Here is a 110,139-nt window from a genome sequence, read left to right as displayed (position 1 = left end):
AAAATGAGAGAGGCTACTGAGATATAACCTCTCAAATGGAAGATGGAGTGTGAAAGTCACAAGTGGTAAGGATGATGAGAAAGCTTAAGACTGTTATATTTTTATGTTTTCTGGGAACATGGCTTGTAACCAAAATAAATAGTGAAAGGTTGGCTGTAATATTAATTGGATGTGGTGGGAAACATAGAAGCATTATAATGAACCTCAGCCTGTTTCAGTATTAGCTCAGCCAGAAAAAATGAGCTTGGCTGTGTAGTTAGCACATCTGGAAGTATCACTGAATCATCAGGATGAATGGACACGATTCAAAGATTTAATCTGGCTTCACTTCAGCAGCTGCTCAACTGAGCAGTGAGAATCATATTAAATAAGTAAGGATATTATCACAATACACACATACTTGCTGTCTACTTCATAAAGGCAGGCTTCTGTGAGCCTGGTTGTGTTTTCTAGGTGAAGATGAATGGCCTGGTTCTTATGAATTTATAAATGCTTTGCAAGAGCAATTAAAGCTCTTTTCATAGCTTTTCCTACCATCATTTTTTATTTAGACTCACAATTATGTACTGTGCAGGGACTTAAAAAATGTCCCGTCTCAATAAAGCTTCAAGAGTAAATTAATTTAAGACCATTTAATTACTATATAACAAAATTTATTTTGAAACAATAACATTGGCTACAGTGTTGCACAGTCCTCAGTGGATTTCATTAGCTGGCAGATAATTGAAAAAAAAAAAAAAACTCAATGTGAAGCAAACAAAAACAGGTTGTTTTTTTTTTTTTACGTATAATAAATATGTTTCTAGTTTTCTAAATGTATCAAGGACATTTTCTTGATATATTTCCTGTCTGTTTAACAGACAGCTTTAACTGTTGGGCAAAGAAAAGGGCAAAATGATTCACTTATTTAGCAGACTACATTTTATGACTTTATGATTTTCCATTTGTTATTAATCAAAGGCAGATTTTAACAAGTTGACTTTTTGTGAAGAATCAAGAAGACTTATTTTTATTTGAAACTGCAACAATGTGACACTGTGATTTCTATGTTGTAATAACCAAGCTATGTTTAACTTTACCAACGGCTATTTCTGTTCCAATTTTTTTCAGTGCACTGCTCCTTTAAAAGATGCAGTGATGACTGATGAATAACTTCCAGCTCACCACCCTGCTTTCTGCCTCTGGTGATCACACAACTGGTACTAAACTAACTAAAAAGAAATTACTTTGTCTTGTTAGAATTAAAAACAGTAATTCTGGGTGAGAAAAACAATCACAAGTTCAATATGTGTTGTTTGTAGCCGTATGCACAAATTCACAGGTTTTTACATTTATTTTTTCTTTTCTTTTTTTTTTGTTAGAAAATCAAGTAAATTTTAATACCAGACAAAGATAAGCTGAGTCTACACAAAATTCTTTTTTCAAAGGGCTGCATTTTATTCTATCTGGTGTAAAACTTGCATATCATGCCAAAAGTAAGAGATGATGTTAGTAATCTAGTGGTCTTGAACTGTTGTGCAGCCTACGTGCATCTCTTTACAAGAAAGTTGTGAGAGGAAGTCTAGCTCTCAGTTTAAAAACCCAAGACCAAATGGGTCACGCAGCAAAATCAAAAGTCAAAATCAAAAAGTCCCAAGAGATATTAAAATTGTATTAAATTGGTCTCTTCTCAAAATTCTACACACAAATACTTAATTATGACAATGTGGACAAATATTTGAAATTTTTGCAAATTTATTAAATAGAAAACCAAATGAACAAAAACTAAAATAAATTTTTTTTTGACCTGAAACCTTTAAGTGTGACTTAACAAGAAAAGAGAAGTCATCTGTAAAAGGACACATTTTTTATGTCACTGTTTGATGTTTTTACATTTCAGTATTGAGCAGAAATGATTGCTTTTTCCATTGATTCTATTTTCATCTTTTTCTTTGCGATATGCTTGGTGAAGCATTTTCGTCTCATTTCAAATGTAAATCTACCCGACATTACAAGGAACGTCATTCTTTTCATTCCTGCATCCTCTGTTGCGCCAGCTCTTACTACTACTGGTAACTATGGCAACCATATGAAAAAAGAGATGTCCCTGAGAGCAGCAACATCATCATTCTTAACAAATGTTGAAAATGTGCTTTTATTACTTTATCTATACGAGACATTTAATGTTATTACTCGTACTCAGGTAATGCTAGCCCAAGCTAGCATTACCTGAAAGAAGTGTTCCAGACATCTAAAATATGAGTCTCCATTCAAGACATTATCACCACTAGTTAAAGATCTCAGCCTAATTTTTAAAAAATCCATTTAATAAAAAAAGATAGTTACTACTCAAACACCCCTCCACCCCCCAAATATAATGCACATAAATTTCTGATGGTTTGTTTATATATTGTTTGTCTTTAAATGCTTTGAAAGGCAAAATTTTACATTTAAAGAAAAGCAGTCCAAATCTGAGGTGGTAATGTCTTTCACAGTCATTATGTTTTCAATGACGACTGGTTCATCTCATTGCTTCTTAAGTGACTAAATAGAAAACCTAAATCATTGTTTCACACAAATTAACTATGACACGCAAATGCTAGCTAATTGCATACTATAAACTGTAACCTTCTTTTCATATTTTCTAGGTTGGCACTTTAATAAAAGATATGATATTAACAGAGTAAATGTTATCAATCTGTATTTATGTTTGCTACATAGACACATCAATAAATCTAGAGATTAAATCGCAATATTGTAAAGACAGATGTTCTTTGTTGGTTAGCAACTGTTACAATAATGTATCAAATACAGAAGCCTTAACTAAATCCTTGTTGCCATGGTTACTTACTTGAGTGCAAGGCTTGTCCTTGGGGGTCCTCAGCTGTTGAAACAGCACAGTAATTTAACACATATGTTCTATAGTTTCACTGGAATAACTTGGTGGCCTCTGCAAGGAGTTTCATCAAACCGTAGAGCTCGATCGAGATGACACAAATAATTCAGCAACAGTGTTGCTTGCGTTACAACAATCACAGTGTCAAGAAGTGGCTCTAAATTAGCTCTGTAGTATCCCAGTTGCCTGAGGGGAGTGGTGGAATGACAAGGTGAAAAATGAATTAATAAACTTAGAAAGTGCAACCAGTTTGTTTTCAGTATGAAATAAACCACATTATTACATTATTATTATCCCTTTATGTAAATATAAATCATAGCCTGAGTTATGAAGAAGGGTTGCTCCCCCCCACTAGAAAGCAATGCTAAAAGTTGTTTTTTTTTTTTAAATTAGACTTCTTCAATTTACTGTGAATACTAATTCATGTAGGTGAAGGTTCCATGCATTTTCATGGAATTAGCTAAATGTGCGACACGGAGGGTCACTACAGACATTTCACAGAAGGAGAACTATTCTCTGCTTAGCATTATTACAAAGAAAAGTGTTTAGTCATATTATAAATCTATACATTCTCAATGTTTTCATTTAGGGATACAAATATCCTACATATTTTATGAATGGAATTGACACTGACGATAACTAATCCTGTAACACATTTATTAGTTAAACATGTTTAGAACAAGAAGATATTTCATATATAAAAAAAAATATGTTTTATAAGAAGCAGCCTGGACTAAGTTTAGCTAATTCCCTGTAGAGTATCATCCAGGAAACCTGATTTTATTTCTACTCTGGTTTGCTATTACACAGACAAATGCATTATTCTAAACCTCTTGCTAATGTTCAATATTGGTAACATCCATTTAACTGAAAAATAAAAAATATTTTCTACTCTTGAGTTTTTCAGTGTTTATAACTCTTTGATGCATTTTAGCTGTTAACTTCTAGAAAGAATTATTTATATAATTTTTACAAGCACATCAAATAATATCTGTTTTGCCTGCAGCTATTATTTGACACATCATCCTGTTATAGACGGCATGCAAGATCTAGAACAGACTTAGTGTGTGCAACACTACCTCCACTAGTATTTTGAGAAGACCAGTGGTGAGTACAAATATGTGGGTCAGTTGTATTGGAGAGGCTTTGGTCGCAGTTCTAGTTTTTCTCTCTTTTTCTTCTCCCAGAAATTTGATCTGAACCTACTTTGTTGCACAGAATCGAGCAAAACATACCACCACTAGATGGCAACCTTGTTTCTCATATGATTTAGAAAAACCGTTCTTGTTACTTTTTCCTCCCTTCCCCCGTTCTGCAGAAGACCATCTCTCCAGTGGCAGGCTGGGGGGAACCCTCGATTTAGGGCTCTGTGGTGAAATCTTGGAAGGCTGGAAGCTTGTTTCTGCCCAAAGTCCTTCAGCCTTCTCTTAATTTAACCTCATTCTCCATTTTTTATTATACATGCTCTGTCTTACATATAATCAACTGTAAAATGAAAGTCAAGAAATCAAAGTTGAAACTGTAAAGTGATTTGCTTTATTTCATTTTGAGTCATTCAAGGGAAATGTTGCTTTTTCATAAGAAATAGAAATATCTTAAGACATTCAGACACATTTTTTTTGTACATGACAGGTACTGGCTCTGTGTGAATCACAACCAGTCACAACGCCAAAGTTACAACATGCACTGAACAGTAGAACACTTATACAGAAACAACAGCATAGAAAGTCAATGGGTAAAAATGTTCTCTGTGGTTTTTTCTTTTACAAAACAGACAGCCTCGAGACCTACAAACAACATCGTATAAGAGCTGGCTAAGGTCGTTCAAATATCTTTTTTTATTATTATTATTTAATTCCCTGGAAACAGTGTGTATTTTACAAAGATCAATGGCTTAGGCAAGGTTGGGGTCAATTCCACTTGGAGTGTAAACCTTAAAAAAATATATCTGACATTTTGTGTTGTACTGTTGGTTTTATTGTACTTTCATTCTCTAATAATACTCATTTATGTGGTGTCGCATGTGATGAGTGTACTCCATCAAGGCATCCTGAATCAACCCCAACCCTGTAATACAGTGTTAGATTCAGTGTGTGCAGCTAATAAAAAAAATTCTTATTGGGTTTTTAAAACTACCACATGCTCTTTAAAGGACCTATGGGGTTCTATCAAATAAATGCAGAAGACTTAAACTTTTAAACTGTGAAATATATCAGCTAACAACCTAATTACACTTTAGATTTTAACCTAATGAATTTATCTGTACACTTGGGAGTCTTATAAGACAATTGAGAGTATGGTTATAATGAAAGAATCTGTGCTCTTCTTGAAATGTTTTTTTTTTTTTTTTAACTAAAATCACACAAACATAATTTAGTCTTTTAATTTGAGTAAATATCTCTACTAGGAGGTTAGGAAATTAAAAGGTGCTTTGTACGGTTCGTTTCATATTGGCTTCCATTAAAATTGGAGCACCCTGGCATGCCCTAAAAAGACAACTTGATTTTTTTTAAATAGGGTTCTGTGGACAGTGAGTAGAGGTCAGTATCTTTCCTGATTAATTTTTTTTTAAGACAAAGTGGATTTCTACCCTCTTAAAAAAAACCTCCTACCTCAAAAATTATATTATGATAATGAATAATTGGTCCTTTTTGTAAATGAATATATAAAACTGTGGATATGATCATATTGTATTGGTATGATTCTGATTAATTTGATTATTGATTTTGATATACATAGATTTGAACTGGATATTACATTTCTTGTAAAAAGTCTGAAAATAATCATTTCTGTTAACTGGCTCTTTATAAATGAACTGAAGTGAATTGGATAACCATCTTATGTAAATATAGTTTGAAGATTGAAGATTGGTAAAGCAATAAAATAATTAAATTGGAGTTTTAAGATGCAACATTTTGAAACTGAACCAATCATTACCTTGATTTTCAATGCCAAAAATAATCTCTCTTTATCCAAGCAGATATTTTGAAAACTATTTTTTACACAAGATACTAACTGCTTACAACTATTCCACATAACCCCACTTTAACAATCCCAAATAATTCTGCTAGCAAATAAAAACGAGATTAATTGTAAGAACATACATTATGTAATAATATGTTTGCTCTGTGTCACAGTATTACAGTCTAAGTATCAAATTCAACTTCTTGCCTAGTGTTTTCTTGGTCAAAAAGATTAAAAGTATCAACACTTGTTGGGATTCTGGTGCTTATTTCAGCAGGGGTGTGTTTGTGCATGGCTATAAATTTGTATCTTCACAATAAATCTCAATTCTCTGAAGTAGAGCTTGCTGCTTTCTGATGAAATATTGATTGTCATCATTGTTCAGAGATATTTCAGCAGTAATGGTCCCTGACTATATTGTAGTATAGAAAAAACAAATAAAAGGATCACATGATGCTTCAGGAGCAGTTTTTGTATGTATACTTTTTTTTAGGTTACATTGTTAACTTTAAAGGACATCTGTGACTGTCATATAATGAAATATAATATAATTTCTTTTTAGGGGTCACCATATAGTGAAAGATGACACATATTTGACTGCTGGTTATGAATGATTAGCAGCTGTTTTTACAGAAATTAACCATTTAAAATCATCAAATTCGATGTAAGCACACATGGCTATCGAGAACAGAATACATGTATCTATGAATGTAAACAAAGCCATTTTTATTGTCCATCTGAGGAAATGTGCAATGCCTTCCAGCAGTTCTTGTGCAGCAGTAGTCAAGCGTTAGACATATGGCAATGTTTTATTAGATAGTAGCAGAATGTGTACTATAACGGAGCACTTGTTAAAATAACAGTTTATTGATTTTTCTCCCTAAAAAAATAAGATGCTGAAATACAGGTTGAATTGTGTAGTATTTACCCTAGTGTTAAACATGCCATTTGCAATATAAAATTTTATTTTTGTGTGTCATGTGGAAAAAAAATGTTATTCTTTTCTCTTTATACTGTATTTTGTTTCAGCCAAAATAGCAGATGTACTTGGGAAGAAAATAAAAACAGGAATCCAACAACACAAACACACATTCCCATTGAATACAGTTCATTCTTTTCCATTAAGCAGCGCCCTTGCTGCTTTAATGCTTCCCAGTGGTAACGCACACACAAACAAGCTTGGCTCCCCTCTGCTCCTCACAGTCATTGCTATTCCTTTCACACCTCAGCTACTCTCACTAAGGGAGAGCAATATGAAATGGTCCAACTCTGTGATTAAAACTGAAAACAGAATCAGGATTTGTGATTGGATTTTTCACCACAAGTCAAAAACATCTAAATCAGTTGGATTCTGTTATTACTTTTAAAAACTACATTCATTTTAGTCCAATGGCTTTTTTACTTACTGTTTCACCAGTTGGTCTGGGTCTGTAAATGACTTAGATCCTTTTTTACAAACATATTTGTTCCCATAAACCTTGGTGTGATGAAAGAAGACATAAAAAATGACAGAGTTTAAAGGAAAAAATCTACCATATGTACCCCAGAAATGTTGGAGGGAGGGATCAACTCTACCAGTCCTGGAAACTCTGCTGAAATTTCATGTTTCCTCATCATGTGTTTTAATGATGGAACTGGGAAACACAATATTGATAGATGATAGACTGGAGCACAGATTGTGATTCATTTTTTTCTTTGTTGAATTATTTCTTTCTTTGCTGGAAATGAAAAAATATCTTGTTTCACATGTTTTTATTTTGGGATTTTTGTCTAACTTCTGTTACTGACATTTTTTCCCACCTAACAGTAAGACAGTATTTTGATTTTGTTATACTTTGTGAAATTGAGCTACATCTATTGATCATACACCACCAAACTTCGATTTGCTTTTAGGGATATTTTCTGTGTGTATTTCATGAGCTACAAGTGTACTTTCTGCCAAATGTTCAAACTTTTGATTTACAGTATGACTATGTCCTATGACTATGTGTTGAAAGATTGTTTTTTTTAATAATGAATGAGTGATTTATGCAGGGGATGTAGCTATTTCTTCAACATGACTCTGAGCCTCATTTACTAAATGACAGTGTGATCGAAACAAAACCAAACAAATCTAATTGATAAAAACCAGAGTTTTATCATCTAAACAATTTACAAAGTCTAACAAAATCAAATGTTACCATTCAAACTGGTCTGCCAAGCAAATAACATCACACAGTGCTGAGTAGCTCGGCCATATTATCTGAGGGTTTGTGTACTCATGTAGAGGAAAAGTTGATTAGACAGTAAAAAACAACAGTTTCTCAAAGGCCATTGCAATCTGTGACATGTAATCTGCATTAATTTGCATGTCTCATAAAATCTGATGGTATTTGATTTGCAGAAGAAGATACAAAGAAGTAGTACGAGTCACTTGATGCTCTGCTGAATTCAGATAAAGAATGCAACAATGCCACATAAGGTATTTCATCTTGTCTTCCACTGATGAGTATCTGGAGTACCTGCATTCTATAAATAATGTTAAAGCAGTACATATTATGGTTATAGAATATTTGAAGAGATATAAAATAGTTTGTCCACTTTGCATAATGTAGTTAGGGGAGCACTGACCTGGTGCTAACTCCTGGATGGGAGCGAGTGGCAACCAGCAGAGTATTGTGGATATGAAGTATGGAGCATCTTTTTAAACAAGGGATTATGCTCATTACAATATTAGACCAAAATTTTAATTTTTGATGCTTTGTCTTTTGGTAAATTAGGTAAAGAGATTAATTATGGCTGTTGCTGTGCTTTATTACTCAACAATAATAATCAGCAAGTTCTGAATTCCTTGCTAGATGTCTTTCTAGTTTGGAGATGTTCTTCTATCCATCTAAAAAAAACACATAAATCAATGAAAGAAAATTTGCTTGCTCTTCCTCTTTATTTTAGGCCTAGCTTAGTGGTGTCAGAGTGGCATAGACTGAGCAAGAATGGTACATCTGCAGATGTACATCTGCAGACCCTCATGGCCATACTTGTGCTTGTTTTGTGCTGTAAAAAGGATTTGGTCCCTTGCACATTTTGTTTGTTTATGTTTGCTTTTTTTCTTCTCTCACTTAAATGTCACCAAAGGATTTTCCAATCTAACAAAATAGCCTGAGGAAATAAAAAATGTATTATTCAAATGATGTTTTCCCTTATTAGAGGGGGGGGAAACAACCTAAACAATGTGGCCCTATGTATAAAAGTAATCGTCACATAACCCTCATAGCTGGCAGCAAACTCTCCCATCAGGTATTTGAGTAAACTGACAGAGACTTTTATTTCCCTAAGGAGAAATTTTTGGCCACTGTTCTTTGCAGAATTGTTTTAATTCAAACACAATGGATGGTTTTTCAGCATTATGCCTTGTTTAAAGAAAAAAATAGTTTGAAATCTCTTACTATGGTTCATGTTGTCAGACAAATACTATTAAAGAGTTTTGGTTTCTTGTTTTAAATTCCCCTGATATGATCATAATCAACCCTAAGGGTGGCTTATGAAATTGCCACCCTTGATGAAAAAAATAATGTAGTTAATCACACGTAAATAAAAAAAGGCGGACAAATAAAATCATGACTTGAAAACATCATTTTGTATTCCCACTGGTTAGTTGTACTGGGTGTGAAAATTTTTGGGGTGACGTGAAATGCTTAAGCATGTCAAAAAAAGCAACAGAAACCCCTGAAGAAATGTGTGAGGGGCTATCACCTTTTTACAGTGCTGTATAGGGCAATGTAAACAAGCTGGCGAATTTAGTTTTCTGAGGTATGATATAAAGATACAAAAATGTTGGATATGGAGCATTTGCTGAACTTTACAGATTCTTACATCATAAGTTTGTAATGACACATTGTTCATAAAAAACACACAGTGAGGAGTGAATTTGGCATGCAACTATCATAGACTCCTGCCACATTATGGACATGTCTTTAATCAGTGAGGATATATGCCTACAAGCATCTGTGACATGCAGACCTCCAACACTAATTAACAAACCTTTGCTTTCCTCTTGAAAGCAATGTTGGTTGAATCATGTCTCCATGGAAAATATCGGTATCTATGTAGCCGGTGGCTATCTTCAACAGGCGTGTGCATTTGTGAGTGAGGATCAAATCTGGTGACTATATATAAATGGTGATAAAATCATCCTTGAACATAGTCAGTGCTAATAGAATTAATTACGTTGAGAAACAAGAAGGAAAGCCCATTTTTTTTGTTCTTGTATCCTATTCAACTATTTAAAACTCAATGTCAGTCAAATCAAAGCTTACACACTCTGAGAATCTGCCACTCAAATGTGAACTTCATGTGAGTACATTGTAAAACATTACAAGATAAGTCCACTTTAAGCATTTCTATAACTGTATTCATTGCCAATTCATGTTTTTAAGTTGATGTTGTGGGAGTGTGCATGTGCTATCACTTTATGCAGGCAATTGAGATGTTTCTCATTTTTCTTTAACCAATATTTCAGCTAAGGTCCACCTTTATCCTCATAAAACGTCATACAATACTAAAAAAATCCAGTGGCAGACTCTATTCATCCATTCTATACACAACATGTAAACCTAAAAGATAGCAGGACAGATGCTAAAGAGAGGCCATGAGGCTCATGCAATGAGAAATGAGTGGGATCCTGTGATAACTGCAGACCTTAAGCAAAGACATTAAACCTTATGTATTACATAGAAATCTGACATTGTAGACAAGCAAATCACTTCTGTATAAGGGACTTTCTCTTATCTATAAAAAAATAAATCAGGTTAGATTGTTTTAAGATTTTGTTTACATCAGTTTCTCATAATTCACTCATTCATATTCAAATTATCTCACACACGTATGCACACCCCTGCAAATGTAAATGATTAAGGCCAGGTTTGGGAATGGAGGGCACAATATGTAGCTTATAGGCTTCTAGGTCCTCTGGTATGTCTCCAATAATAAAAAAAATAATAATAATTGGGAGTCACTACAAGAAGGTGGACTTTGTTTTTTTATGGAACTGAAAAAACCCTTTGGCTGAAATCATTATTTTGTTGTGTTACTTCCAGTTATATCCATAGCTCAATCTCTCTGCTGACTCGGCGTTTTTAAACAAACCCACTGGCTATTTGGGGGTGTTCTTTGTCGATGTGAAATATAGCACACAGGAATTAACTCAAAGGAGGGGCAGTGACATTCTCCAACTTAAGGTACTTTTCTTCCAAAGTATTCCCAACATGTATTGACATAGCTTGTTGCCCTAGCGGCATGCTCAGGTTATTTGCGAAATATGAGAGCCTTTTTCTCTATACCTTTCTTTGTCTCTGGCTTATTGAGTAGCTCTGTTTGCCAGGTGCTTTTGTCAATAACCATATGTCCACCTGCGTTCCATGTGTCTCTGATAACCTATACTTCAAAGGCCTTTGTCCAAAGTATTTTGTCGTCCCCTCTCAGCCTTTGGTCTACGTGCTGGGTCAGGTCCTATATGATTTTCATGAGCTTTCCCACGAATACCTTCAAGGGGAAAGTAACAGTTCTGACCCAACATCTTTTGGGCTGCTTCTAAATGGTTAGTCCCCCTCTGGTAATTTATGTTAATACTGCGTTTTGGGCTGCCACCAGCCAGTAGACGATCTGAGGGACTGGCCTCAGTAATGTCCCGGAGGTGCTCATCGTCATCCGTATCAGCATCTATGTATTTGCTGATTGAGGAGTCATGGAAAGTGAAAACTGTAGGGGCCATGGCAGTGCTGTCTGGTGACTTTGGAGGGGTCCTGCTGCTGGCAGTGGTGTACACAGATGCTTCGGGACTCAAAAGAGACTGGTCTGAGACAACTGAGCTGTCTGAAAGTGGGGACGGCCCCGAATCCCCGTCGCTACGGCAGCCTCCTTTAAGGCTTTTTGAGGAGTTTCCTGAAAACAAGAATCTTCTTGTATTCTCTGGGCCTGAGGATTTTAATCCTGGACTCAGCACAGACTCATGCTGCCCTATGATTTGATGACCAATTTTTTTACTAATGTGCTGAGACAAAACTGTAACTGGACCAAAAGTAAACCGTGTGCTTTCTTTAAGACCAATGTCTGCTGCTGGACTGTGGGGATATCGTGGATTCTCTTGGAAGTCTGTAGCACAACTGATGTAGCTATCTATGCTAGATAAGCTTTTCATGTCCCCCACTCCATCTTTGGCTCCTAGCACTGATGGTCCATAGTCATGAATGGCTCCAAGCTCTATCTCATCTCTCTGTTTACTAACTCTGGACCCTCTGTCTTTTGCATTGAGGTTAGGTTGTGACTGTGTCTTTGCCATCTGGCTGTACATCTCTTCTAATTTCTCGACATTCAATCTTTGGGGACTGGTGTCTCGAGCTTTGCAGGGAGAGCCGATTTCTTGGGCATTGAAGGAACGGTTTGAACTTGTCTCTGATGCAGCTCTTTTGGACGCCCATTTCCAGTGACTTGGGGACAGGTGGTTGTCATGAGGTCTCTCAGCTCTTTTCTACTACTACATCCATGAGCTCTGCACTACGAGCAAAAGCTTCCTTTAAGTTCATAGAAACAATGCTACCATTTCGTTTTGCCCTCTCAAGAGCCTCCCTTCTTTTAAGGGCTTTTTCTTGTCTTTTCTGCTCCTTATAGAACTCGGAGAAGTTATTCACAATAATGGGAATAGGTAGCGCAATTACAAGCACTCCAGCAATACAGCACAATCCCCCCACAATCTTTCCCAACAGAGTTTTGGGATAGATATCTCCATACCCTACTGTGGTCATAGTGATGGTGGCCCACCAGAAAGAAGCCGGAATGCTTTTGAACTTTGTATCCTCTTCATCTTTCTCGGCAAAAAATACAAGACTAGAGAAGATCATGATACCCATGGCGAGGAAAAGAATAAGCAGGCCCAGCTCATTGTAGCTTCTCCTGAGTGTGAAGCCTAGAGACTGAAGACCTGTAGAGTGACGAGCCAACTTTAGGATACGAAGGATACGCATAATCCTGAAGATCTGAACCACACGGCGGACATTCTGAAACTGCAGCACACTCTTGTTGGACTCTGTCAGGAAGATGGTGACATAGTAGGGTAGAATTGCCAGCAGGTCAATGACATTGAGAGGACCCTTGAAGAACTTCCATTTATTGGGAGAAGAGAGAAAGCGAAGTAGGTATTCCATGGTAAACCAAGCAATACAAACAGCTTCCACATGCGCTAGCTGTGGGTTGTCTGTGGACTGGCCAAACTCATCTGTGCCCTGAAGCTCTGGAAGGGTGTTTAAAGACAGAGCAATGGTGGATAGCACAATGAAGAGAATGGAGATGATGGCCAAGATCTGAAAGACAGAACAAGAGAAGTAATATGAGAAAAGATTGCACCATTAGGGAATTAGATAAAGTACATAAGACTTGAGATGAAAGAGGAGAAGACACTTAGACTGGCAAACTCTGTATGAGAATACCAGTAATTGCTAAGAATATAAGAAATGCATTGTAAAGTCGTGTGCAATTACACCGAGTAGAAGTAATGGGGTATTTTCTTAAAATTTTTGCTGTGATATAATAACATTTTGAAACTTTTGAAATAGACCCCACTTTTAAACCTATTCGCTACTTTACTTAGTCTTAGACTTAAATACACCTTCAATGTATTTATTAAAGGTCAGGAAGGCAGTATGAAAGTGGTGAGAAGTGTAAGAGAATGCTGATATTCTCACAGTGTAAATAAATCTCCACTAAATACCCAGCAGAGTGTGGGACTGGCTGACAGCAAATGGACTGAACTCGGTTGGATTACTTATTTATTTACGACCGACTTATCCAGTGTACTTACATCAGTAAGTGTGCTGGGGTGAACAATAATGGTTAGCAATCTATAAAATCACCATAGCGTCTGCATGTCTGGTCGAGGTGCCATATTTAATAGCCAACACTTTAATAAATATAACTAAAATAATGGGATTCCAAATTTGTTAAAAATTCCATACTTACATAAATTTGTGAAAGGTTCCAAATATTGTAAAAGTTATTTCACCAAGGAAATCCCATTGAGATTAAACATCTATTTTGCAAGAGAATCCTGGAGAATACGTCATGTATAACTACCTCTCAGGAGATCATGCAGTTGATGGATTGTCTTCCAAAATTTGATTTGAAGGTGCTTCTTTCAGCTCTGACACCTTTTGTAGGATTAGTAATTTGCCTTTTTTGCCTGGGCACAGAATAGCACAAATCCCCTAATTGTTTTTATTTCATAAATCCTACAATTATACAACATGCAGACTCAGTCAATTTTAAAAACAGGCATTATTGGCACAATTTTGAATTCTTTGTGGAACTAATATGGTTAAAATTAAATATACATGCTGAAATATACGCAATGAAAAGGTTAGGATATTCTGGATTTTTCTAACACGTTTGTATATTACTTCCTCTAACAGTCCAAAAACATGACTATTAAGAAAATCGGTCTTTCTAAATTGTCCTTAGGTACAAGTGTCTGTGTGCTTGGTTGTTTCTCCTGTGTGTCCCTGCACTGACCACACTTCTCTCCCATTGACTGCAATAGACAGATGTAGTAGAAAGTTAACTTTCATGTGAGGTGTGCACAAAGTTAACCTCTTCTGTTAAAGAAAGAATGAAGGTCAAAATAAAGATGGCAGTTTTTAAATCATTAATGTTGTTAAATGTATCATAATGTCACCCTTCAAATTAGAACAGTTCAAATAAACCATTAAAAGAACAAAATAAATATGGCATTCATGACCGTGACAAGCATATGTAATCTTCTGACAGAAATTGTTCCTTAAAAGTTTAGTCTATTATAGTCCTCCGTTTTCTGAACAGGCACTTATCAAAAGTTCCTCAGCTTTTATCTTTTCTAATTGAAATATGTTTGTTTGTTTGTAAATGTTTTCATAATCTTAATGCAGCACTTAGATAACAAAATGCAGGGTGATGAGCATCCCTTGCCTTTAAAGAGGACAAGGAACAGGATTACTTCATGAACTGCTGTCTACAGTGGATATATTAACTCTAAAACTCTAAACAGAACAACTTAGAGAGATGAGTAGGAGGTTGTTGCTAGAACACTGAGCCTGTTTTGGCAGTAGCCCACACGCTAAAGGTTAGGATGTTATATGATGATATAAATCAAAGGATTGTTAAAACATTTTCTGTAAGAGTGAAAACCATTGTGCAGGGCAGCATAGCGCAGAGAGATATTCAAAACAGTGATTAAACATTCTGATTTTACTGCAGTTTCATTTGCTATAGACAGAGTACAGCTACTTTTTTTTTTTTAGGAAACTTTATTAAAACATTAATCAAGTCCATCTGCTTAAGACTTACCTGAAATTCTGTTTGTTTAAATAAAGGAACACTCTCCACAGCTAACATGTAATGGAAAATTAATCTAGTATTCAGATTCCCCAGAGTGTAAGAGTGGCTAAAAAAGCATCCTTATCTATGACCAATCAGAACAGAAGGATCCTGTTGCCATAGCTTCACGGCAGGCATGAATAATAGCCCTATCTGTTTATTTTCTTCCTTCTGTGTGTGTCTCCCCCCCTTCTCTTGTCCAGGAGCAAACCTATTTGAATCAAACACTTGAAGAGCAAAGAGGGTCTGGGACTGAAAGGTGAGTGTGAAGCTGACAGGGGCAGCATACAAGGGAAGGAGGTAGGGAGGCCACAGTGGAAACAATGATGTTGTTTAACACAAAATTATTCCCCATAAAGCAAATAACAGGATGTGCTGCTTGTGTTATCTGCTGTACCTTTGTAAACACCAGGTATTAAAGGTCATCCTCTGGGTAGGAAACACATCAGACTTGTAATAAGTCTCACGGGAGATACAGGGGGGCACCGCTGACAGATTCCAAACTTACAGCCGGGAGAGATAGCAGCTGAGGAAGGGCAAGACCAAAAAGGGGGCAGAGGTAATAGGATTGAGAGGCTATAAAAAGATTGCTAATGATGATGCACCGATGCTGCTGTGTAATGTTTTGGTGATGAGGTTAAGTTCCACCAGGAAACCCTGCACATTTCCCCCAGGATGTGGTGCCGTGGCCATTGTCCTCTGAGCATTCATCCACCCTACACATCTTTACATTTGTCATCCCGGGGTTGTTTTAATGTCAAAGGGCTCTAATTTCATAAATCCACTAAACTCCACAGCTGACACAAACCTTTAAGCACACAAATGAGACCACAATAGAATGAAGAATGGGATGGGACTCAGGAAAGGATTAATGGCATCAATACGATTACAGGCTGTTTATGAGCAGTGTGTTGACTCAGAAATCAGTTTGATCTGACCTGACTGGTGACAAGCCAATTAGAAACTCAAACTATCCGTCATTTTCTGATTAGTGAATGTATCGGGTAGCTGTTACCAGCAACACTCTTCAGTGTGGATGTTGTTATAAAGAGAAGAACACTTAGCAAAATATTTTCATTATCAGTGAGGTGTTTAAAAAATATATAAGAAATACAGAGATTTAAAAATCTACTTGAAAGAAAAGCAATTTTTTACAACATGGTGAATTTGACTAAAGTGTAGTGATATTTCATAAAAATATTACTCAAATAAAAGTAAAAGTAAAAGGTACAGTGTTAATAAGGTATATTTTTCCAAAAGGTTCCTTGTGTCACTAGTTGCTACACACCTGTGTCTTGATTAAGTGCATTTATATTTGCCAGGTGCATCAATTCTGAGTTGTTCTTTCTCTTGTAAATACAAGAAAAAAAACTGCTGCTTAAGTAATGTAGCCACATTTACTGTGTTAATTGCTTGTATAAGATGCTAAGTTTAAAAGGACATATGTTAAATAATTTTACGTTATTAAAGTAAAATCCAGTTTTATAGTCCCTGCTCTCTCACACAGTGTGTCATCATCTCCGAATGCTGGCTGCAATAAATTGTAATCAGCTAAAATGGGAGTCAATTAAGCTCAAAGGTTTACAAGGAAGATAGATCAGAAAATGGACATAAAACATTAATCAATCCATCAGTTTCAAAACCTTTCACAGCAGAATCTGATGACTGACATGGCTGACTATGTTCTCTGTAAAAAAAAATGAGTGCATGAACCCTGGTGGCCAACTAAAGGAAAGCTATATAAAATTATTTGAAGGATAGCAGAAGACAACATGTGCATGATAGATGGATAAAGAGAGGGGACACACTGACAGGAAATCCCACTGTGACACTAAACAAAGCCAGATCTCACTGGTTTGTGTCTCTCCTGGCATATGGTACAGTGGTTCAGCAGACACAGTATTCCACAGAGAGTAGCCACATCAGTTGGGGCAAGGTGACACCAGAACCTCATTAGGCTGTTAGAGAACATGTGCTGGACCAAACCAAATACGCATATTTTATTAGACCAAAGAAAGGTTGCATAAACTACACTGATTGCCTAGTCTAAATTCCATAAACACATACATTTAAAACTTAGGCAACTGTATATTAATGCAGAAATCCAGTTATTTCTGGACAATCTGCTGTGCCTCAATGACAACTCTGTAAAACATACAGTGACCTACTTTTAGACTGGCTATGTCCCAGCAGCTGTGCCTTTTTCCTTCTCTTGTAATATCACTTCTTGTCAGGGATTTCACCATTTATATGTCTATTCACCACTCACCTGGCAAGAAATCAACTTAAAACCCCTTCTGTCTGTTTGGAAATACTGTATAAATACTTTCATTTGGGAGTTTTTATGCACAAACACCTCTGAGTTTTACAGAGAAAGATAAGAAAAAGAGAAAATATCAAGTGTGCTGCTATTGTGTCAAAGGAAAGACCTTGATAGTATCAGAAGTCTGTAGGAAATAGTCAGACTGATTTGAGATAATAAAAACACAACAGAAGCTCAAATAATCATTCATTACAGTCAAGCTGTAATGAATGCCAACTCTGAATATGCAACACATCGAACTTTGAAGCAGATGAAGCAGAAGACAATGCCAGGTGTCACACCTGTCAGACAAGAACAGGAAACCGAGGATGAAAATTTACACAGGCTCACAAAATTGAACAACAGCAGAAAGAAAAGGTGTCGCCTGTACTGCTAAGTCCCTGTTTCAACCTGTAACATTGAAATTGGAACTTTTCATTAAGCATGCACTGACAACATTAAAACAAAACAATATTAACATTTATCACTTATCATTTATAACATTACAAGCCACTATTTGCTTTATTTCGACTCTGAATTCATAAAGCAGCTACACAAAATATTTGGGTGATGATAATGTCAACAGAAAACAACAGAAAACTCCAGGCCAAGACCTGATGAGGTATTCCTCAAAACTGTATGAATAACATGGAAAGAAAGTTGGATTCAAATTTACAAGTAATCCTACATATTGTAAGACACAACCTTTATATTACAAATACAAACTAAATTATTTAAGATAAAAAAAAATAAAAAGCATGTACATGATTCCATCATTTTAATTTTTACTTAGAAGAATTTATGATTTCCCTTGCAGTGGGCTATGATGTTGCTTGTTGTGGCATTTCTGATTTTATTCTGTTGCAGCAAAGTTACCACTACATTTTGTCAGCCCAACAGAAACAGTTTGGTTATGAGGAAAAAGAGTTATTTTCCCTGGATGGGATTTACATAAATATGGTTGAGCCTTCACTTAAATGGATGCAAAATAGCTAATTTAAATTTAAATTTAAACTGTGACAGTGCCCAGAGAAACAAGTAGGCATGCAGATTTACCTTCTAGTTTCTAGTTTCAGAATTAGATGTAACTTTCCAGTTAGGTTTGCAAACATTTAGCACCCACTGATAGCTTTCTCCATGAATCCCTCTGTTTACAGTTCTATACAGTTTTCCTTTAATGTCTGGCCTGATTATGATTTTAACTAATTCCAATTATTTACACAAGTCTTATCTGCTGCAAGTGTTTAGATATTGAATGAGTTCTTAAATATAAATGAAGACAAAGATTATCCCTGTTTATGTATAGGACGCAAATCCAACTAATATAATTTTCATAGCATTTTTAATGAAGTAAAGTCAGAAAAAAAAACTCATTTCAAAGAATATGCAAAGTGTTGATGCATTTACTATTTACTATGCATGTACTTGAAAACATCAGCCTGTGTCCAATTAGCCAATATAATTTGTTTCACTAAGAAAACTGAGTGACTGAAATAAAATATATGATTATATGACTACTTCCTTTTTCATGTCAGCCAACATTACCATGAAGAGCATTGCAAACCTGAGGTGCAACAGCAAGAAATATCCATGAAAAAATAAAATTTAGTCAGTAGTTGACACTTGCTCATATGGATGCGCTAATACCAGCCTTTACAAATTATAATTCAAGAGTAAGGATCAGTATATTATAAGATGCTAAAAAGAGTATAAATGCAGTGTAAGAAGTTGATAGGTACAACTTTTATTCAAAATGTAACAAAAACATGCAAATTCTTTGACAGAAAAGTCTGGATTGAAATTTTAAACTGAAAGAAATATTTTGTTGAACCAATTTTAAGAAATTACTCTAATTTATCAGTGAGCAAAAGTGATAATTTTTATCAGTTTTGGTTATTTTCTATGTAATTCTGAAATCACACATATAACTTGAGCAAAACTAACAAAACCAGCTTTGACAAATTAGAGTATTTTTTTTAAAGTTGGTTCAAAAATAAAAAAAATTCATGTGTCGTTACATTATTTGTAGCTCAGCTTATATTCTCCCAGCAAAGAATCTGTGGTGAGATCCAACTCCTAGCCTCCCAGTGCTCTAGCATCTTTCCACCTTTTTCTATGGGAAAAATGTTGCATGAAGTCCCGTTCTACTGGGACTAACCCCCACTGCACTGGGACTAACCATCACTCCACCATAGTGCTTTAGTGGCCGAACTTCCTGTTCCTCTCAGCCACAGTGTCATTGTTGGCACTCTGCCAGGGCTCACCCGTAGAAACACATTAAACCTTCATAATAATGGCAGGTAGTACTTTTTAACCTCCACCTAAGCCTTTAAACAGGCTGGGGCTGAAGAGGTGTCGGTTTCTGTTTTCGGTTGAGTGAATCCAGGTCTTGCTTGAGCTCCAAGATCCCCCGACAGCTGACTTGCTTTCTCATCATCCTTGGAGCCACATCGTGGGCCACAGGGATGCGATGCAACACACTCTCTTCAGCCTTACCGCTCGCCACTGTCACCATGACAACCCCCTCAAAGCTTGACAGGAGGTGGCGACGTGGACCTGCTCGTGAAAAGCAAGTCTGACAGAATCTCCTTCTTTGTCTCTCTCTTCCTCCTGTCCCAGTGTTAATACCTTTCTGAAAGCTTACTAAACCTTGAATCATCTGTACTACTTTAGTCTTTTTTTCTGCATTTCTTCTGCTTGTGCGTTTTGTATTACAGCACAGGATTCAGTTCAAGTTGTTAATAAAGCAGCATTATTAATAGAAAGGGGATGAAAAGATTTCCTAAATAAGTCTGCCAGGCACCATTTTCATTTGCAGATGTTTGCTCCACCCGATTAATCTTTAATCTTTTCAAGAGATTAACGGGCATTATCATTACTACACCACTGATATTCATTTTATACAAGATGTTATTGCCAGTGGTCAATACTATGCGAGTAATGATGCAGAATAATTCACACCCCTGATTCCGAATGTAGAACGGCTTTGCCTCTCCGCCTGTGAAAAGAGACGGGGTTTCCATAGAGACGGGAGGAGACTGTGTCTTCCACAATTCCCCCAGCATGATAGCTTGAAATACACAGACACATTTGCAGTGGCTCAGCTGTAGGCTCCCCACCCTGCATCACCTCTTAACTTTGAACAGCAGAGCCCTGTTTGTCTTAACCTCCAAACGTCTTGCCAAGGCAAATCACTTGCATATCGCAGTTCTTCCTGAATTCTGCCAAAAGCTAGAATATCATGACCTTGACTCTTTGACATTAAATAAAGGCTCTTTAGTCTTCTTATATGAATCTCAGGAACTGGACCAATACATATTCTTATGTTTAAGACCATTTTAGTTTTAAGATGACTATTATGTTTTGCGTAACTGTATTGCACAAAATTTTAGTTACTTGATTCTTTTCCACGTAGTGTTGCGATAAAATCCAGCATGGATATTTAAAAATATTGCAGAAGAAAACCAGAGTACATACAAAAAGCTGTTTTCAAATTAATCTTTCACTTCTTAAGGATAGCTAACAAAACCAACCATCCTCACTCTGTCCTTCTCACTTGTTTTGTTTTTGTTGTGCTACAGTGTATGTGTGTGTGTGTGTAAAAACCAGACTAGGGTGCACAAGGGTTTTCGGTTTGCATAAAACACAAACATAATTCACATTGAGTTTCTAAAAGGTTTCAGTCTGGAGCCTGTTGTCAAACCTTTGTGTTTTTGTCCATTTAAAATGTTGTTACCGACAAAATGAGAGGTTAAAATGAAGCAGAAGATAAATATTCCATTTCCTGGTGTTGTTGCGTAAACAGGGCCTTTGGATTTAGAACTGCAGCAAACCAACATGAGACAACTGGAAAAAAGTTGATATATTATCCTTCTATCATAATGACTCCTAAAGTGCATCAATTCACCCAGAAAGTCACAAAAGAACCCAGAACATAATCTAAAATACTGTGCCGTGTTCAGTTAAAAGTCACCAAAATGAGAGAAACAGTGTAAAATTTGCATCTGTGGGCAAGATCTGAGGTCAAAACCACTGCTGACAAAACACACAGACCTTTTTTACATTTTGCCATTACACAACTTGACCATACCCCAAACTTTGGAAAAATATTATCTGGACCAATAAGTACAAGGAGTAATATTTGGAATATGTGTATATTAGGAGAGAAACAGTTAGTTAGTTAGTTAGTTCAGTTAGTAATATGAGAATTTCGGCTCTCCGTGAGAAAATGCTGAAGCTTTGTGTATTCCTGAGTATTTTTGGAATATGTGTATATTAGGAGAGAAACAGTTAGTTTGTTAGTTCAGTTAGTAATATGGGAATTTCAGCTCTTTGTGAGAAAATGCGGAAGCTTTGTGTATTCCTGAGTTAAAAGACAATCACTTTTGTGTTTTCCAGAAGGACAAGAACTCAAGCTAGCAATAGCAAAACCATCTATAAATGAATTAAAACAAATGAACACTATGAAAGTTTGTCTGTAGCCTGGTCAAACTGCTGGCTTAAATTTGATTAAAATGCTGTGGCATGGCTCTGAACAAGCTATTCATGCTTGACAGCTCTCCAGAGTGGCTAAATTAAAACAGTTCTGCGAAAAAACGTGGGCTAAAATTCCTCCACAGTTATGTAAAAAGCTCTCTGAGAACAATCAATACTAAATAGGAATAAACAATTTGCCAATTTAATTTAACTTTGTTAAAGAGTTATGTAAATTCAAAGCCAACACTGAATAGCAATATAAAATTTACATTTTCATGAGCAGTTTCTGTTTCTAATCACAACTGTCTCCATGCTCCGTGCACACACAGTTGTCACTTAGACTCTTCCAATGTTAATTTTGTCACACACATTTTCACCATTCTTTCATTAATATGTAATGTAAGCTTCCTTTTAATAATTAGCACATGAAAGCCTCTGTAATTAATTGATTCAATTTCTGCCTTTTGCAATCTAGAACGCTCGCTAAGGAGTACATGGGATGATTGAAAAAGCGTAAAACAAGCCATATTTGGAATATTTATCAAACTTCCCTCTAATCTGTGCGGCCAAAGTGAACCATAGCCCTCCCTTACCAAATCAAAGACGTAGGTACAAAATCCATGCTTGCACCATCCATCTTCTGAATGAATCCCACCTCATCTCCTCTGCTCTTCAATTATTCATGCATTTCAGATGAAGAAGAGAATCCAGACTTAGCATCTATATTTAAACTCCGACTGGTCCTTGGTGGTTATATAATTAGAAACAGTATAGGAGCTGTGCTGCTATGCCAAAGGAGGCTGTTTTCTGAGGGATTCTAACTTTGGGTACAATGCAACTGTAATTACAAGAGGAAGACTAAATAAGATCTTTCAGTATGTAGACATTTTTTGTAATACTAGAGCAAATGTGCAAGAAGACCTATTCCTGTCATCTATTTGAAATTGTTTTTTGTCTGGGTATACAGTAACATGCTGCCAAAAAGTACAGAGGCAAGACTATTACATTGTATGGGGATTCTGCTTCTACATTAATGAATGTATGATGCAGTTCACGCTAGCCTCACAGTTTATGATCATTTATTTATTACAGAAACCAGAGAACATCCTGGTATGCTCTGCAAACATCAGCGCAAAGGGGAAAAAAAGATAAACAGAAGAAAAGCATTGATTTGAAATAAAAAAACAGGATCAGACAGAGAAAGACACAAACTCCTCTTCAAATACAGTCAATCAGCACCAAGGCCTGAATAGGAGGCAGCTGCAAGTCTAACAGTGATGACAGCTACCATGGTGATGGTGACAGTGAAGTTTTAAACATTTCAGAACTGACTCTGAAAGAAAGGGAGAATCGAGGAGCGAGAGAGAGAGAGAGAGTGTGTGTGGAAAAATTTCAAAAACAGATAAACGAAGACAAAGAGTCAAGTGAACTCAAATGATAGATATGAACATTTCTATTTACAGAGCAACCAGTCAGGCAAAGAAAAATTCCTCTTAACGCATCAACTAAAACACATGGCTATGTTCAACACAGTAATAATGCAACATGCTTTTCTTCACATCATGTAGAAGCTCTGGTTAGAAGCCGTTTCATGTCAGGGTTGTTAATCCCTTTGAAATTTACACAGAAATTAGCATGCAAATCCTTATAGCCTTGGTGAACGGACAACTTGAAGCAAAGTGGATGCAATTTAAAGGTACACTGACTAATTCAATTAAAATAGGAACAAGTCTGCTTAAGACGCAGTTAATGTAAATTAATCTGCGTGAAAATGACCAACTGTTAAGCTCTGCCCTCCCTTAGTTACTGTTTAAAGCTTGTACTTGGATTTAAAAAAATGCTTGAAAGTCACAGAGAAAAGCCTCCATCTTGTTTGGCCACATTTCCTCCCTTTGCTTTAATGTGTTTTTAATCAGCTGATAAGATAATTTAGCAGATTAACCTAATTTCTATGTACCTAAACTCTGACTTTGTTAATTACCACATCCACAACAGAAAATTCCCTTTACTGCTGAATTGAAAGTTATTTTTGACATTTTCACAGACTACTTTAACAACATCTAACATGACAATTCCACATACATACTGACCCCATTATATCATATCATTAGACCCCATTTTGCCTTCCAAACTGCCTATATTCTTCATGGCATTGATTCAACCAGGTGGCTCAAAGATTCTGCAGAGATTTTCATCCATATTGACATAATAGCACCATGAAGCTGCTGCAGCTTTGATGGCTGTGGCTGTATATCTATTTGTATTTCTCTTTCTACTGTTTCCTAAAGCTGCTTTATTATAAGGGTCATCAATAGCAGAGGATTAAACAATAAATATGACCATTAATTTCTGTATTGTTGATAAGCAGTTCAAAGAAATATTAATCACTGAATTTATATTCTACTATTCTATTCATACTGACTACTCAGAGCACTTTAAACTAAAGTTATATTCTCCTTTAAACAATCAAAAGATTGCACACATTCATTTTCCAATGAGCAGATAAGTTGGCAACTTGGGTTTGAGTGACTTCCTAAGGGACACATTGAAATATGACTGGAATAAAACCCACAACTTTCCAGTTGTATGATGATCACTCTGCCCACTGAGCTTCACACACAGCAGCCCCGTTTTGAAAAGTTGGAAGGATCTGTTGGTGAGTTTGACAAGTAGGAACATATGCAGTGAAAGAGAGCATGAAGGCAAGTAAGTGAGCTAACATGGATGAGCAACCATGTGGCTCTGCCGTTACAATATACACAAAGGTCTGCCAATACATCTGGAAAGGCAAGTCCAGTCCATGGCAAGCAAAAGATATCCGCTCTATTGAGTCGAGATCTGGTGACTGTTGAGGCCACTGCAGGAAACCTCTAGAAAACCTGTCCTGTTTCCTCTGGATGAAAAATGTCCTGTGAGAAATAGATCTAGTTGCCTAAGTTTCTCAACCATCTTTTGCTCATTTTGCTGAGCACGTATACTCTTGTTACACTCAGCAAGTGCATTGTACTATAAAGATTTTGTAACTTTTTCTGGGTATAGTTTATTTAAGCTGTAGACTGGTCGCTGGTTGCCAAGGCTTACTCGTTCAGTGTTGCCTACCTAGTCAATTTACTAATGTGGCTTGCTTTGTTACAATGTTAAAACATAAGGTTATAGGGTGCAGAGGATTTGTGATTAAAGTACACAATGATATAGTCAAAAAAGGTTAACGTAAGTTTCAAATTTGACTCTATGATGTATTTTTTTGTTTTATAAATCCTTTTGTAAAATGCACTTAAAATGAATCTTTATTTTGAGTTATATATAGTTTTTGATTTGAAATAGGTATATATACATAATGTTCAAGCTGGATGTGCCATAAATCTCACACTACTAACTCAGCTGGGAGTTCCAAGGTGCCCTTTCTTTCCACTTGAAACGTCTGTGCACACCACCGCACACTCACTCCCGGGTCAACATAAAACACCCCTGCTCCACAAAAATATGTTACTTGCGCTATCACATAGAAAGTAATAAACCCCCCAGTTTTGGGGAAAAGAAAATTGGGTCAGTCTTGGTTAGGCTTGCGGGCTTTTCTTAACACTTTGCTTTTAATTTTGATAAAAGCTGATTATGAAAAAAGCTCTTAGACCTAAGGTTTTTAAAGGCTACCTGGACGACAAGCCAACATGAACACACATCCACTATTTTGGTAAATCTTGACAAGTCTTCTTTGCCTCCTCAAAGCTGCAAAGACAGAATTGAGTCTGTTTGAGGTAAGGTCTTAGTCACTGCTAATTCAGGGAAGGCATTTCTAATCCCAGACGACAGCATTTGAGAAATTCACCACCTAATGTGATATGCAGCTTTTTAGCAGTTTATGTATAGAAAACTTAAAGTACTCCACTGGGTGGGTGAGGTTTGGGGCTCTCTCGTTTATTGTTTTCACAGTCAGTGGGGGGTTTGTTTCTCCTTCACTAGGTGAATCCGCTCTTTGCCCAAAGCCTCCACACTTTCATCAAGGTCATCCACGCACCTATTTTCACAACCTTCACAGTGAAAAAACTGTCTTGCAGTTGTTGCAATTCAAGGCACATATTCCTGTGTTTCCTGACTGTTGGTTTGCAGAAATATTGAAATCTCAAGGATTACATGACTTTAGGGTTACGTGTGAAAGTGTATGAGCTTTCCTACGAGGCAACAAGAAGCCGATGCCTCAGGGCTCCAATGCTGGGTTTTCAGCTAAGAATATGTTCAAGAAAACAAACCACTTATTCCAGATTTGTCCCATAGGACAGTATTCCACAGACACTCCTGCTTGAAGGTAATACTTGGTGACAGTAAAACCAGCTCAGAATAAAGCCAAAATATTTATTGTTAATGCTGTAAACTCATCAGCTTGAGTTGTGTCAATGAAAAACATCCCACTGTATTTTCTAGGCATCCTGTCTGAACCTTCTCTCAGAGAGCTATGGAAACTGTGCTGTTGCTGCACTGCTCATCTGCAACAAGCACCGTTCCACTGATGCAAGCCCTCAGTGCCGATGCTGCTTGACCCGTCTCCGTCTGCAGGGTGAATCTAAATAACTCTGGAGTATAGTCTATTATTGACTCTCTTCAACCATCACTTAGGCAAGCTGTGCTTAGCTGGTAAAGCAAGTACTATAAAATCACATGAAATAAATCAATTTTACCAGGGTTTACTTACTAAGCTTATCATTAACCTTTTAGACAATGGGGACTGATTAAAGCTGATTAGAGCTTGTTAGAGATTGCTTTCAGACTGGTGTAAATCCTCAAAGAAGAAATAATCAGTCAATGTCACGATGGCAGCTAGAAGAAACTTTCACACATTTAACCTAGAAAAAGCAAAACTTATAAAATACACAAATAAATAAAGAAACATGCAAACTTTTGCTATTCTGCCACCTTCTCAGAGCCTTCTAGGTCTCTAAAAATATACAGTTAAAGGACTACTAAAAATAATCACACAAACTCGTGATATTTTTGAAAGTGAACTGGTTTCAATATGACAGAGATCTTTTTTGATGTGGTAGCTTCACATATTTAGATTCAAACCTAATCTCCATTTCATTAAAATGCCAAGAAAGTTATGTTCTACAGCAGGTGCCTGCTCTAGTATTGCTGTTCTGCAACTTTTGGATGCCTCCCTGCTGCAACACACCTGAATCAAATCAATGATTAATGATCAGGCCTTTGCAAAACTTGCTGAAATGCCAAGGAAGTAATTCAGCCTTTTGAATCAGGTGTGTTGGAGCAGGAATGCATCTGAAAGGTACAGGACAGTGGTACTCAAGGACTGGAGTTACAAACCTTTGTTCTACAGGTATGAGCCTTATTGGCCATAACTTTCTCTGATTCTGACTTAATGATTAAAGCCTATGGCAGACATTTGATTTGCTTTGTATAATATTAATCAAGCATTGTTTAAACACTAATTTGGATTTGTTATTGGCATGTTTTTCCAGAACATTTTGGTTTAATCAGTGTAAACTATGTGTTTTATTTTTGTCTCTCACATACACTTTTTATTGGATGACAGAAGTATGACTGTGATTATTCAGAAAAAATATATTTGTTTGTGCAGCAATTGTAAGCTCATAAAAGTAACTCTGGCTCAATACTTTAAGAATCAAAACTGGTTTTGCTCTACTATTTGCTCTACCCCTGATTTCTATTGCTAAGACCACATGTTAATTATTTTTCTGTATGCAATAAATTATCAGCTACATTCTTTATGTTTTCAACCAAAATTATGTAGGGAATTCTCATTGCAATCTCTTCTATTTTAATGCAGCTATTTTACTCACATTGATTCCTTCATCACATCAGGAGTCACATCAGTATGATGTTTTTAAATCCGTAAAAGCTCTAATGGGGTAAACTACATGTAGCCCATGCAATACTACATAACTTGTCATCATGTAGCACATAACCAAAAAGACTTAATAAGTGGCAAGAGGACTGTTGGTTGCCATTGCTGGGAGCTGCGAGGTGATGACTGTGTGGGCAAGTGGACAGCCAACAATCATGAGGTTTGGATTTCGTATCTAGAAAAGCAACAGGATTACATTTTAGACAAATGGTCTGAACAGTATTTGCAAAAATATTACACTGTCTTTATTGGAAAACAGGATCGATTCTACCTTCTGTGGCATTCATGACCTCTTTTGTAAGCCAGCACTTAAGTAGATGGCATTTTTACTTATGCTGCACTAAAATTACCAGATTTCAGAAGATGGTCATTTTTTCCCACTCAGATAGTTTAATGCAAATTACCTACAGTTTTGTCCAAAGCTGTGTGGTCTGGCTGTATTTCATATAAACATGGATGGGCTTTCTTCTAATTGCAAACATACTTAATTCAAATGCTAGCAATCTGCGTAAGTGGAGAGTGTTGCTATTTGCTCATTAGAGCTATTTGAGCAAATCTGCCTTTGCATGTTGATTCAGAATTAGGACATTAAAATCTTGAACTTGTATTTGTGAATTTGCCTGTTCTAACTGAGTAAGTTATAACAAGTTAACCATGTTTTTCAGCTTTATTAGAAAACTTATTTTAAGTCACATGAGTCATGTGATCAAAACCTGGATGTTACTACCGGCGAAAAGGACAAATAGGATGGTAGGAAGTTGTAGGAGGATGTTGTTGTTTGTTTTTTGCTTTGCTTTGTTTTGTTTTTCAGACAATGTGCAGCTGGCTCCACCAGAACTCTCATAGCATCGCATATTTCACTAAATATATGTCATTCAAACATGTTGAATCCACAAATCTTCTGTAAAATCATTAACTACAATTTCCCCAAAATGCTGCAAGCCCCAAGTAGGCAGGGCTTGTCGCTTCCAATGCATGAATAAGACGCCCAGGTCTCCTCTAATAGATAATGAGCACTAATGCCGTGGATGAATTATAATATTTATATTTCATGAAACCGTACAGCCATCGCTGCCATTATTCTTTATGACTTGAATGCTTATTCAAGAGATTTTAATTCCGTTTCATATTTAATGGAAACACCATTCCATTAGATATGTTTTTTCTACCTTAGCAGTATATAGACAAATTACTGCACACATGAGTTGGAAATGCAGCTATTGTCTCATTTTGCTGTGCTGTGAAAGAGGGCTGACTGACAGACCCACCAGGTCACCACATGGCTAGTTATCAATAGTCACCCCACTATTGTCACCTTAGAGGCTGTGTTGCAATATCTAGCAACTTTTCAGACAAAGAAAAAAGAAAACAGTATCGCAATTGCTAGACATGAGGTATTTGGTAGCCAAATTAATAGGTTAATTGAACAGAAACAGAACTCAACCACCAGGATGCAGTAAATAAAGTCAGCTCTTTGAAGACTGTGAGTAGGTTGTATTATTTGCATCAGAAAAGTGCAGTTCAAAATTATTTTAAGCCTGGCTAAACTAATAAAATATACATACTGTTGAAGAAAGAAAGTTAAATGTAGCCTACTACCACAATGACAAAGCTTTTGTCAGAGAACTTTGGAAGAATCCCTGTCTATTTTAACCCTGGCTGCACAGACATGCATGATTCAGCAATGGCAGGCACCAATGGGCTCTTCATTTTACTGCTGGCTCTGATTTGGAAATCCTACACAGAGATGCGATAATAACTACTCACTCACTCACTTACAGTCTTCCTGGGCATATTTTTACATTGTAAAGTGAGACAGCATTTTACCAGCAAGCTCGACCTCCACTTCACTTCTACAGTCAAGCTGAAAGCACCATCTCCTCAATAAAATATTTCGTACACTTTGCTGCCGAAATCTTCTGTTTTCAGGCTGGGAATACATATGTCTTCATATCAAAATAGAGGAAAGTTGATCGAAGTTTTTTCTGCCAGCCAGCTGTGTTAAATATTTTATTTTCACCATGCACATATTTCCTCCGGAGCATCTGTGTCCCAGCATGGCTTTTTTTGTCTAAAGAGATGCACTGATATGCACAATAAAATGTAAACCAGATGCTTTTTGTTCTTTTTGCCACAGGAGCTGTGGATGATTGTCTTTTATATGAGACAATCAATTTCATTTGGTCTAAAGGCAACCAAAGACTCGGATAGCTAATTATGAACCCAACAACAGTTAACATGAAAGGCTTTTCTCACAAAATAGTGGAGGACTGAGCTTTTTCAAAGTTGTTAGAAGCTGAGAAAAGCATGAATTAAAATTCATCCTACAGTGTAGACATTGTATGTGTCTACAACTACATAAACATTGTCAGAGCTGCTCATTTTTTTTATTTTTTCTTTTATTTTTAGTCACTGCGTTAAATCAATGCAAATAAAACACTAGAATGATTCTCAGTACCGGTATATTCAATCAATTAATCAATCTTTATTTATGGATCACATATTATGCACAAGGACAGCACAAAGTGAATAACTAAATAAAAAAGGAGGGAATAAAAATAATCTGACATAACAGGAAAAGAACTAATGACTTAAATATGGCAAAGCATGGAAAATAAAAATAAGAAATATAGTTAACATAGTTGATGTTGGCTTGAAAGTCTGAAGAAATACAACTGTGTTGATAATGATTAATAATTCTAAAGCTAATTTCAAAAATACAATGAGAAACACATGGAAACAGGTCAACCAGGACAGCCTGGTTGACCTGGCTGTCCTGGGATGGAAGGATTTCATTTTTTCCCCCAGTAACATTATACATCCTGTCTGGACCTGCTAAACAACCACACGATCCCCACAACTGCCAACAATAACAGGAAGACGAACTGAAGCTGGATCAAGTCAAACCAGTTAAATTTCAGCAAGCTACAAACTAAGTCATTCACTCTCATCGTTCACTTTGTAGAGTGAAGATCTGAATGACTGCTTTCCTGGCCTGTCACATAACTGAGGCAACACCAGCAGGTGAGCATGTGCAGAAGTCAATCAAGTGAAACTACTAAAGTCAACAAATCAGAACAAATCATCCTGTTTGTCACAATTGTTTTAGCCTTATATATCTGGCCATTTAATATAAAAATATCTCTGGTTAGTTTTATTTGAAGCTTTACAGATGCAGTACTGATGTGCAGACTCAGGAAATACTGTATTATTCAACAGAAAACAACAATATCATACAGTAACTGTACATAAAGTTTACCTGTTCTTCCTGCAGGCTAAAAGGTATATACGCACTAATCTAATTGAGAATACTTAGATTTTATTTTCCTCATAATCTGAAATCTTCATGTCTAAATTCATCTTGAATGCAGTATTTTTGTCTTTCATGTTTACCGTCTCAAACTCTCCAGATCTTCTGATCACAGTTTTTTCTCTCTCTCTTTACACTCTTCACAGTCCTCCCCACTCCCCTCCAGGGCTAACTCCTCCTGGAGACAGTGACGTCTTTTGTGTCTTTCACTCGGTGCTCACATAACAGCTCGACTACAAATTGAATGAACAAAGGAGCTTGCCGAGCTTTGAAGCAGCAGCCCATGATTCTTGACCACCTCCAGAGCCAATGCAGAGGTGCCAGAAACTGCAGCTCCTTGCTGCTTTTCAAAGCCAATTAATCTCCACAGTTCACAATGTCAGAATACACACTTTTCAGCTTCAGTGTTCAAGTTTACAGCTTTGAACGGCATTTCAGGCTCAAAACTTTGCTCATTGACACAATACACTATACAGTTGTTTAAATTTAAGTTATATTAATGTCTAATAAATGTGTTTAACCTAATGGCTTTAAACATATTTAAGGCTCTAGATTTAAAGCTTAGTTAATGCAATACATTGGCTTGATTCCTCTCCTGCTTCCTTCATCTTTACATCAAAAGGAAGAATGAAGACTGGTAAAGAACCAAAAAGACTGAGCACAGTTTTCAACAAGCTGTAACGTGGGTGTCACTGAAGGTGCATATGTTCAAAAATACCAAAACAAATAGTGCTTTAGATTCTTTGCCTTGTGCAGATTACATTGTATTTTTTACTGTAATGCTGATAATTAATTCACAGTGATAAAAATTAGAAAGCATTATAGTATTTATATACTTTGAAATTTTTCATGCTTTCTTACCTTCGCAACCAGAAACTCCAAAGTATTTTATTGGGATAACATGAAGTGGAGCACATGAAGTGGAGCATAATTGTAAAGTGGATTGAATAATGGTGAGATAATCTGTTTGCTGTACAGATACTAGTACTGTAATGCCATTTACAAGTCTTGTCTTTATTGAAGAGTGGCAAAAAGAAAGGCAAAATATTAAAAATCTCAAGCATGTGAATGCTTTCGCAAGGCTCTGGCTTTTCCTGTTAAGACTTCTGTTTCAAAGTAATCAGACATTCGAGCTTTCAGATTGAGATGAATATTAAAGCCTCTTCCCACTAAGTAAATTCAGACAGCTCTTATAACAACTGCATTTAAGTACTGTTAAAACACTTCACACAGTTAAATGATTTCTAAGACAATATCTATAAACCTCATTCTCCATCTATGATAAATTTAATCATTTCAAAATGAGCTAAGTGTAAAAAATGAGAGAGATTTTCTATCTCAATGACTGGTGTCCTGATATTAGCTAGATGGACAAATTACTATAATCAGATGGGATGTGGATTTATTTGCAGATGTAAAGACTACATGCATTCAGGCATAAAGTCAGTTATCTCCTGATTTGTTGGTGGAAAATGACAATTTATTGTTATTCTTTGTAAAAAAACAACAACTTTGGTTTAAATTTTATTGTACTTATTTGTTTTTACAACTATTCTTTTTCTGTTGCTATTTGGTTTCCTGGTGAACACTAGCAGCTTTTGTATATCTGCTACAAAATGCATCAGAAGACTTAACTATGGCATGAGACTTAAACACATTGACAGTGCATGAACATAAAATATGCAACACTGTAGTTAAAGACCAGCTACATATCCCTAAAAGCTGTCCATCATTAACAAATGTGACCAGTTTAGACATTACATGGACATGGACTTAACTTATGGGCAGCATACTCAACACACTTCATGTAGACACATTTGCTGCCAAAAGGTGGTGTGGATAGTAACTTTTTTGGAAACTTTTATCTCAGAGTAAGTAAGAAAGAAGTAAGTTAAAACAAAATTGAAAAAATCTATTAAAACATTCTATAGAGGTACAGAAGCTGCAATTTTTTCAGCTATTATCAACTTTAAAATGACTCAGACATTTTCACCCCATCTTTTTAGCATACAATCCATTCTGTTCTATTCATGCTATTCTAAGTACAGTAGCCAGATAATGCACAGCCTCAGAAAGTAATGACAGACGTACATTAAAGATCCACTTCTCTATATTTTCATATTCAACAAAGATTAAATAGAGATGACGTGGCAACAATCATACCAAGAAAAAATGCTATTCTCTACAGAATCAATGTGTGTACAGTATTTATTGAATTTATCTTTTGGGTTATTTGCTTTTCAGCATTCTTCCGGTCAGTGTCTGACCTCAAAAATATTCTCCTGCAATACTAGTCAAAACTTCCTATAAGCACACTTCTCATTTTTGTAGTTGAAGATGTTGCTGCAAAGGTTGGGTCAACACCACAGCACCTTTATATTAAGAGGCAAGTGACTGAATACTTTTGGCAATACAGTGACTCAAACCTACCTCACCAACGTTGGCTATCTATTTAAGCTGCAAACGTTTCACCTCAAGCTGTATGCCATACTCCACCGCTGCTGCTGCCTGCTGTTTGCTGCTTTTCAACCCCTCTACCATCCCAGATGTCAGAGAGCACATTCTCATTCCCAGACATACTGGAAGAAGTCTTTAGGAGGAGGACATGTTGAAAAGCCTGGACTTGTTGTAATGAGATTAGAGCCTGGGTGCCAAAATGATTCTATAATTTTAACTGAACTAAAATAGATATGGGGTTGGATTCTCCCATAACAAATGCAGCTTAAGTTTTCAATGATAGCTATTTAGGATTACCTCTCTGTCATCAACTTTTTCTGATTATGCTTGAAGTTGAAAATAAACACAAAAAAATGAGATAGACATTTAACAAACAAAATTATACTCAAACAAGTATTTTATTTATGTGTCTATTTATTTATTTATTTAATCAATTTATTTAATCTATTTGCCAACATCAACCTGGGGATTTAAAAAATGTGTTAATTGGAAATTGCTTTTTATTTAATGTTTTTTAACCAAAAACTATTTCTTTGTGGGGTGTTGGGATGTTAGTTTTGCTAAAATTTCCATACCGATATAGATGTGATCTCCACATTTCACCTGACTAAAAGCATTCATTCCTTGGTCTTCTGTCAAAAGTGTGTGTTGTGTACAATGTTCTAAATAAGACAAACATAAAATGATGACCAAGGACTGAAGGGTTTGTAATAATAGTTAAAAACTACCATCTACAATCTATGTCTAGTTGAATGCTTTGTTTTTGCTCAAATCTGTAGCTGCTAAGAAAAATGTGTTGAAAACTTCTAAGGTTAATAGTATTCCCTTATCCTTTTCACATTGATGAATCATTGTGTTGAGCATTATTTCTAAACCCCAAACTTGATCAAAATTGTGTTTTTCAGCCTATTTCAACCTTCACATTCAAAGGCCACTGTAGAGCTTTATTACTTCTGTTTGGGATTTTGACTTCTGGGCTTTTATTCACTAAAAAGCTGCTGACAAGGGGAGGGTGTGACAGGCACAGAGCAACCGACAATAACCCAAACAACGGGGCACTCGGCCCTTCAGTACTTGAAATGTGTATTGCCTGGTCACCGAACAGCTTCCTGGAGGAGAGCCAGGTGTAATATCTGATACTGACCAAAATTCTCTTGTTCTCTGGGGTCTTTGAAAGTTTCAGTCTTTTTTTTTTTTTTTTTACCCCTCCCAGGGGTCTTTTGTGGGCTCTAGTGTTCCTTATGTGATAGTGGGCTGACAGGAAACAGGGAAGGAGAGGGGGGAAGACATGCGGCAAATGTCGTCGGGTCCGGGAGTCGAACCCGCGACGGCCGCGTCGAGGACTCAAGGCCTCCAAATACAGGTCGCGCTAACCACTACGCCACCACGGCACGCCCGAAAGTTTCAGTCTTGCACAAATACCACCAAAAAGAACTTCCTGCTGCTGCAGCTTCATCAATAGATAATTAACTAGTTGTATTCACAGTCAAACAGGAGCTACTTCAAAGCAGATACCTGAGGACCATTTCCTCCAAGATGGAGAGCAGCCATTTTGACAAATCACTAAATATTTAACAGTAAGCTTTTTGAGGAAATTATATATTATGAATGCTATTTCAATTTTTCAGTTGTGAATGGTACTGATTAGCAGATGTCACTGAACATTAAATGGCTTTTCTTGAGTTGTCTTGCCAACTAACTTAATTCAGACAATCATGGTCTGTTAAGTTATGTTATGTTCTCTAAAATTATTCAAAGAAAAGTGGGATAAAAATTCTCCACACTGATGCAAAAGACTCATTGCCAGTTATATATCCATTTTATTTCTTCCCATCTGAGGCCAAATATTGAAGATTCTCCCTCAACCGGGACCCAATACTGACATGCAGGGAAGAACGAATTGACAAAAAAGATAATTATTGTTTTAGTGTAGATATGGGCAAGTTTAGGTGAGTAGGCGTTTCCTTGTAACTATCCTGAATGCTCTATTGTCTTTCCAATTTTGAATAGTGGCTAAAAGAAATGGACTTGTGTGTCATATCATGTTTATACTCAAAAGAAAGAGAAAGCTATGCTTTGTTAATTAGAAGGACTGTACTTTGACTAGCTTAAAAAAGTAAATATTATTACTATTTTTTTAATTATCAAAGGGTCTATGGGAATTTTTATGGGTACCAGTGAAAGAGCTGCTTGTGATTTTGTAAAATGCATTTTTCAGTAGGTGGTTATATAACTGGTCCTAGTATATTCAAACAGTTTTTTTGTTGTTGTTTTTGTTCCATTTCTTTGTTTCAAATAAAACAAAACTGCCTGAATATACACAACTGCAATAATGTATGTTGTATGTGATTTGACTTGTGCAAAACAATCAGTCTTTAAAGTATAGGTGGAATAAGGAGTATTCCAACTTTGCATTCTTGTCTTGTTTTTTATGGCTTACCATAATACATCATCTGACCTGAGGTGACTACGCAGCTGTCAGAAACAGTGATAAATTCTCGTCTAGTGGCTTTGTGTCAGGGATTACACCGCAGACTGATTTATGAATATGGCCAAACCACATTTATATGTCATCTTCAGTGACATGAGAGGAGCATAATTGGAATTTGTGGCCTTCCTTCTGAGGCACATTAGCCACTGAAAAGAATAAGGAATGGGTTTTACTCTTTTTGGATGTGGTGAGGACAAGCATGGCAGCAATATTCAATGTTCAGGTTTGGCTTTGGTTGATAAACCAATTTCACATTGCGTACTTTTTTTGCATATGACACACTAACACAAAGTATTATGTAATAGTAAAGTGGAAGGAAATGATACATGGTTTTATAAAACATATTAAATTTATCTCCAGTTACCACTAAATAAAATATAATGAAATCACTCAGAACTAACCTAATTAGTAACCATTGGCCCAAGTAAACAGAACCATAGAACTGGAGGATATAGCTGAAAAATGTATCACAACATAAGACTTTAGTATTAGTCAATATTGATAATTATTGGTTACAGGAACAGAGATGCTGGTCAGGGTTTATGGGAAGATGAACTGATCTTAACACAGGACAATCCTGTCAGAACACTTTTGAGTTTGCAAAGATTGGAGTTGATGTTACCCCTAACAATCCTAAACAGACAGCTAGATCAACAATAGGATGGTTTAAATCAAATAACATTCATATGCTCTAGTCAAAGTCTAAGACCTAAATCAACTTGTGAATCCAAAAATGCTGCTCAGCATCCAGTCTGACATTGAGCTACATTACAAGGGAGAACAGGAAACAGTTGCAGTCTCTAGATTTGTACAGCTAGTAGAGCTGCAATTGACAAAGAATGTTCTGCAGAGATTTATATAGAGTATGGTCAATAATAAAACATATTAACTTTTGTTTACATTTTGTTTGTCATTAATAAAAGTAAATAATGATACTTGAACTGACATTGCACACAAACAAGCTTTAGTGGAAAGGAACTCTCCCAGTGGCAGGGTGGCTCTTGGCCCGTTTTGTGCCAGCGGTCAGAGACAATCTTATTTTATGGGGACTCAAATCTGATTTGAACCAGAGAGAGACAAGGCAGCTTACAAAGAATGTAAACAGATAGGGTGGGGGGGACTTCAAATTGGGTCCAGAGTCTCCTGGAGAATAATTAATGTGACATTTCCCTGACATTTAGTCAGAGGTATGGCAGAGGAGCCTGCAGAAGGAAGAAGGGAAGGAAAGACATGATCCAGCGAGGGAAGCGAAACACAGAGCCGGGCAAAATGGCAGCAATGCTGGTATTGTCCCCGAAAATCTTGACAAATATCAAAGCTTCTACTCACCATCCTGTTGTTAGTCATTACAGTACAGGAACATAGCAGAAGTGTAATTACACAGAAAGAGAGAGAGGGAGATGGAAACATAAGTAGTTCAATAGCTACTACTTCAGTGATGATAAAACTTTACTTTTGTTGCTTGGTGACCGTTTGTTTGTGCACATCTCTTCAATCCGCCATCTGTTTACGGGCTGCTGCATTCCCATCTTTGGACCAGGATAACTGATGAGCTAACACTGAGTCTGTGGTTGCAGCTGGACCACTCAACAAGCCCACAGTTGCCTATTAAAAATACCTAAATACCATCAACCTCTATCAATGCTTTTAGTACCATGGCCTGTGGTTTCATGTTGCTCCTTTAAGCTAATTAGGAACTGATAAACTCAGCTTCTTATTTGATGGAGGTTGCTCTGTTTATGCAGGAGGAAATCCTAAACTGTAGAGCCGCATCACTTCAACAAAAGGCCAAGTCAGGATGTGAATCACTCTGTTAGCCTCAATTCTGGGCACCCCTGGTAAAGATGTGCAAAAGTAAACTGTTATTTTATTTCAGAGGCATCTTAAACTGAAAAATATCACCAATTAAAAGCAGAAAAACATTCCATGTCAAGAAATAATTGTTTTACAATGATTGTTACTACTGGTGTTGATACTTTCGACATCAACAATTTGGTCTTAGGATAGCACTTAGTCTTCTCTTAAAATATTTAACAAGGTTGGGAGCATATAGCAAGTATCTTTTACCAATCCTCTTTCAAAAATCTCTCCAGCTCTTCCAGATTTGTGGGTTCTCTCTTTTCTTGTGTCCTCTTTACCTTAACCCACTGACTTTCTGCAGGATTTATATCTGTATTCTGAGTTGGCCATGGAAGGAGTTTGTTTTGCTTTAGCTTTGAGAATCAATATCTTGCTGAGAGAAAAAGTGATGACTCATTTCTAGTTTTCACATATCCCAGATTTCCATGGGAAATGCTGTGGTACAAACTTGCTGAAGTCTTTTGAGGAGAAACTCTCCCACAGCATCATAGATTCTCCACTGCACTAAACCGAGGTGTGTTTAATTTCATCCTTTGTTATACACCAAACCAACTGCATTGTTTGCAGCCAAAAAGCTCACTGTTAGTCTCATCTAACCAAAGCGCATGGTTCAGTTCATGTTCCAATAGCAAACTCCACATGTTTACTGGATGTTTATTAAAAGACTTGTTCTGGCATTTGTCAATGAGTTTTGAATGTTTTGAATTACCTCCATTATCATTCTGCTTATTGTGAGTGGAAGCCAGATAAATATTTGTTCTCATCGACTCCTGTCACAATTTCAGCTGCGCTGAGCTTTATAATTACACTGCCTGGCCAAAAAACCGTCGCCACCTAGATTTAACTAAGCAAATAGGTACAAGCCTCCTATCGGATAAGTACTGCATAGGCGATTATCTGTCAGCTGGCAACAAGTTATTTAACCCCAGCTGATGCAATGAGTAACTCCTCATTTCTTAAACAACCATGGCAAAAGACACATCCTGTGGTCGTGGAAAAGACGTTAGTCTGTTTAAGAAGGGTCAAATCATTGGCATGCATCAAGCAGAGAAAACATCTAAGGAGATTGCAGAAACTACTAGAATTGGGTTAAGAACTGTCCAACGCATCATTAAAAACTGGAAGGATGGTGGGGAACCATCGTCTTCCAGGAAGAAATGTGGTCGGAAAAAAATCCTGAATGATCGTGATCGGCAATTACTTAAACGTTTGGTCAAATCAAATCGAAGAAAAACAACAGCAGAACTCAGGAGTATGTTTAATTGTGAACGCAAAAGCATTGGTTCACAATGCGAAGGGAACTCAAGGGGTTGGGATTGAACAGCTGTGTAGCCGTAAGAAAACCTCTAATCAGTAAGGCTAACCAGAAAAAAAGGCTTCAGTTTGCTAGGGAGCATAAAGATTGGACTCTGGAGGAATGGAAGAGGGTCATGTGGTCTGATGAGTCCAGATTTACCCTGTTCCAGAGTGATGGGCGCCTCAGGGTAAGAAGAGAGGCAGGTGAAGTGATGCACCCATCTTGCCTAGTGCCTACTGTACAAGCCTGTGGGGGCAGTGCTATGATCTGGGGTTGCTGCAGTTGGTCAGGTCTAGGTTCAGCAACATTGTGTGCCCAAAGAATGAGGTCAGCTGACTACCTGAATATACTGAATGACCAGGTTATTCCATCAATGGATTTTGTCTTCCCAAATGGAACGGGCATATTCCAAGATGACAATGCCAGGATTCATCGGGCTCACATTGTGAAAGAGTGGTTCAGGGAGCATGAGACATCTTTTTCACACATGGATTGGCCACCACAGAGTCCAGACCTTAACCCCACTGAGAATCTTTGGGATGTGCTGGAGAAGGCTTTGCGCAGTGGTCAGACTCTCCCATCATCAATACAAGATCTTGGTGAAAGATTAATGCAACACTGGATGGAAATAAATCTTGTGACACTGCAGAAGCTTATTGAAACAATGCCACAGCGAATGCTGGCTGTAATCAAAGCTAAAGGCGGTCCAACAAAATATTAGAGAGTGTGACCATTTTTTGGTGGCGACTTTTTTTTTGGCCAGGCAGTGTATTTTCTTGACTGTAAGAGCAATGAGTATCTAGCTTCTTGCCATTTCCTGACCAACAAACTTTTCTTAGTTGACATGTTCTCTACTCTTTCCCACTTTAAAGAGAAATTAGCTTATGTGTCATTTTCTAATTTGTGACATCTTAAAATGGAAAATAATTCATTTCTAATAACTTGAGATGTAATATTTGGGTTTAAAAGGTGCTGACTGTATGTTTTCAGAACCGCACTTCAATCAAGAAAATAAACTAACCTAATTCTTTAAACTTTTCATTATGCTCTAAAACTTAGAAACAACATGAAGTATAAAACTGAGTACAGCTGTGGATTTATTATTAGAGTATAAATTAGTTAAAGACAATAGACAATGCCTGGATAGAAAGATTTTATTTTTTTATTTCCTCCATTTAACCAGGTAAACCCCATTGAGATCTAGATCTCATTTTCAAGAGGGCCCTGGGCAGAAGTCTGCAATGCACAGCAACCTGGTTACAAAAACAACCTGGTTACAATAAAGATCATAGAGCAATATGACCAGTTGAAACAGTCAAACAATATTTAACAATTTTTGAATCACACCATTGCTTATATTAGGGAATAAACATTTTTAAATCACTTTAAAATTGTTTTGAAGGATAGACAACCTAGTGTGCCAGCAGTACCTGATTGCACATTTTCATATAGAGACTTATACAACAATTTACAGAATGTATGGAGTCTGGATTGTTTGGAATGCTACAGGTGGTCATTTGGAAGTTAGCTTATTTTTGTCCAGTACCAGAGATTCAGCTTCCTGTTGTTTCAAATAAAAAATTATTTAAGTGCTTAGCTAGCTATGTTGCTGCTGGCTCAAATGTTTAGTTTAATATTGCTATGGTGACAACTGGGAGTCTTCTCTGTTTAGTTTTGGTGTAACTTTTTTAAAGTTGGGCTACATGCTGATACTTTGCTCACTTGGTTATGCCCATAAACAGCGTGTGCTTAGGTATAAAAGAGTATGTATTTCTTTAGTACACCTGTGGATACAAAACCAACAGGCTGTACTGAATATTTTCAGTGTGCACCATTACAACCTTCTACTTAGTTATTTTTTAGAAATCTGATCAACTTAAAAAAGTATAAATATAATTTTTTTCAGTTACATTAATTTTAAAGAGACAAATACCAATCAATATGTGTGCTTTCTGCGATTACCTTAGTCAATTATTTCTTAAAGTTGGATTTCTTCTGCTGTACAAAATAAATGTTCTAAAGTAAATATTTTTTGTATAATATTTAGCAAGATTATTCTACTGCATTTTGAGGGTTTTCACAGACTTTTACCTGGGGGCCTAGTTGTAAATACCAATATGACTTAGTGGCCTAATGTGAACAGAGACTGACAATATTCATCAATGTCCAGAAAACGTGATTAGGGTTTGTAGGAAACTCTCTACAGAAGAAATTTGCATTATTGTGCAGATGGAAGATCCATGCTTATTTTACTTCTGCACTACAAAGTGCTTTTCCCCCAATATTTCTGTTTAACTCAAGATATGAGAACATGAGAGCTGAGATGGCAATGAATGTTGGTCATTTCCTTTTTTTAGACTACAGCATTTCCTTCAGTGTAACACAATAAACATTGATTTTGCATTTCTTTGATTCCTCTGAAGAAGACCTTCCCCTCACAGACATGCACTAATCTGAGTTTGTTTGCAACAAAGAGCAGGCAGTCCTCCTGAATCCTTACTGCAGAACACTAGTCAGTACAATTTGCAAATTGTTTAATTTTCATTTCCCATGCAGTACAAGCTGTAGAGCAAAATGATGCACAGCATTTACCCTGGAGGGGGGAGAAGGTGCTGGAAACAATTCGCTCTTTGATTTCTCATAAATATCAGACCTTGAAGAAATGATCAAAGGTTTTTTTCATGACACAAAGGTTACAGTTGCAGGCTTGTCCTGAATGGCCAGCCGAGGGCAGAACCAATCTTCTTTTGACTAAGGTTGAGCACAGCTGATATGAGGAATCAGATGTAATTTTACCAATGACTGTAAAAAACTACTGAGACTCATTCAACCAAACTCTGCTTCATATCAAAACACGGCCACATGTGCTTCAACTTGAAGCAGCTGCTCAGTGTTTTAAATGTATCACTTAGAAAGTCCTTGAGCAACATGATCTGACTGCTTATCTCATAATAACTCAATGAATCATGAGCTAAACTCTGCAACTACCAACTAACCTTTGTTTCTTTCCTGCCTCTCCTGTACATTAGAAAATGTTAGGTACACTGTCTTTCATAAATAAAAATATGCTTGTCACATGAGCGCCTTATTCTATGTCTGGTTATTATCACATTTCTGCAAGTACTGACATTATTTGCATAAAAAAAATATACATGTGTGCATGTTCAGCTCTGTTTCAATGTGCATAGCAGTTCTGCAGTATGGAAGAGATAAATTGAGATTAATTTTATAAAAGCAGGCTGATGGAGATTTGATATAGCCATTACTGGAAATACAGATAATGATTTTCATATTATGTTTTGATGAGATGGTAATTAAGATGGCTAATAGCTGCACATCCACACAGTCGAGATAAGTTCTTCAATAATGATAATAGAGAGTGAACACTTCTGGTTATACATCACAAATGATCCAGGATTCCTTTTACACCGAGAGAACATTTAAAGATGCTTGTGGACAATGATAACATTAACAATAGGTCATTCAGAACAACAAACCTGCTGTAAGTCACGTGTTTTTACCTTTCCTTCCTTTGATTTTTGATTAAAATTTTAAGCTTGGTAGCATTCTTCAACAAAACTTTGGGAGATTTTAGACAGGCCTGGTTGTTTCCTTTGAAAAAAAGTTGCTTCATGTTATGTCATAGTCAGTGTCTGATTTTTATTCTGTCTTGGTTTTGTGTATGGATTATTACACAATTTTTTGTGTTGTGTTTGTTCTTTGTTGTGTTATTCTCTTTTTGTGTCTAATGTCAATCTTTAATTTCTGGTTTAGTTTCATTATCTTGCATCTTGTTTAGTTCTCCTTCCCTTAGTTTTCCCTGCTCAGGTTCTTCCCCAGCTCCTTTGCATTCTCCCGATTAGTCAGCAGGAACAGGCAGCTGAAATTCACTCCTATGAGAGTTCATGAGATTGTCTGTGATTGATTGCAGTTGTGACTTCAAGAAGACTGAAATTGAATCAGAGAGTGCTTCAAAAAATAAAAAGGCTGTGCACACTTATGCAACAAGGCTGTTGCAGCTTTTTATTTTTACATTCTTTCCTTTAACAACTTTACTTCTTCTGCATTTGAACTGTACAGCATATGCCACAGTTAAAATTTCATGCATAATTTATCTTGGTCTAATTTTTTTTACCTAATATCTGCTAATTACCTGCTGATTAAAAAGTTCTTAAAACTGTACATATTGATTATCTGTACAAAAAAATGTTAGTTTACTGCTGGGCAACAACATTTCTACCTCCTGACTGTAAGGAAGTGACATGTTTTGTAGATGAAGAAAGAAAAGAATCATCAATCATAAGTTAGGAATTTGACTTAAGCATTTTCTAAATCTGGATAAGTATAGAAAAAAAAAGAACATTTAAAATGAAAAGAAAGAAGTTTTCCATACTAATCATCCATCCATGCAACACTGAGTAAACGTATATTCCCACTATCCTACTTAGAAAGTAACAATTAAGTAGCACATTCAGAAAAACAGAACTATTTTTTTTTTTTTTTGCTCAGCTTAGAACAGCAGCCACCTATCTTCACCTCGTTATTTGAGTAACTTTAAACTCCTATCAGTGCACAGCCACATAAAAGACTGTTATTTGGAACAGAGGGATTTTATAGAATGACTCTTTGCAGTGTTTTAATACCTGGCTTCATTAAACAAGTTTAAGAGTGGACCACACCGCTGATACCTTTGTAGCACCATGTTTCTGATGTGTTACAATCCAATTTCAGATCAGACATTTCCAAGACGCGCATTATAAATTCAGAGCATGCAACAGAACTCACAACATCAAATATAAGGCAGGTGAGTGTGTTTTTAAAGGCAGGGAGGATGTGTCTCTGAAAGCAGCAAAGCTTAGTTTGATTTAGTGGAAAAAAAAAATCCCATACAACTGCAAATAACTAACATGGAAATTTAACACAGTGATATCGGTAAAAACCATATTGAAAGTTACTGCATTTGATTTACTTTCTTCGCAGGAGGATTGAACTGGAAATTACATCCTTTCATCCCCACACTTTAAAAAAAAAATACAGGATGGCTGCAGGCTCTTTTTTTACAGAAATATGTACACAGTCAAATATCAAATGCATAATCCTTCAAAATTTAAATGATTAAGTACTAAAGCTGATTTTTTCATCTGTTCTGAAGCATTGTATCTCACTAAGTGTAGAAAAGCTGCATGTAGTCTTCAAATGGTTACTGAGTAAGCAGTCTGAGACTCTCTTTGCAGACTGTCTAATGAGTCTGAGGGCAATGCCAAAATGTTGCAGCAAGTCTGTTGATGAATATCCAGAGATCAGTGGTAGGATGAAGACACCCATCCAAAAACTAAATGTGAATGCAAGTAAGTGTGGAAAAGTAGACAAATTGGTTTTATTACTGTTCTGCTATGCTACTTGTGTGGACCTTTTTCTGTTATATTCTGTAGGTGCATTTCAGCAAATTAGAATTTTATGAAAAATAAATTTAGTTTAGTAATTCGGTCAATTTAATTTTACTATATGAACTTGTCCCATTCAGTTGTTTATTAAGTGTTATCAGGGTTTTACTACATATACATTCATTCTTTGTGTTCAGTTTTAAGTTAATTTCTGGTGTTTTGCTCTTTGTGCTTTTTGATTTATTTCTCTTAGATCAGTGTCTTTCAACCCTGGTTTGTAGTTAATTATCTGCCTTCCTTCAGTCTCTCCGTTTTTTCTTCTCAACAGCTTTTCGAAATTCCCCTGATTAATGGTCACCTGAATCTCTACATACGAGTTTAAGTTTTTGAATTAGCTAACAGAAATATATTACCTTTTCGATGGTATCTTAATTTATTGACATGCTGTTGGATTAAAAATAACATCTTGAACTTACTTTTTAACAGTACTTTCCAAACATCATGAAACATGTGATTTATATACAATTAATTGTATATTCACACACAAATATTTGTTTGTTCATTGAATTCAGTCTCATTATTTAGCATCCAGTTTCTAATGTTTTCTTATTTACTTTATTGTCTTCAAACATGCAAGCTACTTTACAACTACTATAACTAATTGTCATTAGTTTTTAGAGTAATACAAACCTAAACTTTCAAGGGGAACAGTAGATCCAGTAAAAACGTCAAAAGTAATCCCAGAATCCAGATTCACTGAGAAGACCAAATTGGACTAATTTACAAAAAAGTAATATGTTTTGTTCTCTTGTTTCTGTTTGTGCATATTTGTCAGTCAACATTTAAATGATTAAGTACTAAAGCTGATTAAGTACTAAAGCTTGTATTAGAATCATGTCAAAAGGCTTACATCGGTTATATGTTCAGCTCACACCCAACATTCAGTTCAAAATTACCTTTGCTGCAACGGATGAGCTCGGCTTTTCCAGCAGATCCCACAGCTTCTTCCGTTTTTCTGCACAGCAGGTGTTGTCAAATTCCTCTCCGTCTCTGTCTTTTAAATTGTCAGCCTCTCTCTTCAGCTCCTCGTTCATCTGCTCCTTCTTCTGGTGGTACCTCGCCTGGCAGCAGGACTCCAGATAGATCTCATCAATGCCCCAGTAATCGAGCTCTTGGCTGAAGGACAGGGCACACATCTCCTCCATCATGTGCAGCTTGCCCGTGCGGTAGAAGTTCAGGATGGACGTGAAAGCCCCTGGGTGTCGGTCAAAAAAGTATTCGTTCTCCTCCAGGTTGTAGTCATCGCACACCTCCATCAGAGAATCATGGGAGTTGCAGTCTCTCAGTTTCCCTAAACGAGTCCGAGGCAGCCGGTCCAACGTTCGCCACAGGACCTCGTGTGGGAGACCCCCAACATTCAGCCGGACTCGGCGGTAACACGACTTGCTGCGGATGATGTCCACTGGCTCAGGTGGCAGGGACGATGTCGACCGAGAGCCAGCTTTGTTTAGATCCAAGGATTTTTCCATGATGACTTTGAGTTGAGGAAGCATGCAAACATCCAGGACTACGGACTACTGTTGATATTCTTTTCTTTCATTGTGGTCTCTAAAAACAAATCATGGAAGCAAAAATTATTTACTAGTTTTTAGTGATTTGGGTACAATTTCAGTATTGCATAATGATTTAATCTTTGGAGTAGCATGGTTAAAAATAAGGGTTGTAACTTTGACATTGCTGGGTAAATCTTTAAATATCCCTCATGTAAATGCTAAATAATCCCTTAAGAATCCTAAATAATGATTATATAAAGTGTAAAAGTATGTTATAAATTGAAAGAACGAAGCAAATATACCTGAAGAATTAATAGTATCCTTAAGGAGACTATAACATAAAACTCTGTGGAAGAGAATTCAAGAGAAGGAAAATGATGAACAGTATGTTGTTCATATGTTAAGCTTCTTCACCAAAGTTTTCTTCTGTAGGATCAGACTGTACTTCGACTCAACTTAAAACAGCCCATCATGAATAAACTAAAAAGGCTTTTGTGAGCAGATGGGAATTACTGAGATGACTCACCCATATTAGCAATGCAAGAAACAGAGCCCTGGCTTAGTTTGTGTTGTCAAATTCTCTACCAGCCATTAAAAAGAAACCTGATGAATTATATATATTGACAAAAATCACCAGCCCCTAAACTCCAAGGTTACAATAACTAGACAGAGATTACAACAATTTGGTATACTTTTTTCTATAAATGTTTTCTGATATCATGTTATATAAAAGCTAGCATTTTACTTTATTTTTTTTCTGAAGCAGTAATAAACACGTCAACACATGGGATTGTAGAGATGACTCACGCCTTAAACCAGCCTGCAGAGTCAAATGTCTAGCTTGGTGATTAAAAAAGGAAATTTTGGCACTTGGATAAAAAAAAAATACCCCCATGTTTTATAGTATTAAAATATGTTGAAACTAAACTTAATTTGCATTAAGTTTGCAAAGGTAATTTGGTTTTGACCTGAATATTAGACACAAATATTTGAAGACCAAAATAAAACATTTTGCATGCATACAGTGCATGCACTGTGGTTCGAGATTTCTTCGTTTAATTTATTCGTTTGCATGTTGCAGTTTTTGCTCTCTGCTCCAATGACGCCCATGCAGTGCTGTGGGTGGGACGCAGGGATGCTACAGCGCAAAGTGAGCGCTGTCCAGCCCAGAGGTGCTGAAACACCGGGAAAGCGCTGTTTTCTCCCAGCGTGCGGCCACCTTCCCCAGGGAGAGGAGGAGGGATGACCCAAAAGGAAGCACTTCTTTCTGAGCCTAGCATGCCCTGATAGTTTTTTTTTTTTTTTTTTTGTGACTGTAGACGTGGCACCAGCAAACCCACTCCACACCACTGTTTACAGTGTTTATGAGAGCCCGGCAACAGACCAGGCATATAGATTAGATCTTTAATCACTGTCATGCAAAGTTTATTTTACTCTTCCCAAACCCGACAACGAGTGACAACTGTGTCAAGTACAAAGTAAAAATATAACCACATTCAAAATTAAAATTAAGACAGAAGCTGAATATATTGGACGCCTTGGGAACATGCTGTAACAGGCTGCGCTAAACATGAGAAAAACAATTATTTTAGCCCTCCTGTTCCACTAGAGTCCAGGCTTCAATAAAGCAGGTAAACATTACACGAACACCACTCCCTCTTGTGCAAACGCTGCTGTTCTGCGTAGCTACAGGGAGGATGTAAATAAGCTGGACTGGAACCATTTAACAAAGTGCAAAGTCTTTCTCATATTTTTCAGAAGCTGAATGCTCCATGTTGCTGCAGCTGGTATGCAGAGAGCTCACAAACTAAAAAGCTATCACAACTGACAGGTTTCAAAGTCCAGAGATGCGTAAGAGCTTGAAAAAAATCACCATGATGGGTTGTAGTCATACTGCACTGAATCAAACCAGCACGTACCAGCTCTGTGATCAATCAATCCGCAGCCATAAACGAAGATGAAGCAGAGGCGTTTAAAAAAAAAAAGAAAAAAAAAAGCAGAAGGCGTCGATATTGGGTTACAATTGCCGGGGTTTAACCCATCTCTCCCTCCTCTGTCTCCGACATGGCAGAGACAGATCCTCAGCACGACCCGAACCGCCAACCCGCCGGCTTCCCGCTCCGCATGTCTCACCGCGCTGTTTGAGCCCGGATATCAACAAGTACGCCGACAGACAGCCCTCTTCGGACGGACTACCTGTGTTCCCAGTCAGCTGTGCGAGGAGGCGCCGCATCTCTGTGAAGGTGGATTCATGGCAGCTCCAAACTCCCCTCCACATCTGTTTAACTCTTCCTGCACCGAGTCCTCAATCACTGTAAACACACTGCTGTGGGCTTCAAGGCTGAGACTCCAATGGGTATTTTCCAGTTTTTTTTTCTGCTTTTATTTTATTTATTTATATATTTTTTTTAGTGTTCCAGATCATCACGCAAAATTTAAGATGAAACAGAAATAAATAGAGTACATTTTAAAAACGTTTTCAAACCAACCTGATTTTTCTTTTTAAGAAATTGCCTCCTCTAGATAATAAACCCATTCTGGCAATCTTGGGGACCAACAAATGTCATCAAGATTTCGCTACTGATAAGATCTTTTACATCAATGTGAAGAAGTTCTCCTCTTTGCATAAAGGTTTTAATTCAGTCACACTGAAGAGTTTCCAAGCATGAATGGCCTTGGAACCAACTCTAAAACTTATTTTGTTAAATCATTCAGAGGTGGATTTGCTGTGTTGCATATCATTGTCCTGCTGCTTGACTCTGAAGTTGCACCCCGACAGTCATGCATTCTCCTTCAGGATTTTCTGGCAAATAACAGAACTTAGGATTCCAATAAGTCGTGAAGCAGAAACTCAGTGAGAGACCATCGCACACCCATCACAATTAGTTTTATTTTGTAACCAGGTTGCTGTGCATTGCAGACTTCTGCCCAGGTCCCTCTTGAAAATGAGATCTAGATCTCAACGGGGTTTACCTGGTTAAATAAAGAAGAAAAAAACCCACTTGTTCTTTTTTCTGAAACACTGTGTTGTACTGTTTGAGGTAACAACAAACACAACTTCCAAACTGTTTCACTTTGGTTTCCTCACTTCCCATGTAACACATGTCTTAATTTCACCAAAATACTCCTTTATATTATTCTCTTTTATGCTTTAATCTCCTGCCTTTACATTTCATTACATTTATGGGGTTCTGAGTAAGTGTGCATGAATGGATATTTGAGATGTACTGCAAAGATCTTGAGATCACTCACTGATCTTTGGAAATGAGTCAACCGTACCTTGGAATTTAAATCAAATAGACATATAATAAAGGACAAATGGATGTAGTTGGTTGCAATGGTGCAGTTTATTTGCATATGGAAGTCTATTTTTTGAGATCCCAGTCAGAAAACTACAGGACCACCAGCATAGTAGTACATTGCATCACTACAACCAAGACAATTTTGCTATCTGATATGCATAAAACATATCCAGTTGGGGCGTGACCTCATTCCAAGACCCGACTTCTGAGGCAAATACACCGAGCGCAAGATGAATTCAGCACAAATTGAAGAAGTTATTGTTGCAACCAATTTTATGCACTCAAGTTTTCATCCCATTGATTTTACTTACAACTCAGAGCTTATCTGCTTGTGCTGTGTTGCTCACCAAGATAAAGCCACTATAAAAGCTACTGGTGTCAAGTCTTTAACTTAGAAAGTGCTAGAACAATGTTTCCGCCTTTTTCTTAGAAAGTAACTGCTAGGCTATGGCAAAGGCCTCAGGCATTGCTGCAGTGTTCTTCAATACCCCATTATCTGGTAATGGGGTATTTTGCCTTTCCATTGTTTATATATGCATCCTTATGTATTACAGCAAAGTTAACTCAATGGAGTCATCTGTCCTACTGTTGCTATGTTTCTTTAGATGGAGGAGGGATTGCTGCTGTCAGTCACTCAATGGGTTTCCTTAGATAGAACGCTTTTTTTTTACCAATGAAACTATAATAAATTGAACATGATTGCCCTGTTTTAGAACGTAGATAAAATTATATTTTATGTATTTGGCATTGAATATGTCTGCATGACTGAAATGAATGGGCTAGGATCTGTTTGTCTTCTAAATTGACCTTAATTGTGTGTAACTGCCTCTTAAAGGCGTGTGGGGGCGTGCGTGTGTGTGTGTGTGTTTGTGTGTGTGTGCGCTGAGGAGATATAAAAAACAAACCAGACTGAATTGAATCAATACATTAGAACACATTCAGATAGCTTTTTAAATCCACTTTTCAATGACCCATTTATTAATTAGACAAAGGCAAGCTTATCTCAAAATATAGAACAGTGCAAATAAAAACAACAGTCATTAAATAAAAGTAGCCTATCAAATGTAAACTAAATCCAAAGTTTTACTTACAAAAAAAAAATAAAAATCAACCCTAGAAAATATTCTTCACTGGAAATCACTGTGAACACTATATATATATATATATATATATACAGTATATACACACACACACACACACACACAGATTGGATATTTTAAGACATAAATTACATTGTTTTGACAAAATGTGCTTGTGTGATATGAATTACTGTTGCATCTTACCTACAAGTAAAAGGTATAAAAAAATTATAGAAGATCTGACACTCTGGAATATTCTGTTTCAGATGAGTTATAACCTGCTACTTAGCAAAAGGAAAACAGAGGGTGACAAGGCTTTCTATCATTAATTCCCAACATTTTTTAACACGCAAAAAACTTGAATACAATTTAATGGCAAGCTGACAAGGTATAAAAACTAAATAAATAGTGCAATGCTACATTCAACCAAAACAAAGTTTATAAAACAAGATATTGTGAAGCTTTCCAACACTTCACATTTCATGCTGCATCGTCTTGAGTCTGAATCTCACCCGCAGATCTCCATCTGGCTGGAGCATCCCGAAGCCAAAGCGACTGGGATTAACTGGTGGAAGTTTAGAGTTGGGGCTGCACAGCTCCAGATCAAAGTGGGTCAAAAACAGGAACACAAATCTGTAGGGAGAAAGTCAAGTATTGTGTGAGAATATAGCTGCATGACAAACCTTGTATGGACCACAAAATGCAGAGCAAATACTCTTTGATGCTGTTGATTACATGAAGTGGTCTTTAACCTTTGCCTGATATACAAATTGTCTTCCAGATGTCTGCTCTCCCTCTCTTTCATTAATTCCAGCTCATTATTGAGTAATAGCGATTACTAACATGAAAGCATGGCTGAAGCTACAATTTAAAAGATTATTCAAGTATGTTTTTGCTGGTTTGTTGCTTGGGATGAAATTCTTTGGTTACAAACATAATTTTTCAAATGACAAGATGCGCAGGGGATTACATTAAAAGGCCGTGGATTCACACTCACTGTTTAATGGATGTAACAGCAAACTCCTTTCCAACGCAGATGTTCTTCCCTGCGCCCCAAGGCATGGTGAAGTACTTCAGCTTTTTCTCATCCTTGTAGAATTCCTTCTTCACTGTTTTATCTTCATTTAGGAATCGATCATACTTGAACATCTGTCAAGGGAAAGGAGAATGAAACAGATGTGCACAAATTAGGAGATGCAAAAAAGCCCTGTTATCTGTTTCCTCTGCCATACGTTCTGTCAAAAATAGGTTTTACTTTTGTTATGATCGTTAACCACAGAAGACAAGCAGAATTAACAAAGATGGATTATCTTAGTTCACTGATTAGTTCACAAGTCAGTTTCTTGGTATTAATGTCCTGATATCACACCGTGCTGTGTAGAAGTACTGATAACGTTTTCACTTTTTGTCACATTATAGTCACAAACTTGTAGTTCATCACGATTTTATGTGATAAATCAAAACAAACGATCCATATTTTTGAAGGCAGAAGGAAAATGAAACATTTTCAGCATTGTTTTTTGTTACAAATAATCTTCTGAAAAGTGGGGCATGCATTTGTGTGCAACCCCCTTGAGTTTGTATATTGCAGGACTGATTACAGCAGCATTAATCTCCTTAATCATGCGTGATATAACAGCAAAACATGCTGTAAACTGTTGCATACCCAAATGAAGCTCCTTATCAGTACTGTCTGCATGTTAAGTACCTGTGGTTCTTCATGAATCTGTGGGTCCATTTGAGGGCTGAGGAAAGGAAACAGACACACCCTGTCCCCACGTCTGAGGTGGTACTCCTTTCCATTGGCCATCCGAAGGATCTTGTCTTTAACAACTTCTCTATTGATCATTACTGCGGCGGTGAGCCGTAAGGTCTCACTCAAAACGCTATCTGCAGAGCGGAAAGGACAGGAAAGTGGATGATGTCAGAGGGCTGTCATGACTGGTTAAATCAGTAAGAGCCTTCAGGCAGTATCCACAGAGGCACAATAATTTGTGATGATAAGAATATTTGAAAAAGGCAATTCTGATTTAATTAGTTCAAAGTTCAGATGCTTATTTCAAACAAGTGCAATAATTGTTGCGTCCATCCCAATTAGGTGATTAAAACCAGGGGTGGAAGAGCAGCAATTAGATAGCATAAAAGGCAGCAAAGCAGCTGCTACGTACCAAACACAGGTGTGCTCTGTGATTCCAGCTGGTTCAAGGGGCGTCGCTGCAGGGAAGTATCCTGGAGAGAAGGAAGGCCTCTGATCTCTGACTTAACAGCCTCCATTGCCTCAGGGTGAGTGAGCAGGAAGCCGAGGACCCAGAAGGCAGCTGGTCCAGCATTGCACTAAAAGGGAAAAAAAACACACAAAAAAAACAGTTTTTAACTTTAACATGTAGTCCGTAAAACTACGCAGGAGATGGAATTAAAATATAATTCAATGTTTAGTGAAATATACCTATAACATGGCCTAAATGTTTTCAGCAGTGTTGCTGTCTGAATATGACTGATGTGAGAAGAAGCCAGTAAATGAGTCCACACTTTGTAGAAACTGCTGTCAGATCCACAGAGACAGACACCTGAGCCTGTCAGACAGTAATTGCTGAGGGTTGAGGGAGCTGTTCTTTTTACCTCTGCACATCTCAGGTCAGCTCTCTACTGACAGCAGAGCAATTGCCCCAAAAGTGACAGGAGTTACAACACATTGTCTTTCTGCCCTCTCAATGTCTTTGAATAAAAAAACTTTTAAAGTCTCAGAGGAGTCTGGGTATTAACAAAATATCAGATTGTCATTTTAAGTACTACATGTCAGATGACATGAATGTAAGGTAAAATTAAATTTTTTACCTTATTACAAGAAGCCACAGTACATAGATTTTATAGGGCCCAAAACATAAGTTTCATGTTGCTGTGAGTTTATCAAAAAGTAAATAAGTCTTCAGCTAATCAGACCAGTCCCCTGTTTTAGATGATTTTAGTAATTTAAAACAGCTCAAACAAAAACGTGTATATCTATATTAAGGTCATATGTTAACACATATTAAAAGTCTTCATTTTTACAAGACACTGTTGAGTTTGTCTTAGCTGAACCAGTTCCTATGTAATGATGCTAGAGTTACACATATTGAGGAGCCAGACTGTATCAATCCACCTGACCAGCTGCGACTCATCGGTCTGCTGTAAGTTGAGTTAAGCTGTGGATTTGGCAGAAGGATGTGATTTGTGTAACATCACGTTCCTGTGCTTCTATGGGCCTCTTGGCTATTTGGTAAACTCCCAATCAGCTGATTGTGCTGACTGATGTAGCTGGCAAGAAAAATAGATTGACTGAGAAAACATCAACAACCTTAAAACCAATCTCCTCTGAAAATGTACACCTTTAATATACTGTACACTAATACAGCATTGTGTGGCATGGATGTGAACATTTTCAGATTGAATTATTTTAAACAGCCAAATAAAAGGTGAAAATAGTGATTAAGTTTGCCTAGCTACTTTCCATCTCTTTTAGCAATTTACTGTTTTTTCTCTAAACTCACAAATGAGAACTGTCTACAACAGGGAAAGACCCTATTACTCTAACTTTGCAGAACCTCACTTAAAGTTGGGACTATACCTTTAAATTATTTTAAATGCCAAAGGAACTGATTTTTCTTCTTTTTTTGACAAAAATAAATGTCCATCTTGTTCCTCATGAACAGAAATACAAATTGGAAGTTTTGAACATTAGTTTTCTCTGTGAAAAGTTAAGTAATGTTTGGAACTCTTTACTGAAGGGATCCAAACAAAGCAGCTGATTAGTTTCCTTTGTACAGCTCTGCTCCAGTTCTTAATTTCTTGCCAATATGTTAAGTTTACAAGAATATGACTCCGATAGTGTGTTTAGATCTGATTAATGTATTATCACAATCTATGTGATTTATCTCAATCGCAATAAAAATCACTTTTACATGTATTTCAGGTTTCAGTACGAATGGGAATGGAAGATCATTCAAATCTACAGTGGATGTAGGTGGGTACTGGGTAGAGTTAAATGTTAGCATTATACTTTCTCAAGACAAAAAAAAAAGGCATTGTTATTACAAAATGGAAAACCCCAATCCCTGCGGCACTTCTCACCATCCTAAAATCTAATCCCTCTGTTCTCGGCAGCGCTGCTCCAGTTTCATTGTAGCACGCAGATTGTGTCCCCCTAAACCACAGCTATCCATAATAAGGCACGAACGTATATGGAGTGGAAGTGTCAAAATTTACCCAGAAAAGCTGAGTCTCTGTTTCAGAGAGAACGGCAGGTTCACGAAGGGGTAAATTACTACAGATAAAGTGTTGCACGGATAAACAGCAAACACTATGAACGGCTCTCTTTCTCCCCCACCTGGCTGCTCTGGGGCAATAACACCATGCGGCTATGAACTCGTCTAGGCTGATGAACAACTATTTAGTGTTCAAGCCAGTACCTCACACACTATATTACTATGTTACTATGTAAACACTGTTTCAACAACGCTTCATGGGCAGAGTCAGTTAATATTAATCTTAAATAAAAATGTTAATATTAAACAATGATGTAGCTATGATATACTTGGCACTGAAGAGAGGTCATGACTGAGAGTGTAAGAGCCAGAAACTGTGACGTACACAAACGAGGAAGCATTTCAGCTATGACTGCATTCTTCTAATAAACTACTGTTTACACAAGTAATGGACTGAACCTTAAGACATATAAAAGGATGTGAGACTGATCCGTAGGATCAAAACTTGAAAAGAAAAACAAAAGAAGTCCTCTTCAAGTAACAAGTTGAGGCAGGTTTGTCTGAGTAATCTGACAACAAGGAATCTGGCTCTTCTTAGATTTGCACGGTTAGAAGGGCAACCGTGTGTTTCAGTCACAGGATAGCACTGTTCAGCCTAAGAAGGGTGTGTGAGTCAGTGTGTTTATCTTTTTTTTGTTATGTATATATATATATATAAAAAGAACTCTCACCTGGGTGTTCCACAGCTGCAGCAGCTGTGCTTTTTTCTGCATGTCTGCATCTACCCCCATTTCCTGCAGGAACTGAACATAGCTCTGTTGCCAGGAACCGTTCACATGACCTGGGGACAGCAGGTCCCACAGTCGGTCCTGGGATGTGGCGACCACTCTTTTTTCCTCTGTTATTGAAAATAGTTGGAGAAGTAGGTAAACAGGTTCATTTGCCATCAGGTAAGTGCAACTGACAAAGTGCTGTTCAAGAGCAGGAAACGGTGCCTTGCAAGATTTGTCACTGCAATCAGTGCATTTTATTGGGATTTTATGCAGCAGGAGTGGAAGGGGAATAATATATTGTTTTCAATGTTTTTCAAGTTGTGGAATGCACTTATGTATTCAGCGCCCTTGAGTCAATAATTGGTAGAGCCACCTTTTACTGCAGCTAGAGCCACAAATCCTTCAGGCTAGGGTTACATAATATATTGCAAATACATCACCAGATGAAGCAACAACAATATAACAATAGACTGTTTGAAACTATATTATTTTGGGCTAACATGTTCCAAGGAGCAGGAGTAAGAGCAGGCATACCTGGATTTCAAATCTTATGATAATATACATTTTATACTGTAATGATGGTTAAAATGATTTTAAATTACTCACAGTTAGCTATAAATATATCCCGGCATTCAATCAGAAATTTGCAAAAGAAACAAAAAATAAAGAATGTAAATAATATAGATGGAATTATGAAATAAAACCAGCAGGTTTTAATGTCCTCATCAAAGCAACTGTGGACAAATCATTCAACTAACCAAGATAACTATTCAAAACACATTAACAATTGTTGGCGTTTTTCAACAGCTTTCCTGTCCCTATCAAGCAAATTACCCTGACAGCGTGGACACTCCCACCATCGTGTTCAAGGTAGGTTTAGCAGTAATTGTGTTCATTGTGATGTACAGTGTTAGGTTTTGAAAGTTTTGCAGGACAAAAAGATAGATTTCACTTTAATATGATCAAAGCACTGTTTGCTGTGTCATACATGGCTTGTCACAAAATGCAAATGAGGCTTTGTAAATGTTTCTATCAACACTGACTTTCTTCATGCTACTATTCCATAATGGCTCATTGAGTGCACAACTAACAGAGAGCCTGTAATCTTCTGAAGACAATTTGTTGTTCTATTTAATGGTTGTAACTGAGTAAAAAGGGCCATAAAAACCTGTCACTCTTGCAGTTAAAAAATTAAAAACCATGAATCATTTAACATTTGCTTGGGAGACCGGTTCCTTTTGGTCTCCCAAGCAAAGTCCCAGCAAAATACATTGAAGTTTGGGGCTACAATGTAACAAAATTATTTATGGAAAGGACTGTAAACAGATGTTTTAATCATGTCCAGAAACCTAAACCCATAGAACTACTGTGATTACAGTGACTGTAGGAAGAAGGGGTGGATGTCAGAAATGTGCTGTCATTTTCAGTGGAACTGCTTACCTCGTTTCAGTGAACCTCGAGCCAGTTTGGTGAGTAGATCGTCAAACTTGCGGAACTCCTCATAGACGGCATCAACATCATCCCTCCTCTCAAACAATGTAAGATATCCAGCCCTGTCAGCAATTAGTCAAGTATAAACACACAGTTCCCATGTATCCACTCTGCTACCGTATAAACAATTACATCATGAATGTCTTTTTATGTATTCTGTTACCTGAAAAGAAGACTGTAACAGAGCTCGAATAATCCATCCTCTCTCCATTCTGATGGGCTGCGGGATTCAAAACTTTTCAGCATCACGTTGGAAAGGTGAGCATTCATGGAGGCGTTGAGCTTCTGCTGATTGACACCGTGAAAATGTCTGAAAGAAACAATCTGAGAATTAGGTATTTCTGAAACCATTTTTGAGTGTTAGTTATTTTTGATTAACGTAAATCATCAAATCATTACTGTTCCATCCATTTTCTTTCAGAAGCAGGATAGTCGCCTGGGAGCTGCAGATTGAAGATCTTTTTTAAGAGCTGGCCTCTGCGATTGCTGAAGTCAAAGCTATTAGTGTCATCATTCAAGACACCATCAAAGGAGTTTGGATCCAACAGCATGGTCACATAAATGCCAGCGACACGAACCTACAAGGACATGTTTGAGCACACATAAGTTTTTTTTACTGAATTCTTAATGTTTAAAGTTTTGACTTCTTTTCATATGAACTGCTTTTTAATGATTAATGTTGTGGTATTTCAGTAATTATAGACACTTACAGTGAAGATGTCTCCATGTTTGTCTTTCATGCGTGACAAAAATTTTCCAGCATCCTTTAAAAACTCAAGAACATGGCCGAGCCACGGGATGAAGCCCTTATCAAGAGGAGGCTCATTTTTATTTCTGTCAAGTACGAGGAAATTCAAATTAGTGTACCATGGTTGTTTGCATATCTACATTTCGCAAGCCATAAATCTCACTGAACAGGTTTCAAGTTTACATAAAATCTTGGAAAAGGAAGTGCTCATGAATGATAAAAGAAAAATTAATAAAAGTGTTGAGTTTCAGTCTAACCCTGTGTTTGCAAATAAAACTGCTTGCTGCGAGTTTTTTTTTAATATATTCATAAATACAGAAAACAATATTAGATTTAAGCAGCATCAGTGACCTCTAACAATGAAAGCTTACAGAATTTTTTTAAATCTATTTTGCCTTCAGATTAGAAGTGATGCTTAGTAAAAAAAAAAAGGTAGAAAAGTAAACAAATAAAGTTTTACCTTCTGCGAGTGGTGTAAAGAAGTAGAAGTATAACCAGTCCATTAAGAAGCAAAAAGGCTGTTCCCAACATGTTTCGGTATGACCTGACACTTGAGCTCCTCTGCAGATTCTAACCACATAACCACTGTCAACCTGCTTATAGCTCTGAGCCTGGCTTTGGTGTAATCACCACTTGTCGAAGGGGTGTGGAAAGGTGCGGCTAGTGACACAAAGTCTTGCACAACTATCTACAGTAGACAGTGTCTGACACCTAAAAAAACATACCCTAGCCTTAATAAGCTGCTCTAAATAAAAGAATTATAAACAACATAGAATAGCAGGTTTGAGAACCTCTTCAAACAGTCTAGACCTAATTCTGCTTCACGGTGTTGAAGGAAAAGTCACATACCACAAAGTTACATAGCTTACATAACATCTAATTCTAACCAGTAGTTTTGAGTTTTGCAAGAGATGAAACCAAGAGATGAGTAGTGGTATAAAAACTCTCGCGATTTGACAATCTGAAATCTTTATGACCACACCAACATTCTTCTTTTGCAGAACATCTATTTTTACATTCATGGTGACTCAAGCAACAAGACAGACAGGAAAAAGTACAATTTGCAGTCAGTCTGTCACACTGAAACCAGCCTGTCATATTAGACAAATACCAAAGAGATGTTGTCCTATAGGACATGTCAAGCCATGAAACCATGACTCCATGAAGACTGATCTCAGTGTATAACAGAACTCCTAATGAATTGATGTCAAATATTCTTACCTTATAAATTAAGGATGCGTTTAGTATTGGAAATATTATTGGCGGTTTTTTTTTTTTTTGGTGCATAGGCCTACCAGCAGATGGCAGTAACGTATCTGCATTAGCTTCATCAGAGAGCAGGTGGTGGTGGAAAATTTGCTTTAAATTTGAATTTATTCTTCTTTAAATACATTTTGAAAACATTGTTGTTGTTATTATTATTATTTTGCTCTGTCTAAAAAGAATGGCTAATTACTAAGTTTTAATAGCGTAGAAGTTTGTCTTCATATAAAGTATTGAATAATGATAATGTTCTGTCATTTTACAGAGCATTAGTTTCAAATTTATATAAACCTTTAAAGCTAGAAATTATATAGCTTTAAAAATATTTGAAAATAAATAAACCTTCAGGTAGATTTTTAGCCTATAAATGTGCACGTGTGCTCCTTAAAAGAGTCCGTGTAGCAACAGCAACTTTAGGTCATAAAATTGAAATAAAGAGCGCGCAACAAATGCGAGTGTTGTGACAGAAGGAAAAAGTGGGGGTAATTATGACAATTTGCTCTTTTAAAAAAGCTGATTATCACCATCAACTTTATTTAGAAATTGCTTTAATATGATCCACAGCTGAAACAAAGTGCTGAAGATCATTAATCAATAAATAAGATAAAAGAAAGCATAAAATAAAGTGACAAAAAAGTTGAGTACCCTCTTAATGAGAAAAGGCCACTAGTCTCAAAAAAAAATCTTGAAAGAAAGGAAATAATTTGATTAAAATTAATGCAGCTTGAAAGATGTTAACCTTGCTCTCCAGCCTGTCTTTCATCTTCGTTGTGACATCAGATGTGTGTCCCATGCCCAGCCCTAACAATGTGCTACTTTTAGATGTGTCCCTGCTCCAACAACCCTGAATCAAATAATTCCCTCTCCATCAGTCATTTAGTTGTCATTTAATTCATGTGTTTTAGAGAGAATAGATCTAAAAATTGCATGATGGCAGCTTTCTAGGACTGGAGTTGGGCACCCTTGCCACAGATTATTTATGATCCTTTGGTCAGGTGGGTTTACTGGCCAGTAAAGCACAGCAGTGACACCATGGTCATTAAAGCAGGCATTGGTAGCTCGAGGTCTAGCTACTTAGTAGATGGCTATTCTGATTATTGACTTGAAAAAATGCCATGAATCAATGCTTTAAAATGACTTGGCTCCCCAAATGATCATTCATTGTGGTAATTTCAAACTGGACCTCCAGCAAGTTAGATTATCTAGTTCTTTATTCTTCCTTTAGACACTGGAGCCTTAATTTTCCAAATGAAAGTCAATATTCAATATTTACTGAGATGTTATTTTTGACTTTTCTCCATAGGAATGATTACATTTTACTAATCTAGTCTCTGCAGGAGGTAAAGCTATTATCTTATGTGCTGTAGTATTCTGTTATTAAAAACAGTATACTGCAAATAAACCTTAGTGTTAAAATTTCATAAATTGAAATTAGAAAGCCACATCTGCAAACTGCTTCGCTGACAACAGAGGAGTGATTTTCTGTTGCTTCATCATCAGTTTTAGAGTTAGGATGAATATGGCTGATGACAGATAAGAAACATTCTCCTTGAGATGCAGTTGCAATGAACCTTCATCATTCTAATCTTTGAATTAGTCAATTGCAAGTGAATCATGCAGCTCAGAATTAGCTTTGTGCAGATGTTTTTAGATTTTGTTTTGCTGAACATATGGGCAATAACCCTAAAACTTAGGCAGCCAATACATTTAGGTCCTTCTGCTTTAATGCTAATCTTATATCGCATAATATTTGCTGATGTTGAAGTATCTTAGCTCTACTCAGACATTATGAGCATAAAAATCTCAACAATGTTTTAAAGATCAACATTTTATTAATGTCGGGAGAAATGTGTGCAAAATTATTTGAGCTTATGTATTTTTTGTGTTACAAAACACAAAAAATATTGAGAACATTTTCCAGGTTTAATCTTAAACAAATACATTTGCTGTATCTGTAGCATGACATGTTTTTTATACACATTTTTATTAGTTCTTTATTAAAGAACTAATAAAAATTTAAATATAGACTACTCTGTAAATGTGGTGGTTAGCACTGTTGCCTAACAACAAGAAGGCTGTTGGTTCAAATCATGCCTGAGGCCTTTCTCTGTAGATTGCATAGTTTCCCTGTGCATGCAAAGGTTCAAGCCAACATGTACTCTGGCATCCATACAAAGCACAAAACCTGAATTTTATATCAAACTGGTAACTCCAGTTTGTGCTTGGATTTAAAAGAATGTTTGCATGGCTGTAAATCCCTGTGTTGCCTTGTGATGGACTGGCCACCTCTGCAGAGGGGGATCCTGTGTCTGGACAAGATTACACATGTATTGAAATGGATTCAATGTAAACAAGTAACATCTGTTCAACTAAGCATTATAGATCATATAAGGTCATATAAAATTAAATGCATTTGTTCTACTATTAACTATGTTCTCTCAGAAACACAACTATATTTTAATGTGTGCATAAAATCAAAATTTGAAACAAAAGCTGCTCATTTTTGCCCTGAAGCACTTACTGTGCATAAACCTGAGGTGAAATTTTATTTTATTTGATGAAATAGTTCCATAAAAATATTTCAGAGGTTCAATTAAAAATGGATTGTTTTAAAATTAGCAATAAATTCACAAAATAACCAATTTTTAACTCTTCAAGATTAACAGTATGTGACCTGGGCAATACAGTGTTGCCCAATATAATGGTCCAATACTATAACCAGTACAACTCTATTATTTATTTGTGTTATGTAAAGAGAAGGAGAGTGGCTTATGTTAACCTTTTTATTTGGTTAAGTTTATACCCAGTTGCCTGGGTAGACACAACTTTTTCACTTTATTTAAAAAATACATAGCTTGTGTAAAGTTCAAGCTGAGGTCTATTTCCTAGTTTTCCCCCAGAAATTTGTGTTAGAATGGTAATTCTTTGGGAGATTTTCTGCTGCATCCCTACTGGGATCTTTCAGTTTGTCAAAGACTGACTTTTACCTACAGATTTTCTGAGGATTTGCAGCAAAGGTGGATGAGCATTTCTTAACTCAGATAAAATGAAATCTTCTCACTGCAGCAGCTGCTCTCATGTGAGACAAAGATATATTTTGGGAGACAGAAAAAATCCAAAATAGCAAATAGTAACTAAGATGATACAGGAAGTCATGTCAAAAAGCCCGTATGCAAACTGTGTCAGAGAGAGTTACACATAACAGCTCAATGCTATATGTAGCTCAGACAATGAAAAGGTTTCATAAGTGCATCGACTGTAGTTCACAATTAGCTCACAATTCAGTCAATAATGAAATGTCAACATCCCAATAAGCTGTTTTACCTGAGTGAAGTTTTCCCGTTCCGCCTTCCTCAAATCAAATTGAATTGGTGTCAAACATTTGTGTTTGTTCTGGTTTGTAATGCAAACATTTTCATTTGTACTGCTGTCATTTTAAAATATTTATAAATCTTTCCAGAGATCATCGTCACAGCCAAAAGGTATGCTTGTGCTGGATTTTTTAGCAAATGGGCCTGATCTTTAACCCCAGAGAGAATCTATGGAGTACTGTCAAGAGGAAGATGAGAGGCACCAGAACCAATATGACCTGCAGGCATCTCGGACTTCTAGATCACCTCAGCAGAATCTGATTTCCCCCACAATGCATTGATCCAGTAATTTATGGGCCAGAATCCTTAGAATTACAAAAAATAAAGGCTTGAAATATTCCACTGTGTCTAATAAATATATTTAATGTACAAGCTTTACTTTCTGAAATAAGTGACAAAATTTGGAAACTTTTTTACAATATTTTAACTTTTGAGATTTACCTGTATATTTAATTTGCTTCCTGTACATCCTCCAGGCTCACACTTGGTTTCTCATCACCTGCAGTTGGGTCTTGGCCCCTACTTCGGTAACCAATGATGCAGATAATAGGAGACTAAAAGTTCAAGAGCTTGGTCATGATTATAATAGCTTGACTGGACCATGTGGATGCAGTGTTATTCTCTTGTTAAAACCATACATGCTACATTACCTTAAAAATCCATGTGAAACTGCAACATTTGTGGCATTGGCAAGCCTGCAGATTTAATTCCATGAATGCCCACAAAGTCATGGCCTGTGTCCCCGCAGACAACATGCAATCTGTTATTGAGACAGATTTTAATTTCAGTTCACACAGAAGAATCTTAAATCATCCATGAAAGAAAAGAGAGAGTGGGGAGAGGGCTGGGGGAGGAGTCTCCCACTGACTTTCACATCCATTCAGCCAAATCTGCAGCAGCATTGAACTCGCACAGAAAAGAAGAGGCCAACAAAAGAAAAAAAAAAAGAGGCAAACTGAAGGACCTCCTACCACTAGGGTTGAGTTGAGTTTGCATGTACATTAGACGTGAACTGGTTCATGATATACTGAGGAGTGCTGGTGAAGAGGAGGAGGAGTGGTCAGGATCGGAGATCATTAAGTACTTTGAGAAAGACGTCGCCCTGAACGCAGCACAGCAGCACCGCAGCCTGGAGGACCAGAAGTGCGTTTAACCTCCGAAAGTTGCGTCGATCTGGATATGATTTGGTTCTGATTTGCTGCTCAGCTGCCCGGAGAGGACTGCGGAGGGGCTGAACGCCGCATTGTGGCAACCGTCACCCTCGATTCCTGCCCGAGGACTGCACAAGCCGCTCGCTGCAAAATGTCATCTCAGGCCAAAGTCAAGAAGGACAAAGAGATTATTGCTGAATATGAGACCCAAGTGAAAGGTGGGTGACGTGCAGGGCCTGCTTCTATTGTTTTTTTCTTTTTTTTTTTTGTTTGTGGGAGGACACCCTTGCATAACTTTACTACAATCTTTATGTGGCTCTAGTGTGCAATGTTGTGGGGTGGGACAGATTACATTGGTTTAGATAACTTATTTTCCTGCCTTCCTTCCAGAAATTGTCCCTGGCATCATGTTTCACTCTATTTTATTTAAATGGAGTTCTTTTTACTTGAAATTAAATATGGGGAAAATTTAAAGCAAGCATCTAGCTACTGCAGAGAACTCTGTACTCCAGTTTCTCAAACATGCCTAGCTTTGTGTGACCATGTAAGCAATGGGCTTTTATTATTTCTTTGCTCTATGGAAGCTTTGACAGTTATTCCTGATGATCCTACAACAAGATTAATTATATTTTTAAGTACATTTAACTCTTAAAATGTTCCCACCTTCCCATTGCAGAAGCTTCTTTGACGTGAAAAAGTTAAGACATATGAGAGATGGTGATCATCCCTTTTGTAGTATTTTCCTGTCACTTCATGACTCAGTGTGATATGAGAAAGAATAAGAGGGAATGCTTGAGAAGGTCACACAACAGTTCAGAAAGTCCATGAATTATGTATGCTGTCTGTATGAATTATGAACTATGAAAGGATTTCACTGTCTGACACTAAGTATGTGACTGGATGAACCAACCAGTGAGACTGAGAAGAAGGTCAGGAACAGATCTGACATTGCAGGATGTGAATAGTCAGGCTTGTCTTGTCATCATGCTGCACCTCTTATTGTTGTGGTTTTAATGTAAGTCTTACATTTCCTGTTGCTGTAAGGTGCCACTTCAGTCTGTCTGAACCTCAGAAGCCAGTTAGATCTTTTTGCATGCTAACTGATGACTTTGTTCACAAAACAAACAAACCAATGAGTTTAAAATAAGCGTTAGTTAAGCTATGCTCACTCAGTTTCATGCAGTTTGAGAGAGAATTGTTTTCACAGGTTATTATGTCCATTGAATGGCAGACATTTTGGTCTGAGAAAGAAATAAGAGCAAAGGTATGAACTACATGAATGGACTACATTCCACTTGAATATTCCTGTGAACTAGTCCTGCAGGAAAAATGCACTAAAACAGAATGACCACTAAATGGATTTCAGCCACTTATTGCTTTTTCATAGTCCTGCTCATTTACATCAACGGTGGTTAAAACAGGCGTATCTTTATCAGGACAATTTGCAAAAAATTTGCAATGTTGAACTTGTAGCTTCAGTCTTTTTCTGTTATTCGCCTTTCATGACCACATTTAGTGTTGCAAGCTCTGTTAAAAATTATGTTTTCTTTTTTGTTTTTTTACTTACTAGTTTCTTTTTACTTACTAGTGTTTTGTTTGTGTAAACCCCCTCCCACACACACACACAGTGTTCTTATTAATTACAACCTTTTTTAATTATTTTACATTGGTGAAGCATATAAACAAAATGAACTCTTTTTCACATTCTGTGATCTGAACCTATTTAGAGAAAATGTTTGAATATATCAATCAAGTTTAAAATATCATGTTCCAAACAGTAAATAGATAAAATTGTATTCCTGCTTTGAAACCCAATCATCAAAAGTACATTTCAATACTCTACTCCAAGTATACTATCAAGAAATGTGGTTACATGACCATAGTAAATATTTATCAGCAGAAGCTTTCTGGGAGTTTCTTTTATTTTGGCCATAACTGTCATATTTTATCAGAGTCAAATCCCACAAAAATGCATCAGAAACAAAAAAATAAAGTGGAAATAAATATTTATATTTATCTATATACATAATGCCAATCCCTAAGTGCAATGAAGAACACAGATTTGGGTATGATGGGTATAAAATTAATTCTTTACATGTATTAAATCGAAGTAGGAAGACAAACAGCTGTACAAAATGAGGGTTTGAAATGCTGAAAGGGCAAAATGCCCTGAAGCTCTGAGATAAAATAATATGTATTTATCATATTAGTATTGTGATTACCCATTCGGGGCTGCATGGTGGGGTAGTTGTTAGCTCTATTGCTGTGCAGTAGAAAGGTCTTGAGTTTGGACCCTCTACATACATTTTGTATGTTCTCCCAATGCATGTGTGGGTTCTCTCAATCAACTCTACCCACTGTCCAAAATTATGCACGTTAGATTAATGGACTCTCTAAACTGTCTTTTAGAAGTATAGATGGTTGTCATTGAGTGTCACTGTGTTGCTATGTGATAGAGTGGTGATCAGTTTTTTGAATACACCGTCTCTCGCCCAGTGATTGGCACCAGCCCTCCTGCTGCTCAACAATAATATACATATTTGATGGCTGGATTGAAACTACGGCTGTATGATATTATGAACATGTGGTAAAGGATGATTATGATGGATCTCATGATGTTGTCTTTTTACAATGACAACAACAAATCAATAGCACTGTTGACATCTTTCTCCTTTGGTTTTACAAGAAAAACAGACCTCTCATAATTAGTAAGCTAATTATGAGGAAAAAAAAAACATTTTCTTTTTTTCCATCTTTAGAAATGTTTTTTTTTAAAGTTTTCTTAGCCTGATTTCTGCTGTTTTGACCTTTTTAATGTCTGTGGTACTTTTGCTTACACACTGAGACTGTGATAGACGACTGGTTGCATATGAGATCAATGTCATATGCCTGAGATCTGTCCATGCTCCAGCTTGTTAACGTTGGAGCCAGAAATCCTCAACTGCACGCTCAAAGCACAGAATGTATAGCCGGTGTGAAGCCAGGCTTAGATGGGAAAGCTAACCACTGCACTGCACAGCTGAAATGACAAAGGATTGTCAACACGTGGCGGGAATGAAGAACATGATGAGCATTTATAGTGAGAGGAGAGGTGTGGTGAAATTTTTTTTTGTCACTCTTACAGTCTCACACTGTCTTCACGCTCACCCCTACACACAGATCGGTCTACACTCGGCTCTGCGTCTCTGAGAGAGCCATCACAGCCCAATCTCTCGTCTCAGTTTCAGGCAGGCTTCTAAGCTGACATCTTAAGCTCATTTGCTAACGGGGCTTGGATTGGTTTGGTGCTATAGGTTTTATTCATGCACTGACTCTGGCCTCCAGTAAAGCTCAGCTGCTGACTGCACACCCCATCAATCAGATCCAAATCTTTTGCACTTTACAAGTGTTTATTTCTCTGACATTTTGTCACTGTTTGAACAAATGGTAGTTTTATCCTTTTAATACTGGCATGTTTTGGCTAACATTTTTAATAAGCTGAGAGAAAATACTAATTTATGTCGTAATTTTGTGAATAATCATAAAGTAATTCACAAAATAATTACTAACTTGTTGGCCAAGGTAGTGACTTTATTTGTGAGAAATCATTCTATTTCATCTCTTGCTAAAATGCATCCATCATGCTATTTCAGTTTTGTATATTAAGCCTTGCACATCTTTTCCATAATTTAGAGTTGTTTGAAAAATAAAAAGCGCTGAAGACTTTGTGCAGCCTAACTGCAACTTTATCATAGTTAAGGACTTGTTATTTCAGTCAGTCTTATTGATAGCCATGAAATTAATGTGATTTTCTTCACAAATATGCATTCCCTGGAGAGCAAGCAGACAAACCTTTCTTCCAGATTCCATCACAAAGGAAAAAATGCTTTGATAAATGCTGGCCTGAAGCGTTATGGTTGAATTTTGACAGTGCCATAAATATCTTTGTTGTTTGTGTCTTGGTAACACCAATGTTTGAGATTCTTGTTTGTTGCTTCGGTGACAGACCAAGGTTCACAGCGGAGCATTATGAAATCCAAGGAGAAAGCCATTTGGAACTGCGCCTGTAAATTTTGGATTTTCCTGTGTGATTACACCAAGAGTGACGCAGTTAGTTGTTAAAAGCATTTTTCAGAAGTGAGAGAGCAAGCTATGTGAACTCAACCAAACCAACTACAAATGCATGCCATAGTCATTACTGCATTCAGAAAACAAGCACTCACACAACACAGCCTTGATTTGCACCAAATTATGTCAACGTGTCATTCTGGGTTAGGTCCCTTGTGACTAGCCACGCATGGCTAACAACAGTCTCAGTCACTACTACCGGCCTCGCTTACTAATAACTGTGCTCGGCTACTTTGAACTGGCAGCCGTGGTGACGGCGACTCAATTCTGCGTTGTATTTGGTGTTCTGTTGTAAAGCCCACGCCTAGCTGGCAGAGCTGGGATGAAACGGTGACCAAAGCTTTCCCTTATTTCATTTGACTGTCTGCCAGAGATTGGAGCATAACCACCCCAAGCACTGCTGCTGTTACATTTGTTGGGTGAGCATGTCTTTTTTGACCCTGCAGAGTAAAAATAGCAGGTGACGGCCTTCTAATATTTCAGGAAGGGCAAACATTTGTGACAAATAACCTTTTTGAGCTGTAATTATATCAGATTAAACAATGTAGGTGGTGCTACATCTCTTAATGTAGCACCACATTAAACGATGTAGTGTCAAGCTAAATTATGTTTTAGTTTGACACTGACGTGGGTTTACAATTACTGACTGTCAGTTTGAATGCTGTATGCCAGATTACCATTTAAAGACAGAAAAATATTTACCAGCATCGTTTAACATTAAATTACTGGGGGCTTTGCTGTATATTAAATAGTCACTGACCAGCTTATTAGATACTCCTGGTTCGTACTGGCTGGTATTTTGCAATCAGAACTGCCTTTTTGTTTTTGGCATAGATCCAACAAGGTGGTAAAAATATCTCTCAGTACTGGGTCTAATTTAACATGATAGTGCCTCATAGTTGGTGCAGATTTGTTGGCTGCACATCAGAATGCGAGTCTTTTTTTTTTTTCAATCATAATCCTCAAGGCATAACTCCCAGCATGTTATAGATGTTTCCCTGCTTCAGTACATCTGGGTTCTGGCTGGTTGACAGACTTTTGCTGAACTGCAGAAACCTGAATCAGGTGTGTTAAAGCAGGGAAACATCTAGAACATTCCTTAAGGAACAGGGTTGGGAAACACGGCTCTGTTGGATTGAGACCTGGTAACTGTGGAGGCTGTTGGAATTCAACAGCAACAATACTCTGGTAAGGTGTGGCATTCAAATGACATCCATTTGGTACTGACTGTGTCAAGAAGTTATCCTTCATGATTACACCACCAGCACCATCCTGAGTCATTAAGACCTTTGCTATCATGTTATGACAACCAACCATCTTAATATTGTATCAAAATCAATATTTAAAAGACCAGACAACATCTTTCCAATCTGTTTCTTTCCACTTTTGCTAAACCTGTATGAATTGTAGACTTGGATTCTTGTTTTCAGCTGACATCCGGTGTGGTCTTCTGCTGCTGTTGCCCATCAGAGTTCAGGTTTCTTCCAAACCTCAGCTGCAACATTTCTTTCTTATTTCAGCTATTGCTTGTCTTTCATTTAAAGCCAGTCTGGCTATTTGACTGACATCAACAATACATCTGTGGCTCACAGAATATTTTTGTTTTCTTTTTTGCACGCTCTCAGTAATTCAGACAAAAAATTATGGGTGAAAAACCAAGAAGATAAGCTGCTTCTGAAATACTCAGACCGTTTTGTTTAACAGGAATGCAATAACAGCAATACAATAGTAATAAATAGCTAATCTTGAACTAGTGAATTTAAGATTTGAGGGAATCTTAAACAACCGAGTTTAAGATTTTTTTCCCCCTTTTCTTCCCCCAATTTTGATGTTTGGTTTAAACTTAATTAATTTGTCTTTACATGCCTTAATGCATTGCTCTTGTGTGATTGGGTAATTCAATATTTGTCTTAAGCCATCATATTTGTCAGTATGATTTGAAATTTTGTTTTTTGCAAATACCTTGAGATGACATGTGTTGTGAGTTAGCATTAAATAAATAAGTTGTACTGAATCAGAAAGGTCTACCTAGTAAAGTGGCCTGAGAGTGTATTTTTAAAACTGAAAACGTATTACAAATAATAAGTTTTCAGAAATATCATCCAGAAATATCATCATTTGGCATATTTTCAGTCCGTGTAAGTTGGCGCTTGTTTCTCTTTAAACATATTAAAGTGAAACACTCATTGCACACAGTCAATAATGTCACTGCTTACCTAATGTTTTATCCACCTCAGAACAGGCTCAATTCATGTAGCCATTAATCTTAACTATTAAAATCTATTGCCATATCCTTAGAGAGGCATTGAGTATTAAATGTTAGTGTATTTCGATCACTCTGAGTAGGGTAAGAAACGGCATCAAATGTCCAAAACCCTGCTTGTGAATTTCCATCAGCCTTTGGGTGTGGAGCATACACAATGTTCCCAGGCAAAGAATCTGGTATGACATGCTGCTCGACATTTTATTACTCTCAACTAAAGAGAGAGGAAAAAACTGTCTGGGTCCTATTTCTTGAATTCCTTGCAAGCTTCTGTGTAATTATGCATTACCCTGCAAAGGCTTGAATCATTCATTGAATGTAGTGCTCTATTGCTAGTAACACTTTAGGATCTAAAAATAACAGTCGCACAGGAGGGGAAAAGCAAATATCATAAGTGCATCTGGTTTTCTTTTTAACTCGATGAAATAAAATCTTGCTCTCCATCTTGTTTGCTTCCTGACACTGTGGGGATAATAATCACTTAAACCATAAAGGCCAACAAATTGTGTTGCTCATTGGTCTATTTCAGTTCAAGAGTGCATCACAGCCCTTGAAGTTTTGGACTTGATCACTGCCTTATTCATCATTAGAGACTGGTTGTTGCTTATTCTGAAGCAGAGTACGTTGCCCTTGTCCTTGGCCATTATGCTAAACAGACTGACTGCTGCGACTGTTGGAGCAGGGAACTGGCCTGCTCTCACTGAAATGCCTCCAGAGGTATGTAACCAGGCAACTAGGCAACTGTGGGGACCAAAAGAGGTACATCTCCTCCTTTCCGCATATCAGGGGATTACATATTTACTTTGTTTGTCTCGGCCTTTGCTCACTCATTCACAATTTCCCTCACAGACAGTGGGGGAGGAATCTTTGACATCCTTCCCTCTGCTTTCAGAAAAATAGCACGAAGAATCTTAACACAAGGCTTCTCTTGAAGGCAGTTTTTTCTATGCATGCATTTACATAGATTTGTTGTCAATTCAGCAATGATATGCATGCTTGTAACAGTCTGTCATAGTGAGATCTTTAGAAACAGTGTTGGTCAAGTGGTCTCGTTATCGTCTACACAAAAGAACTTTGTTCAAAAAGTCTTGCATATGTCTCTGCATAATTTGTCCATGTGAGCTCAGAGGTAGTTTAGCATAATTAATGCTAAAGTAACCAAAGTGGATGTGCGTCACCACTGGGTGCATAGAAAAATACTTGTTTTTTCAGTATTAATATGGATTTAACTGGAACTAGAGCTACACAATCCATTGTACATAATAATGTATATAAATGTACAAAATAGAAAAGTTCATCTGTGTTGCTGTATCTCTTACATTCAGTTTGGAAGATAATTGTGACATTAGATTTACAATAACAAAATAACTTTTGATAATATTCTGGGGACAAATAAGAACCTTTTTTTTAATTTTTCACTATTAATGTGTTCATAAATCACAACATGTTTCTAAAGAATTAGTATTGACTGTAGAATCAGTCCAGGTTTGAGTTTTGTCTAACTCAGGGGTCTCAAACTCCAGTCCCTGAGGGCCGCTGTCCTGCAACTTTTAGATGTGCCTCTGCTGCACCACACCTGAATAGAATAATTAGCTCATTAGTAAGGCTCTGGAGAACTGATCCTACACTAGGAGGAGGTAATTAAGCCATTTCATACCAGTGTTTTCTACCTGTGGCACATCTAAAAACTGCAGGACAGCGGCCCTCGAGGACTGGAGTTTGAGACCCCTGGTAACTCTTAAGATGTCTGAATAACAAAATAAAAGGAGTGAAAACAAGCATAAGTGTTTTTAAATTGGACACTAATGGAACATATTGTTAGAAACTAACAGTCTGCCTGTACCCGTATTCTAATGAGGCTCAAAAATCTTTGTTACTCTGTCAAGCTTGTTTTTGACACATTCAAGATGGAAATAAGAGACTTAAACTTGTACGCTCAGGGTGTTGAGAATAACCCCACAAGGTAATTTCTGGTGCCCGTATTAAAGAGCTTACACTTCACTTCTCTGTCAAGCTGACGACAACTAAACTGCATTTCATGTCATCAAATAGACTTGGATGTAAATATATTGTTGCATTTTCATTGAATAATATTGCAATCACAGACCTTCCTTGTGTCATTTAGTCTTTGTCTGAACTGATATTCTTTACAGCTGCTCAATAAATATCTATTGATTGCAATTTGCATTTTCTTGCCCTTCCCAGTCTTTTCTGCGGCCGTAATGCCACAAAAAAGACATTCTCTCATTTGTGGGTATTTGCCTTTGAGTCATTAAATCTATATCTTGTTTTGGCATCAATGACAGAGGAAGTCCATTTGAATGGATCCTAAATATTATACTAAAGTTCTTTAATTTTGATTATTGAGAACATTAATGTTGAGAGGAACAATTTCAACATGTTGCTGTGAACACACTGACTAAACATACTTACTACAATATGTATCTGCCAAAATTATAGACATATGAGTGATTTATAAATGTCATAAATATTAATGTAAAAGCTGGATCTTTAAACTGATGCTCTTCTAATTTCCTATACAAACTTGCTCTGATTTTAAATCCATGGAGCAAGTTTATCCAGCTATGATTTAGAAAATATGCCTACAAATGATGATATGTTTAAAATTCTGACTTACCTAATAACTTTGCACACAGTGCATGTTCCCCTGTGATGGACTGGTGTTCTACCAGATTGCACCCAGTCTCTTGCCCAGTGACCGCTAAAGATAGGCGCCTGTGACCTTGAACGCATACAATAAGCCAGACTGTTATTTGCATTTCTTCTTATGAAAACATATGTTTACTGTTGCCTGTCTAATGGTTCAGATGGGATCTCCTCCCTGGTGATGGGGAAGCGGAATATTTTAAAAAATGTTTATCTAGAAGGATTTTGTGACATTATGAAAACAATGTTTCTATTTCTTTGTGTAATTTTAATCAAGGTGTACCTGTAAGTTAGACATAAGTTGTAAAGGAACATATAGCAATAAAGAGTTTATATTTAGCAGCTATGTAGTCACTGTATTTATTGCTGTCTTTCTTTAGATGTTACAGGTATGTGTTGATATAGAATTTATTACCTTTGTTTAAAAAACATTTTAAGAGTCATGGTAATATTGCTGGTTGTCTTTTTGTTTTACTTGAGGTTTTATTAAATGAAATGCGATGAGTGGAAATGGGTTCACTGAAATTCTAGGCTATTCAGGAAGGACTCAGGAGGTTTTAATTAGCTGTTGTATTGATAAAACTGTAAACCTGACCTTATCAGTAAAACATGTAGCCACAGGATAGCAGTCAATTTACAAAGAAATTAATGCATTTCTTTACAAAGGGTGATGTTAGATTTTATCGTTTTATGTCTCTCAATTGTGCTTCAAAATGTTTGCCTAAAATGAGACTTTTCCCACTTTTAACACATCACAATATGGTGTTCAAATCTCAAACACAGAGAAACCATTGTAATCATGTAATGAGACAAATGTTCGCAGTTTGTGTATTTCAGCCAATGTCCTCTGAAGGCTCTCTCAGCACAATGCATTTTGAGAAGCTGACCTATTTTGAATTTTCCGTGCTGTCTGCTGCAATCATCAGACATGCATCTCATACTGTATGCACGTGTGCAACCCCAGCAAGCAGACACTCGTGCTCTCTCTCTCCTTCCCTCTACCCCCACAAACACTTGCATGTAAAGCTGGCAGACAAATGAATCCTGACACTTTGGTTTTCTCCGCTTATGATGACTTTGTTCTGTTTGGTTGCATTACTTTTGGATTAAATGTGCCCTCACATGGCTTGGTGATCCTAATTGGGAGGGGGGGCAGACAGACATGTAGAGAGGCTCTGTTTATTTTGCTAATTCTCTTGTTTCGTTACGCAGAGATTCGTAACCAGCTGGTGGAGCAGTTCCGATGTCTGGAGCAGCAGTCCGAGTCCCGGCTGCAGCTACTGCAGGACCTGCAAGAGTTCTTTCGCCGAAAGGCTGAACTCCAGCTAGAGTATTCCCGAGGGTTGGATAAGCTGGCTGAGCGCTACTTCCTCCAAGATCCGCAGCTCCAGAGAACACCAGCATTTCAAGTGAGTGTTTTAAGCAGAGAAAAACACCTGATAAACAAAAATCACACATGTGCCATGTTGATCACTGCCACTGCAGACACAGAGCAAAACAGAGGGGGGGATAAAAAGCAAAGAGGGAGAAGGGATAAAAGCAAAGGAAATGACCTGAAATGAATCCAGGGCCAAGATGCCTTGTGGCCCCAGGCTGCTCTGTTCCTTCCAACTAGGTCAGACTCTTTATCTATCCCTCCACCCCCTCCTTTTATTCTCCGGCTATCATGTCGTTTATATTTTCAAAAATCATCACAATAAAATCCTAGCCAAATAAGCATAAATTCATATTACACTGAGAAACTGGGACATATCTTTATTTAGAATTCGATAAAGGAGAAAGGAAGTGATATATTACTAATTTTCTCTAGTTTAACTTTCAGTGTATTGTGATCATTTGTCATGGGCAGCAGCGAAGCCCTGCAGCGTGCTGGAGATGATGCTTAGACTAGTCTGCAGCACACTGTGACTGTGCATGTTCAGAAATTGCCCAACTCGATTTTGTTAATGAGAATCACTTGGCATAAAGATAACTATATAAAAATGACATTAATAATGCTTTGAAGCATAATATTTTCTTGTGAGGTTGGAACACTGATCAATGAAGACTGCAAGATAAATTATTGAATGCACTAGTTCATAGATCCAGTACAAAGTGAATATCCATGCCTAAGACGCCCATAGGGGAGCAATATTATAAATGTACTAAATTAATTGCATACATTTGCTTTTTTTAAATGTAGGTATGTTTGTGTAGTTCTAAAAAAGCATTGATTTCTACTACTAGAATCTCAGATTACTTAAAAAAAACATTTCACTGTAACATTTTTCACGTCGCAGTTTATTTTATAAAGTGGTCATATAACAGACCCTACAAATTGTTCATATCTTGTCTGTCACATTTTCAGATTTCGTCTACCAATTATGCAGCTACAAAAGGTTTTTGTGGGAAGAATAATTTCTTTTTCTTTTAACTTAAAAGCATGAGGCCAAACATAAAAACAGTTTTGAAAAACTTGTCTTCATACTTGTAGCACAAAACTGATAACTCAAGCTTACCTTTCTGGATAGGATTGCATATTGGCAGCAACTTAGTAATTGTAAATTGAACTATTTTTACAGAACCTGAGTTTTAAGAAACTCTTAGAATTACCCATCTCCTGTTCGATCAGTTTCAATATTTTAGATCACGAACTACATATGATCCTATTTTTTCCAGTCTTATTACAAATTTTTGCTCCTTAAGTTTCACACAGTTTGGAAGTGATGAAGCAGATGCTAATTTTAGCAGATGCTAATTTTAGGAGCTAACAGTTACCCAGTTGTGTAATTCTCACAGTACTTAGATCAACACTTGTATTTTATCTCACAGTTATTTTTTTTAAAACACGTAGTTTTACTGCCATACAAAAGGGATTAAAAGTGGTGATTTTTTTCAGTGTTTTAATTAGCAAGTGATATCTGCTCAAGGACTATTTGCAAACACTATCAGTAAATTGAAACTGAAGAATAGAAAAGAAAAAAATAGAAATGGCCTTTATTGCCCCACAGAGGGGAAACTCAGGAGAAATGGCATCATTAAATATATAAAAGCCAAGATTAACAAAAACAATAATAATGGTAGTTATAATATTCTGAGAAAGATTAAAATGTAAAGAAACTGTGCAGTAATTAGAATAGAAATTTTGTAAATATCCTAAAAGATCAAAATAGGAGATCTTATTTACTTTAAAACAAAAGCCTTAAATAACAAGGTGCCGAGCTTACACAATCTCATTACACCCCTATAGATTTGTATCTTCTACCTTGATACCTACACATTTTATATGTAGTTTTAAATGATCAATTAGGAAATCAGTTATTTACATTTAGCACTATGGTTCAATTGGAGTAATTGATTCATAAGTAGTTGTACATCTATTTATGCTACAGCCATACAGAGATTTATGCAGGGAAACTCTTTTCATCTCCATCATGAAGTCTCTCTTTAGCTAACTGGACCCAAAGCGCAATCATGGCTGAGAGCTCCCGTCACTAGGACATTGATTAATGGAGCGTTCCCTCAGAGGGAGACTCCTGCAGAAACTTCTCCCCACACCCTCACTGTCCCAGATTTCTCCATCACATTAAATGGTCATCATTATAACTGAATGTCAAAAGCTACTTTTATGCTTGTAGAAGAGATTGAAGGGGCTCTTTAATGTCATTAATAACCTGCAGTTGTTTCACTTCTGCTCTTTAAGCTATCTCTTATTGCGTTTTCCCCACTTATGACAACAGTTTTATTCTCTGTATCACTGTGCATGACTGAATACACTGGATTAGTTCATAGATCCAGTAGAAAGTGAATGATCCATGCCGGAGAAGCTCATAAAGGAGCAAAAATTTGCTAAATCTACTAAATTAACTGTACAGATTTACTTTACAAGGGACTGTCCGCATGCATCACTCATTACGAACAGTGCCTTGCAAAATACCTCATACTCGTCAAACGTTTTTTACATTTTGTTAGGTAACAGCCAATAATTTCACAATATTACTTGTGAAGTAATATGTACTTCACAAGTGAAAAGATAAGGGCATTTAATTGTTAAAGAAAAATCAATTCACAAAAAATCAATTCTGAGTATTCACTCGCACGTAGGTGAGCACAGCAAAGTTGCAAGTATTTTTGAGGTCTTATCTCTACAGATTGGTATATCTCAAAACTTGAAATATTTGCCCGCTCTTCTTTGCAGAATGCATGCGTCAAATGCCTTATGACAAAATGCAAAATGTATGTTTCATCACTTTCTTCATGGCACCCTTCCATAATTATTTGCCATATTTGCTAACTGTACCACTAACTGTTGTTTCCTAACTGAGCTGTGAGTCTCTGCAGCTCTCCCAGAGTTATAGGCCTCTAGTCTTCTTATTTCACTAATGATCTCCCTTCCTGGTCTGTCAGCCTAATCAAATTATTGAAATCTGAAAACAAAGAGTATGAATTGTTGTGCAAGGCACTGCATATCCGTGATGTTCAGTGAATGAGGTAACAGATTCAGTTTATGTTCTGTATTGTCGGTAAAAGGTTATTGAGTTAGGTTTTGTGTTCTTCTGATGCAATGGCGGAGCTGTAAAATAGGTATTGTATTTTTTTATGGGCTGTCAAGTGGAAAACCTTTTTCTGTCATTTTCCTTAAACAGTTCAACATTGTGCTGCCGGGGCTCTGAATACGAAAAGGCTCATCCTTATTCTTGAGCAGCCGGCAGGCAGACATTTTTATCTTGTCATCTTGAAGGCATGTCCAGGATCAAACACCAGCTCAGTTTGAGAGGCGGGTCTATAGGAATAGCTTGTTCATGCTTTTTTTTCTCTCCCTGAAGATCTCAAGTATCTGAAGTAAAAAAACGATGGAGATGCACAGCCCTTTTTAGTTGTATTGAAGGGGGGAAAAAAAATACAAAACAGTGCATTAAGAGATTAGGAGTTTGGGCTTTCTTCCTGCGTCATTTGTACAAAAGAAAAGCAACATCAGAAACTGTAAGTAAATATAAAGCCAATCCTTAACCATACATATATTATGCATTGGAGAATGCTTCAGAGTATGCACTGACTCACACTGTGTGGTTAACTGTTTGTAATATCAAAGAAACTGCTCCAGTTTCCTGAAGCAAATCAAATTTGAATAGTTTCAGTGGTTTCAGGTGACTATCTGGCTTTATTGTGGGTGCTCTGTGTGAATCACAATAGAGTTGATTCTAGGTTTCTTTGAAACTATAATGAGGAAGAAAACTGGGATCAGTCATTGAATATACCTGAGGATTAGAGATTAAAGTCAGCTTAATGTCAGTCAAAGTACAGCCAGTATTTATTTTAAAAAAACAAAAGCATGAACTCATTTAGTTAAGCTTGAAATTTATCAATGCTTTAATAGATTAACACAGATGATGTACTTGGCTTGAAATCTATCTTTAAATTATTCTTCCTTATTAGTAAAAGCTATAAAAGTGATGAAGTCATTTACTGAAATTTGATTTCTCCTTTTTTATACATACAGAACAATTTAGATTTAATTAGAATCCTAGATTAGATTACCTATTTGCAGGGAAAAAGATTTTTTAACCACCTTGTTGTTCGTTTTTTTTTTTTTTTTTTTTGATTAAACATTAAAAATAGTGACATGATTCTGTTTGTCTAAACCTGATCCCAATCATAGGAACATTGAAAAACACTAACACATATATGCACGGAAGAAAAATCAACAACAGGATGATAAACTATTTGTTGTGAGGGTAATTGAACTCGCATGCTTCTTTGAGCAGTCAGGCAACCAGCATGCCTCACATTTGTGAGGCATGCTGGCATGTGTACTGATTTCCTCTCTGCATTCCCTCTGGCGTTTTCATCTGTAATTGGTAAAAACTTCTTGTATCTATTGATGGACTTCAGGGTTGTTCAAGGGGGGAAGTCTTCATTAAACCTCATGTTTTAAGTGCACGGATGTTACATCTGCCAGTTTCTCAGAATCCAACCGCTTTGATCAGAGTTAAAACATGAAACATTTGGCGCAGCTATAAGTACTCCTTGAAGATGCACTTTTGTAGCAACAATGTGTTTTTTCCCCCCTACAACGTCGCAGGAAAGACCAAAATCTAATCTCCACTGTGAACTGCTGGTATTTGGTTTTGGACCAGACCCGGCGAGAGAAGCCGAGACCACGCCACTCTCAGCGACATCTACAACAATAATGTCATTGTCCGCTTGGCACACGTGGGCGAGGATGTCACCAGACTCTTCAAAAAGGTCAGAATGGAACTGATTCTTACAAGTCACGCACATTCATGCAAACGAACAGCTCATATTACATTTCTAATGCATGTTATGGTGAGATCAGTATAGCATACACACACATAGCGGTTATAAAGTTTATTTATGTAACTTTTATGCTTGTATGGCATTCTCGCTTTTTAATAATCTTGAGTAAACATAACACAGTTTTAACACATGACATTTAAATTAAAATGCACAACATGGTAGAAAGAAAGAGTAGAAAGACAAGAATTATTCTTGGTGCTGGTAAAATATTATAAAACCTTGATTATTGTACTTATAATAATATGTATTTATTTATTGCTATTTGTATATTAATACAAAGGCATTAACACAAATGGCGAATAAACATGAGCTTGATGTAGTCATTTACATGGGTGGCACTCATTAGGTGACTGTCCAAATATTTTGGAAATGCTTCTTAACAGACAAATTTGTCTTTCTTGGAAGTAAGGTAAAAGTGTGTCTATGCTATTAACAATAAGGCATTTATGAAGAGGGTCTAATAAGGAGGCACAAGCAAGGTTTAAACATTAGTGATGTTCTCTACTTGTTATTGACACTTTCCCTACACAACAAGGCTCTTTATATTGTTTAACAATAGCAAATGTGGGATTTTAATAAATTAAAACTGAATCTAAAAAGATGCACTAATGCGAAGGTGGTTAAAGATTGTTAGCTTGGGCCAGGTTAAAGGAGATTACTGATGACCGCCTGCTGGAAATCTGTCACAGAAAATTTGCTAAGACTCCTTTAAGACAATAATCCTGTTATGCTCGAGCTTCCTGGTTCAGCTGCAGTGCAGAGTTGATGGTAATGAATTACACATGCGGTGGCAGGAATGAATCACCTCTGGCACTTGATGAGACAAACTCTAAATGGACCAAATGTGCTGAAGTCTTACTCTCTAAGCATGTGAAAATGCAAGTTTGTGGTTTTGAGGAGTTGTGCCTTGGAGGTGACAACAAAACAGGATAGATCGGCCAAAACGGCGTTCTTTATCCACTCAACAGGATTTCCAGAGTCACACTTCGCTGGAGCTGGCACCATTCTCTCCCTCTTCTTGCCTAAAAGCCCTATTGTGTGGAATGTCCAATTCATCATACGCTCCTTTTCCCTGTAACTGAGCTGAAGCTGGGACTCTCTGTCAGGGGAAATGTTCTGCAATGACTGCACTGTTCTATTTTTGTCTGGCTTTTTTTCTTTGGGCATTGTATTAGATCCTCTCAACTGCAGAGTAATGACAGCATGTCAGCACTTACTGACAGCCTTCGCATAGAAATAAAACTGCCACACAGCTTTCAAGGGTTTCATGCCATGATTAGAACAGTAGTTTTCCTATTTCTATTTATGCACACTGCATGTTATTTCTCCACTAAATCTGCTACTTCTTCTGTTTTCCTTTCTTTGCAGAGTAAAGACATCGGGGTCCAGATGCATGAGGAGTTAGTGAAAGTCACCAATGAACTCTACACAGTAAGTTGCACAACATCCCTCCTCCTGCCAGCCAAACATTTCTGTGTCGGTGCCCAGCCTTGGCAGCCTGCAGCTGCAGTTCCTGTAGCCTTCTTTTCAATCCCAGCTCGTAACCTGTGCAGCAGTTGTCCAGACGCTGCACGCTGAAGACAGGCCTTATCAATAGAGCAGGCTTTTATATGTATCGCTTTTTCCTTCTGCTGAGGTTGTGAAAAAAAATAATATTTGTTCAGTTGTCAATTGCTGTATTGTTCCAAGGAAAATGTTTTGTTGTCTTAAATTGTTTTTAGTCAGAGACAGCACTCTGCTTCAGAAATGCTCATGGCAAACAGTTTTGAACCAGCTATGGAGCCTGAGGAAGCGCTTCCTTTTGTAAAATTAACAATTCACAATGATTTAATCTAATGTAAAAAAAAAAAAAAAAAAAAAAACATTTCTGTAATTCTACAACATGTGTGATGGTGCAGAACAGAGAAAAGACACTGTTTATCGTTCATGCTATCTAATCCATGCTGAACACAACAAACATCTGACTGCTTTAGCATGGGTTTGCTTACTTGCTGATGTTGTGGTTCAACTGCAAGTTAATGCAAAATCTTTTAACATTTAATAGCTTTAGAGCCATACAAGAGTTTTCATACATTTTGAACTCTACTGTCACACACACACACCCACCCCCACACACACACACCCACACACACACGCCTCCACGCCCACACTCTATGGAGTCCCTTAAGTTCAGTCAGATTTGATTGAAATTGATTTCTCATATCTTGCCACGCAATCTAACTTGAGTTTAGATCTAGACTTTAACTAGACCATTCTGAAAAATTACTATACTGTCATCTGGACCATTGCATTACAACGCTGGCTACATGTAGAGGACCATAGTCATGCTTAAAACTAAACTGTTGCCCCAATTTCAAGATTTCATCAGTTGCAAACTGTCCCCAAAGCATGATGATGTCACCACCATTTTTTACAGTAGGGATGGTTTGCTTAAGTGATGTGCAGTGTTAGTGTGCAGTGTGAAAAAAAAAAAAACACTTTTTCACATTGCTGAGTCCTGGGTCTCCTACTGGACGTTCCCCAGTAGATCTCAAGGAGGCATCCTCATCAGATGCCTGACACTGACTCCTGTTGATGTTCAAAGTTCAGCCCTTTTCTAAGTGCTGTAACTAAAGCAACACCAGAGCCATAGTAAGATAAGCAGTAAAGCAGAAATATTAACTCATTAATTGACTTGAATTCAACACAGGATTTTTATTTGTGTCCTTTGGCTACTTTATACTGATCAAATAATTTGTCCTGAGCCTTTGAAATTATTTATTAAATTTAATGTATTATCAAGTGAACATAATAAAAATATTTTTTAGGCAAAAATCATGAAGAAACTATAAAATTGCTAATGGCCTCAAGTAACATATTTAATCATTTGGATTTGACCAAAAGGGAGAAAAAATGTGAAAATGTCTCATTGAATGTTTGACTTTTGAAAGCATTTGCTATTTGCATATATTACCTTAAATGCAAAATAAGTATACATTTTATACTAGCTGCATTACAAACTTCAGTGGTTGCTATGCCAATATTTATTGTGGAAGGTGTAAAAATACATCAGTGTGAGAAGCAAAGGTTCAAAGAGCATAAAGCACCATGATAGAAACGGCATACAAAAATCTTCTCGCATATAACTTCATACAGCACAACTAACATTGCTGCTATACTAATATTGATTTTTCTCTTTTCCCCTTTTCACATTCATGCATTATTAAAAGCCTGTCTGCAACTCAGACACACAGCGTACTGCATAGCAAAGTCTTTTCAACTTTGCAGCTGCAACAGTAACAGAGCTAAACCTGGATGTGTAAGCCATTTAATCTTTTGTGTTGAGAATACTTTTTAGAAGCTAACGGATTAGGGCAACCATCATCCACCACATTTTTGTGCAGCACTCGGCTTGTTACTCGTTTCATTTGCAGCACAGACGTTCGCTCGGTGTCACTTTGTTACCTCCTTCCTCTCCTGCTGATCGATCTCACGTTCTTTTCTCATCCATTTCAGCCAGGGTTGCTAGGTAACCAGAACCTGAGAACTAGTGATGGAGAAGCAGATGTTGCCTAATTGAACTGTTATATCTGGCATTACTATTTAAAGCAGTATATATGTTGACAGTCGTAAAAATCTTGTTCATAACACCTAGTTCTTTCTTTAAATCACTGAAAAGTTTATTTTGTGTCTTACTGAAATATAAGACAAGATCTTGGAGAAATACACCCAGATCATCTCCAGAATATCAATAAGAATATGACACTCATAACGATGGAGAATTTGATACGATTCCTGATGGTTTCATCTGAGTCCACTGAAAATACTCCACAGTCTTCCACCATGTCATGATCATGTGTCTGTAACATGAGTAACCTGTGGAGAGTCTTTATTGAACAATGATGTGATGCATCTAAATATAATAACACTCATTTGAAGATTAGGCAATGTGATTTTTCTTTTTTCAGAAGGACAAGTAACAAGTCTAAAGCTGTCTACTCACAAACTGATTGTTCCAGTGAACTTAATCAGAGCTAGTCATTTACATATAACCTAGTTATTTAATTACAGTTAAGAAATATAAACACGTAGTTTGGAATTTGCAGCTTTTTCTCCAAAACAGTGTAATATTCACATTAAAATAGAATACGATAATTGGAAATTATTTTAAGGTTCATAATAACACAAAATATCTTACAATATGTTACATATTCCTATCTATTATTTTTTAAACCAACTTCAAATAAGCTTAAAGATTATTCTGTCAAAAATCAGCACTAGGTGACTCAGTGGTAGAGTAGTGCACCATGAACAGAGGCAACAATCCTCGACACAACTATCCCAGATTCAGTTCCCGACTCTGTGCCATTTACTGCATGTCCTCCCCTTCTCTCTCTGCCCTTGTTCATGTTAAGCTACTATTAAATATAGGCCACTAGTGCTGACAAAAAATATATAAATAAATAAAATAAAAAAGGGGGGTCTTTATTTTAGGGACTCTCAAAGGCAGATGAGAATCAGCTTTACAAATAAAGATGTAAATGTGTGTCTCGAGTAGTGAAAACAATGTGTTTGCAATCAGTAGGTCAGGAGTTTAAGACCAGCTTGTTCTGGTCTATATTTAGTCTTCTTCTAATAAATGTCTAAAAATATCTTTGAACAGCTTTCACTTTTAAACCAAATGTAGACCAATTTTAGCCTAGACAACTTTGGATCTTTTGGAAATGGGTTAGAAGAAAAAAAGCTCACGGGTGACTTGGTGGCATAAACTGCGATATGTTGATTTGCTATGTTATACTGCCTGGTACTCTCAGAAAACACTCAGATGGCCAGAAAGAGACTATATCCCGACTTGAAGTGTTTTGTGAAAGGGGCTTCTAAGAGCTTTCATGCCATGTTGACAGACTGCTGTGAGAGCTGGCAAGATTTCCAAGATGTAGCGAGCAATTGCAGCTGGCCTTGTTATCATAAACCTAGAGTGGTAATATGAGAGAAAGATATATTAGAGGATTATGTGTTAGACAATACACAGAGATACATTTTGTGTTAAATTTTTCTACTAGTGGTCTACAACAGCAGCCATTAAGAGACTTTTTCTCAAATACTCTTTTTTTTTTTCATTACAATGAAACATTTCTTTCTCAGTCTCAGTACCACTCAGTGATTTTGATTTTATTTTTAGGAACTAATAAAAGTGCTGATTTTACGACATTTCAACCAAGCATTTACTTCTTATGATTCTGAAGGTTTTCAGATTTCACTTGGTACAATCTGAAATTGTTAAAGGATTTGCAGACTAATCAGTTGAGTTGTCTGACTCTAAATAAGAAAGATGTGTGGTGGTCAGTATAAGTTCACTATTGTTTTTACTGTTCATCACCTTACATTCTTTTTTTTAGGTGATGAAGACATACCACATGTACCACAGTGAGAGTCTGAGTGCTGAGAGCAAGTTGAAGGAGGCAGAAAAACAGGAAGAGAAGCACATTGGCAAGGTGAATGACATCAGCGGCGGTCTGTTGCGTCACAGTCACGATGAGCGTCCCCAACGAAGAAGTTCTGTCCGGAAGATGGAAAAAATGAAGGAAAAGGTTTGTTTCTCTTGATGCAAACACACATGATAAAGATTTATATCAGGGGCAGAAAAGATAATCCAAACGTAAACCATGAAGGCATTTTAAATGAGATTGCTTCATTGCTTCATTATGTATTTGTAGAAATAATATACAGCTGGCAGAAAACTCTTGTCTTTGCATTGTGCCATACACTCAACACATACAGTACATTGACCAATTACTGAGATAAAATCAATGTAATGTGGTAAGCTTTCTTTGAGCACATTAAGATGACACTTAACATCCTGCATTAATGGGACTCTTCCTTCCTGTTCCCTCCCCAGAGACAGGCCAAGTACTTTGAAAATAAGCTGAAGTGCACAAAAGCCCGGAACGACTATCTTCTCAATCTGGCAGCTACCAACGCTCTGGTGGCCAAATATTACATACACGATGTGTCGGACATGATAGATGTAAGTGAAAACCAGTCAAATCCAATGTTGTTCAGGCCTTTCATTTGTTTAAACTTGACACATGTTTTCCTTGTTGTCAGTCTTGTGACTTGGGCTACCATGCAAGCTTGGCACGCACCATGAGGACCTATCTGTCTGCTGAATACAGTCTGGAAACCTCTCGCCACGAAGGTTTGGATCTACTTGAAGGAGCCGTAGATGCCATGGACATTAGAGGGGACAAGCTAAGGTTTATGGACACACACAGTCAGATCTTCTGTCCTCCAGCACGCTTTGACTACCAGCCACATATGGGGGATGAGGTGAGTTTGGTGCTGGTCATTTCATCGCCTTGATACTTTGTACTTTTTGGTCTACTTTCTACCACAGATCATTTTGTAGCATCCATGCACACATTCAAATCCACCCAACCTTTCCTTCCTGCTTTGAGAATTGATGACTTAAAGTAAATTTTAATTTCTTTTTTTTTTTACTCCTTGGTGACTGTAAGAAAAAGTGACTCCATTCAACAATATTTAAATGCAGAAAGTTGCATGGGGTTGCTTTGGTTTGGGCTGGGATCTAATATTTACAAGAGTTGTTTGGTGCAGTTCAATCAGAACCAAAACGATAGAAAATGTAATGGCATACAATGATTTTATTAAATTATTTGCAAGGAAATCTCATAATACATGGGCTTTGGGCATATACATTTCTTTTCATCACTATTAAATACTTGACTACAGTGAATAGTGAGCCAAACCTGAATGACTTAATGACATAAGTGCAAAATAGGTGTGAAAGGGATATGGGAAGAGCAAAACATTTATGAGTAGGTGAGACTTGTTGAAGAGCCTGGAGCTGCTGAACTGTCAGAGATGAATGTTCATGGTTTTATTCAGCCCTTCTTTTAAGTTCAATAAAAGGTTCCCTTTTTTTTTGTCTTTTCTAGGTGTGTCAGGTTAGTGCACAGCAGCCTGTCCAGACAGAGCTCTTAATGCGATACCACCAGCTACAGTCTCGCCTGGCCACACTGAAGATAGAAAATGAAGAGGTGAGAGCTTCTGTGCACACAAATCTCAACTGTAGATTGCATCTGGAGGACAGGGATGAAAAGCTAAATTTGAGTCTTGCACAGAGAATACAAATTCATGCTTTAAGTCGTTATGCCAGAAAAAGAAAAAAAAATAAATACCTCCACATGTTGCTAGACTACAAAAAGTGCTTCTATATTAAACGGTGCTGTCTAGTTTTTAAAAGTCATAGCATTTGACTCATACATTTATGTATTCATCAAATCCTCAGTGATTCCCCCTGGGCGAATGATTAGTGCATTCCAATGCTGAAAGAGACTACTCCCTTTAGGATGATTTTTTTGTGATTCACTTAAAGTAAGCAGGCTAGTGACTTAGAATAATTCATAAAATCTATTTTATTCCATAATTTAATGTTAATATTTTGTAGTAGCTGTTTGTTTTAGGGTCTTCATCATAGAGGATTATTTTAATGCAAATGCTTGGCACAAATGAAACTTCACTCTATTTAATTGGTTGATAATGGTGTATTCAAAAGCAACAATTTTTTTACGCAAAGCACCTTTCATATTTGTTGGCACTTGTGCTAACGATGCCAAAAAAGCTTAAAACAAATTCATCTTTTCCTGCAGCACCAAAACCTCCTACTTCAGAATTGCTGCTTTTCTTTAAACAATTATATACAATTATTATAATTTTTTTTACCTCTGCTACCATCCTCCCTGTTGTTGGGTGCTGCAAGATAAGCTAGCCTCCTAATCCTTTTAATTATTGCTCTGACTGGAGGTATGGGCACGTTTTGGCAAGTAGATATTTTCTTGTAGCCATTCCCTTAATTACATGAACAGAATAGTAGCTAAGGGAAAATAAACCTCATGGTTTCTGCTACAGAATAACAATAAAATATGTGCTTATAAATTACAATATACTCATAAAATCTCTTGTAAGTCTGATAAGCAGCTAAACCTAAGCTAAGTATCTTTAAGTTTAGTGTTTTGTTGTTATCTTTACTCTTAACATCCTAAGCAAGGTATGTTTGCTAAGGATAAATCAATTTATTTGGGTTTAGTTTAGTACCAATTCAAAAAAAGCAGAGAAAAAAGCTTCCAATTTATACGTGAGACGGATTGAAAGTCAGATACATACATTCCAATTCAATTCTCTTTATTAAACAAGGCAGTCATATTTATTTTATTATTAAACTTGTAGAAGGTTTTTTTGTCATCCAAGGAAACCCAGCTGATTAAATTGAGTCACTGAATTTGCATCAATCACTCCTTCTCAGAAAGTATATAGCGACAGCAGACAGCTGGATGCATTGTTTCATTGACTTAATGCAGCAATCCTATCTACTGATCTCCTAGTGGAAAGGAAAACTTGCCTTTAACAGAAAGAAACCTCCAGCAGAATCTTGACTTGGTGTCCTGCCGTGAATGGTTGTTTAAGACAGCAGTGCACACACACAAAAAAACACAGATGCACTGGTCCAGGAGTACTTTCTGTGCTAAAAAGTAAAAAGTTAATCACAACGGTAGCTTCTTTAGAGGTTTAATCCTGCAATGAAAATATAGCTAAACAGATGAGCTTTGGGCTATAAAATGTAAATCATAAGAACAGTAGACACAGTTGGTCGCAGTATTAGCTCTTTCAGTTGTTTTTTTATAAAAAGACAGAGGTGTATCAGGTGTATCATGTTTAGCAAGAGACCATATAGGTTATTGGCAGCAATCGCTAAATTAACACAGGAGGATGTCACAGATAAACCAAATGTCAGACCTGATGGTCTTGTAATTAGTTGTTTCAGTCATCATTCTGACTGCAATATAACTCAAACCATTAATGATTCTACCAGATGCACACAGTGAGACTCCATGATTGCCACTGTTCATTTATGTTTATTTTTATCTTTGTCCTCTACAGTGCTGCCACTGGCAACCACATTAGTGAACAAGGTCAAAATTGTTAAAATAGACCAATTTAATGGTCACTATGCTGTGCAAATGTATCACACATATGATAATTGGTATGATCTTGTTTCTGTATACCTAACATGAAGTGTGTATCTTGGGTGACAATGGGTCAGCGTTAAGAATGCAGTTTCCTCAGCTTTTTACAGTGTTCAAGGCCATAGTTAAGAAAAAAATCTAATTTCTAGGCTCTGCCTTTTGAAATGTACTAGATTTAGGTACAGTACTTTAGTATTCAATCTACATAAATCACTTGTTTTTTCCACATAAACTGCATATGAAAGAGGGAACTGGATACTATGATGTGCTTGGATGTCTTTTATCAGGTTAAGAAGACGCTTGATGCCACCATGCAGACCCTCCAGGACATGCTAACTGTGGAGGACTTTGATGTATCAGAGGCCTTCCAGCACAGCCAATCCACAGAGTCTGTCAAATCGGCCTCCTCTGACTCCTACATGAGCAAGGCAAACATCACCAAAAGGCGAGCCAATCAGCAAGAGACCGAGGGCTTCTACTTCACAGTAAGTTAACAGATGACTGCAGAAAATACACAAGCATGCAGGCAAAAGGTTGTTTAAAAAATATCAAACAACAATCTGTGATACTATATAATTTTCTTTTCTGTTTTTTGAACTGCAGAAATACAAAGAGTACTTGAACGGCAGCAATCTCATTATTAAACTGCAAGCTAAGCACGACCTTCTGAAGCAGACACTAGGAGAAGGTGAGAACATAAAAACCTTTATTTGTGCTGGACATTTGTAGAGAGGTAAGATCTGTAGTGATACAGAGACAGACAAATGGCTATGGTAATAGTCTGTCATCCCAGAGCACTTATTATCCTGTGGGATTGGGTGATAATTGGTATAGGTGTGGATTTATGACTGATTCTTTAAATACAGAAAACATCTGCCACACATTTCTTGAATGACACACACCCACCTACATATTAATGGAAAAAAGGTGTGGTGTGTTCTAAAATGCACTGACTAACATCTACTGTACGTCATCCAATAAATTTGTAAACAGTCGTTTCTATTTGTTATGATAAATGACAAAGCCCAATAATCACCCTTAGCCCATTCCTGTTAGACTTCTTGTCAAAAAGGACAAAATTCAGTAGCATGCTTTAAATACCAGCACTACTCCAGGAGACCACGTGCTATTTGTTTATATTGACATGTACCTAAAATGCTTAATTAAAATAATAACGAAGTCCCAAAGACATAGATCCACCAGAGGAAGTTATTTTTCTTTACTGAGCATCTACAAATGGCTCATCTCATCTTGCACAATCAACCTAGCTTGTCCAGGCTTGGCTGCTCCCCTTCATATATCCAGACAACAATATTAATATTCTCTTAATCGCTCCTGGTCTGTTGCTGGAAAAATCCTTGCAGTATCCTCCCTGAATTTGTCCTCGCTGCTTTCCTTTTAGCAGAAAGCCATAATGCTGCCATGTTACAGCTGGGAGCATTCCTCCTGCTATATATCCCCACTTTTCTGTGACCTTGGGCAAGTTTTTTGCATACATACATGTCCTTACAGAAACCAATGCATCAACTGTTTAATTGGTGTCAAAGTTTTATTCTTAGCTCAAACATACACAAAATGTTGAAAAGAAGGTCATAGGTGTGAGATACTGTTTTTAGTTTTTTTAAACAGAGATTTAAACAACATTTACTGTAAATTAATCTTTTGGCTTAAGGTGCCAAATATATGTCAAAATAATACATCAGAAACTTAGATTTATATCCATTGTTCTCAAATCCTAACAGTTAACATGTCTTTGTCTGAGTCTGAAGATCAAAGAAAAAACGGATGTGTTTGAGAAACATTCATTGTTATCATCTTCTAGCTTTTTTACATTCTAATAAATTTGTATGTTTTCTCAAAGTTCTTAAAGTCAGTGCGCTACGGATTCATGAAATCATCCAACTGTGCAAATCAGCTCCCTCAGCCTGCCTCTCCAGTTGCCCCTGGTTACATTTCCCAGTTTGCGGATGGAGAGAGTAGACAGGCCCCTTCTGGGGCCGACCGCTGAATGACCGCTGTCTGGCAGCGAGTCAAATGCAGCTATGGCGCTCACCCCATTCAGTTTGGCTGAATAGATGCCCCCTTTTTCTTTATAACACCCCCTTTCTGTCTCCATCTGCCAGCCTTGTATAATCAGCCTGCACTCAACCATACCACTAACTGCTGTGACTGTGAACTAGCTGATTCTAATTTGGCCTCTTTTCCTCTGTTTCCTCTGCTTTTAGGGGAGAGGGCTGAATATGGAACAACAAGGTAAGATGTTCAGTGACAAGAAGGTGAATGATGTAGGAGCTGATGTGTAAAATCCTTCCTGTGTCTCTAACTTTAGCTAAAATGAGACCAAAGTGTGGGAATAAAGGAATTCTTAAGATTTTTAAGTCTTGTTAAACATCCTCTTAGTTGTTTTATTTGTAAAAAAAAAAAAAAAAAACCCAACACCTTCTACTTGACTGAGCAAGTTTAATGAGACAAAAATGCTGAATTATTAAAATAGTTTAAAATGATCAAAATAATTATCTTTACTTATTTAACCATTATTTTACCAGGAAGTTGGTTGAAATAAAACTTCTTTTCCAAGAGGCATGTCAGTGTACAATGTACAAAACTATAAATGCAACTGTGGTTTTAGTTTTAATTTATGATACATTTTATAAAACCCACTTAATATTTTATTTACTTTATGAAATAATTCTTCAGTGTCTTGCATAAGTACTCTTACCCTTTGAGCTTGCTTCTTATATTTTGTCATATGAAAACAAAACATTTTGATGAAAACAAATTGTCTCTAACCTACGTTAAAATATGGGGGTGAATTCATTCATGCTTTGGAAATCATTTTCTTCACCAATGCCAGAGAGACTGGTCAGATATTGACGGGAGGGAAACCTGTTGGACTGGGGCAGAGATTCACCTTCCAGCAGGAAAACTGTTCTAAACATCCACCCAGAGCTATGATGAAATTGTTTAGATCAAATCAAATTGATGTGATAATGGCCCAGTCAAAATTCAGATGTAAACTAAAATGAGGATTTGTGTCAGGAGTTGAAAATTGATTTGCACATAAACTCTCCATGCAATCTGACTGAGCTTGAAATACTTTACAAAGAGAATAAGCAACATTTTCAAGTGTCTTGATGTCTAAACTAGTAGAAAAAAACATGAAAAGTCTTGCAGATGTAAATGCAGTGAAAGCTTGAAGTCTGTAATTGGGGAAGTTAAATGCATGGCACACTTTTTAGATCTTTATCTTTACATAGAATTGAAAATGACACAATTATTTTCCACTTCACAGCACTACTGTGGTCTATCACATAAAACCCCCAAAAGTATGTTGACGTCTGTTGCTGCAATGTGACGTTGTGAACAAATTCTAGTAACATGAGAACTCTTTCAATCCACTGTAACATCTAAATAGTGTATATTAAAGAAAACCCAGTTGATATTTCAGGTATGCTTTTTATGTTGATTCACACTAAATGTTAAATGAAAAGCACTAATGTCTCTGTCGTGAGACCGTGTGCTGCAGGTTTAGGCAACACTAAACATCCTGTTTGTTTACCTTATTTGTGCATGCAATGGAAGCAAAAAGACAGAAAACCTCAAGCAGCTAGTAAAACCACAATGTGTCACGTTCTTTTGCTTTGGTTTCTTGGCATGAAGAACACTGACGCCTTCAGAGGATAACTTTTCTAAAGAGGACAGCTTGCACGCACTCATCATTTGCATGGAAATAATGCCAGTGTTAACTCATAGTTTCAAATGTTTTTGTCTCTGGAATTGTTGAAGCATGAAAAGATCTTTACACTCAGTACTAAAAGAAAAACAAAAATGAGTAGCAAATAGGTAATATTAATAATATGAAAATTTTATTTACTGTAGGTCTTCTTAAAAAGGCACAAGATAAAAGATACTAAACAGAAATAACTATGCAGTGCCATTGAGTAGAAGTAATGTTATAAGTTTGCATCAAAAGGAAGAAAAACTGATCACAGCTCGCATTTTTTAAAATAATTCTTGTTTATTTTCTAAATTTCTTTAGTATTTGCTACTGTTATTCACATGATCAAACTTTAATGTGAAACCATTGGGATACACTTTGCCAGATTTTGATAAAAACCCCAACTGTTCTTTTTCTTAGCAGCAGGGCAAAATGTGAAAAATATGTCGAAATGTATCTAAGTTTGTTAGTGAAGTATATTTGCATTTAAAAAAAATAGCTTTTAAAAACCTAGAATTTACAAAAGGTCTCAGCAAAAACATACTGCATGTTGATGAAAAGCACAAAAGCATCTTGTGGATCAAGCTACACTTATTCAAGTTGCTTAATTTTACAATGGTAACTCCACAAGCAGTTTCCAATGCATAGAAGTGTTCAGGTCCACACTTGTTTAGTTGAAGGTTTAAGAAAATGCTGACCATCTTGGAGTAGTCCACATTCTCCATTGTTTTATTAAATTTGTGCATCATTCATTGTTGCACTGTCAGCAAAACAACTCAGAGCATGATGATGCCACCACCATGTTTGACAGCTAATATAACGTTGTTGAGAGCATCTTCACTCGTCTACCCTTAATATTTTTATTGAAATATTGTGAGCAAACTTCCTGTTCTCAGAATAACAGATGAAAGCAATCACTGAAACGCCAGTATTGTCATAATTTTTCATCGTCACACAATTATTTGTAAAGTTACTGAATTACAGTCTCTGCAATACTTTTCAGCTTAGTGCACGTGCTTGAAGTGTAAACGGTTATTTTATTTTATTATTAAGTTGTAAATAATAATTAATTATATTAATTTTAATCATCAAATTTCTGCTTATGCTCATTTGGATGCATTTAAACATCTGATATGAAAAATGTTATTGAAAATGTGTTTTTACTTTTACGTGCATGATGTATTTTTATTATTATCATTCAACGCTATAATCCCTACCATCTCCCCAGGCCCCCCACTCTTCCCCCTAAACCCCAGAGAATGCGGAAGTGTAGACCTCGTTCCATTTTTAACCGTAAGCTGTTTAACGGCAATATGGAGGCCTTCATTCAGGTATCAGCCCATCTGTGCCCTTTGTTTCTCCATGAGCTCAGCTGTCCCACTGGCTGCCCTTTGGTGGTAGTGGTGGTAGGGAGGAGGGGATCTTTTTGCTTGTGACCACTCTCTTATTCAAACGTTGTTTCGCTCATGCACTTTCCTCTTGCTCAATGCATTGTCTTTGGTCTTCAAGCAGTTAAAAATGTGATGTGGAGACGAGTTTTATATTCTTAGTCTTGTGAGCCTCCAGCTAGCAGACACTGAATTAATTTGGCATTATGCGGGCCAGTTGGCTATGCTAATAAACACATGGGCATATTTTCTTGGCGGCTGCAGCAGCATCCCACAACAACAGCATCAATATGAAATCATTGCTTAATCAACTACTAAATTTATCAAAACACATTTCAACCACAGATATGTTGGTTCTATCTTAGTAAAAAGTAAATATGCAAAGTTCAAACTTAATAACAAATATTTTTGAAGAATTGTAGTAATTACTTTTATATGGGTTACAATAAAACCCTTATAACCTTATAACTCAACCCTTATTGAGTCCTTAAATAGACAAAATTTTAACCAACATGTCTTTCTAACAGGCATGTATCCAAACCCAATGCAGGGTTTCTACTTATTCTTGAAAGGTCTGAAATTTTATGGTATAATTTTGAAAATCTGGACAAGTACGGAAAGTAAAAATTGAGTTTAAAGAAAACCACACATTCCAGACATAGTATTTTATTGTTTTATGTAAAACATAAGATTTTTAAAAGATACAAATCAGAATTTTAAGAAAATAAGGGTATTGTTATATTGATTTATATTCAGTTGACTTTTATATTTGACTTGCCACAATATAAGTTGAGTTTGTGTCACACTCCTGACTAAGCACACGCAGTCATTCAGGAATAAATAAATGGACTATGTCACTGTTTTTAATTACAAAAACATTGACATACATAAACTCATCCATTCTTGATTTGGGTTTAGCTGGGATACGAAAAACAAAGCATTGAAATTTCTTTATGTGGTGAAATGACTTCTCACAAGTTGTGATTTAAAGATTATCTTTGTTTTGATTTAGGACATTGTAGTGTAGACTTTTACATTCAAAATGAATTTTTATTGCCCCTAATTGGTCCAGATGTCCAAAAAGCAACACAATAGCCCTTTGTCAGTTTCACTGCTGTGTTTCCTGATTGGTGGAAATAAATCCATCAGGATTTATTGGTGTTTTGTTGCCAGATGACTTGCCAAAATGTATTTCTAGAAAATTGGTCTGAATAAGTGTACACATTTGAAATAAAAAATTTGTAGAAGCCCTGCCAATGCTCTGCGATGGCAACTTCCCCTTCCTCACCCTCCTCCCTCAGGCCCCGTACTCCTGTCTCTCACCCCACAAGGCGCTGAAGCTTTGGCTGCTCTCTCAAGCCAGGCCTCTGTTAAGATCTGTCTCTCTGTCTCTTTCTAATCTTTTGTGGTTGTTGTTCCTTCTCCTGCTCTGTCTCTCCGTGCCTTACTGCTCTCTGCCCAGGGGAAGAAGAAATGTCCGTGCCAGGAGTCAGGTACTTTGTCTTTAAGCAGGGTGGGATCGTCACCGTGGGTTTTGTTTGCTTGCTGACATTTCTCTGCATTCTTTTCCTGTTCTTGTAAAAATGCTCTTTTATTTTAAAATGCTGTATGTTGGTACATATTCTTGTTCAGATATATTCTGTGACATGTATATTTGATACACTTACCATAAGTTATTTTATTTTATATTAATTTAGCTGTTAATGATTATAATATTCTACAAATATCATAAATTAATCAGATTTTTTTAGAGTTCCTCCATATTAATTTCTAACTGTTACTGTTGTTTAAATACCTCCAGTCATTCTGATCTATTTCTTCATGTAGGATTCAGGGCAGCCTATACCAGTGGTGGTTGAGAGCTGCATTCGATACATCAATCTGTACGGTAGGTTTCAAGTTCTCTCCATCACAAAGAGATTAAAGTGCTGTTTCTGCAAATGCTATGGTTTAATTTTCCATCTTTTATTGCGTTTTATGAAATATATGTGCATTCACTTGAAGTGTGTTCACTATATCACCCCCACCCAAATATATAATGAGCTCAAAGGCGTTTAAGCGTTACCTGAGTAGGTCATTTGACTGAGGTGGATACAATGAGTTATGTTTTCATTTATCATAAAGGTAATCACAAAAACGTCATAGAATATTTTGGGGGAAAAATGAAAATTGATTGTTTATTTTTTGACCAAAGTTGTTCTGTTGCTTGTTTGCAAGCTTGTTTGTTTACCAAGTCTGTCCAAGCTAAATTCTGCATGTCTCTTTCAAAATACATCTTTCTCTTATGTACATTTTATTATTGTTATATTTGTCCACATTTATTTGTAATTTAACAATACCTGTGCTATTTTTAAGTAGCATTGATATTGATACCTCCCTCTTTTCACCTTAACGGTTTTATCCATCCACAGGTCTTCAGCAACAAGGCATATTTCGGGTTCCAGGATCTCAGGTCGAAGTCAATGACATTAAGAATGCATTTGAAAGAGGTTAGTCCCCAGGTTGCCTCCATTTCTCCCCTTGATCGATTTTAAATTGCTTTTTGCCCACCTGAAAAGCCACTGTAACTCTCACAGGACTCTAAAGTGCAATTAAGAGGGCTGCAAGCCGCTTGTACCGCTGTAATGGACATGTAAACCACCTAATGCATAAAACATAGCATCCTGAAATAATAATAAATGAGCAAGAATAATTGCATTATGGTGCTCTAATTTGAAGTATATATGAGATTGCATCTGAGCCCTATTAGATGAAAGTGGCTCCAATGAATGGGTAATTAGAGGATTAAGAGTTTGGTTCATCTGCAGGAGAAGATCCACTAGTGGACGATCAGACGGATCATGACATCAACTCTGTGGCAGGCGTCCTCAAGCTCTACTTCCGAGGGCTGGAAAACCCGCTTTTCCCCAAAGAACGTTTCCTCGACTTCATCTCCACCACCAGTTAGTCACATTACAGGAGAAACAATCTGAAATATCCAGTTAGGTCATTAAAATTGTTTCAAATGCGGTCTGTTTATTTATCTATTTTCCCCAGAACTTGATTCTGGTGGTGAAAGAGCTCATCATCTCCAGCAGATAATTGTGACCCTACAGCGGCCTGTGATCATTGTCATGAGATACCTGTTTGCTTTTCTCAATCAGTAAGTTCCTTCACAGCAACAGCTAAAATAAGCGTTATTGTTACTGTTTTGCTAAATGCTGCCCTCTCTTTCAAGTCTTTCCCAGTACAGTGACGAGAACATGATGGACCCCTACAATCTGGCTATCTGCTTCGGCCCCACGCTGATGCCCATACCGGACGACCAGGATCCCGTGGCTTGCCAAGCACACGTTAATGAGGTCATCAAGACGATCATTATCCACCACGAGGCCATCTTTCCGAGCCAGCGGGAGTTGGAAGGACCGGTCTATGAAAAATGCATGGCAGGAGGTGAAGAGTACTGGTAGGTGCACGGAAATTGAGCATCTTAAAGCCCAAACACGTGCAACAGGTTAAACATTAGATTCTCAAGAATACCAGATCTAATTCTTTGTTTAAAACGTAGAGACGCATAAACAAAACCATGTTGTCAAAAACAAACAAGTTGTGAATTGAAATCTGATCTTAATTTAAAGACAGAAAAAGTAACATTTAGTTGTTACAGAACACAGTTATGTGTCAGGCAAATTTGTTGAATTTACATCTCAGTTTACCTGCAAATGTAGCTTAAATCTGCAGATCAGATTTCACTGTAGTTCATAGTAAAGGAACATATCTGCTTGAGATCTAACTATTAAAGCCCTAAAAGCTTAGAATAATGTATTTTTTACATGTGTGGGACTTTTTTCTATTTTTTTTCCTGATTCTTTGCATTTCTTTTTGTTTGTGTAGTGAAAGCCCTCACAGTGAGCCAGGAGCTCTTGATGAGATCGACAACGGGACCGGGCCAAACACGAGTGATGAAGGTCAGATACAGGCGCAATCGATGCACTGTCAAGATCCCAGCTGTGGCATTTCCAGCTTACTGTGAAAATAATGAGATTTGTTTTATATATAGAACTCTTTCATGTGTTGACTCCTGCAGAGTTTGAGCCAATTGAGGCCATTGCCAAGTTTGACTACGTGGGGCGAAGTTCGAGGGAGCTGTCCTTTAAGAAGGGAGCGTCTCTGCTGCTGTACATGAGAGCGTCTGAGGATTGGTGGGAGGGCCGGCACAACGGTGTGGATGGGCTGATCCCGCATCAATACATTGTAGTGCAAGACATGTAAGCTTGATTTATTGGTTTTATGGTGTATAAGGATGATCTGAAAAAAATGACAACATTCAGGCACATCTAAATAAATGATTATCATGTAAAAATCTGTAACCATTTTATTAATGAAACAGTTATTATTATTCAAGTGTTATTTTTATATATACAAATTTTAGTTCTTATAGCCTACAGCTAAAGAAAATCCACAGAATGTTGCATAAGATGAACATTCTTATTCAATATATTTATTTTATTTATTTATTTCTTGAATGAATACATTGCATTCTACATTGCCTCCTCTTAGCATGTGAGCATGGACATCTGCTGAATTGTTAATTAGACCCTGGTTGTTTTAATAGCAGCCTTTTGCGCGTATGCGTTGTTGGCTCTGGTGTCTCTTATCTTGCTGTTGAAAATACCCTACAGAGGTTTAATTCAGTGAAGCACATTGATAACATGCACATAAAAGCAGATATTTTAGCGTTTGGCAATGTGGACAAGTCACAAGTAAAAGGTTCGGATTGGATTCATTTATTGAGATGGACATGTGCAGATCAACATCTGTAGCAGCTTTATTTGTGAAGTGAAGTTTTATTTTTTGGAGACTCATGTTTGCAAACTTTTGTTTGATAGGGAAGTCTTGCATAAGAACCATTTCTGTCTCTGTGCATTTCTTACTTCTTTTCCAATTTTAGTTACAAAACAAATCAGCAGGAAAAATTTATAATTTGACAAGCCAGTGTTCAAATAGGGTTTCTTTCACTTCCAGCCATTTATTCTTGAAAACCAAAGCTTTATCTCCCAGCATGTAACTTAATCAAAGCTACATTATTGAGCAAATTGAATTAGGTTGTGTACATGATCAGTTCATTTGCATTGTGGAAATATAGACTCACTTTGAAGATTAAATGCTTATGTTGGATTGTTATGAGATCTCTAGGTGTTTCAAGACCCAGTAGTATTTAAAATGTAATAAGCAATGTGAAAACTTCACTAAAACAGAACATAATCATAAATATTTATTACTCACTTCACAGGGATGATGCTTTCTCAGACAGCATTCAGAGGACAGAAAGTGAAACCAGCAGTGGATCTCACTATGATGACAGGACGTCATCAAGAAATGAGCGTCAGTCTCCCTGTGACCAGGCTGCTGAGAACCGTTTTGGACCTGCATTAGGAAGGTGAGGTTTATTAGACGAGGTACCTCCACTTTCTAGAAAAGTCTGAAATTTGATTTCAAGTATTTTCAGGATCTGAGAAAAACTAAATCAGAGGTGGGAAATATTTGTTGTTCCAGACTTATTATCTCTGTTGTTTTAATGTTGTTACATTCCTTCAATCATTCCTTCTTTCTGTCCTTCTTTTCTTAATTGTACCTTTCCATCATCATAAGCTTTTGTTCTTTCCTATGTTGTTTTTCCTCTTTTCCTCGTGTCTTCTGTCTTCCTTCTTTGGTCATTGCACCCTTATTTTCGTTTCATCCTTTTCCTACATCTCTTTGGAGTGTCATTCTTATTTCCATTTCCTTCATTCTTTCCATCCTTCCTTGTTTTTCCCTCAGGTTACTTAAAGCCAGCCCACGTAAGAAGTATCTATCACAACTTTATAGTGGGCTTTACTGTATAATATGATAAAATGAACAAGTTGGCCTGATAGTCCTGCAAACCTGCATCTTTGTGAAAGGCTGGAATTTTTATATGAAAGATGTATGGGAACTCCAAGTAAAATACCATGAACAAATGTATGATAAGTGAAAAAATTGCATTCCTTGTAACGCAAAGAAGTTAATTTCTCTTGTTATAATCCCATTGTGTCAGGGTAAGAGTGCGATCAGACGGAGCCGCAGTTCCCCGCCACAGGAACAACGGTGCCGACAGCCTCAGCCCCACCAGGGCTGCTGACCAGCCGCCCAGGGTAATGCCGCGCCCCTGCAGCCCGCACAAGATAGCCGTCAGCAGGGCCCATGCCGACAGCCCGGAGAAGCGCCGCCTCACCACGTTCGGCAGCTCAGGCTCCATCAACCACCCCGACAGGAAAGCATTTGTTGAGAGTCACTCTCAACGATCATCACCGAGCACGGCACGGCACGGCAGTTTAGGGGACCATAAAGCTCTGGAGGCCGAGGCGCTCGCGGAGGTGAGGGCTGCAACAAGTTATCGAAGTGCAGTTGAGTCAACTCACATTTTTTTGTTGTTGTGTTGTTAAGTGTATTGCACATGTAATCCTTAGAGGCTTCTGAGAAATGCTTAACTGGAAGCAAGTTGTAAGAAATCTCACATAAAGCTGTTTTTTCATGTGAAATTAAATATTAAACCACTGAAAGATAATTGTTGATTAAAGATAAGTATAATGTGATAAATTATGCCCAAGGATAAACATGGATGGATGGGTGGATGGGTACATTAGAAATTGAGCTGTATTAAAGATACTACTGTACATCTATTGACTTGCATTGTAGAATGCAGGAGGTTATGTGCTGGTGGTTAGCCATTTTCAAAAAAGTAGCTGTAGCAAATGTTTACATTTTGTATTATGGGATGTTTTTTAGAGGGAAGGTTAAGTTGCAATACATTTAGTAAATAGCATTCTATTATTTATATAAGTTTTATCTTAACTGTTAGCTTTGAAACACACTCAAGGTATGTTTTTGATGAGGAAATGACATTATTACATGATTTAAAACTTTAAAAAGTCAATGGTGCATAACACCCCTCTTTAGAAATAAAATTGAAATTTAGTTACTTATTTTCTGGTTCGTTGATTTTCATAAAAATAAACATAGTTTTCTTCTTTTCTTTGTTAGGACATAGAGAAAACAATGAATACAGCTCTGCATGAATTGCGAGAGCTAGAGCGGCAGAATGTAGCCAAACATGCCCCCGATGTTGTCCTGGACACCCTGGAGCCCCTCAAGCACCCTGGTGCTGCCCAGGAAATGTCTGCCAGCCCCCTGCACACCATGGTGATCAGGGACCCGGATGCAGCCCAGCGACGTTGCAGCAGCAGCTCCTCCTCCGAGACCATGACCACTTTCAAACCAGCTCTGTCGTCACGTAGACCGAGCGCTCCTCTAAGGCCCCCGCCGGTCAGGCCTGTCCGACCGGCTCCAGTGATTGGACCTGGCCAGGTACCGCACCGCTCCAGCAGCTCCAGCTCTTCTGGTCTGGGCAGTCCAGGCATAACCCCCACTGAAAGGGTGTTTCCTAAAGCACCCTCCCCATCGCCGTCCACGTCCTCTTCATCCTCCGACAAACAGGGTAACATGTAGCTCCAATTTACCAGCTGTCAAGAACAATGTGGATAATGAATGATATCGGCACGGCCCTACAGGTCGTCTTTACATCAATAACAAACGACAACACCCATTTTGTCCAAATATTTCCCCACTAATCTTGTACAATGGTACGCTTGCTGCTTCTGGTTTCTTCTTATACCACCTGGAAGCAAGTAACTGTACTGTTTAACAGTGATTATATTACACAGAAATAGGAATTAAAACTATAAAAATTACTTAATAGACTCATACAAAGCTGGACTAAAGAGATGCACTGGAGAATATTTCTGTTTACTGAGATATGAAACGTCTCGCTGAAACAATATTAGATTACAAAGATGCTGTGAGCTTGTTCTTTGTGTCTGGTTTCCTGCTCCATTACCATGAAACACTTACGGGAATACTACACCACTTACCATGTAGACATCCAGACTGTGCTGGGGGTCTTATGTGTGAATAGTTCCTTCAGAACCACTTATGTTGATGGAGAGAGGTTAATGTTGAGAAAACTGTCCCACTTTGGAACAATATTGGAAGACAACATGACTGAGGGACGATATCCGCTGCCTCAAGCTGCAGTTCTTCTGATGAACACAGAATGTTGGTTCTGTGGGAATTAAACCTGTCGTATTTGCCTTGACAACAGCTTCAAAGCATAGAGCATTTGGAAATTATACACAGTCAGATATATTTGTTACAATTTTCAAAAATCTGGGAAATGCTGCAGGCCCTGGTGAAACTCATGGCAGCACAAGGACTTGGCTGGCACTGACAGCCAACTAAAGCACAAATGTAACAAAATGGCTCCACCCACTGTTGTGATCCCAACTGGTGCTTTAGTTTAGGGATTCAGCAGCATCAGTACCATTCATCCAACTCATTGTGCCATTTTTTAAAAATATCCTGATATTTGATAAATACAGTATTTTGCAAAAGTTTTCAAACCCCCGCACTTTTTCACATCTTCATGTTACAACCTGCATACCACAACGTTGTGTGATTATTAGGGAGATTTTTTTATTCTAATTTTTTTGAATAAACCAACACAAAGTTATGCTTTATTATAAAGTGGAAGGAAAAGTATACATGTTTTTCAGAATTGTATACAAATAAGAGTATGAAAAGTGTTACATAAATTTGTTAAATTTTAAAGGGTTGATTGAGCACTTTAGCTTCAAGTCATTTGCAATAAGTCTGTGCTTTCTTTGAACATTCTTCTTTGGAAAACATCCGACTCAATCGTTTCATCTGAGGATATATGAATGGTAAAGTTCAAGTTTTTGAGCTGATTCTAAATTGGATTTATAGCAAGACTTTGAATGGAGCATTCTATCACATGAAGATAGATTGGATATAAACAATTGCAATGTGGCTCTCCCTGTATGTTTAGGGTTATTGTGTTGCTCTAACATGAACATCTGTACCAGGCTAAGGTCCTTGAAGACAGTCATTTTCAGAATCCTGGACTTCAGGCCCTGCTGAACTTAATGTTTGATGTGTCTCTGTTTCAGCCCCCCTAATTAAAACTGATTAGATTACCACCTCAGCATGCCTCCATGTCCTGCAGAGGATTGTTAACCACCATTTAAGGCACAGTTTGCTACATCAGGAACATATGAACTGAACTGTTCATTGTTCATTGTGATGTGTGGTGATAATTTTACTGCATTCATACCTTTTTCATAAGGGTTGAATATTTCAGTTTTGCTCTAACGTAACCACAGGGCATACTGTGGATTTCTTCTTCTACCCCTTTGAGACCAGATTTCTTAAGTGCAAGGCTAACAAATTTTCATGTTAACCTATTGGATCTTTGTTGCTACTCCAGAGTTACCATGGACCTCTTGGTTTAATGCTCCAGTTGCTTGGATTGCAGTTTCCAGCAAAGCAGTTCAAAGCTTGGGATTTGTTTTTATAGCCTTGACCTAATCAGTTTTGTAATCTGCTGTGTTCCTCGGTCTTCTTGATGCTGCTTGTCTGTTATATTTTAATAGAAACATTTATTTTGTGCTAAGTTTAAATGACACACAGGTTGACTATTTTCTAAATTGGTGATTCTGAAAGTAGTTTCGTTGCACTGGATATTATTTTGGGGTGTCAGAGTAAAAGGAACAGAATAGAAAAATACACACTTTTCCGTGTTGGTTATTTATATCATATTCCAACTAATTACACAAATTTGTGGTTTCAATGTGTCAAAAAAAAAATTCAGGGGGTTAAAATTGCTTTTGTAGTGGACATTATAGTGGGTTTTGTATGTGTCTTTGTTTTAAAGAAGACCAAAATTTAACATCTCATCTTTACTGCTTTTTCATTCTTCATCTGTCACTTTCAGAACTGTCCAGAGGGTGGCAGTATAGACCAAGTTATAATGGTGCACAAGACATGAACCGTTAGCATTACATTCTAGCTTTCATGATCATTTCTGTAACAAAAAGGATGAAGTAAAGTTTACTTTGTTTCAATAAACAATATCCTTATCTCTTTTTACCACATTATTAGCTGTGTTACCTCTAAAACAAGTAAGACACTTGCACAATTCAGTTGAATGAAGCACTAATAAACTACATGGAGCTGAGCTGTTTGTAGGTTCTGTGTCTCCAACCTGAATCTGCACTAGAAACTAGCTTGTCCAGGTTGTATTGGGTCTTTGCAGGCTGTTACTGTTGCTTTCTCTTGATGACATGTGTTACCCCCTCCTCCAGAGGGTTGATCAACATCTCTTTAAAATGTAAAAGGTACATACGATGGGACGACTTAACACCTACTGCTAAATATTGCTTGTAAATATAACAATTGTATCATAGGAACAGGATATATACAGTATATATGTATTATGTGTAATGTGTAGATTTTTGTAATTCTTATCCTTGCACAGAGATTACCTGAACAATAAACTGAAAAAGTCTCAAACATTGAGCAAGGCTCCATGTTGTTCTTAACATCATGTTTAGCTTCTCTGTGTGTTATTGATTTGAAAGATACATTTATTATCCCTGTTAATACAACAGAATTCATATGCTTTAAATTAAAAGGACATTTTAGTGCCACCTGCCGACCAAAATAAAAACTGAACTCACATGCAGTTTTCTGCAATTTGTAGGTTTTGTGTTTATAATAATTATCAATGTATAATTATTTAAGATTTGTTGTTGTACAGCTTATTTCACATGGCTGCATGGATAGAGAGGCATTGTCAAAGTAAAACTTGTAACAAAATTAAGTTGATTTGATCAAGTATTGAAGAATCTTAAAGTTCCTAATTATATGAAGTGTGTTTTCCAGGCTTCCTACACAGTCTTCAAAACTCGACTAAAGTTTGAAATTTTCTTTTATCGCTTTCCAGGTCTTTCCAGGAAATGTATGGAAAGAGGAAAATGCAGTTTTTCCTCATGAATGATTTTCTAAAGAGAAAAATTATATATTAAACATACTGCAATGTTCATTTAATGCAGTGATTTTAATTTTAACATTTTACCCATTGGTATTTTGGTCCCTTAAAAATGGCAGCACTTAAAAGTCAAAATGGCCATGCCATAGCTTTTTGGACTTTAGAACCTAAAATTTAGTCACCAGGTTTGGTTATAAAGTCGTGAAGCATTAAAACTGCATGTTTTTCTCCCAAGAAAAGTAAATATACAAAAGTTTATAAATCTGCATTTCGTATTTGACACTGTAATCCTTCGGCAAATACAAGAAGTACAAATTTTGACTTAAAGCTGTAGTAAGCTGATCCAGATGCCCACTAAATTGTATGATTAGTGCTAAAATCAGTCTATGTGAAGACTCCTGATGCTTATTTATTTGTATTTGCTTTCCAGAAGCCTGGTGTGATTAAACCAAAAACGTATAAATTGAAGCTATGACTATGCATTATGGAGACACATGCACCTGCTGTCTTGATTTTTTTCTTCTTTAAAATAGGCCAGTAAACCCCCAGAGGATCACAAGATTAATTTAAAAAAACTGGAAATAAGACAGAAACAAAGTTATGTCAGCTGTTTTACTTCACATTAATTTCCCCCCCCAGTACAGGACAAGCACAGTTAATTCCCAGTTTTTTTTTAAAAACATGATGCAGGACTCATTTCCTGCAGCAGATGTGCAAAATCTTCATATGGGAAAGTTTCAGGCTTAACTGAACAAAAATTAGGTTAAAAAGAGAAGAACTAAAGAAAAATGTTTGATTAGGATTTTTACAATCTATTGCTTCAGTCATTGCCAGTGTGCTTCCATGCTCTTACTGGTCACTGTTTTGGAAATGTAATGTTGCAAACCTTTCAGCAGCGAATCAACCTCCGCTCTGAGGCAGTGTGGCTATGCAAACATAATACAATGAATGCTTTATGTTTGATTTCCTCTTCAAAACTAAAACTGGCAGGTGTTTCACTTTCCATAACCTTATCAGGAGTAGTTTAAAAGGCTTTTTGTTTGTTTGTTTCTGTATTTTTTTTATTTTTTTTTTTGTCATGACCGGCCCCCAGGATCACCTTTAATTCAGTTAGGTTTGTTTATTGGGTTTTAAGTGAGAATATAACCAGATTAGCACTTGAAACCAGGCCTGAATGGCTCAGGGAAGAAGGAACAGGCTACTTGTACATTAGCAGGCGGCTGTCCGGGTATCGCCTCTTTGTTCAAAAGGTTTTTTCATTAGTGCTGTGATATGATTAGTAAGGCCAGCAGGTTTGAAGCAGATATAAGGTGAGAACCATCGATCAATATCAGGAAACGGAATGGTACTAGAGTTATGAAGATAAACATGTAAGTTCACATGTTTATTTGATCAGTTATTCTGGGAGCATATTATACTGTGTATATTTTACATTTTATGTACTATACATTTTATGTATATTTTACATCTTATGTAAAATATACAAAAATATACATGCAACGTATATGTTTACTTTGCATAAATATTCATACATCATGTTAAAACCACAAACAAAATAAGCTTTTCTAAAATATATTTGTGACAGAAAACACAAATTAGTTTTTTAAAAATTATATTCATAAACATCTGCCTAAGAGAGTAGTTATAAATATTTACTGTTTCAGACCAAAATCCTGTCTGGTTGTCAGGTGACAACTTTATATAAAGTACACATTGTCAGCAACATTGGTAGACAGATGTGTAACTGTGTGCTTCATGTTTTTGATCGTTCTCATGTGGCCATATGGAAAGACACCAGCTAGGCTTGGCAAATGTCTCCATCTGTTAACCACAGTTTGTACATAAATACCAGCCTCTGAATGAAAAGTTGTTCTAGGAGACATGAGAGGGATACAGAAGGATCGATAAAGGTTAAGGCCACCTGAAAAAATGCATTAATAATTTTACTTACTTACATTGTTTAGGTTCCAACTGACACAGTTTGAATGCTGTATCATACTGGTAACATTTTTAAAACCATAAGTCTTAATAAGGGATAAATTGACTCAATCTTATTTACAAATCAAATATTACAAAGACATACTGATGTTTATATTATGAAGAGGAGAGAAATATTTGGAGACAACTTGTGTCCACAAATTTTCCTCAGTACAAAAAAATGGAGAAAAGGGGGAAGATCTGGCTGCCAGCTTCATTGCCTTAATGTCAATTTATATATAATTTTAAAACAATAACTAGAAGTGTTACTTTATTTTGTTGTGTATCCTCAAACAACTCAGCTCTAATAGTCATTGAAAGCAGGTTTCAGGTCACAATAGATATTGAGATTAATGATCTCCTTGCACAAGATAGAACAAAAAAAAAAGAACACAAATTGTTTACACAAATAATTTGTCAAGGTTGCTTGCAGACTAATAGCTCCCATTATAAACTGAATCTCTCTGTTAGTGGTAGATTAGCTCTGAGGAAACATTTGTTTGTTGCTGATGCATGTAATTTGCACATTTTCTTGCTACTCACTTGATTGATTGGGGTCCATTAAAAGTATCAATTTACCTTTTGATATAACTTTTTCTGGCAATCTTTTTATGCAATTAACTGGCAAGATTCTTAACAGAACTCAGCTTGCAGTTTTAGGATGTTGAAAACTGCAACATCCTAAAACTATTTGCAGGTTTATTTGCAACCTGCAAATAAACTATTTATTTGCAGAAAATGCTATATTTAGCATTTTCTCTGGTTTCCTTTAAAATCTCAAAACATGGAAGGTTTATTTTTTTCTAAAAGCACAAGAGTGACAAACTGCTAAAATGTCTAATGAAGATATTTTACACCAAATTCTTATTAATTCATCTTCTTAAATTTTTTCTTCTATGGTAGGATGAAAAAACTTCTTGAAACTGTATTAGAATTAACCTCCACTATAAACTGCATATCCACATATTACTTAATTCAAGCCAATTTTTTTCTCAATGTTATCATCATTGTTATATTAGACACTCTTATACAACATTATACATAAATCTACAATTTAGAACAACCAGGAACAAACAAAAACCACAACCTCTCCAAATTCTCTCAGAATACATGACTAAGGCCCCATTTGGTGGCATCATCTCATTAAGACTGCACTGCTGCTACCACATTTCTTCACACAGCATCCAGGATCCATAAGTGCTGCTATCAAAGTTATCAATCACCATAATCTCATCACTAATGGTTTGTGCATTCTTGAAATGACATTTTGCATTAGTGCACTGTTTTCTTTACGGCCCCCACAATACCTCTTCAAAACCTTGCATAGACCATTCATGATATGTCCCACTTTTATTGTGGTGAGGTATACAAAAAAATGTGAAATTTAATACGTTATGCTTCTTACTTTAGCTGTTCCTTTCTCTATATTTTGCAGAAAGAAACGCAATCACTCCTATGTATTAATGAACAGTTATGTTTTTTAGTTCCACATTTTTATATATTTTTTAATTGAATTGAAATGTATTAATACTCATATTTCTATATTGGTCTGATGTAATATTCTAATCAAAAATGTGTTTTCATTAGCTATAAGTGGAAAATCATAATATTTAACAGAATTAAAGGAAACATTAGTCTGTGTATGATTAACATATTTAATTTATTTCACTTAGTTAACTGATGTACTGAGATAAATGTACTTTCCTGTGATACTCTAATTTAGCAAACAGTTTATATGGCACATTGTCACTTTTATGCACAACTAAAAAATGTCAGTGATAATGGAACACTTTTTAAAATATCCAAATAGGTACAACACATCTTGCACTTAGTCATTTGCAAAGTTAAATTGTAGCCAAAGAGCTTGTTGTTCTCACACAGCTTTATTTTTGTAGATGTCAAAATTGTTTCAGGCATTGTGACAGTCTACTTCCCTCGGCCCTAACAACTAATTTCCGAACCTAACCTCACTTGGCCCTCACCAATCCCAACAGGCTGTCTCTTTCGCTTTGTTCTAGTTTCCGATACAATCGAGTCACCACTTTATTCTTCTCTTTTAAACTGAGAAACTGCAACGACTGTTCCCAGCTGAAAAACCCTATCTCTAGTGATGGGTCAGCTCAGTTGGCTTTATCAGACTCTGTTCAGATCATTGAAGTGGTTTTCACTGTCAAGTCAGTGTGTAGGAGTTAACGAGGAGGAATAAATCATAATGAAACCACAATTCCAAAGAGAAATGAGAAAGATAATGCTGCAATATAATTTTTAAAAAATCCAAAAGAAAGTTTCAGTAAAGAGGGATTATTATCCATTGCAGTTAAATTGACAGTATTAGTATTCTTGTTGAGGTTGAAATACAGAATTCAAATTAGATCCAAACCTGTTCGAGATAAGCAATATAAATGTCCGTCCATTCAGGCACAGTACAATGTGTGATAATTGAGCAGGAATTTTAACACTTTTGAAAATTTGAAGCTAACTCTTACAAAAGAAACTAGGGGAACAAGTACTGTGTATATTTGCTCCATACACATCTCTCATGTTTTTAACTCACAGGAGAGCAAAGAAGTATAGTGCATCGCTGGATGAAATGCTGGTTTTCATCTGAAGTTATTGAAGCAGTCTATGCTGGTAAGAGTTAAAATACCTTCATGATTCTCAAAGCCCATCCTACTTTGATGTTGAGAGTCACAAAGTTGATGTTTTTCTAGTTATAAAATGTGAAATCAGGTGAATGTATTGCAAGTGAACTTTACATCAGGGAACATTTTGCTTGAAGGAACCCAGACAAATTACAAGAGGCACAATGTACTAAAAACACCACATATCAAAAGAGAAAGAAGTGGTGAGATTAACAGTAAAGTGTTTGATTCTAAATCAAAATTGCCATCTTTATTTGCACAGCTCATATAGTTTGACTAAGTTAAATGGGAAGTCAAATACAGCATATTTTCAGATAATCTGCTAAAACTAGCTAAAGATACTAAAACAAAAAGAGTCAGCAAAACAGCATAAATTGAAACCGGTGAGAATCAACCTACCTCTGGCTTTTCTTACCCCTGCAGTGGGAGAGGTGTCTGTTTCCAATCAGCAGACCGTGGCAGGATAATTCCTGCTTTCCTTCGTTCAGGTTTTTGCTTGATTTTATCTGCTACAACCTGGAGGTGCTGAGGTACCTGACAAACATGGTAAGTTTTTCTGTTAAGTAAATATGGCATTTCTCCAATACTATGACTAGGTTAACATTTTCAGGTACATGATGACTGGAGGCGCTGATCAACGTGCCAAAGTAACCTTTGCGTGTCAAGGTGATTAGTTTCTCATTCAGTGAGACTCCAGTCTCTGGACACATCAGCAGTGGAACAAATGTGCTTAAGGAAAAATGCAGGCCATTTCTCTCCTGCAGAACGAGGGATATATTTGGATTCAAAGAAAGAAATCTTCCTGCAGGCTCTAACCCCAAAACTTTATTTTCAAGCTGTTTCTTGTCTGAAGACTTTGAAAAGTTATGGGCATGGAGAGAAATGTTGGCCAAGATTTGATATTGGACTGAGGAGTGCGCCAGAAAAATGCTCACCTTTAGATTAATAAGTTATTTTTTATTTTTTTCAAATTCTTTTTCTCGTCCAGTTCACTTTCCACTCTCCTGACAACCTTCAACATACAGCTGCTTTCCATAAACAAAACTCAGATGAAATCACTACATGCCACCTGACCTGATGAAAGGCAGCAGACCGATATGAAGAAAAGCCACTTGTGGTGAACACAAAGAACACTTACTACAGCTTTTAAAGAAATATCTTGTAAGTATTTTCAGTATTTATAAAAATAGGTCAAGACAATTTAATATTTCTCTGAAGGTCTAGTTGTGGCATCATTAACAGCAATAGCACCCAAACAGCTGAGCGTCACATTCCATAAACTGCAACAGAACTTGATCCAGACTACAGCTGTGCTTGAGCTAAAGAATTGATTTTGACAAGAGTAGTTGCAAATGTATTTTGTTTTGTTTTTTTATAACTCCATATCGTGATACCATAAACTAACGTATTTCATCCTGGTTACTTTAGAAAAAAAAAATCAACTGTCCGATCTGTAGTCTTATTCATAAAACTATATCTAAGAAGTCAGGTTTATGTGGCTGGTAATGTT

General features: G+C 36.9%; 3 protein-coding genes across 3 annotated transcripts; 1 reads left to right on the top strand and 2 right to left on the bottom strand.

Moving 5' to 3' along the window:
- Positions 1-4,391: 4,391 nt before the first annotated feature.
- On the bottom strand, positions 4,392-48,587 carry kcnb1 (potassium voltage-gated channel, Shab-related subfamily, member 1). The gene is given in 4 exon segments (XM_032550029.1): positions 4,392-12,335; positions 12,337-13,173; positions 45,626-46,277; positions 48,142-48,587. Coding segments are annotated over 3 exon segments (2,511 nt in total). The 5' UTR covers positions 46,223-46,277; positions 48,142-48,587; the 3' UTR covers positions 4,392-11,258.
- A 1,880-nt stretch (positions 48,588-50,467) lies between these two features.
- On the bottom strand, positions 50,468-58,461 carry ptgis (prostaglandin I2 (prostacyclin) synthase). Its single transcript, XM_032550509.1, has 10 exons — positions 58,317-58,461; positions 57,819-57,942; positions 57,508-57,686; positions 57,272-57,418; positions 57,058-57,170; positions 55,576-55,742; positions 52,772-52,937; positions 52,312-52,493; positions 51,601-51,752; positions 50,468-51,236 (listed from the first exon to the last, which is right to left on the bottom strand). Exons 1-10 carry the CDS (start codon positions 58,385-58,387, stop codon positions 51,077-51,079), a joined length of 1,461 nt encoding a protein of 486 aa, XP_032406400.1. The 5' UTR covers positions 58,388-58,461; the 3' UTR covers positions 50,468-51,076.
- Positions 58,462-63,367: 4,906 nt separating this feature from the next.
- LOC116710256 (SLIT-ROBO Rho GTPase-activating protein 3-like) lies at positions 63,368-103,538 on the top strand. Its single transcript, XM_032549188.1, is given in 24 exon segments — positions 63,368-63,859; positions 73,891-74,045; positions 74,047-74,087; positions 78,740-78,806; positions 78,808-78,903; positions 80,344-80,406; positions 84,354-84,545; positions 84,854-84,982; positions 85,063-85,284; positions 85,914-86,015; positions 88,289-88,486; positions 88,605-88,689; positions 90,227-90,254; positions 92,948-93,050; positions 94,935-94,995; positions 95,519-95,596; positions 95,915-96,049; positions 96,144-96,249; positions 96,325-96,552; positions 96,981-97,054; positions 97,174-97,354; positions 98,380-98,526; positions 99,163-99,481; positions 100,149-103,538. Coding segments are annotated over 24 exon segments (3,342 nt in total). The 5' UTR covers positions 63,368-63,792; the 3' UTR covers positions 100,614-103,538.
- The last annotated feature ends 6,601 nt before the right edge of the window (positions 103,539-110,139 follow it).

The sequence above is a fragment of the Xiphophorus hellerii genome, chromosome 20 (genome assembly GCF_003331165.1).
Source record: "Xiphophorus hellerii strain 12219 chromosome 20, Xiphophorus_hellerii-4.1, whole genome shotgun sequence".
Classification (NCBI taxonomy): Eukaryota; Metazoa; Chordata; class Actinopteri; order Cyprinodontiformes; family Poeciliidae; genus Xiphophorus; species Xiphophorus hellerii.
This window is presented reverse-complemented; position numbering and strand designations above follow the sequence as displayed.

Bases quoted from the DNA above. Each gene is read 5' to 3' on its own strand.
- ptgis (XM_032550509.1), bottom strand. From the start codon at position 58,387: ATGTTGGGAACAGCCTTTTTGCTTCTTAATGGACTGGTTATACTTCTA. The intron at 57,943-58,316 runs GTAAAACTTTAT...CGTACTTGACAG, and splicing joins CTTTACACCACTCGCAGAAG to AAATAAAAATGAGCCTCCTC. The intron at 52,494-52,771 runs GTACGTAGCAGC...TCCGCTCTGCAG, and splicing joins ACAGAGCACACCTGTGTTTG to ATAGCGTTTTGAGTGAGACC.